The following is a 144,179-nucleotide window of genomic DNA, read 5'->3' on the forward strand; positions in this document are numbered from 1 at the left end:
TGGACTGCTATCATGGCCTCTATTCTCCTCAGATCTAGTGAGCTAGGACTAGAAAACTGACAGATTCAGTATTTATGTGCTCTTAGGAAACATTTTGTGTGCTAACTCATTTCCTGAAACACAGTCACCAGAAATGTTTTCACTGAAAACTATATAGCAAATATCAAAAATATTTATTTAAAACAATATGGTAGCCTGAATTGGATCCTAGAAGATAAAAAGAAAAAGAAGTAGAAAAACTAGTAAAACCCAAAAGTCTACAGTTTAATGAATAGCAGTGTACCATTCTTAATTTCTTAGTTTGGACAAATGTACTATGGTTTATGTAAGATGTTAACATTAGGGGAAGCTGGGTGAAGGGCATATGGAATCTGTGTGGTAGCTTTGCAACTTTTCTGAAACCTAAATTATTCTACAACAAAAAGTTAAAATTTATGCTTGCATATATAGTTCCAGATACCACATGAATGTAGCACACATCAAAGGAAAAGTACTCATTGCCATTTGAGTAGATTCTGACTTAAAGTGACCCTGTAGGACAGATTAGAGCTGCCCCACAGGATTTCCAAAGAGCCCCTGGGATTCAAACTGTCAACTTTTTGGTTAGCACCCAAACTCTTAACCACTACGTCACCAGGGTTTCCTTAATGAAAGCAAATCCTACATTATCACAGACACAAGAGAAGAGGCTACTCCAATCAGAGCATAACTGAAGTTGTTAAGTATCTGCCACATAGTGGAAGCCACAAACCAGTCAGGCTGATAATAAAGCCACAGAATAAATGTCCAACATTGATAATCCCTAACTGTAAGATTTATTAGGTTAATTGCATTCTATTGTTAATTCAACAATTAATAGTAGAATACTTACTACTTGCCAGGAACTATTCTAGGTCCTGGGAGATCAAGTGGTAAATTAAGCAGTGTGGGCCTTGCCCTCATCGAGCTTATACTCCTAACGGTGGGCACAGACGTTAAACAAATAAGCACTCGGATCAGTTTCTGTGAAAACCAGCCATGAAGTCAATAGTATAGGCAATATCCACAAATACTCAGTGCACATACAGGTTCTGAAAGAAATTTAGAATAGTCCCTTATTAATATTTTAGCATACTTTCCAACTCACCAGAGAAGTGGGAAATTTGGAAGTGGATCTTCCCCCCTATTTCAATAAATTTCTCTCAGTTTTTTTCTCAGTGGTGTATTGTCATGGATTGAATTATGTCCCCAAAAAAATCTGTCAACTTGGCTCAGTCATGATTCCCTTGTATGATTGTCTACCATTTTATCCTCTGATGTGATTTCCCTGTGTTCTGTAAATCTTATCACTACAATTTAATAAGATGGATTAGTGGCAGTTATATTGATAAGGTCTGCAAAATTAGATAGTGTCTTAAGCCAATTTCTTTTGAGATGTAAAAGACCACCAAGAAAGGAGAGCCAGGAGCAGAGCACATCCTTTGGACCTGAGGTTCCTGCACTGAGATGCTCCCAGACCATGGGAAGACTGATAACAAGGACCTTCCTCTGAGAGCCGACAGAGAGAGAAAACCTTCCCCTGGAACCAGTGCCCTGAATTCAGACTTCTAGCGTACTGGACTGTGAGAGAACAAAGTTGGCTTTGTTAAAGCCAGCCACCTGAGTTATTTCTGTTATGGCAGCACTAGATGACTAAGACATGTGTCCTCAATTCTGATTTTCAGAACAGTCATGTAACTCCATTCTCACATAGACAGGAAATCTCTTTCCCCTTGGACTTTTTATTTTGGGCTTCTTATCTGAAAAAAGGAAAAATGATAATATCCTATTTATCTCATATCTAGAGCCCTCTTTTCTGTTTTCTTTTAAATGTCATTCTTATCACTCTTTTAAATTCATTTGTTCTTTCTGTACTATATTTGTTACTATAAGTCTCTCTAAGTTATTTCTGGAAAAGAATAGAAGTGCATTACCTTCTCTACCTATCTCATGTAGGTGCATGAAAACCGTCATAGTCTTTACATTGTCATTGCTTTCTATCTAGGCAGAAAACATTCATTTCAGTATCATTCAACAATCTTTTAACCCCACTAAAAGGGATGCTTTCTTTTAGAAAACTTGACAGTATAAACTTGTAAAAATCTATTCAGTTGCCATTGAGTCAATTTTGACTCCTGGCAACCCTATAGGGCAGAGTAGAACTGTCCCAAAGGGTTTCCAAGGAGTGGCTGGTGCATCCAAACTGCCAACCTTTTGGTTATCAGTCTTAGCTCTACTGCACCACACCAGGCTCCTGATGTAGTATAGTGAAGAAAAAATTTCAGTGAATTGAAGGCAGAAAAGCTTGAGTTTCTATGCCAATTTCCTGCTTACCATTCTAAGGACCATAAAATGTAAACCATATGTCAATTGAATTAAATTTGCCCTGAACCCCAATTCCATCCTTTTTTCAAAGCCCAAAGTCTTCCCGTGTCTTTTATTGATTCCAAATTTCTTATCTCAGGTTTTCTCTGACTTAGCATCCCTGTTTCAAGCTTGTTGCCTTAGCACTGCTCACATCAACCTGGAGACTGTCTGGAAAAATTGTGAGTCTTTAAAATGGGCAAAAATGACTACTGGGTGCCCTGTCTAGTACACCTTTGTCTTAGTTGTCTAGTGCTGCTGTAACAGAAATATCATAAGTGGATGGCTTTAACAAAGAAATTTATTCTCTCAGTCTAGGAAGCTAGAAGTCTGAATTCAGGATGCCAGCTCCAGGGGAAGGCTCCCTCTCTCTGTCGACTCTGGAAGAAGGTCATTCACCTTCTCATCAATCTTTGCTGGTAGAGGAGCTTCTCAGTGTGGGAACCCTGGGTCTAAAGGACACACTATACAACTGGCTCTCCTTTCTTGATGGTACGAGGTCTTCATATCTCTCTGCTTCCTTCTTTCTTTTATATCTCAAAAGAGATTGATTTAACACACAATTTAATGTTGTAGATTGAGTCCTGCCTCATTAATGTAACAGCCTTTAATCCTGACTCGTTAACAGCATAGAGGTAGGATTTACAACACATAGGAAAATCACATTAGATGACAAAATCACACAGTACTGGGAATCATGGCATAGCCAAGTTGACACAATTTTGGTAGGACACAGTTTAATCCAGTTTGATAAACTGGACATTTGAACTGAATCCACACAAGAAAAGCAAATGGACTCCTGGGCTTGCACAACTAGTAGCAGCTCTAATCACCAGGTGACAGGACATGAGAGCTTCAAAGACGCCAATAATCAAAGTATCTCACACAACCTGCCTATTTGGGCATATCAAAACAAAACAAAACAAGAAGCTAGGACACAGGAAGCAAACATAAAATAAATAAATGTAATAACTTATTGATGGCTCGTAGACAACAGTCAATATCAATTCACATAAACAGCAGACCATGATGGCTTCAGCAAGCTACCAAAATAAAGACCCAGGAAACCTCCTGGAGGAAGACAAGGTCTGGGAATTACCAGAGGTAGAATTCAAAAGATTAATATACAGAGCTGTTCAAAAGATCAGGAAGGAGATCAGGCAAAATGCAGAACAACCCAAGGAAGACACAGACAAAGCAATAGAGGAATTTGGAAAGGTTATATGAGAGCAAAATGACAAATTTAACAGGCTGCAAGAATCCATAGAGAGACAGCAAAAAGAAATCTGAAAGATTAACAATAAAATTTCAGAATCAGACAACTCAATAGAAAGTCATAGGAGTAGAACTGGGGCAATGGAAGTCAGAATTAGTGAGACTGAAGATAAAGCACTTGACACTAATTTATTTGGGGAAAAATCAGATAAAACAATTATAAAAAATGAAGAAACCCTAAGAATTATGTAGGACTCTATCAAAAAAAAATAATCTACAAGAGACTGGAGTACAAGAATGGGTGAATAACAGAAAATACAGAGAAAATTGTTGAATATTTGTTAGCAGAAAACTTCCGTGATCTCGTGAAAGACAAGAAGATATCTATCCAATATGCTCACAGAACCCCACACAGAGGTAGATCTCAAAAGAAAGTCGCCAAGACTTTTATAATCACACTTGCCAAAACCAAAGATAGAGAATTTTAAAAGCATCTAGGGATAAACAAAAAGTCACCTGCAAAGGAGAGTCAATAATACTAAGCCCTGACTACTCAACAGAAACCATGCAGTCAAGAAGTCAATTGGATTACATATATAAAGCCTCAAAGGAAAAAAACTGCCAGTCAAGAATTATATATCCAGCAAAACTGTCTCTCAAATATGATGGTGAAATTAGGGGAATTTCCAGATAAACAGAAGTTAAAGAAATTCATAAAAACCAAACCAAAATCAAAAGAAATACTAAAGGAGGTCCTCTGGTTAGAGAATCAACAATATCAGATAACAACCCAAGACTGGAACACAGGAAAGAACAACCAGATATCAACCCAGATAGGGAAGTTACAAAAACAAGTCAAAGCGAAAACACTGAAAATAGGAAAACAGACACATCAATATGTAAAAGATGAAAACATTAAAACAAAAAAGAGGAACTAAATAATGTAGTCGTAGAACATTCATATGGAGAGGAAATTAAGGAGATATCAAGAAATAAAAGATTGGTTTAAACTCAGAAAATTAGAGGTCAATTTTAAGATAGCCACAAAGAAAACTAACAAACCTAAATATCAAAATAAAAAGGAAGAAAAACATAAAGACTTGGCAAGTACAAAATCAACAATAATGAAAAGAAAATACATCAAAAAATGACTCAGCACAGAAAATTAAGTGAAACAAAGTAACTGTCAACAACACACACACACACAAAACATCAAAATGACACTACTAAACTCATAAAAAAAAAAAAAAACTCATACCTATCCATAATTACACTGAATGTAAATGGACTAAATCCACCAATAAGGAGACAGAGAGTGGCAGAATGGATGAGAAAAACAGGACCTGTCTATATGTTGCCTATAAGAGGCACACCTTATGCTTAAAGACACAAACTAAAACTCAAAAGATGGAAAAAATATATGAAGCAAACCACAATCAAAAAAGAACAGGAGTGGCAATATCAATCTCTGGCAAAATAGACTTTAAAGCAAAATCCACCACAAGGGATAAGGAAAGACAGCACATAATGATCAAAGGGTCAGTACCCTGGGAGGACATACCATAATATTTATGCGCCCAGCAACAGGGCTCCAAAATAGAGAAAACAAACTCTAACAGCATTGAAAAGAGAATTAGACAGCTCCACAATATTAGTAGGAGATTTCAACACACCACTTTCAGTGAAGGACAGAACACCCAGCAGGAAGCTCAATAAAGACATGGAAGATCTAAATGTCACAACTAACCAACACTATCTTATAGGCATATACAGAACACTCCACCCAACAGCAGCCAAGTGTAATTTCTTTTCCAATGCACGTGGAACATTCTCCAGAATAGACCATATATTAGGCCACAAAGCAAGCCTTAACAGAATCTAAAACACTAAAATATTACAAAGCATCTTTTCTTACCATGGAGCCTTAAAGTAGAAATCAATAACAGAAAAAGCAAGGAAAAAAAATCAAATACATGGAAACTGAACAACACCTTGCTCAAAAACCACTGGGTTATAGAAGAAATCAAGGACAGGATAAAGAAATTCATAGAATCAAATGAGAATGAAAATACATTATACCAGAACCTTGGGCCACAGCTAAAGTGGTGCTCAGAGGTCAATTTATAGCAATAAATGCACACATAAAAAAAGAAGAAAGGGCCAAAATCAAAACCTAACCATACGACTCAAACAAATGGAAAGAGAGCAGCAACAGGAGCCCTCAGGCACCTAAAGAAAGAAAATAATAAAAATTAGAGGAGAATTAAATGAAATAGAGGATAGAAAAACAATTGAAAGAGTTAACAAGACCAAAAGCTGGTTCTTTGAAAATATTTACAAAATTGATAAACCATTGGCTAAATTGACAAAAGAAAAACAGGAGAGGAAGCAAATAACTGGAATAAGAAATGAGATGGGCAATATCACAACAGAACCAACTGAAATTAAAAGAATCATAACAGAATACTATGAAAAATTGTACTCCAACAAATTTGAAAACCTAGAAGAAATGGACAAATTTCTAGAAACACACTACCTACCTAGACTAACACAAATGGAGGTTGAACAACTAAATAGACCCATAACAAAAGAAGAGGTTGAAAAGGTGATTTAAAAACTCTCAACAAAAAAAAAGCCCTGACCCGGATGGCTTCACTGCAGAGTTCTACCAAACGTTCAGAGGAGAGTTAACACCACTACTACTAAAAGTATTTCAGAGCTTAGAAAAGGATGGAATACTCCCAAACTCTTTCTATGAAGCCAGCATATCCCTGATATCAAAACCAGGTAAAAGACTTCACAAAAAAAGAAAATTAGAGACCTATATCCCTCATGAACTTAGATACGAAAATCCTCAACAAAATTCTAGCCAATAGAATTCAACAACATGTCAAAAAAATAATTCACCATGACAAAGTGGGATTCCTACCAGGTATGCAGGGATGGTTCAACATTAGAAAAACAATCAATATAATCCACCACATAAATAAAACAAAAGATAAGAACCACAGGATCTTATCAATTGATGCAGAAAAGGCATTTGACAATGCCCATTCATGATAAAAACTCACAGCAAAATAAGAGCAGAATGGAAATTCCACAACATAATAAAGAGCATTTATACAAAGCCAACAGCCAACATCATCCTAAATGGAAAGAGTCTGAAATTGTTCCCCCTGAGAACGGGAACCAGGCAAGGATGCCCTTTACCACCACTCTTATTCAACATTGTGCTGGAGGTCCTAACCAGAGCAATAAGGCAAGAAAAAGAAATAAAGGGCACTCAAACTATATTAAGGAAGAAATAAAGTATCCATATATATATATATATATTTGCAGATGCTATGATCTTATACACAGAAAACCCCAAAGAGTCCATAAGGAAATTACTAGAACTAATAGAAGATTTCCAGTGGCGTAGTGGTTAAGTTGCTAACCAAAGTGTCGGCAGTTCAAATCCACAGGGTGCTCCTTGGAAACTCTATGGGGTGGTTCTACTCTGTCCTATAGGGTCGCTATGAGTTGGAATCGACTCAACGGCACTTGGTGGGTTAATAGAAGATTTCAGCAAAAGTATCAGGATACAAGATAAACATACAAAAAATCAGTTGGATTCCTCTACACCAACAAAGAGAACTTCGAAGAGGAAATCGCCAAATCAATACCATTTTCAATAGCCTCCAAGAAGATCAAATACTTGGGAATAAATCTAACCAGAAATGTAAATGACCCATAAAAGAAAGCTACAAGACACTACAGCAAGAAACCAAAAGAGACCTATATAAATGGAAAAACGTACCTTGCTCATGGATAGGAAGACTCAACACAGTGAAAATGCCAATTCTACCCAAAGTGATCTACAGATATAATGCAATCCCGATCCAAATTCCAATGATATTTTTCAACAAGATGGACAAACAAATCACCAATTTCATATCGAAAGGGAAGAGCCCCCAGATAAGTAAACCACCACTAAAGAAGAAGGGCAGAGTGGGAGACCTCACGCTACCTGACTTTAGAACCTATTATACTGTCACAGTAGTCAAAACAGCCTGGAACTTGTACAAAAACAGAAACATAAACCAATGGAACAGAATTGAGAATCTAGGCATAAATCCATCCACCTATGAGCAGCTGATATTTGACAAAGGCCCAAAGTATATTAAATGGGGCAAAGACAGTCTCTTTAACAAATGGTGCAGCCATAACTGGATATACATCTGCAAAAAAATGAAACAAGTCCCATACCTCACACCATGTAAAAAAACTAACTCAAAATGGATTAAAGACCTAAATATAAAATCTAAAATGATGAAGATCATGGAAGAAAAAATAGGGACAACAGTAGGAGCCCTAATACATGGCATAAACAAAATACCAACCATAGCTAACCATGCACAAACACCAGAAGAGAAACTAGATAACTGGAAGATCCTAAAAATCAAACCCTTATGCTCATCAAAAACTTCACCAAAAGAGTAAAAAGACAACCTACAGACTGGAAAAAATGTTTTGGCTACAACAAATCTGATCAGTACCTAATCTCTAAAGTCTACAAGATACTGCAAAACCTCAACAAGAAAAAGACAAATAACCCAATTAAAAATGGGCAAAGGATATGAACAGACACTTCATCAAAGAAAACATTCAGGTGGCTAACAGATACATGAGGAAATGTTCGCAATCATTAGTCATTAGAGAAATGCAAATCAAAACTACAATGAGATACTTTCTCACCCCAACAAGGCTAGCACTAATCCAAAAAACACAAAATAATAAATGTTGCAGAGGTTATGGAGAGACTGAAGCACTGATATACTGCTGGTAGAAATGTAAAATGGTACAGCCGCTTTAGAAATTGATTTGGCTCTTCCTTAAAAAGCTAGAAATAGAATACCATATGATCCAGTAATCCCACTCCTCGGAAAATATCCTAGAGAAATAAGAGCTGTCACATGAATAGATATATGCACACTCATGTTCATTGTAGCACTGTTCACAACAGCAAAAAGATGGAAACAACCTAGGTGCCCATCATCAGATGAATGAATAAACAAATTATAGTACATACACACAATGGAATACTACACAATAATAAAGAACAATGATAAATCCGTGAAATATCTCACAATGTGGATGAATCTGAAAGGCATTATGTTGACTGAAATTAGTCACAAAAGGACAGTATAAAAGCTCAAGAAAAGGTTTGAACACAGAAGAAAAATTCTTTGATGGTTACGAGGGTGGGGAAGGAGGGAGAGTGGAATTCACTAACTAGATAGAGGACAAGAATTGTCTTAGGTGAAGGGAAGGACAACACACAATACGGGGGAATTCAGCACCACTGTACTAAACCAAAAGCTAAGAAGTTTCCGGAACACAACCAAACACTTCAAGGGACAGAGTAGCTGGGGCAAGGGTCTGGGGACTCTGGTTTTGAGGGACATATAGGTCAATTGGCATAACAAAGATTATTAAGAAAATATTCTGAATCCCACTTTGGTAAGTGGGGCCCAGGGTCTTAAAAGCTTTCTAGGAGCAATCTAAGATGCATCAATTGGTTTCAACCTACCTGGAGCAAAGGAAAAGGAAGAACACAAAAGACACAAGGAAAATATTAGCTCAAGTGACAAAAGGGCCACCTAAACCAGAGACTCCATCACCCTGACACCAGAGGATCTAGATGATGCCCAGCTACCACCAATAACCACCCTGAAAGGGAACACAGCAGACAGTCCCTGAGGGAGCAGGAGAAAAGTGTGGTGCAGAACTCAAATTCATGTAAAAATGAATTTTATTCACTTAATGGTCTTTTTTTTTTTTTAATGGTCTGGGTGAGACTGGAGGAACCCCAGAAGACCTGGCCCCCGGATGCTCTGCTAACCCAGAAGTAAAACCATTCCCGAAGCCCACTCTTCAGACAAAGATTAGGCTGGATTCTAAAACATAAAACAATACTCGTGAAGAGTATGCTTCTTAGTTCAAGCAGATACACGAGACCAAATGGGCACCTCCTGTCCGGAGGCAGGATGAAAAGGCAGAAAGGGACAGGAGCTGGTTGGATGGACACAGGAAATCCAGGGTGCCAACAGGGAGTGTGCTGTCACATTACAGGGATTGCAACTAGTGTCACATAGCAATATGTGCATAAATTTTTGTATGAGAAATTAACTTGAGCTGTACACTTTTACATAAGGCACAATAAAAATCTTTTTAAAAAGTGAAAAAAATAAAATGTAAAACTAAATATAAAATTAAAAGTAAAATAAATAAAATGTAAAAGGTAAAATAAAATTAAACATTGAATTAAGTTTAAAATATAAAATATAAAAATCTGAAATGAAATATATTATCAATAAAAAAATATTATGTAAAGTGTAAAACAAGGTAAAATATATTTTACTTTAAATAAAAGATTAAACAATGTATAAAATATAATGAAATATAAAGTAAAATACACAAATTAAATAAAAGTTTAAATGTAAAATAAAATATAAACTACATTAAATATAAAACAAAAATTTTAAATATAAAACAAAATGAAATTAACTTAAATTAATAAAATAAATTACAAAATGAAATCACAAATTAAATATAAAATTAAATAAAATTTATAATAAAATATAATGTAAATCTAAAATAAAATATTAAATTAATGTAAAATAAGTAAAATTTAAATATATGAAACAACTAGAAGGCAAATAAAAGAAATAAAATAGAAATGATATGATACATCAAATAAAAGAGAATAAATAAGCAATTTTTTTAATTTAAGAATAGAATGTGCCCACTAGAAACAGAGTTCCAGGACATCTTGAGTTTTTCTTATTTAAATTGTGCTTAAAAGACATTCATTTATCTATGTTTTATGCCATGTTGGTGATAAGCATCAGTGTCCAGACGAGGGACTCTTGCCTCTGATTGGCTCTTGCCTTGGCCTCTGGATTTTACTTGGCCTTGTCAGATATTGACTTTTCTCGTGGCTGCTGCATTTGCAAGTTCTGTTTTCTGTCAACAGCATGAACTGAACTTTCTTTGTAAAAATGAGATATTATGAATTGACCACAGTTTCCTGAAAAAAAATCTTACCTTCCCAGAAAATGCTCGACATCTGTTGCGGATGGGCATACAACCCAAGTGGGCAAAGCGCCATGATTTTTGTTGTTGTTGTTGTTTCTGCTATTTGTTTTTTAGAGAAACACTCTTTTCTTCAAACATGTATAGTTGGATTAGTTGCCAGGGAGATTGGATAGTCTGGAAGGAAAGATTATAAATATCTCAAACTTCTATTTTCTCATTACCAAGGGCTGTGAAGAGAGGAGGATTGGGTCCTTGACTGATAATTAACACACAGTTAAGAAGAAAAGAAAATGTGTGTTTGAAGAAAAAAAAAAGTAGAAACAGAACATGGAAGGTTCCAATGAGAGCTGGAAATAAAGCATTTTCACTTATTTTCTGATATCTTAGGGAGAGGAATCCCTGGATATTGGTTAAGAACCAAGCAAACATATAGCTGTCACTAGGAGAGAGATGTCTACGGGCTGTGTCATGTGGCACATAGGGTACATTATGCAAGGAACATGCATAGGCTTGGAAGCAGGACAGGTGTGGGCTCTAATTCAGCTCTGCCTCTAGCTGGCTTTGTCACCTTGTGTGACTGACTTGACCCCATTGGAGTCAAAACACGTACTCATATTGTTGTATGAATTAAATCAGAAAATGTCTCAAAAACATTCATCACAGTGCCTCATATATGCTCCATGATAATCACAGCTACTTGAGAAGGATTTAATATGACCTTTCCCTTGTTCTTCCCCAAATCTCCCACCACTAACAGGATCAATATTCCACTAAGACCTATTTAACTTGTCTCCTCTAAAGGCAACCCTTGTAAATCTCAAGCACTCCCAGCAAAATTCAGAGAGGAAGTTTAAGGAGCCATCAGTGAAATATTCAATAAACAAAAAAGTGGAAATTCAGAACCCCACTGCCCATCCTCAACCTTCTATCATCCAGTTGACCAGCAGATATAAAGATTGGGAAGTTTGGGAGTTAGCGGAACAAACAGCTTCACCCAAAATTCCAGAAACCTTGAGTTTTCTATTTAAACTGTGGTTAATTGAACAAAGAAGGTTGCTGCTGCAAATCAGTTTCAAATAACATTTTTTGGCCACTTCAGGTTGTGAGGCAATGGAATACATTTTTTTCTTTTTTAGATAATTTTTATTGTGCTTTAAGTGAAAGTTTACAAATCAAGTCAGTCTCTCACATATAAACTTGTATACACCTCACTACATACTCCCACTTACTCTCCCCCTAATGGGTCAGCCCACTCGCTCATTCCAGACTGCTTTCATGACCGTTTTGCCAGTTTTTAACCCCCTCTACCCTCCCATCTCCCCTCCAGACAGGAGATGCCAACATAGTCTCAAGTGTCCACCTGATGCAAGTAGCTCACTCCTCATCAGCATCTCTCTCCAACTCATTGTCCAGACCAATCCATGTCTGATGAGTTGGCTTCAGAATGGTTCCTGTCCTGGGCCAACAGAAGGTTTGGGGACCATGACCGCCAGGATTCTTCTAGTCTTAGTCAGACCATTAAGTCTGGTCTTTTTATGAGAATTTGGGGTCTGCATCCCACTGTTCTCCTGCTCCCTCAGAGGCTCTCTGTTTTGCTCCCCGTCAGGGCAGTCATCGGTTGTGGCCGGGCACCATCTAGTTCTTCTGGTCTCAGGATGATGTAGTCTCTAGTTCATGTAGCCCTTTCTGTCTTTTGGGCTCATAACTACCTTGTGACCTTGGTGTTCTTCATTCTTCTCTGATCCAGGTGGTTTGAGACTCATTGATGCATCTTAGATGGCCGCTTCCTAGTGTTTAAGACCCCAGATGCCACACTTCAAAGTGGGATGCAGAATGTTTTCTTAATAGAATTTATTTTGCCAATTGACTTAGATGTCCCCTGAAGCCATAGTCCCCAAACCCCCACCCCTGCTCCGCTGGTCTTTGAAGCATTCAGTTTATTCAGGAAACTTCTTTGCTTTTGGTCCAGTCCAGTTGTGCTGACCTCCCCTGTATTGAGTGTTGTCCTTCCCTTCACCTAAAGCAGTTCTTATCCACTATCTAATCAGTAAATAACCCTCTCCCACCCTCCCTCCCTCCCCCTCTCATAACCACAAAAGAATGTGTTCTTCTCAGCTTAAACTATTTCTCAAGATCTTGTAATAGTGGTCTTATACAATATTTGTCCTTTCGCATCTGACTAATTTCACTCAGCATAATGCCTTCCAGGTTCTTCCATGTTATGAAATGTTTCACAGATTCATCACTTCTTTATCAATGCGTAGGGAATACATTTATTTTTAACCCTCTTGTTTAATCTTCACAGAAACCATTGACAAATGAGAAAACAAGCTCGGACAGGTAAAGAGATTTGACATGGGCGATAAAGCTATTAAGTATCAGGGCCGGAGTTAAAATTCAGAAGTCAGTTTTCTTGTTCTTTTCCCTAAACAACTGCAACCTCACACACCCTGACTTCTATCCCATCACTTTATCCATTAACTGCAGAGTTCTAAAGAATTGTGTAGGGAAATTCTTGTTAGGCTGAATGAAATGCTTATTGAAAAAAAAAAAAAGAACCTAGAAAGGTACAGAGACTTACGAGTCATCTCTTTCCAACAACATTATGCCTAGAAGAGGAGAGATATAGAGATAAGAAAGTATCTTCTGTGAGAGTGAGAAGAGCCACAGTGGTATCCAGAAAAGACAAAAATTTTCTGACCTCTCTGGCTTCATGGCGTGTCCCATATTTTTGTCTAATGATCTCTCTTTCTAATTGAACGACATTCGGTAACTCACGTCTTCCAAAGTACTTCTTAAAAACAGCCAGGTCATTTCAAAACCAAAGAAGCTTAGGTAAAATTTTTTCTACACAACATTGGAGCTTTTCCTCAGTTGAGTACATTTCCATGGTGACTATTCACCTGTTTCGTCACTTCTTCAGAAGCTAGAGTTAGGAAAGTACAGGAACCAAGCAAAGCAGAAGAGGAATTATACTTCAACTCCTGGCTCAAGTCTGCCCAAGGCAGCACCCAGAAGTGATTTATCTGCGTGATTCCTTTTTCCCACATGTCAGCAATAACTTCCTCCTTCTCACTTGCCACATCTAGTTGATCATGAAGTCCTGTTGATACCACTTCCTTTATGTTCCTGACTCTGCCTGTTTTCCTTAGCAAGAGCTAACTACACTTCAGATCACCATCATCCCTTCCAGGTATTATTGTGATAACTTCTTAGCTGTTTTCTTGCCAACCTTCCCCCACTCCATCTATTCTCCATCAGCAGCCAAAATGAAGCCACCAAACCACAAATCTGATCCCACACCCCCCATTCCTCCTTACTTAAAACTCTTCAGTGATTTTCATTTACATATAAATGTAGGGGGGAAGAAATTGCCGTAAAACAAAATGGCATGGGAGGCAGAATTATTCAAGTAAGTATTTGCCATAAAAAAAGAAAAGATACATATTTCAAGCACTTATAATTTCCCCAACCCCACACATCACTGTAATTAAAATGGAGAGTGTGTCTATGTTGAAAGCTACTGGCCCAGCTGTTTTCTAATGTTAATAATGGTAAAAATGGAGATGACTTCAAGGCTAATGACTTATTCTGGAAAGAAGAGAAAGTGATTTGGGGCTGTGGATGAGGGAAAACAAAAGGCAAAAAAAGGAGTGTATGAGTTAAATTGAAACAGTACTTTGGGAAGTTTGAAATCGGGGAGGAGAAGACATTGGGGACAGCTTTTCTGTGAATAAAAGATGGGGAAAGATGAGGTAAGAAGTTTTGCTGTGCATTATGAATGCAACCCCCACCACTGGTGTTTTGTATAAAAATACAGTGAAAATTTAAATTGCATTTTACTTTTTTAATTGTGGAAATGATGCTTCTTTAAATGCCACATGGAGACAAACCTGGCCCACTCATTGGCTTGATTTATAAGATTTATTCATTCAACAGTCCTGATTTTTTCTGAATTTCCCAGAAACTTGAGTAAAATAAAGTTTGCATTAAGCCTCTCTAGGATTTGCTATGGTTATTACTAAAATCCATCAGATTGTCACCCACTCCATGTGCTACAATTATCTGTTGCACCAGAGCTTGTTTTCAGTCCTGTCTCCCAGGGATATAAGAGGCCTTGCCCCAAAGTGCTCATTTATTTTCCCAGCAGCATGATAGCCACGGTATCTGATAGAGAGAAACTAGGGCCAAGACCAATGAGGGAAAACACTTCTTTAACCACTTCCATATGAGGGTCATTATCAAGCGAAACCGTATCAGATCTCAGAATATTGAAAATAAAGATATGTTGAGGTTTGTTATGACCTTCCTAGTCTGTTTAACAAACTGAGAAAAACAAGTTTTATTCCTACTACCCATGTACACACAGATCTGTGCACTGCTAAGCATGCTAACTAGACAGATAAATGATGATTAGACAGATAAATGGATGGAAGGACGGACGGACGGGTGGGTGGACAGACGGACAGATGGATGGATGGACAGATGGATGGACGAATGGATGGACAGATAGTATGTAGGTAGAGAGATAGGTAGGTAGTTGGAAGGAAGAGAGGGAGGAGGGAGGGAGGGAGGGAGGGAGGGAGGGAGGGAGGGAGGAAGGAAGGAAGGAAGGAAGGAAGGAAGGAAGGAAGGAAGGAAGGAAGGAAGGAAGGAAGGAAGGAAGGAAGGAAGGAAGGAAGGAAGGAAGGAAGGAAGAGAAAACATACATATACAGAGTCCAAATTTTTCTACAATGGACCTGATTTTATGTAATTGTATTAATTTTAATAACTATATGTCTTCATTATCCAGTGCTACTATAACTATAAAATACTACAAGTGGATGGCTTTAACAGAGAGAAATTTATTCCATCACAGTTTAGGAGGCTAGAAGTCCAAATTCAGGACACTAACTCTAGGGAAAGGCTTTCTCTGTTGGCTCTGGGAGAGGGTCCTTGTCTCTTTTCAATATCTGTGGGGCTGGTGTCCCTTGGAGAGCTCCTTGTGCCTTGGCATCAATCTTCCCCTGAGTTTAGGAAGCTCTAAGCACAGGGACCCCAGGTCCAAAGGACACACTCAGCTCTTGACCCTTCTTTCTTGGTGTTTGTCAGGCCCCTCCTTTCTGCTGGCTTCTCTCTCCTTTTATCTCTTGTAAGATAGAAAGTGATGCAGGCCACACCCTAAGGAATCTCCCCTTACATCAGATCAGGTCTTTGACTTGAGTAAGGGTATTGCGTCCCACCCCGATCCTCATTAACATTACCTAATCTTGCCCCATTAACATAACAGACAGCTCACTCCCAAATGGGATCATAACCACAGGCATAAAAAAAATTAGAGGCTAGAATTTACAACACATCACAAATTGGAGGATAAAAAGATCACAAAATGGAGGACAACCATACTATACTGGGAATCACGGCCTAACAACGTTGACACATATTTTGGGAGGACACAATTCAATCCACAACTCTATATTATTGAATAGTAATAAATGATAAAGATTCCCAGCGGTGCAATGGTTAAGCACTCAACTACTAACCGAAAGGTCAGTGTTTAAAATCCACCAGTGGCTCTGCGGGAGAAAAGACCTGGCAATCTGCTGTCGTAAAGATTATAGCCTAGGAAACCCTATGGGGCAGTTCTACTCTGTTATATAGGGTCACTATGAGTCATAATTGACTTGACAGCACACAACACAACAATAACAGTAAATGTTAATGAAGTTAAATATTGTTGTTGTTGTTAGGTGCCGTCGAGTCGGTTCCAACTCATAGCGACCCTATGCAAAATAGAACGGTCCTGCACCATCCTTACAATCTTTGTTATGCTTGAGCTCATCGTTGCAGCCACCATGTCAATCCACCTCGTTGAGGGCCTTCCTCTTTTCCGCTGACCCTGCCTGTACTCTGCCAAGCGTGATGTCCTTCTCCAAGGACTAATCCCTCCTGACATGTCCAAAGTATGTAAGACGCAGTTTCGCCATCCTTGCCTCTAAGGAGCATTCTGGTCACACTTCGTCCAGGACAGATTTGTTCATTCTTTTGGCAGTCCATGGTATATTCAATATTCTTCGCCAAAACCACAATTCACAGGCCTCAACTCTTCTCCGGTCTTCCTTGTTGATTGTCCAGCTTTCACATGCATATGATGCGATTGAAAATACCATGGCTTGGGTCAGGCGCACCTTAGTCTTCAGGGTGACATCTTTGCTCTTCAACACTTTGAAGAAGTCCTTTGCAGCAGATTTACCCGATGCAATGCATCTTTTGATTTCTTGACTGCTGCTTCCATGGCTGTTGATTGTGGATCCAAGTAAAATGAAATCCTTGATAACTTCAATCTTTTCTCCATTTATCATGATGTTGCTCATAGGCCCAGTTGTGAGGATTTTTGTTTTCTTTATGTTGAGGTGCAATCCATACCGAAGACCGTGGTCTTTGATCATCATTAGTAAGTGCTTCAAGTCCTCTTCACTTTCAGGAAGCAAGCTTGTGTCATCTGCATAACACAGGTTGTTAATGAGTCTTCCTCCAATCCTGATGCCCAGTTCTTCTTCATATAGTCCAGCTGCTCAGATTATTTGTTCAGCATACAGATTAAATAGGTATGGTGAAAGAATACAACCCTGACGCACAACTTTCCTAGCTTTAAACCAATCACCATCCCCTTGTTCTGTCCGAACAACTGCCTCTTGATCTATGTAGAGGTTCCTCATGAGCACAATTAAGTGTTCAGGAATTCCCATACTTCTCAGTGTTATCCATAGTTTGTTATGATCTACACAGTTGAATGCCTTTGCATAGTCAATAAAGTTAAATATTATTTAAATTTTATTACATAAAAGCTATTTTCATACAAATAAAAACACAAGTCAGAAGATGGCCTTTGTCATCATGCAGTCTGGGTTGTTTTCAAAAATACTATGGCTATAAGCTGCATTTAGCCTATAAAATTCCAATTTGAACACCAGGTCTTTGTAGAGCATGAGTTAGACCCCGGTCCTATCACCTCAAGGACCCTGGACAAGTGAAAGTCAAGCTCAGGGCTCTCTCTAAATCATGACTGTTTCTCTCGTTCTACATACCAGTAAAGAGCAAAGTGGTAATGAGCACTAGTACTGAGGTCAAAACTGGGCTAGACACCCAGCTTGGCAATTATTAGCTCTGACCTTGGGCAATTTAATCCACTCCCCCAAGCTGATTAAACTCATCTGTAATAATAAAGATAATAAAACCCACCTCCTAAGGTCTTTGTGAGAATTAAATAATGAAACCCAAGCTAAATCACTTGCTGAATGCGTGGTACAGGACAAGGTTTTGAATAAATGTTAGCTATTATTAAAAAGATTATTAATATACTCAAAGGTCGTGGGTGAAGGAAAAGGACAAAGTAAAGGAGATCTTTGACCCTTGCCAAAGATGTGATATAAATCTTGGTAGCTGGAGCAGTATAGTCCATTTGTAAGGGATGAGTATCACTGTGTCCTTGTACTTTTCCTTCCTCTCATTTTTCTACATATTCCAATATAGGCCTTTTTTTTTTTTTTCCTATCCCTTCACTATTTTCGTAGTTATTTTCAGGTTTCATTGCACATGTAGAACTTAGCACTCACACTGCGTTAGGATTTATCAGTATTAAAGCATTTGTTGGTTCTTTCCCATAGGTAGATTTCTCGATTTTGCCATCTTTCTTTAATCTTCATAATCTTCCCCCAATCACTCTCGCATTCCTTATATTTTTTTTTATGTTAAATTCTTATCATCACCCCTTCTAAAGAAGAATTGTTGGGAGAAATTTATTCATTGTGAATAATTTATTCATTGTGGGTAATGTTTAAGAAAAAATATATCCTCAATGCAGAAAGCTCAGAATGCACATACGCCTAGAATATCCTTCCCTTGTTGTAAAGGCTAATGGAACCAACAGTCTGGATAATAAAATCAACAAGGTAATGCCCTTTTCTGCTCAATTAAATCTTGCCAGAGAATGTTTTGTCCTCAAAAGTCAGAGTTTTAACAATAGATAAAACTCATTTAATACAATTTCAATCTAAAATCTACGTATATATCATCCGCATATACAAACATATATTCACATATATGTTGATGATGCATTGTGTTGTTAGTAACCACAAGGTCGATTTCTACTCATAGTGACCCCATGTGACAGAGTAAACTACCTCATAGGGCTTCCTAGGCTGTAATCTTTACAGGAGCAGACTCACAGTTCTTTTTCCTGCAGAGCAACTTGGTGGGTTCAAACAGCCAACCTTTCAGTTAGCAGCCAAGTGCTTAAGCATTGTACCACCAGGGTGCCTGCATTAGCAACCATTAAAATGAACTTTCCTTCAGAAATGTCTATAATCTGTTGTATTAAGTCATATGTGGCAGGATAATTTTCTTTTTCATTTTCTATTTTACTTTTTGCCACTATTCTAAGCATATATAGTATATTCCTTACAGTTCCTTATCTTGGTGGTTTTTCCAGTGGAAAAAGTAGAAGCTACTCAAAGGTAATAATGTTATCTATCTTTTTTCAAAGCTCTTTGAATTTATTATAAAGATCTAATTGGGAAACAAGAGTGAAAGGAGTTATAGGGCTGAAAAGAAGAGGTTATTCGAGCACAGAGGAAAATGGTCAGTGGGACCACGAGTTGTGGGAACTACAAGATACTCAGTGGCGATGCTCCCACAAAGGGATGGGTCTTTAGAGGAGATATACCTGGTGATTCTATGGAGATTATGTTAGAGATTCCATGTACCCAACAACTCTGCAGACCTGAAGAGTCCATTTACTCTTGAGTGGTAAAATTCTGTATGTTTCCGTGAAACTAGAAATCTCCTGGAAGTTTTTACCATGATGTTTTGGGGAGTCCTGCTCTCTCAGTGTACTTCTTCTGCCTCTATATTTGTATTCACTTGTTTATCTTCCTGACAACCTCTCTCTGCCTCTGCTTCCATGGCTCAATCTATTTCTTTCTCTCTGTTTCTGCCTCCCCCTTGCTCATTCCCATTTTTGCATAGTTTCCCTGCATAACCACACACTGGCTCGAAATCTGTAATGACTTGATGATGAGATAAATACATTGCACTTTCTCTCTCTTCTATCAACTCAATGTAAGGTTGCCTTCCTTTTTACATACGGGAGTAAGTTCCCATCTTACTCTCCATTTTTCAAATACCAGTATGATCATCAGAAATCCCCTTTCTGACAAACTGTGATATATTTTAAACTGCTTTTCAATTTACAGCATAAGTTTCCCACAAGACTAACATGAACTGTACAATGAATTTTTCTATTCCCCAAGTGGCACCAACATTTTTTTCACTTCCAAGAAACGAGCAGCTTCTACAAAATGTCTTTATTTTCTGAAAACAGAATCATGAAGATGGGTCCCAAGAAATTTAAATTATGTTCTTTGATGCCCAACTAAAATAGTAAAGTCTTATATTATTCTGTAGTCTATACACAGACTTAAAAATACTCTACTATAGTGACATGAGTGCCCCAGGAGAAACCAGATTGGGATTTGCTTATCAGGCCCTGAGCAGAGGCATAGCATGAATGCTAATGGATCAATTTTGCTAAAATTATTCAAAGAGTTTAGGTTTTCCAAAAAGTAGGCCACATTCATACTACATCTTCATGTAAAATAGTTTCAACTAATTTAACTTATTTCCCTCAAAATCAAATTTGCTTTTTCTTTTTAAACTAACTTTTCTCTTGGTCCTTAATGGATCATCTAAACTTCCCTTAACTTCCTTCTAGCTAAAGGTCACAGGACTCCTACCTCCTATTGACCAATTCAACTGTAAAATTATAGGACCAGACATGAAAAGGCATGATTGACTTCCTCTAATGCTAATCCTCATATACACAATGGAAAACCAACTACTTTATACATTTTAAAATAAATACAAACAGAATAAAAGATGAATCAGCATCAAATAGTTAAAAATCACTTTCATTCTTCAAGTAGATGTTTGGGCATTTTGTATGTGGCAACGCCTGTTTCCTATTTAGAGCGTTATTTCAATTTTGATTTTTGAGTAACTTAACCATGTGACCTAACACCCTGAGGTTCTTCATTTTCTCTACTAATTTCCATTCCAAAAACTAGAGATGAGACAGGTAGCTACAGTGGGACAGAGGAACAATGTGAGAAGCATATGCATGTTCATCAGTGAACCAATGGAGATGGTTGAGTTTCTACTATATACCCAACACTATGTTAAATGCCTCAGAGGACAAAAAATAAATAAATAATAATAATATAGTTTCCCTCTTCCAACTTGATATTTTAAACTACTTGAACAGACAAGGTCTACGTTCATCAGACTACTAAGAAATAAGGTATAGTATGAAAGAGATGAACAAATATCCAATGGTCATCCTCTGTGCAAAATGTCATTGCACTAAGATATTATTGTTTCTAGTTCAAAAATGAGAGAATTTGGAGGAGTAGGTAATGAGAACTTAAGAGAGTTATAAAACTAAATTTTAAAAGGCCAATTGTCATGGAGTGAATTGTGTTCTCTAAAAATATCTGTCAACTTGGCTAGGTCATAATTCCCAGTACTGTATGATTGTCTAACATTTTATCATCTGATATGATAGGGTCGCTATGAGTCGGAATCGACTCGATGGCACTAGGTTTGGTCTCTCTTTTTTTTTTATGATTTCCCTATCTGTTATAAATCCTATCACTATGATGGAATAAAATGAATTAGCAGCAGTTTTATTGATGAGATCTACAAGATTAGATAATGTCTTAAGCAAATCTCTTTTGAGATATAAAAGAAGCAATCAGAGAGACAGGGGACCTCATACCACCAAGAAAGCAGCACTGGGAGCAGAGTGCATCCTTTGGACCTGAGGTTCCCGTGCTGAGATGCTCCCAGAACAAGTGAAGATTGATGACAAGGACCTTTCTCCAGAGCCGAAAGAGAGAGAATGCTTTCCCCTGGAGCTGACACCCTGAATTTGGACTTGTAACCTACCACCTACAATTCTTCTTTGTTAAAGCCATCCACTTGTGGTATTTCTGTCATAGCAGCACTAGATGACTAAGACATCAACATTTGTTGAGCATTTACTATGCATCACGTACTATACTATAGAATTTAAAGCTATTGTTTAACGAAATTTTCACAACAATTCATTTAGATGGTTATTACTATTCCCATATTGAAAATGAGGAAGACTACCCAAATTCCATCACGAATTTCTGGCACAGCCAAGATATATTCCAGGTCTACTTATCTCAAAAGGCAATACCTTTAAGTATTATAATAATTGTTAGAACTAGTACCTTAAAAGAAGCTATAAAATAGAGAAATGGAAGTTCTGACAATGTGTATGTTGTATGTATGCACATATGTCAAATGGAAATTCTGATAATGTGTATGCTATTGTGTACATATATGCATACAAGTAGCATGGTTATGTGTCAAGATCAGTGATTATCTGAAGTTCTCTCATATCCATACTAACGAGAATCTCCTTCTTCCCGAAACTGAAAGAAATTAGGAATGTGGGTGTCCTCATCATCTAGTACTGCTGTAACAGAAATACCACAAGTGGATGGCTTTAACAATAGTCAAGTAGGCTAGAGGTCCAAATTCAGGGCGTCAACTCCAGGGGAAGGCTTTCTCTTTCTGTCGGCCTTCTCGTCAGTCTTCTCCCATACTAGGAGCTTCTGCACACAGGGACCCCAGGTCCAAAGGACCCGCTCTGCTCCTGGCACTGCTTTCTTTGTGATATGAGGTCCCCAACTCTCTGCTTGCTTCCTTTTCCTTTTATCTCTTGTAAGATAAAAGATGGTGCAGGCCACACCCTAGGGAAACTCCTTTTACATTGGATCAGGGATGTGACCTTAGTAAAGGTGTTACAACCCCAACCTAATCCTCCTTAACATAAAATTATAATCACAAAATGGAGCACAACTACACATTACTGGGAATCATGGACCCAGCCAAATTGTTTCACACATTTTTGGGGGGACATAATTCAATCCAGGAGAGCTGGGGACATCAGTTCTAAGGAATTTTAAAATATATGCTTTTAGTGTTTCCCAACAATGAGTGTCCCAATGCACCAATTCATTCAAACCTCTGTAGCTCTGTCACAGGTCCCAGGGACAAGGAAACATCAAAGTATCTCTGCATCATTCCCACTGTCAAGTTATCATATTTTCACTCACAGTTCACTCAGTACTGAAGAATATTTATTGGTGTTCATTTGCTGCTTCAACCGTCTTCATTTACAAAAACGGGTCACATGCAAAAGAAGTCTCCTTGTTCTTCTGCAGTATTCTACTTATGAGCTAGACAGTGTCTCTGGTCTGGAGAGCTACATGTTATCCATATATTCTTCCATCTCAGTCCAAGAATCACATTGTCCTACAGAGAAGACTTCCATCTTGTTCTTGTGAATGACCTTCATCTAGATCTAACAACCACAACAGATAGTCCAACCTACCTTCACGCCCACCGCAAGTAGGTCAGCCGATTTCGTTCCTAAGCAACTCACTAAAAAAATCAAGATTCACTTGCCTCCTCACAAACTAGATGTTGCCTACAGGCATATATTTTCATTTGAAAATCCTAGGGAACTGAAGAGATGGCAGTAAAGGGGGTTGAAGAAAGTCAGATCATAAACACCTGTTCAGTGGGAACTGATGACATGGAAAATATCTCTGGGAATTTATTTTCCTAATTTTAAAAACGAAAACTTAAAATTCAAGTGGCCCAGGCACTTGTGACTCAGGCAGCTGAGTAGATTTGTGGTAGGAATTTTAACAACATTTAATATCAAGAATTGTTTGGCCAAAAATGTTTCTTGAACCTTATATGGGTAAGTAAAACAAGATTCTCCGCCAATGCACATCTTTCAAAGCAAAGAAAAATTACTGGATTCCCAGCCACAAAGAGCCCCTTGAGAGTTAATCAGATAATCTAATCTTTTGCCTCTAGACAGGGTTACAGCAAGAGCTGCCTGATATGAAGCTATTTAGGGAAATATTGAATACGTAGTTAACCATTAAGGGACTTTGTCTTCTTGATATCAATCATTTATGTGTTTCGAAAATCCACTGTCTCGTGCTTTGTTTTTTTTTTTTCCGCCTCTCAAGTAGGTTTCTTTTTTTTTTTTTCTATATACAGTACCTTAACCCAATCATTCCAATGGTTGAAAGGCTGAGACACTTAGATTCATATTCTGAATAAAAATTCTGCTGAAGAGAAATCCCCATTAAATTTATTAAGGTAAAATCCATTTCCCCAGCTTTTCAAATATCCAGATGTTTGGCATTATATAAGGAAGAAACATCAGAATAACTGCCTGTATTTTTCCTCAAATATCACATCCCTTATCTAGCCCACTCAAAGGTCACCTTCACATTCTTAGAGCAAAACCTTTCAAGATATATCAGAGTCTGAGGTCAGATAACTCCTTCCTGGAAAGAAGAAATATATATCCTGCCCAAGTATTTTCCTGTCTTTTGGAACCATATAGAACACTAGGTAGATAATTTTTTTTTTTTTTAACCAATGGAGAGTAGAATTGTAGAGGGAATGGAAGACTTTCATGTTTTTACATCAAATATTTTGATATCCTCTCAAAATTATCAATAAGCATGAATTATTTTCATAGTTAATTTGAAAAGTGAAAATGTAATCAGAAAAAATAGCTTACTCTAAGGGTTTGCATTATGTATGGCAATCATCAAGAGAAACTACTGACTTTGTCATCCTGTCAGATCATGGGCAGTAGGCATCCATGGGACTTCTTGATGCACTAACACTGAGCTTCCTCACACACTAGACTGAGGACCTGGAAAGCAGTGAATTCAAGAGCCAAATCAGAAATCAAATCACAAATCCGGATGTTAAAGATCTTCAGGATCATATTACATTTCAAATACACTTGAAAGATAATAGCCGGGACTGGAAGGTCAGCCCTGCCTTCTCCAACTCACTCAGCAGCAGTCAGTAGTCATTCTGGTTTGAACCCATCTCTATTGGACAGAACAGTTTGTGGTGCATCCAGCTTATGGGACATGCAATGTGTAACACTGCTTGTTGTTGTTGTTCAGTGCCATCAAATCAGTTCCGACTCACAGGGACACTATGTACCACACAAGAAAACACTGCCAGGTCCTGAGCCATCCTTACAATCATTGTTACACTTGAACCCATTGTTGCAGCCACTGTATCAGTCCATCTTGTTGAGGGTCTTCCTCTCTTCCATTGACCCTCTACTTTACCAAGCATGATGACCTTCTCCAGGGACTGATCCTTCCTGACAACGTGTCCAAAGTATGTAAGATGCAGTCTCACCATCCTTGCTTCTAAGTAGCATTCTGGTTGTACTTCTTCCAAGACAGATATGTTTGTTCTCTTGGCAGTCCAAGGCATACTCAATATTCTTCTCCAACACCAAAATTCAAAGGTGTCAATTCTTCTTAGGTCTTCCTTATTCATTGTCCAGCTTTCACATGCATATATATAGATATACATGCATATGAGGCAATTGAAAATACCATGGCTTGGGTCAGGCACACCTTCGTCTTCCAGGTGACATCTTTGCTTTTCAACACTTTAAAGAAGTCCTTTGCAGCACATTTGCCCAATGCAATGCATCTTTTAATTTCTTGACTGCTGCTTCCATGGCTGTTGATTGTGGATCCAAGTAAAATGAAATCCTTGACAACTTCAATCTTTTCTCCGTTTGTCATGATGTGGCTTATTGGTCCAGTTGTAAGAATTTTTGTTTTCTTTATGTTGAGGTGTAATCCATACTGAAGGCTGTGGTCTTTGATCTTCATTAGTAAGTGCTTCAAGTCCTCTTCACTTTCAGCAAGCAAGGCTGTATCATCTGCATAATACAGGTTGTTAATGAGTCTTCCTCCAATCCTGATGCCCCGTTCTTCTTCATGTAGTCCAGCTTCTCAGATTATTTGCTCAGCATACAGATTGAATAGGTATGGTGAGAGAATACAACCCTGATGCACACCTTTCCTGACTTAAAACTACTTGGTATACCCTTTTGTTCTACCTGAACAACTGCCTCTTGATCTATATGCAGGTTCCTCATGAACACAATTAAGTGCTTTGGAATTCCCATTCTTCGCAATGTTGTCCGTAGTTTGTTACGATCCACACAGTCTAATGCCTTTGCACAGTCAATAAAACACAGGTAAACATCTTTCTGATATTCTCTGCTTTCAGCCAGGATCCATCTGACATCAGCAATGGTATCCCCGGTCCCACATTCTCTTCTGAATCCGGCCTGAATTTCTGGCAGTTCCCTGTCAATATACTGCTTTAACCACTTTTGAATGATCTTCAGCAAAATTTTGCTTGTGTCTGATATTAATGATATTGTTCAATAATTTTCACATTCAGTTGGATCACCTTTCTTGGGAATAGGCATAAATATGGATCCCTTCCAGTTGGTTAGCCAGGTAGCTGTCTTCCAAATTTCTTGGCATAGACAAGTAAGCATTTCCAATGCTGTGCATATGTTTGTTGAAACATCTCAATTGATATTCCATCATTTCCTGGAGCCTTGTTTTTCACCATTGCCTTCAGGCAGCTTGGACTTCTTCCTTCAGTACCATCAGTTCCTGATCATATGCTACCTCTTGAAATGGTTGAACATTGACTAATTCTTTCTTTTTCGTATAATGACTGTGTATTCCTTCCATCTTCTTTTGATGCTTTCTGCGTCATTTATTATTTTCCCCATAGAATCCTTCACTATTGCAACTTGAGGCTTGAATTTTTTCTTCAGTTCTTTCAGCTTGACAAAGGCTGAGCGTGTTCTTCCCTTTTGATTTTCATCTCTAGCTCTTTATACATGTCATTGTAGTACTTTTGTATTTGTAATTACTTTGTCTTCTTGAGCCACCCTTTGAAATCTTCTCTTCATTTCTTTTACTTCATCATTTCTTAGCTGCTCAACTTTCAACAGCAAGTTTCAGAGTCTCTTCTGACATCCATTTTGGTCTCTTCTTTCTTTCTTTCTTGTCTTTTAAATGACCTCTTGCTTTCTTCATGTAAAACTCCCGTGGGGGGATGCTTTCTTCATGTAGGATGTCCTTGATGTCATTCCACAATTGGTCTGGTCTTCAGTCATTAGTGTTCGATGCATTAAATCTATTCTTGAAACAGTCTCTAAATTCAGGTAGGATATACTCAAGGTCGTGTTTTGGCTCTTGTGGACTTGCTCTGATTTTCTTCAATTTCACCTTGAACTTGCATATGAGCAATTGATGGTCTGTTCCACAGTCAGCCCCTAGCCTTGTTCTGAACGTTGATATTGAGTTTTTCCATCTTCTCTTTCCACAGATGTAGTCGATTTAATTCCTGTGCATTTCATCTGGTGAGGTCCATGTGTATAGTTGCCATTTATGTTGGTGAAAAAAGGTATTTGCAATGAAGAAGTCTTGGTCTTGCAAAATTCTACCATTCGATCTCCGGCATTGTTTCTATCATCAAGGCTATATTTTCCAACTACCAATCCTCCTTTGTTTTCAACTTTTGCGTTCCAATCACCAGTAATTATCAATGCATCCTGATTGCATGTTCGATCAATTTCAGACTGCAGAAGCTGACAAAAATCTTCAATTTCTTCATCTTTGGCCTTAGTGGTTGGCACATAAATTTGAATAATAATCGTATTAACTGGTCTTCCTTGTAAGCATGTGGATATTATCTATCACCGACAGCGTTGTACTTCAGGATAGAATCTTGAAATGTTCTTTTTGATGATGAATGCAACACCTTTCCTCTTCAGGTTGTCATTTCCAGCATTGTAGACTATATGTCTGATTCAAAATGGCCAATACCAGTCCATTTCAGCTCACTTATGCCTAGGATATCGATGTTTGTTGCTGTGATGCTGGAAGCTATGCCACAGGTATTCAGATACCAGCAGGGTCACCCATGGAGGATAGGTTTTAGCTGAACTTCCAGACTAAGACAGGCTAGGAAGGAAGCCTCTGCAGCTTACTTCAAAAAAATTAGCCAGTAAAAACCTTATGAATAGAAGCGAAACATTGTCTGGTATAGTGCTGGAAGATGAGCCCCCCAGGTTGGAAGGCACTCAAAAGGTGACTGGGGAAGAGCTGCCTCCTCAAAGTAGAGCCAACCTAATGACATGGATGGAGTAAAGTTTTCGGGACCTTCATTTGCTGATGTGGCACGACACAAAAATGAAAAGAAACAGCTGCAAACATCCATTAATAATCAGAACCTAGAATGTACAAAGTATGAATCTCGGAAAATTGGAAATCTTCAAAAATGAAATGGAACACATAAACATCATAACACTGCTATTAACTTATATATGTTGAGCTTGGAGAAACCCTGTATTCCCACACATCCATTGAGCCATAACCTTCCCTTCATCCCCTTTCTTTCCTTATTGAATTGTATTGTTCCTCATTTCCTGTTTAGCACCTTAGTTCCCCACTGACAGTAGATCTTACTCTGAAAGTCAATTGACTTAGCCAGGGTCTTGGTAACATATCACACTCTCTTATCAACCTTTCCTCTCTGAAGAGTAAGGCTTTGTGGGCACTTGCTCTTAATTGCCTTTTCACTTAGGACATTCTGTCCGAACTGATGCTGAATATTATACACATACTGTAATCCTCCTTCATGCCACCAATTACAACCCCTTGAAAACTGACACTAATCTCAATCAAACCCAAGTTTCTAGTGCTACTTTGCTCGTGGCCCTTCTGGAATACCTTAGAGGCCAACTCTTTGACTAAAGCATTTCCACACTCTGGTCCCTCCCCATCCTATTCCTTTTCATTTATCATCTACCTACATAACTGGGTCCCTGGGTGATGCAAATGGTTAGTGTACTTGGCTGCTAACCAAAAGATTGGAGGTTTGAGTTCACTCATGTCCACTCAGAAGTGCCTCGGAAGAAATCCAGGTTGTTAGAATATTAAAAATCAACAAATGTTCACTATAGTCATTTTCTCAGGTTGGCCAACATCAAATAAGACTCTCTTTCTCAGAGTTATTCTAAACACACATCACATACACACACACACACGCACACACACAATCTCTAACATAAACTTTTATTCCTAATAAATTCACTCGTCAAAGAAAAGCAACCCCAAATTTTTCTAGTTACTGAATCTAGCATGGAATCTACGAATAGAGAGAAAAAATACAGGTACCCTCTGAAGATTCTGGTAAAATAAATAGGATGGGACCTAGGCATCTATATTTTGAAAAAGCATTTCAAATTCCTAGTTAAAACCCATCATACATAATGACCCCTAAGCTTCCTTCTATCTCTAAAATGGTATGGGTTGTATGAGTTTTTATAATTTCATATACATCTTCAAGACTCCATGATTACGAAGTGATAAAAATGAAAATATCTTGGAATTCAAGAAATCCAGTTTATACCCACTGCCTGGAAATAATTATTAATAATGTTCTCTTTCATTCTCAAAATGATCCCAATTTGGACAACAGAATATCCTCAGCTAGTTGTAAGGAACTCTACTGGTTCGACAAATTGATCAATGACAGCATTGCAAGGTATAGGGGGAGAAGGATAAATATAGAGGAAAAAATGTACTAGCAATCAAGTCACAATATGTAGCTAAGGAACACTGCTTCCCTGTCTATGAACATCAGCAAATGGAGAAGTTGGGCAGAATAAACTCAGCAACTATTTAAAGATTGAAGATTTACTGGCACATCTTGAGCCATGGATCGGGGTTGCTACATGCCATTGATATCGCTTTATCATCAACTCAAGTTTTTACCATTTCTTCTGTAGCAGAGAAACCTCAACAGTCACAATTGTCTATGATTTTAATAATAGTACTGGCAAGCTTTTGTTTCAAGAGCAACTATAGCATTTGAAAGCTATTAATGTGTCATCAGTATTTTATAGTGACTTGTGAAACTGTTCTCAGAAGCTATGGGAGACATTGAATTCTTCTGAAGAATTAGCTATTGATTCTCTTGGGTTTACAATGACTGAGCCCTTAATGAAGCCAGATATTAAAATCTAAGAGAGGAAAATTTTATATCACTGAGGACAAAAAATACATAGGATCACAAAAAAATCACTACTCCACAAAAGTGAATACAGGTGACTCCACTATATGTGAGGGTGGATAACTAAAAAAATGGCAAATATAAAATTAAGATCCAGCTTAAGCCTAATGTCCAAAGAGTTTAATTTGGCAAGTTGTAACAAAAGTCTTCCATTTAGGCAACCCATAAAATGCTTAAAAGAAAAAAGGAAAAGGTGCCTATGCAGTGACTCAATTTCTTTCTGACTTAATGCCCTAATTATTCCTTAAAAGATGTAAAAATATGTTTATCACAAAATGCTGAGCTTTACTGACAAGACTAACAATTGACCTGGAAGAGCAGGAAGTATGTATTGGGGAAGAGGTAAATCAGGTGACAATGAAGAATTTCAGTTGCCTCTAGCTTTCTGCCTGATGCCAACAAGAGACTACTGACTGTTCAGAGTTCTGCTTCCCACTACAGAGCAAGTAGACAGATGGATTCCAAGAACAGGGGCAGTAGGAAAAAGGAAGAAAGCTGATCAGAGGTTAGTCAAGTGCCTCTGAGTGGTAGGTATTTTTGAACTGCAAAAGAGGCTCTAAAAAAAAAAAAGGGATATGTGCAAAGATTTCAGAAAATGTAATTTACTGAAGGAAATCAGACCTAAGTAAATAGACTATATTATTTTTATGGATTGGAAGACTCAGTATTGTTAAGGTGCCAATTCTCTCCAAACTGTTACATAAAGACTCAGTATAATCCCAGTTGACATCATAACAAGCTTCTTTTAGTAGAAACTGAGTAAACTCATTCTAAAATTTAAATAGAAATGTGAAGGACCTAGAAAAGTCAAAAATAATTATTTAAATAAAGAACAAAACTAGAGGCCTTACTTACTATACCTTGTCTCAATAAAAAAAAAAATTTTTTTTTCTTTTTTATGTCTCAATACTTACTATAAATTTACAATAACTGAATTGCTGCAGAACTGGTGTAAGCAGAAATAAGCAGATCACTGCGGAAAAAAAAAAAAGCATCCAAATAAAGCCACACACTGGCAAGTGATTTTCAACAAAGGTGAGAACACAACTGGATAATCATTGGGCTGAAGAAATTTACCTTTCCCCTTCTTCACACTTTATGCAAAAATTACTTCGGGATGGATCATTGACCTAAAGGTAACAGCAAAAAAAAATTTCTAAGAAAATTATGTAAGAGATTAACTTTGCAACCCTGAGGTCAGAGGCTTCACAGACAGGACTCAGAAAACAATAATCATAAAAACAAAAAAAAAAATAGACATACATACAACACGTATATATATAAGATACACAATATAAACATATATTAAAATATATTAATGACACAAATTATTTTTATATAATTAATTGTATTGTTATTAGGTGCCATCAAGTTCATTTTCAACTCACAGCAGCTGCATGTAACGGAGTAGAACTGCCCCACAGGGTTTTCTAGGTTGCAATCTTTATAGGAGCAGACCATCAGGTCTTTCTCCTGCAGAGCCACTGGTTGTGTTCAGACTGTCAACCTTTTGGTTAGTAACAGTTAGCTTAACTGCTGTGCCACCAGGGCTCCTTAATAATATATTAGTAAAAAGTAACAATGTATCATATTTTATAGAAAATATTTTTTTTAATTTTTAAAAATGCATTATACTTCATCAAAATTAAAAATTTTGTTTAGAAAAGACTCATAAAGAAAAGACTAGGGAGGGCGGAGCCAACGTGGTGCTATAGACAGAAGCACCACACCGTTCCTTCACAGCAAAGACCCGTAAAGCTGAGTAAAACAGAGACAAACGTTAATCCTGGAACCCTAAGCATCAAACGAAGAGATAAAGAATTCAGCCAAGCACTGAATGGAATAAGAAACTGACAGAGAACAGAGAGGGAGGAGAGATACACGCGGAGGTCCACTATAAGCGAAGGCAGCATGGATTCACCATCTTGGACTGCTGTCAGAGATTGGGGGCAGGGAGTATAGGTAAGCAGCTTCTCGGAGTTCCCAGCAGGAGACAGAGCACCTGGTAACCAGCGATATATGCTGTCCTATCCCCCACCCTTTATCCTCCCACTTGGCCTCCTCTGCTTCCCACCAGCCAGTCTTTTGGCCAGGAGGCACCGGCTCCTGCCCTGTCCAACTTGAATTTACCCCACCCACACTGGCCAGATCCTTCGGTGCCATTTGTTTGTTGTTGATGCTGCTTTTTTCTGATTCTTTTGGTTTCTTCACTGCATCTCACCATCTCCCTCTCCTTTCTCTCCAACACCAGCTCTGTGTTCCAGCTTTGCTTCTCTTGAAAGGCTGTGAAGCACCACTCAGCTGGGGAACTGTTCCCACTCCATGCTGCCACTCTGGTGGAATCCCTGGGGCCTTTTTGTTGGTTTGGTTTGGTTTGGTTTGGTTTGGTTTGGTTTGGTTTGGTTTGGTTTGGTTTGGTTTGGTTTGGTTTGGTTTGGCTTGGCTTGGCTTGGCTTGGTTTGGTTTGGTTTGGTTTGGTTTGGTTTGGTTTGGTTTGGTTTGGTTTGGTTTGTTCGTTTTCTTTAAAGTAGGGAAACTCTCACTATCTGACCTCAGAACCTACTATACAGCTACAGTAGTCAAAACAGCCTGGTACCGGTACAGTGATAAATACGTTGACCAATGGAACAGAATTTAGAACCCAGATGTAAATCCATCCCCATATGGTCACCTGATCTTCGACAAGGGCCCAAACTTCATCAAATGGGGAAAAGACAGTCTTTTTAACAAATGGTGCTGGTAAAACTGGATGTTCATCTGCAAAAAAAATGAAACAAGGCCCATACCTCACACCATAAACAAAAGTTAATTCAAAATGAATCAAAGACCTAAATATAAAGCCATAAAGTATAAAGTTCATAGCAGAAAAGATAGGATCAATGCTAGAGGCCCTAATACATGACATTAACAGGATACAAACCATAACAAACAACACACAAACTCCAGAAGATAACCTAGACAAATGGGATCTTCTAAAAATTAAGCATTTTAGCTCATCAAAAGACTTCACCAAAAGAGTAAAAAGAGAAACTAGAGAATAGGGGAAAAAAAAAAAATGGCTATTATAAATCAGACAAAGGTCTAATTTCTAAAATCTATAGAAAACTCCAACATCTCTCCAACAAAAAGACAAATAATACAGTTAAGAAATGGGCAAAGGAAATGAACAGACACTTCACCAAAGAAGGCATTAAAGTGGCCAACAGATATATGAGGAAATGCTCACGATCACTAGCCATTAGGGAAATGCAAATCAAAACAACAACGAGATACCATCTCACCCTGGCATTACTGGCACAAATCAAAAAAGCAGGAAATAACAAATGTTGGAGAGGTTGTAGCAAGATCAGAACTCTTATGCATTACTGGTGGTAATGCAAAATGGTACAACCATTTTGGAAAATGATATGGCGCTTCCTTAGAAAGCTCGAAATAGAAGTATCATATGATCCAGCAATCCCACTCGTAGGAATGTGTCCTAGAGAAATAAGAGTGGTCACACAAATAGACACATGCACAACCATGTTCATTGCAGCATTGTTCACAATAGCAAAAAGAAGGAAACAACCTAGATGTCCATCAACAGATGAATGGATAAAGAAACTATGGTACATACACATAATGGAGTACTATGCAACGATAAAGAACAATGAAGAATCTGTGAAGCATCTCATAACATGGATGAATCTGCAGGGCATTATGCTGAGTGAAATAAGCCAAACACAAAAGGACAAATATTGTATAAGACCATTACTGTAAAAATTCATGAAAAGGTTTACACACGAAAAGAAACAATCTTTGATGATTACAAGGGAGGGGAGTGATGGGAATGGAAAAACACTAAATAGACAACAGGTAAGTGGTAACTTTGGTGAATGGCAAGACAGTAAGCAATACTGGGGAAGCCAGCACAACTTGTACAAGGCAAGATCACGGAAGATCCATAGGCACATCCAAACTCCCTTAGGGACCAAATTGCTGGGCTGAGGGCTGTGGGGACCATGGTCTCAGGAAACATCTAGCTCAATTGGCTTAACAGTTTATAAAGAAAATGTTCTACATTCTACTTTGGTGAGTTGTTTCTGGGGTCTTAAAAGCCTGTGAGCACCCATCTTAGATACCTCATTGGTCTCACCCCATCGGGAGCAAGGGAGAATGAAGAAAACTGAAGACACAAGAGAAAGATTAGTCCAAAGGACTAACGGACCACAACCACCATGGCCTCCACCAGTACAACTAGATGGTGCCCAGCTACCACCACTGACTGCTCTGACAGGGATCACAGTAGAGGGTCCTGGACAGCACTGGAGAAAAATGTAGAACAACATTCTAACACACAACAGAGACCAGATTTACTGGCCTGACAAAGGCTGAAGAAATCCCAAGAATATGGCCCCCCAACACGCTTTTAGCTCAGTAATGAAGCCACTCCCGAGGTTCACTCTTTAACCAAAGATTAGACAGGCCCATAAAACAAAATGAGACTAAAGGGGCACACCAGCCCAGGGACAAGGACTAACTAGAAGGCAGGAGGGAACAGGGAAGCTGGTAACAGGGAATCCAAGGTGGAGAAGGGAGAGTGTTGACCTGTTGTGGTGTTGCTAACGGATATCATATAAATTTGTGCACTGTTTATTGAGAAACTAGTTTGCTCTGTAAACCTTCATCTAAGTACAATTTAAAAAAAAACTAGGAATAATTATAAGGAATACATACAGCTGACACAGGACTGATATCCAGCATAGACAAAAAAAAAAATCTCCAACAACTCAATAATAAAAAGAAAAACATCTCAATAAAATTGGACAAGACTTGGACACCTCACAAAGACAAAGAGTCAAAAAGAGCATAAAGTGATAAATACCATCAGTCATCAGGAAAATAAAAAACAAAACGTGAAACTGCTATACAGGCACTACAGTCACTAAAAATGAAAAAGACAAACAACACTAGATGTTGGCAACAACGTGGTAAAACCGGACTTCTCGTTTGTTTGGGTAGAGGTGTATAAGCACTTGGGAAAATTGTTGGGCAGTTTCTTATAAACTTAACTCATACCAATCACTTGACCAAGGAATTTCACTCCTAGGTATTTACCCAAGCAAGAAAAATGAAAACAGATTTTGACAAAAAGGCTTATTTCAGAATGTTTATGGCAGCTTTATTTGTAATCACCAAAACTGAAAACAACAAAAATGTCAACAGGAGAATGGGTAAACAAATTGTAGGGCATTGATAAAATGGAACTTTATGCACCAATTAAATTAACTACTGTTGTATGCAACATGAATAGGTCTCAAAAAAGACTATGGTGAGCAAAATATCCAGACACAAATGAGCAAACACTGTATTATGCCATTAATGTAAATATCTGAAATAAGAAAAATGAATTCATGGTGATAGAAATCAGGAAAGTGCTTAAATGGTAATAAATAAATAAATAAAACTTTCCGGGGTGGTATAAATGCTCAATTATCTTGACAGGTATGTGGATTATATGTATGCATTTATCAAAAATCATTGAATTGTGTTCTTAATATCTGTGCTTTTCACTGTATATAAATTACACATTTTGAGGACAACGGTGGTCCAGTGGTAGTTTCTTGTCTTCCATGCAGAAGAGCTGGGCCTCCCAGCCAATGGACCTCATGAAGAGCTTCCACTTGTTTGTCAGTGCAAACTTACAATGCTGAACATGCTTCCGTGGAGCTTCAAGATTAAGATGGACTAGGAAGAAAGACCTGTCGATCTGCTTTCCAAAAATCAGCCAATGAAAGCCCTGTGGATCACAATGGTCCCATCTTAGTTATCTAGCTCTGTCATAACAGAAATATCACAAGTGGGTGGCTTTAACAAACAGAAATTTATTTTCTCACAGGTTAGGAGGCTAGAAGATGAATTCAGGGCACAGGCTCTAGGGAAAAGCTCTCTCTTTCTGTCTGCTCTGGAGGAAGGTCCTTGTCTCTTTTCAGCTTCTGTTTCCTAGGTTCCTTGGCAATCATAAGGCATGCATCTTCCCCTCTGTGCATTTTTTTTTTTTTTGCTTGCTTAATTTGCTCTTTTATATCTCAAAAGAGATTGACCTAAAACAGACCCTACACTAATACTGTCTCATTAACAAAACTAAGGAAACTCATTCCCAAATGAGATTATAACCACAGGTATAGGGGTTGGGATTTACAACACGCATTATTGGGGGACACAATCCAATCCATAAGAGGTCTGATCTGCAACTTATGAGACAGTGTTTTGTTTCATTGTGCATGAGGTAGTCATGAGTCAGGGGCCAACTCAATAGCAGCTAACAACAAGAAACTATACCTTATAAAATAATAAGTGAGTAACAAGACATGGAAGTAATGAAATAAATGAGTTTAAAGAAGTAGAATATTCTGAACATTTCTGGGCAATCTGTGCTTTAATAAGGAATTTTTATGTCCCCATTTGAAATGGGAAACAAGTTTAGTTGCCATCTGAATAGATAGCTAGGTAGTAAGACTTGCCTTTGAAGTAATTATGCAGTTCCCAGACAGATGAGGGCCAGGGTTTAGAGGAAAGTGAAGTACTAGCTTTGGAATCTCCATCTGTTCCCCACTTGGTGTCCCCAGAAGCATACCAGGGGATTTGGCATGAGGCTCACATGCAGATGGGGGGAGGACCTGCAAATACTCTGAGGGGAAACAGCCAGAGTGAGTCTCCTCAACCTTACACAAGGACTCCTGTGATGACCCACAATCTCTTCATCCAAGTTTCCCCTTAAAAGGTTTCCTTTTTGCAGTCAAGCCTGCTGGATATGATTCATGATGTCCTCAGCCCATGACTCCACTCTCCATCATGACTGTATCAGCTCCATGACTGAGAGTTATTTGCCTAATGGACCAGATTCCCATGCTCTATAATAGCTCTGGGGGAATCCAGGATGGAAGCGAGCCCATGTTAGCAGTGACGATAGCTGTAAATCTTTGTCCAAATGCTGTAGTCAAATTTAGAGCTCCCACATAATGTGGCTGGCCAGAAATACATTCCTTTGAGGCTGTTCAGCCAACTAACTGCATGATTTCCCCTTGAAAGTTCTTCCCCTAGTGACCCTGAATTGGACACATCTAGATTACCCTATTGCCATCAAGTCAATTCCAAGTCATAGCAATCCCATAGGATAGAGTAGAATTGCCCCATAGGGTTTTCAAGGCTGTAACCTTTACAGAAGCAGATCACCACATCTTTCTCCCACAGAACTGCAGGTGGGTTTGAACCACTGACCTTTCAGTTACCAGCCAAGTGCTCTAACCACTATGGCACCAGTGCTCTTTGTATCATCAGTAAGGCTTTCAAATGTACTATCCTTCTTTGGTGATCCCTGGTGGTGCAGTGGTTAAGAGCTCAGCTGCTAACCAAAAGGTCAGCAGTTCAAATCCACCAGGCACTCCTTGGAAACCCTATGGAAGCAATTCTACTCTGTCCTATAGGGTGGCTACAAGTTGGAATCAACTCAACAGCACACGATTAAAACAACAACATGTTGAAAGCACTTAGCACCAATCCTGTCACACTCCTTTTTCCACGTGACTCTTTCTGTCCCTGTATGCAAGCCAAGAGCTAGTCCCCAATGACCCTGTGTCCTAAAAATGTCCTACAGAGGGTATTTCTTCATCTGAAATTCTCCGCTTATACCTGTCACCAAAATGGAATCCAGATAAACGAAGGAGTATAAAATCCCAAATTCTAAAGAGAGGTGATTGTAGGAGGACAATTATATGACCTTTAGATAGTGGCGAGATTATGGAAGGAGAAAGGTCTTTTTGTAATCTCCTATATTTCAAAGTTTTCTACAGTACACTTCTATTATTTCTCAAATTGAAAGTAGCATTTTAAAAGCAAAACGACTATTAAGAACATAATGCCTGGATTATGGAGGCATAATAAAATTCATATAATAGCTTCTGGCTCTCTTTCTTCCTTTTTTTTTTTTTTCTTTTTTTCCTGACCTAAAAATGTCCAGGACATATTTCCTTATTATCTGACAGTACACTTAGATATATATTTTTATTATATTTTATTTATTTTTTGCCAACCTAGGATTTTTCCTTTTCTATTCCCCTGCCTAGTCATAGCCAACTTCTTTTGTTCATTCCCTGGTACATAGCAGATAATTCACATATTTCATTGGGATGCATGCCTTGAAGGACTATGAAAAAACACCAATGGTAGTTTTTATCTTCCAGTGCCCTCCAATTATACACAGTTCCGGTCTGACATTAAAACCTCAATACTTGTGAATTTTGCTTTTGAGTAGAAAAATCCAACTATATTTAAATATCTCCCCAAACTTTCTACTAATTGACCAAAACCTAGAAATGTTTCTGTTGATTGTGGTGGCAGTACTACTACTAATAATAATAATCTTCCTAGGCCTATATTTACAGTTGAGTATAAGAAGCTGTAACCTATGCATTTCTAATACCTGAAAAGCTGCCAGAAAAACTATGAGGTTAAACATTGTTCCGTTCAAGGTTTTTCCTGGAAGGGCAAGTTAAATCAGTAAATCTTCACAGTAAATTAGTTTGGTGCTCCATTTTCCAGCTTGATCCAAGGACCTTGAGTGAGATGAAAAAACACAGCACATAGGTAGAAAACATAGAAAATAGATCATTTAAAAGTGAAAAAAAGAAGCATCAGATGCCAAAACCTAGCTCACATTTTTGTTATACATACGTGCCTATTTTCAAGGAGACTTGGTGGCTCAGTGGTTAAGAGCTCAGCTGCTAGTCATAAGGTTGGTGGTTCGAGCCTACCATCTGCTCCACAGGTAGAATATATGGCAGTCTGCCTCCATAAAGATTACAGCCTTGGAAGCCCTATGTTCTACTCTGTCCTACAGAGTCACTATGAGTCAGAATCAACCCGACAGCTATGGGTTTTTGGGTTTGTGCTTATTTTTAATAATATTCTCATAACCAATGCCTTGAGTCTAGAAATGGCTTATTCCAAATGACGCAACTTTTTCAAAATCCATTTGGACCTAGAACTCAAGAACTGTTAAGAAAGACACTGAATTCTATTCTGGTTTGTGCCATTAACCAGTAGTTTTGCCTTGCATGAGTCAATTTACCTCCTTAAGTTTCAGGCTACTCATGCGTAAAATAAGAAGCTAAAGAAAGTTTTAAAAATTTTGGAAGACATCTTACAACTCTGATACACTGTGGTCCAGTGGTTTGCCAAGTTTGAATGACATAAGACCAAAGGTTGAAATATAAATGGCATGTTCAATTTACAGACTCATGGAAAGAGAATTGGAAGAGACCACTAAGATTATCTAGGGATCATAAAATCTAACCTTGGCATAGGAAAATGACATTTCTTTTTAAAAAGAAAATGTTATGCAATAAATAAATGTAGCCAAAGATTTATAAAATGAAAAGCATATGAGAAGAGTAGTTTTTCTTCTTCACTACTTTGCTCCTGAAAACATCAGGATCAGGGGAAAAAAAAAAAAAAAAGACCTATCATTACAGAAAGAGAACTACAATGTATTTGATGCTTACTATTTTATTTTATGGGTATTCTGTTAGGTATTTCATTTTTTTTTAATTTAATAAATCACAACAACTTTGTGAGGTAGGTCTTAATATCCCCATATAATGGATCAGGAAAGTAGAGTTCAGAGATACAAAATAATATGTGTGAGGTCATTTAATATATCCAAGGTTGTATATCTAGCAATTGGAAATTCAAAGATATTCAAAACCATGTTTCTCTGGCTCTAAAATCCATACTTATTTGACCTGCTCACATGTCTTATTTTGATATTTTCTTTATGCTCAAGCTTTTACACAGCATTCATTCTTGATTTGGTTTAGCTTTGAAACCCAGAGAAGACGAGATTCTTCTTAGATGAGACACTTGGCATTGCATTTCATTTTATCTGATTGTTCATTTCTCCCTTGGAAATATAAACCAGTTCACAAGGGAAATGGTCTATTTAACTAATACTCAACCTCTCTAACTTCAAGGAAAAGGATCCTCTGGAGTTACACTAAAATTGTTTGAAATTTCCTCATTTTTACCCTTCATCAGTATCACCATAATAGTCATAGAATATCACAGTTATGTCAGAATGTTTATGATACAGAAACATAAAAAGAATAAAGCCAAATCCTTTAACTCCAGGGTATTTATACATACGTTTTGTTGTAGTTCCACAGTTTTATCTTTTTTTTTTTTTTAATTTGGCTTATCCTAATAACACACTCTATCTAGTTCTCAAAATATCTCTGTGGTCTTATGTGAACTGAAAAAAAAATTCCCCTTTGTTTACAATCTCCTGAAGTCTGTTTGAATGTTCTTTTTCTTTTTTTTAAATATGTGGTTATTAAGAGGATTGGGAATATAAGTAAAAATTTACCCAGCCTTGTAATTACAAAAGACAACAGATGGTAGAGTGGAAAATAAAAAAGAAGATGAAAAGATGATTGAGTGAAAAGAACTAACGAATATCAAAACAGAATTTGAGAAATGGATAAGAGATCTTACTGGAAAGAAGCAACATTGAAAGATATATGATTGTCAAGTTTTTTTAATTGCCAATGTTCAGACCCAAGAAGCCTCAGTGAATCCCATGTAGGATAATAAACAATAAACACACACACACACACACAATATTGAAAGTGGAGAACACTAAAGAAAAAGAAAAGATCTTAAAAGCAGCCAGAGAGTAAAGATAAAAAAAAAAGATAGATCACTTAAAATCTACTCGTTACTATATTGACAGCTGACGTCTCATCAGCAACAATGGAAACCAGAATATAATGGAATACTGTCATCAATGTATTGAAGGAAAAAAAAAGTGCAATCCAAGAGTCTTATCCAGCAAAACTCTATCAAGAATGAAGTAAAAATAAAGATAACATATTAACAATGGTTATTTCTGAGAACTACGATTACTGTATATTTATGATAATATACAGGCAGCCCTAGCATTGCACCATAGTGCAGAACCATAAAATTGATTTTACAAGCTGAAACTTTGCAGTGATCTTAATAATCAATATGAGAAACTACAATTATCTCAAGACCTTTAAAATTTTTTGTCAAGGCCTGACAGAGACTGGAGAAACTCTGAGAGTATGGACCCCAGACACCGTTTCAGCTCAGTAATGAAGTCACTCCTGAGGTTCACCCTTCAGCCAAAGATTGAGCAGACCCATGAAACAAAAAGGGGCACACTCAGTCCAGGGGCAAGGACTAGAATGCAAGAGGGAACAGGAAAACTGGTACTAGGGAACCCAAGGTTGAGACGGGAGTGTTGACATGTTGTGGGGTTGTTAACCAATGTCATAAAACAGTATGTGTATTGTTTAATGAGAAACTAGTTTGTTCTGTAAACCTTCAACTGACATACAACTTTTTTTTTAAATTTGTCAAAACATCAAAAACTTTGCTAATGTCAGTTAAAAAATATATACAGAAATTTAAAAAGATAATAAAACAAAAAAATTTCATACCCTATAATTTAAAACATTATAAACATTGAGAATTAAAGTGTTTTTTTTTTTCTTTGTAGGAACTTATCAAGAATAATCTGAACAGTGCTTGAACGTTCTTTTTTTTTTCTAATATGAAGTTATTAAGAGGATTGGCAATATAAGTAAAAATTTATCCAGCCTTGTAATTACAAAAGACAACAGATGGTAGCATGGCAAATATATAAAAAGATAAAAAAGAGGATTGCTCACATTATGGAGTGAACATCTTTTTACACCTTGAATTGTAATAAACCCTGTCTAAAAATTTAAATCCGCTTCTAACATTTTGTCCTTTGTGAGTTCAATATTATGAAATATCTCTAAGAGTTGCTTTAATGTGATATTCTTGATAGCATCCCTTCCTCTGGGATATCTTTTTTGCAACCACTTTGCTCATTTATGTTGACAAGCTCGTCTTCTCTAAGTTCTTCTAGCTGGATACCTATTGTCTCTCAAACACTGGAACTGTTGACTATCTCATGGTCAGCTATTTATTTTATAACTCCATTTACATTAGATTCAAGCATCACTTCCAGCATGATCACTTTCTGTTTCTTTGCTGCACTTTCATCTTTCTTGGCCAATTCCCTCTTTTGGTTAACCATTTTTGTGTAGTTTCACATGGATTTATGACTGGGAGGAACATCACATGTTTTGCTGCCTGAAAATGAACTGAATAACAGACGTGAAGTGACCAATCAGTGACAGGCTTTGAAAGAAGTGATGTGATTAGTCGTTGATCATGACTAGCATTGTTATTTACACAGATATTTGTGAAATGAAGAGCTAACATCAGTTTGTATTTTATGTAATTACTTACAGTTAATACACTGTGGTTACTGAAATTTGAATTATGTTGATGGGGGACTGTTGTTATTTAACTAAATCATGGTAACTGAAATTTGTGTATATCAAAAATATGCAAAGTAATGATTGCATACATATGATGACATATATTGTTATGTATGATTTACTATATTTCCTACAATGAATATTTATTACTTTTGTGATAAAGGAAGTAATTTTCAGACCAACAAAAATTTAGAATACTTGTCATCAACAGTCACTCAGAAAAGCTATTCTAAAGGATTGTGCTTTAGGCAGAAAGAAAACGATTCCAAATGGGAGATAAGAAGCAAGAAGAGAATAAACATTGGTAAACATATGGCTATGTATTTTTTAATTAATCTTATTAAAATACATAAAGTGAAGGCAAGAGAACATGGAATTAAAACACTGGACAAATATTTCATTAAACTGGAAAGGTTGTGATCAGACATAAATCATGCTGTTGTTGTTAGGTGCCATGGAGTCTATTTCTACTCATAGCAACCCCATGTGCAAAAGAACAAAACACTGCCAGTCCGCCCATTGTTACCATTAGTGTCAATCCATCTAATTGAGGATCTTCCTCTTCTTGCTGATCTTCTACTTTACCAAGCATGGTGTCCTTCCTCCTGATGACATGTCTAAAGGATGTGAGATGAAGTCTCACCATCCTTGCTTCTAAGGAACATTCTGGCTGTACTTCTTCCAAGACAGATTTGTTTGTTCCTCCGGCAGCCCATGATATATTCAATACTCTTCACTAACATCATAATTCAAAGACATCAAGTCTTTATTGTCCAACTTTCATATGCATATGGGGTGACTGAAAATATCATGGCTTGGGTTAGGCACACCTTAGTCCTCAAGGGGACATCTTTGCTTTTTAACACTTTAAATTAAAGAGACCTTTTGCAGGAGATTTGCCTAATGCAATATGTAGTTTGATTTCTTGACTGCTGCTTCCATGGGTGTTTATTGTGGATTCAAGTAACATGAAATCTTTGACAACTTCAGTCTTTCCTCCATTTATCACGATGATGCTTGTTTGTCCTGTTGTGAGGATTTTTTGTTTTCTTTATGTCGAGATGTAATCCTTACTGAAGGCAGTGGTCTTTGAACTTTATCAGTAAATACTTTGAGTCGTCTTCACTTTCAGCAAGCAAGGTTTTGTCATCCACATACCACAGGTTGTTAACGAGTCTTCTTCCAATCCTGATGTGGCATTCTTCTTCATATAGCCCAGCTTCTCAGATTATTTGTTCAGCATACAATTTGAATAAATATGGTGAAAGAATACAACCCTGATGGACAATTTTTTTTAAAACCATACAGTATCCTCTTGCTCTTTTTGAACAACTGTCTCTTTTTATTGTACAGAGGAAGAGTAAAGACATTGACCACTTTGAAGACATTGACCACTTGGTAAGTAATGTATGTATGTTAAAATAACTAGGGTAAGCACTAAAATGATACATGTAGAGCACATATATTCTCGAAATATGGAGGGGAGAAAACAGGAGAAGAAAAATAAGTTAGAAACTCAAACAATCCATACAGGGCAAGAAAGGAAGATATAAATATAAAATAAACAGGAAAAATAGAGAGTAAAATAGAACTTAACAATATCTTTTCACAGGGCATGAAAATTAATGACATAATGCATACAAAAGGGACAAATTCCAGATCTATACCAAGTGTTTAATAAATGTAAGTTGAATATGAATCAAAAGTTGATCATCCAGGCAAAGTGAAACAGGGATCTTTCTACTTCCAAATGTCAGAGAAATATCTTGGATTCAGAGTGAGCTTCCAAATAACCGACTCCAGCATTACTTCTACAACATTAAAATGTTCAGCTGCTTGTGCATCAAGAATTTGCCCATACTGTGGAAATATAATATATTCAAACTATTTTAGGTCAGGTCTACTAATAGAACCCTTGGGTACTCCAAATTGTTGGCCATGATTTTAATACTGAATTCTTTTTTTGTTTGTTGTTTATCTTTGTTGTAAATGTGTCTATCACATAACTTCTGCCAATTCAACTTCTTACAGGTGTATAACTTATTGACAGCATTTACAACAATCAGCTGTGCAACCCTGCCCTTAATCAATGTGATTTTTCTATTATCATACACCGAAGCTCAGTACCCCATAAGCAATAACCCCTCCTTTCCCCCTCCCTCCTGCCCCTAATTAACTTTGGTCTCTATACATTTGCCTTTTCTTGTCTTTTGATGTAAGTGGGGCCATACAATATTTGTTCTTTTGTGATTGATTTTGGCTAAGTGGTTAAGAGCTACAGCTGCTAACCAAAAGCTTGGCAGTTTGAATCCACCAGCTGCTCCTTGGAAACCCTATGGGGCAGTTATATTCTGTCATAGAGGGTCACTATGAGTCAGAATTGAGGTGACAGGATTGGGCTGGTTGGTTGGGTAAGGTAGTGTTTATCATGTTCACCTCACATGTGAAAGGTCCCCAGTTTGAAACCAGGCAGAAACAGAGTACTTCTAATACTGAATTCTTAAAACAGGCAGGACTCTGGCTCTAACAGTTAACATTAGAGCTCCTTGCTAACTTGTGTGCGTGTTCAGTGGGAAAATACACAGGCAATGCCTACCTCTACTTTCCCGGAGATGCTAACATTTGGGGCAAATAAAATTTTGATCCTCCTTTAGTAATGATTGAAGATTTCTACCCTAAAGTATAGCATTTGATTTTGGACCTGATAACTGGATTGAGTTCAGAGTATTTAATAATCACTCAACACACAGCCTGGGTTGGAATGGACAACTGGGATAAAGCCCAGAGAAAGTTAAAATTACTGAAATTGGGGAAAATAGCTGCCATGAGGAAGACAAAAGAACTCTGTTTGCTTATCCTAGGAAAAGATGAAGGGTCAGAGTAGGATGTGAGATATTTAATAAAAATCTTCCACCCCACAGAAGACTGTGTTGGTAGGTATTAAAACAATTTTTTGGTTTTCAATTAAGAATGCACATGATAGCGATTTTTATGAAGCGCTAAGTCTTGATTCCTCAAGGCTAAAGAGAACAAACACATCAAAATGTCCTTACCGAGAAAGGTCACAAAGCTGCCTTTCTGGACTCTTTTAAGAAAAAGAGAAGAGAAAAGGAAATTTCTTTTTTTTTAAGCACCGATCATGAGGCAAACTTTGCCAGGTAAAATAAGGACATTTATAGACTTCTTTTTTTGGTTTTTTTTTTTTTAATTTAAACTTCAAAGCAACCCTTTGATAATGAAGAATCATTGATCTCATTTTACAACTGAGGAAACTGAGAATCAGAGGGATTTAACACATGGCCTAAAGTCACACCACTACACAGTAGAGGATTCAGGACTTGAGTGTAGGATTTTCTGACGCCAGTTCTTCTGCCCTTTGATCTGCCTCAGGCTGTGGGTTTGTTTGTGTTGATTTCACAGAATACAATCCTGCCTCCAAGCGAGAGGCAAAGTGGTGTACAACCCAAGCTTTGCTAAACTCACACTTAATATTCTCCGTACAAAGAGCAGCAAACGTTTTCGATAAAGGGTCAGAGAGTAGATACTAGTCTTTGTGAGCCATAGAGTGTCTGTCCCAAGTCCTCCGCCATTGTTGCATGCAACCATCCACAACCAGTAACAAGTTGCCTTTGAATTGCTGATGACTCATGGCGACCCCATGTGCGTCAGCGTACAGCTGTGCCCCACAGGGTTTTCAATGTCTGATTTTTTAAAAGTAGATTATCAGGGCTTTCTTCTCAGGCACCTCTGGGTGGATTCAAACCGCCAACCTTTTGCCTTCTGGCTGAGCACTTAACCATCTGTGTCACCCAAGGGATTCAAAAGCAGCCATACTCAATCACAGATGAATGACTACTGCTGTGTTCCAACAAAACTTGATTTGTTGTTGTTAGGTGCCGTCGAGTCGGTTCTGACTCACAGTAACCCTGTGTACAACAGAACAAAACACTGCCCAGTCCTGAGCCATCCTTACAATCGTTGTTATGCTTGAGCTCATTGTTGCAGCCTCTGTGTCAATCCACCTCGTTGAGGGTCTTCCTCTTTTCTGCAGGCCCTGTACTCTGCCAAGCATGACCTCCTTCTCCAGGGACTGATCCCTCCTGACAACATGTCCAAAGTATGTAAGATGCAGTCTCACCATCCTTGCTTCCAAGGAGCATTCTGGCCACACTTCTTCCAAGATAGATTTGTTCATTCTTTTGGTAGTCCATGGTATATTCAATATTCTTCACCAACACCACAATTCAAAGGCGTCAACTCTTCTTTGGTCTTCCTTATTCATTGTCCAGCTTTCACATGACTTTATTTGTAGACACTGAAATTTGATTTCATATAGCTTTCAGATATCACAAAATATTCTTCTTTTTGTTTTGTCTTGTTTTTCAACCATTTAAAATGTAAAAACATCTTTAGCTCATGGGTCATACAAAAACAGGCAGTGGGTTGGACTTGCCTGTGAGATGTAGTTTGCCAAACCCTGCTCTATTTTTTTTTTTTTTTTTTTGCTCTAGTGAAAACCCACAGGAAGCCATTGGCCACTGTGGCTTATAGTGCCTAGTTTGTGGAGACTCAGCAGTCTTTGCTGGAAAGACAGCTGAGTGAAATCTGGGCTGGAGCCTGTTGGAAAGCAAACCCTTTCAATGAATAGTCTTCCTTTGTTTGTGTCTGGCAAGGTTGTCCACGGCAAGGCACGTTCTCTGGATTACTTTAAGCAGTTGGACCTCACTAGGCATTGGTTCATTAGCTTCACAATGAGAATCTCTCGGCATCAAGCTGTTAACAGTCTGAAAATGGCCGCTGGCTAGAAAGAATGATAATTCAGTCTCTAATCTTAAATTAATTCTTCTGAAAAAAGAAAAATGTCAGGTTAATAAATATAATTGAGAAATCACTTCTCAAAGCTAAATATTTCCGGGAAACAATATGAAATTCATGAAAATGAAAAGTTGCCAAGTATTAGCATATCTTGGGCTTCCGGAGATTTAAAAGGAGGTAGACCATCTTCTCTGTAAGGCTTGCATTTAAGGCAAGGGGTCACCAGCATCAGAATCGGGGTCTTTGCTGATTTTTAGCCCTTTCAGTTCAGGCCCTCTGTAGTTTGCAAGCAAGAAAACAGTCATAATAATGGTAGGTTTGCCAGTTTGTTCCTATCACAAAAAGTTTTTCAGAAAATTATTGCACAAATCCTCAATTCTTATTTCAGCTTCCACCTGCTGAAGGAATGGATCCACCAAGGATAGGTTAAGATTGGATGCTTCCTCTAAAATCAGAGGCCTGAGCCCCACCCAAAGTTTTTATTCAATAGTTGTCAACAGTAGTGGCCCTGCTAACCGAAGTGGGGGGTTGGGGGCAACCTACTGTTTGTGCCTTCCAGAAAGAAGCCAGTCATTTGTGGTCAAGTCAACTCTGACTTATGGCAACCTCAGGCATGTCAGAGTAGAACTGTGCTCCATACTGTTTTCAATGGCTGATTTTTCAGAAGTAGATTGCCAGGCCTTTCTTCCAAGGCACCTCTGGGTGGACTCAAACCTCCAATCTCTCTGTTAGCAGCCAAGCAGGTAAGACATTTCCATCATGCACAGACCCCTATTGTGCTACTATAGACATACAAACAGGTAATACATTTTATTACTAATACACAAATTGCATTTTTTTGCATTCAGCAGGTGTTCATGACTAAAGGGGCGATGGTTGTCATAGATGAATGGGTGACTTCTCAGCAAGAAGGATTTTGCTGGGCTTCCCGATATACCCAAGCTGGGTATTTAGCCAATGATAGTGCCAGTGCAGGCATGGTTCCTCTTCTTACAGTTCTTATTCTTATAAATTGCTAGCTGCTATTGACCACTTCCCATGCAGCAGTAACTCCTGTTCCGCAGACAGAAAGTTGAGACTATAAAGAGATAAGTAAAGTACCAAATTATGCAGAAGTGACTGAACTAGGACTCATACCTTCTTCAGTTTGACTCAAAAATCTAAGCAATTAACTAGTACCCAATGTACCCTCTTAGTCAGCCAGCTTGCTTATTTTCTTCTTTGGGAAATGACATGAAAATGATTGTTTATACCCATATATTGACTCTCCTAGTAAGGACCCATTCATGCCCATACTACTTCAAGAGCATTTTGGGGGAAAGCAGGTGTGATTCTCAGAGCTATATTAAAACCCAAAACCTAGGAAAGATAAACAAGTCTCCAAAATGCCTCCCTTCACTTTTGCTTTTGCCTTCCCTGGTATTAACTGTATATAGGCCCCATTAACAGGTTCCCTAGGTGGTACAGGCTATTCGCACTAGGTTACTAACTGAAAGGTTGGCAGTTCCAACCCACCCAGTGTGCCACGAAAGAAAAGCCTGGTGATCTGCTTCTTTGAAGATTGCAGCCAAGAAAACCCTATGCAGCAATTCTACTCTGAAACACCTGGGTCTCCATGAGTCAGAATCAACTCACTGGCAACAGGTTTGGTTTTGGTTTTAGTTTTGGGTTTGGACTCCATTTGTCAACTTCCAATCCTGTCTTGTCCTTACAGCTCTTCCTAAACATGTCTTTTGTTGCCTCCTTGATGTGTAAGTCTTTCCTTGGGTAGCAAAGCGACAGTAGGAAGATGAACAATGACGCATTATACACTTAGACAAAGATGCAAACTTGTGGGTTAACCAAAGAAGCAATACATTGTTGAAAGAGAGAACTGTTTTTATGTTAGGGGTGGAGTGTGTAGAAGAAGACAGTAAATGTCTCCTCTGTTCTTAGGCTTTTTTTTTTTTTTTAATCAGGAAATTAGCTCATTTTTCTACAGAGAATAATGCGATTAACAGAGTGGCGCCAACACTCCCACAAACAGATAAGTGAGGCACCAAAAAGTGTATTGGTTTAGCCAAACACAACAGTCAATAGTTTTAATGGAAAATAAATTTTAAAAATATCACTCCCTATTTCAGTTTGCTATGTTTCTGAATATTTTTTTCTTTGAAGCAACTAATGTATAAGATCCATGTGGTTGTGCTTGTACATTCTATAGGTTTGAAGCAAATGTGAAAGGAAAGGAAAAACATCTTCCTCAACAAAGTCAATAACAATGCAGTCATTTGCCATGCATTAATTATATAAAAGAGAAGACACAAATGGGAAACTCACTGGCCTGTTTGAACTACACATATGTTTGCTTAGTAGGTATGACTCCATTAAAAAAAAAAAAAATCTGAGTTTCTAATATTTAAATCTCTACACAAAAATCTAGCTTTTGACTTAAAAAGTCGACGTGTACCAATTTCTGTATGGCAACAGTCAGCCAATGACAAGTGGAGACTCAGGACACACATACCCCAGTTCAGCATTATGCCAGCCTACTGAGCCAATGGACATTACCTTCCTGGCCCCTGAGGAATTTGAGTTCATAGCCTCTGATGCCCGAAAGCTTCTGGACTTTTTATTAAATTATATTCAGTATGGGGAGAAGAGAGGAATCCTTCAATTTTAGAATGACTGGGGGATATTTTACATTGTAAGAGTTTCTCCCCATTCCTTTCCCTTCGCATATATATTCAGTTAACTTCTTCTTATGTTAGAGTTACTCCCCTAAAGAACCACTGCTATTAAAGCAAAAGGGCCATTTCTTTCATGTTTATGGGAAATGACTGAGAACACCTTTAGATACTTGAATCAACTGAGAACTGGCAAACCTTGAATATCTGTTCTGTTCAGAATGTATACCTTAAGGATTGTTGAATAGAATTCAGTTTGCGCTACTGGTTTACACTGGCAGAGATGAGTTAAACTCACTATTAATATTTTTTGGATTGATGACAGCATTGGGCACATAACTTCTCTAAAATGAATCAGATCAATTGCTTAAAACTTACCTGAGACAAAAAAACCTTTCCTCTCGAAGAGTCTTCATAGTCCAACATGTAAAACAAATTAAAGCAAAGCTCCTTAGTTTGAGTATGAAGAGAAATTGCCCACCTCTTCTGGAAGACTTGAGAACCCCTAGTGTACAACAAATGAATTTGAGAACCACGGGAAAAGATTATACATTATTGTTTTATGTCACTTTTAGCTTTAAATACCTGTAATTACTGAGATAACTCTCAGTACTGACACTGGCACTAAGACAACATCTTTTCTTTTGAAGTCCTATTATTAGCCACATACTTGGGTAGATAATGTCTTTGAGCTTCTTCTTCCATAAAATATGGATGATAATACCTGGCTGTAATATACATTCACATGTATGTATATATAGGAGCCCTGGTGGTACAGTGGTTAAACACTCAGCTGCTCACCAAAAGGTCAGCAGTTGGAATCCACCAGCTGCTCCTTGGAAAACCTATGGGGCAGTTCTACTCTGTCCTATAGGGTTGCTATGAGTTGGAATTGACCCAACAGCAATGGGTTTTGTTTTGTTTTTATGTGTATAATTATTTGTGTGTATGTATATGTATGGAGTCCTGTTGGTGCAGTGGTTAAGAGCCCAGCTGCTAACCAAAAGGTTGGTAGTTCGAATCCACCAGCTGATCCTTGAAAATCTATGGGGCAGTTCTAAGCTGTATTACAGGGTCACTATGAGTCCGAATCAACTAGACAGCAATGGGTTTGGCTTTTTATATACAATAGCATATATATACAGTCATGTACCACATAATGTCCGCTCAGGCAATGTCTAACCACATACATATCTGTGGTCCCATAAGGTTATATAGGCAGACCACAGGTTATGAACACCTGGCTTACATACAATCTACAGTTACAAACCAATCCTAGAAAAGCCTATTTTATTAAGAATTCAGGGTACATACAATGGTTCAAAATAACAAACTGGTGCTACCTTGTAACACATATCAAAACATTATTATTACTATATTATTGTATTAAAGATGTTTTAGCATACTTAGAAGTGTTTCTTTAATGCTTTTTATGCGTAGAAAGTTACCCAATATACCATATACCAAGAAAAACATTTGACTAACGTTAGATACAAACTGTACCTAACTGTTCCAATTTATGTACAAATCCAACTTGAGGACAGGTTTAGACCAGAACCCGTTTGTAATCTGGGGACTGCCTGTCTAACATCCAAATCACATAATGTCCTATTTCACAGCACATATCATGGACGTTAAGCAACACATGACTGTATACACGTACGTGTGTGTGTGCACGTGTGTGTGTGTGCTGTGTGCGTGTGTAACATGTCATAGCCTTCCCAGCATCTCTTGGGTCCATTCCTTCTCCATCATCAGCCTAATAGGTTCAGATATGGTTGATTCCATCCCTTGATTCCAAGAATGACAAAACACGGGCTAAAGCTATGAAAATCATTTCCCAGACCTATCAATAAAGTGCCAAGCTAATAGAATGTAGAAGATCTGGAGTTATCTGTGGGCTTCTTTGTCACTATGTGACAAGTGTCTACCAGAGAATTATGTCAGCAGAGAAAAAAGCAGAGCTGAGGAAAGAAAAGGGACCCTCCTCATTCTGTTGCTTGCCTGGAATTAGCCCAGGCTTTGTTAAGTGACATGAGTCAATGTATTTTCTAAATTTTAAAAGTGAACTCATATTGAGTTTCCTATTATTTCAACCAAAAGGTGGTAATAGCAGAGTCCTAACAGGAAAGGCCAGTTGCTAGAAATTGGCAAAGTAGAGGGTGAGTGAAAATGAAGGAAACTCTCAATTATGTGGATTGACACAATATCCACAACACTGGGCTCAAACTTACCAACAATCATGAAGATGGCACAGGACCAGGCAATGTTTCATTCTGTTATACACAAGGTCACCATGAGTCTGAGCCAACTTGACTGCAACTAACAACAACAAAAAAGAACAACTCTGAGATGACTCTGTTCATTGAATTAAGTAATGCAAATGAAAGCAAAACGTACATTGCCAAGTGCTAGCTTCAGTCTCCTCAAACCAACATTTCAGGACAGTCCATCGTCTTAATCCAAAAAGTATTTCAATGTTTTTCACCAAATTTCATAAATCTGACTATTTCTGATTCAAGGTGAGCCAAACAACATCATGTCTACTGTGTAGTTATTGTTTTTGTTCACAAGCCATAATTACTTCAACTTGTACTCGGCCTTCAACCTATAACTATTTCCAAACAACAGCCGTTCTGCCAATACACTATGGAAATGTACTACCAATATTTGCTATCAACAAGTCAATGACAGATGCCAGATATACTCAGATTACTCTCAATTGCTGCATGCCAAAACCCTCTGGATTTCTAGACCATGAAAGCTCATATTACCAGAATTCTGCTGTGTTTAAAACATACAAATGGACAATATCAGAGAAAAAGAAAAAGTTTGATTACTTCAGGACTAGAGAGGGTCATGGAAAGAATTTGAAGTGTAGTAACCTAGTAGTGTCAGGTGGAGATGTTCAAGAATTTCAAGCTACATAAAACATATAGAGAGACGAACATGGAAAAATGTCCACAAGATGGAACTGTCCACGGTGACCTACACTAGAACATTTTCAGTACAGTTAGGGAGGGAAAAGGAGATTTTAATAGAAAAAAGAAGAGTAAAAGAAGGATAAGGAAGTGGAGGTAGTGATTACTGGCTCTCCTTTTGGAATTCTCAAAATGGGAGGGGGAAAGGTGAAAGGGTTGCTTTAGAATGAGAAGATAAAAGCTAACACCAAACCCACTGATGTCGAGTCAATTCCCACAGTGCTGTCAAGTCACTTCGGACTCATAGCAACCCTGTGTACAACACAACAAAACACTGCCCAGTCCTGCACAATTCTCACAATCGATGTTATGCTTGAGCCCCTTGTTGCAGCCATCTCACAGAGGGTCTTCCTCTTTTTCACTGACCCTCTATTTTACCAAGCATGATGTCATTCTCCAGGGACTGGTCCCCCTGATAACATGTCCTAAGTATGTGAGACAAAGTCTCACCATCCTTGCTTCTAATAAGCATTCTGGCCGTACTTCTTCCAAGACAGATTTGTTTGTTTTTTGGCAGTCCCTGATATATTCTATATTCTTCGCTGACACCATGATACAAAAGTGTCAACTCTTCTTTAATCTTCCTTGTTCAGCTTTCACATGCATATGAGGTGATTGAAAACAACATTGCTTGGGTAAGGCACACCTTAGTCCTTAAAGTGACATCTGTGCTTTTTAAGCCTTTGAAGAGATCTTTTGCGGCAGATTTGCCCAATGCAATGTGTCATTTCTTTTTTCTTTTTTTGATTGTACTTTGAATGAAGGTTTACAGAGAAAACTAGCTTCTCATTAAACTAGTTAGTACACACATTGTCTTACAACATTGGTTAATGTATTAGTCATCTAGTGCTGCTATAACAGAAATACCACAAGTGGATGACTTTAACAAAAAGAAATTTATTCTCTCACAGTCGAGTGGGCTACAAGTCCAAATTCAGGGCATCAGCTCCAGGGGAAGGCTTTTTCTCTCTGTCCGCTCTGGAGGAAGGTCCTTGTGATGCATCTGTCTTCCCTTTATCTGGGAGCAACTCAGCGCAGGAACCACAGGTCCAAAGGATGCGCTCTGCTTCCAGCACTGCTTTCTTGGTGGTATGAGGTCCCCCTGTCTCTCTGCTCGCTTCTCTCTTTTATATTTCAAAAGAGATTGGCTTAAGACACTACCTAATCTTGTAGACCTCATCAGTATACTTGCCACTAATCCATTTTGCTACATCATAGTGATAGGACTTACAACCCGTGGGGAAATCACATCAGAAGATAAAATGGTAGACAATCATAGAAGGGAATCAGGACCTAGCCAAGTTGACAGGTATTTTTAGGGGACACAATTCAATCCATGACAGTTAACAACCGAGTGATATGTCAACACTCTCCCTTCTCAACTTAGATTCCCTGTTACCACCTTTCCTGTCCCCTCCCACCATCTAGTCCTTGCACCTGGGCTGGTGTGCCCCTTAAATCTCATTTTGTTTTATGGGCCTGTCTAATCTTTGGCTGAAGGGTGAATCTCAGGAGTGACTATTACTGAGCTCAAAGGCTCTCCAGGGGCCATACTCTCAGGGTTTCTTCAGTCTCTGTCAGGCCAGTAAGTCAGGTCTTTTTTTGTGAGTTAGGATTTTGTTCTACATTTCCCTCCAACTCTGTCCAGGACCCTCTATTGTGATCCTGTCAGAGCAGTCAGTGGTGGTAGCTGGGCACCATCTAGTTGTACTGGGCTCAGTCTGGTGGAGGCTGTGGTAGATGTGATCCATTAGTCCTTTGGACTAATCTTTCCCTTTGGTCTGTAGTTTTCTTCATCCTTCCTTGGCCTGGAAGGGGTGAGATCAGCGGAATATCTTAGGTGGCCCCTCACAGGTTTTTAAGACCCCAGATGCTACTCACCAGAGTAGAATGTAGAACATTTTCTTTATAAACTATGTTATGCCAATTGAGCTAGATTTTTCCAGAGACCATGGTCCCCACAGCCCTCAGCCCGGTAATTCGGTCCCTCAGGGAGTTTGGATGTGTCTGTGGAGCTTCCATGACCTTGCCTTGTACAGGCTGTGCTGGCTTCCCCAGTGTTGTATACTGTCTTGCCCTTCACCAAAGTGTTTTCCCATTCCCATCCCTCCCCTCCCTGGTAACCATCAAAGATTGTTTCTTTTTGTGTGTAAACCTTTTCATGAGTTTTTATAGTAGTGGCCTCATACAATATTTGTCCTTTTGTGATTGACCTGCTTCACTTAGCATAATGCCCTCCAGATTCACTCATGTTGTATGATGCTTCACAGATTCATCATTGCTCTTTATCGTTGCATAGTACTCCATTGTGTGTATGTACCATAGTTTGTTTCTCCATTCATCTGTGGATGGGCATCTAGGTTGTTTCCATCTTTTTGCTATTGTGAACAATGCTTCAGTGAACATGGGTGTGCATGTATCTACTCGTGTGACATCTTTTATTTCTCTAGGATATATTCCTAGAAGTGGGATTGCTGGATTATATTGTATTTCTATTTCTAGCTTTCTAAAGAAGTGCCATATCATTTTCCAAAAATGATTGTACCATTTTGCATTCCCACCAGCAGTGCAAAAGAGTTCCACTCTCCCCACAGCCTCTTCAACATTTGTTATTTTTTATTTTGTCTTTTAATTATTATTCAAGCCAGTAATGCCAGGGTGAGATGGTATCTCATTTGCGGTTTTGATTTGCATTTCTCTAATGGCTAGTGATAGAGAGCATTTCCTCACGTGTCTGTTAGCTGCTCGAATGTCTTCTTTGGTGAAATGTCTGTTCGTTTCCTTTGCCCATTTTTTAATTGGATTATTTGTCTTTTTGTTGTAGAAGTGTTGAATTTTCCTGTAGATTTTAGAGATTAGAACTTTAGCAGATTTGTAATAGCCAAAAATTGCAATTTGCCATTTTTTTTAATTGTGCTTTAACTGAAAGTTTACAAATCAAGTCAGCCTCTCATACAAAAACTTATGTACACCTTGCTATATACTCCTAGCTGCTCTCCCTCTAATGAGATAGCACGCTCCTTCCCTCCACTCTCTGTTTTCATGTCTACTTGGCCAGCTTCTGACCCCCTCCGCCCTCTCATCTCCCCGCCAGGCAGGAGCTGCGCACATAGTCTCATGTGTCTGCTTGATCCAAGATACTCACTCATCACCAGTATCGTTTTCTATCCCGTAGTTGAGTCCAATCCCTATCTGAAGAGTTGGCTTTGGGAATGGTTCCATCTTGGGCTGATAGAAGGTCTGGGGACCATGACCACTGGGGTCCTCCTAGTCTCAGTCAGACCATTAAGTCTGGTCTTTTTACAAGAATTTGGGCTCTGCATCCCACTGCTCTCCTGCTGCCTCAGGGGTTCTCTGTTGTGTGCCCTGTCAGGGCAGTCATCGGTTGTAGCCGGGCACCATCTAGTTCTTCTGGTCTTAGGCTGATGTAGTCTCTGGCTTATGTGGCCCTTCCTGTCTCTTGGGCTCAAAATTACCCTGTGTCTTTGGTCTTCTTCATTCTCCTTTGCTCCAGGCGGGTTGAGACCAATTGTTGAATCTTATATAGCCACTTATTAGCGTTTAAGACCCCAGACGCCACTCTCCAAAGTGGGATGCAGAATGTTTTCTTAATAGATTTTACTATGCCAATTGACTTAGATGTCCCCTGAAACCATAGTCCCCAAACCCCTGCCCATGTTAAGCTGGCCTTTGAAGCATTCAATTTATTCAGGAAAATTCTTTGCTTTTGGTTTAGTCCAGTTGTGCTGACCTCTCCTATATTGTGTGTTGTCTTTCCCTTCACCTAAAATAGTTCTTATCTATTATCTAATTAGCAATTTGTCATTTCTTGACTGCTGCTTCCATGGGCATTGATTGTGGATACAAGTAAAATGAAATCCTTCACAACTTCAGTCTTTTCTCCATTTATGATGATGTTGCTTACTGGTCCGGTTGTGAGGATTTTTATTTTCTTTAGGTTGAGGTGTAATCCATATTAAAGACTGTGGTCTTTGAGCTTCATCATTAAATGCTTCAAGTCCTCTTCACTTTCAGCAGGCAAGGTTGTGTTATCTGCATATTGCAGGTTGTTAATAAGTCTTCCTCCAATCCGGATTCCATGCTCTTCTTCAGATAGTCCAGCTTCTTGGATTATTTGCTCAGCATACAGACCGAATAAATATGGTGAAAGGATACATTTTTGATGTACACTTTTCCTGACTTTAACCACTCAGTATCCCATTGTTCTGTTCAAAAAGCCGCCTCTTGATCTATGTACAGTTTCCTCATGAGCACAATTAAGTGTTCTGGAATTCCCATTCTTCTCAATGTTATGTTATGATCCATACAGTCGAATGCTTTTGCATAGCCAATAAAAACACAGGTAAACATCTTTCTGGTATTCTCTGCTTTCAGCCAAGATCCATCTGACATCAGCAATGATATCCTCGGTCCACGTCCTCTTCTGAATGTGGCTTGAATCTCTGGCAGATCCCTGTCAATGTACTTCTGCAACCACTTTTGAATGATCTTCAGCAAAATTTTACTTGTGTATGATATTAATGATGTTGCTCAATAATCTCTGCATTCGGTTAGATCACCTTTCTTCGGAATAGGCATAACTATGGATCCCTTCCTGTCAGTTATCCAGGTAGCTGTCTTCCAAAGTTCTCAGCATAGACAACCAAGTGCATTCATTTGCTAAAGCATCTCAATTGGTATTCTTGCCAGTTCCTGGAGCCTTGTTTACCACCAGTGCCTTCAGTGCAGCTTGGACCTCTTTCTTTAGTATCATCAGTTCCTGATCATATGCTACCTCCTAAAATAGTTGAACATCAACCAATTCTTTTTGGTATAGTGATTCTGTGTATCCTTTTCATCATCTTTTGATGCTTCCTGTGTCATTCAATATGTTCCCTATAGAACCCTTCAATGTTGCAACTCGAGGCTTGAATTTTTTTCTTCAGTTCTTTCAGCTTGAGAAATGCCAAGCTTGTTCTGCCTTTTGGTTTCCTTATCTCCAGGTCTTTGCACATCTCATTATAATAGTTTACTTTGTCTTCTTGAGGCGCCCTTTGAAATCTTCTGTTCAACTCTTCTACTTCATCATTTCTTCCTTTTGCTGTAGCTGCTCGACATTCAAGAGCAAGCTTCAGAGTCTCCGCTGACATTCATTTTGGTCTTTTCTTTCTTTCCTGTCTTTTTAATGACCTCTTGCTTTCTTCATGGATGATGTCTGTGATATCATTTCACAACTCATCTGGTCTTTGGTGATTAGTGTATGGTAGCTGTGTATGAGGTACATTGGCCAGAAATTGAACTCAGGTGTCCCAATAAACCACCACTGCACTCTCACTAGGATTGATATGCCATTAATTTTCCAGTGATTTCCCACTTTGGGGTGATACTTTTCTAGGCCCCATTGCCCCCAGAACTCAATTTTCTACTCCAAGCAAACAAAATAGGGCTCCTACTACTTTCTCTCAGTCTCTCCCACTTAAAGTCCTATTGCAGTTATGGCACAGTGTAGCACTTAAATCTTTTTAGAGTTCCAAGTGGATTATATTTAACTTCTATTTATATAAATATTTATTTATATAAAAAGTCATGTATAATAAATGAAAGTATAAATTTAAAATAAAGATGATGTAAGAGTGGTAAGAAAACCAGGAGTAGGGACATGAGTAGAGTTAGGAGTGAAATTAAAAATTAATGTTATGTTGGCCCTCTAAACTTTCTGACAGCAAAATGAAAAGCCCATCATTTTCCGAAATGGAAAGCCTGCCCATGAAAGGAGAACTAAGCAATTACTTACTAGAATAACAATAATAATAATAAAAACCTAGATGCTGTCGAGTCAACTCCAACTCATGGCAACCCATGTGTAGCAGAGCAGAACTGCACTCCCTAAGGTTTTCAAGGCTTTGACCTTTCAGAAGCAGATCACCAGGCCTCTCTTCCAAGATGCCCCCAAGTGGGTTTAAACGGCCAACCTTTCGGTAGCAGTTGACCCCTTACTCAACGAAACCACCCAGAGATTCACTGGAAGGATAATTGTTCTTATTTCTAAGTACAGACATGAGAATCTTGCTAGAAAGGACACAGAAAAGTGATGATTCATACCCTTAAGACACACTTAACGAAAGTTCTTTCTTTGAATCTGAAGTGTAGCCTATTGTATCCTGCCGAAATTGATTTAATAAAGTCATCTCGGGGATGATGATGTGGAGGACAACAACGCTTCCATATGTTTTGTGATTGTCACACTCACCTGAATTTTTATTTAAGGGCATATAGCAGCATTTAGCTCATCTCTTGTGCTATCTAGTATTAAGGAACCTGTTTCATATCACGATGTTCTTTCAATGGTGAAGAGTTAAAAGAGGATGAGTATCAGAAGTCTAGCTCCGACTACCATACCTGTATTTAGAGCAAGGTTCCTCAACCTCAGCACTGTTGATATTTTGGCCAGATAATTCTTTGTCATGGGGGGACTGTCCTGTGCGTTGTATAATGTTTAATAGTATTCTTGCCCTCTGCCCACTAGATGTCAGAGCAAACACCCTCTCCACCAAGTTGTGACAATCAAAAATGTCTCCAGGCATTGTCAAATATCCTGGAGGGAGAGGAGGAGCAAAATCATCCTAGTTAAGAACCACCGATCTACAGTAATCATTTAAGTTCAGGGGAATTAAAAAGCCAGCCAAAAATATAAATGTTTGATCCTTCTTAAGTTTGAACAAATTTGGAGATGACACATTTATTTATTTATTTATTTATTTGAATTAAATAGAAATGGTGTTGTTGTTAGATGCCGTGAAGTCAGTTCCCACTCATAGTGACCCTACATACAACAGATTGAAACCCTGCCCAGTCCTGCATCATCCTCACAATCTTTATTATGTTTGAGCCTATTGTTTGCAGCCACTGTGTCAATCCATCTGTTGAGGGTCTTCCTCTTTTTCACTGACCCTCTGCTTTACCAAGCATGATGTTCTTCACCAGGGACTGGTCCCTCCTGATAACATGTGCAAAGTATGTGAGACATAGTCTCACCATCCCCGTCTCTGAGGAGTATTCTGGCTGTACTTCTTCCAAGACAGATTTTTGTTTGTTCTTTTGGCCGTCCATGTTATATTCGATATTCTTCACCAATGCCACAATTCAAAGGCATCAAGTCTTCTTCAGTCTTCTCTATTCATTGTCCAGCTTTCGCATGCATATAAGGCTATTGAAAACACCATAGCTCGGGTCAGGTGCACCTGACTCTTCAAGGTGCATCTTTGCTTTTCAACACTTTAAAGAGGGGTTTTTTTGCAGCAGGTTTGCCCACTGTAAAGCATCTTTTGATTTCTTGACTGCTGCTTCCATGGGTGTTGATTGTGGATCCAAGTAAAATGAAATCCCTGACTTTGGTTTTTTCTCTGTTTATCATGATGTTCCTTATTGGTCCGGTTGTGAGGATTTTTGTTTTCTTTATGTTGAGGTGTAATCCGTACTGAAGGCTGTGGTCTTTGATCTTCATCAGCAGGTGCTTGAAGTCCTCTTCACTTTCAGCAAGCTAGATTGTTAATGAGTCTTCCTCCAGTCCTGATACCTCATTCTTCTTCATTTCATATAGTCCAGTTTCTCAGATTATTTGCTCAGCATACAGGTTAAATAAAAAAAAATTTTTTTTAACTTGGTTAAATAGGTATGGTAAAACCCTGACACACACATTTCCTGACTTTAAACAATGCCGTATTCCCTCTTTATGTTCCAGCCACTGCCTCTTGATCTATGTACAGGTTTCTCATGAGCAGAAGTAAGTGTTCTGGAATTCCAATTCTTTGAAATGTCTCCCATAATTTATTACTATTCATACAGTCAAATGCCTTTGCATAGTCAGTAAAACACAGGTAAACATCTTTCTGGTATCCTCTGTTTTCACCCAGGATCCATCTGACATCAGCGATGATATCCCTAGTTCCACATCCTCTTCTGAATTCGGCTTGAATTTCTGGCAGTTCCCCGCAGCTGCTTTTGAATGATCTTCAGCAAAATTTTACTTGCGTGTGATATTATTCAATAATTTCCTCATTCGATTGGATTACCTTTCTTTGTAATGGGCCTAAGTATGGCCTAAGTTGGCCAGAGGGCTGTCTTCCAAATTTCTTGGCATAGACAAGTGTGCACTTCCAGCACTGCATCTGTTTGTTGAAAAATCTCAATGGTATTCTGTCAATTCCTGTAGCCGTGGGTATTGCCGATGCCTTTAGTGCAACTTGGACCTCTTCCTTCAGTACCATCAATTCCTGATCATATGTAACCTCTTGAAATGGTTGAACATTGACCAATTCTTTTTGGTATAGTGACTCTGCATATCCCTTCCATAGTCTTTTGATGTTTCCTGCATCATTTAATATTTTCCCCATAGATTCCTTTAATATTGCAACTCAAGGCTTGAATTTTTTTCCTCAGTTCTTTCAGCTTGAGAAATGCTGAACGTGTTCTTCCCTTTTGGTTTTCTAGCTCCAGATCTTTGCACATTTCATTATAATACTTTACTTTGTCTTCTCAAACTGCCCTTTGAAGTCTTCTGTTCAGCTCTTTTATTTCATCATTTCTTCCTTTTGCTTTAGCTACTTGGCATTCAAGAGCAAGTTTCAGAGTCTCTTCCAACATTCATTTTGGTCTTTTCTTTCTTTCCTGTCTTTTCAACGACCTCTTGCTTTCTTCACGTATGATGTCCCTGATGTCATTCCACAACATGTCTGGTCTTCAGTCATTAGTTTTCAATGTATCAAATCTGTTCTTGAGATACTCTCTAAATTCAGATGAAATATTCTCAAGGTTGTACTTTGGCTCTCGTGGACTTGTTCTAATTTTCTTCAGTTTCAACTTGAACTTGCACAGGCGCAATTGATGGTCTGTTCAGCAGTCAGCCCCCAGCCTTGTTCTGACTGATGGTATTAAGCTTTTCCATCATGTCTTTCCACAGATGTAGTTGATGTGATTCCTCTGCATTCCATCTGGTGAGGTCCATGTGTATAGTTTCCATTTATTTTGGTGAAAAAAGGTATTTGCAATGAAGAAGTCATTGGTCTTTTAAAATTCTGTCATGAGATCTCTGGCATCATTTCTATCGCCAAGGCCGTATTTTCAACTACTGATCCTTCTTGTTTCCAACTTTCGAATTTCAATCCTCAGTAATTATCAATGCATCTTGATTGAATGTTTGATCAATTTCAGACTGCAGAAGTTGATGAAAATCTTCAATTTCCTCATCTTTGGCCTTAGTGGTTGGTACATAGATTTGAAAAATAGTTGTATTACCTGGCCCTCCTTGTAGGCATATGGGTATTATCCTATCACTGACAGCATCGTACTTCAGGAAAGATCTTGAAATGTTCTTTTTGACGATGAATGCAACACCATTGCTCTTCAAGCTGTCATTCCTGGTGTAGTAGACCATATGATTGTCCAATTCAGAGTGGTCAATACTAGTCCATTCCAGCTCACTAATCCCTAGGATATTGATGTTTATGTATTCCATTTTATTTTTGATCATTTTCAATTTTCTGAGATCTGTACTTTGTACATTCCACGTTCTGATTATTAACAGATGTTTGCAGCTGTTTCTTCTCATTTTGAGTCTTGCCACATCAGCAAATGAAGGTCCCAAAAGCTTGACTCCATCCACATCATTAAGGTTGACTCTACTTTGAGGAGGCAGCTCTTCCTCAGTCGTGCTTTGAGTGCCTTCCAAACTGAGGGGCTCATCTTCCAACACTGTATCAGACAAGGTTGCGCTGCTAGTCATAAGTTTTTTACTGGCTAATTCTTTTCAGAAGTATACCACTAGGTCCTTCTTAGTCTGTCTGAGTCTGGAAGCCCAGCTGAAACCTGTTCACCATGGGTGACCCTGCTGGTATTTGAATACCAGGGGCATAGCTTCCAGCAACACAGCAACACGAAAGCCCCCACAGTACGACAAACTGACAGACGTGTGGGGGAGAAGATGGTGTAAGGGGAAAAAAAAACCTAGCTTGGAAGTTAGGAGACCTGGGTTCTAGTGCTAATTTGCTTTATAGATTTAGACAGGTTGCTTCACCTCCTTCATTCTGTTTCCTCATTTGTAATTTGTAAGGCTAATAGCATTATGATCATTTTCAGTTGTAAATGTTCATATTATGTAATTCTCAAAATGAGACTCCGAAAATCATTATTGAAGAATTCATGGAAAGCCCTGATAAGAAGGATCATAACCTTAAGATGCAATTTTTTCTTTTAAGTATTTCTTTCCATGAAAGTATCCAAAAGTGATTAGACATGTTAAATTTTACAAAGCATAGTAATCAGATAACTACATTCTTAAAACAACAATATTTTCTATTGTTTGTGATGAAGACATGAATATTCCAGTTTTTCTTGGGGAGAGGGTGTTAACTTACTTCCCAACTTAGAGGTAAAAGATTGTTGAAAACAACATCTCTGTCTTCTCTCCTTCCTTTCCCATATACTTTCTTATTACCTCCCGAACAGAGAGTTCAAACTCCAAAAATTGTATGAGAATGTAATTACAAATATGTTTATTTGGGGAATGGTTAGATATAGTGCTCATAGGTAACAATAATAAAGACTATAAAATAATAGCTCACATTTTGTGAATTTGCCAGGTACTGCATCATTTTTTACTCCATATCTCATTGAAATCTCATAACCATCATATTAGGGAATATAATTATGATTCCCATTTTCCAAGTGCAGAAAGTGACCTCACAGCTCTAAAGGGATGGAGCTGGAATTTGAAAACTAGATCTTTCTGAATTTAGAATCTGCACTCTTAAATCATTTCCATTTTTCCCGTTTCAAGTCCTGCACAACGATTTACCAAGCAAGGATCAAGACTATCTCACCAAAGTGGAAAGAAGTGGTCTGTCGCTCCATCTGTTACCAAGGAACAGAAAATAAAAATGGCTTCCTAACCCTTCTTGAATGAATGAATGAATAAGTGAATGATTAATGGATTAATTAAAATTCTCTCATGGGTGGTGTCTTTGTTAGCTTCAAAAGACCTGTTATTAGGAGGGTACCTCACTGGATACCCACTGCCACCCTCCTTTCCCTGCCAAAGCATATTAAAAGCAAGTAGAAATAATGATATTTCAGACAGAATAAATTATGTTTAGGTCCTTGGCATAGAAGGGATAGAGGTCACCTCATCCACTACCTACAAAGTTGTTCTTGCTCTCCTAGTGTCCTATAGAAATCACTGCCTCCAAGAAGACAAGGGAACTACCCCCTCATCATGTCTCATTTCTCCCTCCCCTAACTGGCACATGCTTTTGTCAAGTACACAAGCCCTTCGCCTTCCAGACCTCTGCTGCCATCAGCAGCATGCCCGCTTGATATTCGTCTCTGTTCTTGACCTCGAGGCAAACTTCTAAGCCTTTGTCTTTTCCAATGGCCCCTTGAGCCCTTCTGTTTCTCACATCTGAGCAGGCATTCTAGTCCTTTCCACCTCTCACATCAGCACTTCATCAAATCCTTGCCATGCTGGCTTTTGCATTATCAGGAGAGTAAGTTTTATAATAAGTCAGAAAGGCTGATCTCTTGCAGTCTCTTGGCAATACATTCTGGCAGCAAAGTTGCCTGAGGACTTATCAGGTTAATGCGTGTGTTTCTGAATCTCTCCATTCACCCGAAGATGGGGATAGATATTCCCATGAGCACAACTCTGTGCCTGGACTGAGACTAGATTAATTTGCAGGCACTGATCCTCTGCCTGCAGATGCAAGTGGAGACACAGAAAATCATATTGTGCCAGTGGGGTGCTTGTGCAATTGGCAGCCTTGATATTTTAATGAACCTCTAAAAGACTGTGTTTTCCCCACATATCAAAACCAAAAAACCAAATCCATTGCCTTCCAGTCAATTCTGACTCATAGCGACCTATAGGACATAGTAGAACTGTCCCATAGGGTTTCCAAGGGGCACCTGGTGGATTCAAACTGCCTACCTTTTTTGGTGGGCAGCAGAACTTTTAACCACTATGCCAGCAGGGTTTGCTTCCCTCTTATATACCCATATATATACCCGTTGCTGTCAGGTCAATTCCAACTCATAGCTGAAAAAGCAGACTCCTTTGAGGCTGAAGGTTTGAAACACCTTTGTATTCAACACAATCAACACAGATGAAACAAACAAAAAAAAATTGGAAGAAAGTGAAATAAAAGGCTTTAATTTCTTATCAATTTAGTGCTTTATTGATTATCGCCTTGGGATGGATTATTGTCTACACATAAATAGGTATTTCTTCTTATTTTGCTATTTAGGGTTTTTTGCCTGTTTGTCAATTTTTAGGGAAGAAAACAGGGACTTAAACTTGGGAGAGGAGGAGTTATTTCCCACTTTATCCCAGATTCGAATCCCTGGGGAGCGAAAATGGTTAAGTACTTGACTACTAGCTGAAAGGCTGGCAGTTCTAACCCAGCCAGACATGACTCAGAAGACAAGCCTGGTAATCTGCTTCTGAAAGGTCACAGCCTTGAAAGCCCTATGCATCACAGTTCTACTCTGACACACATGGAGTCACCATGAGTCTGAATCAACTCGACAACAGCTAACAACAACAAGAACATATCCCAGATTTAGGAATTTTCTCTTCAAAGTTATTAGCCCAAATGACTAAGTCAACCAGTTTTCACGGCTTTGTCAATTTTAAACTATTTAAGACGGTGGGAAACTAAAAAATCAATAGAAATGTCTATGCTGTGCTGGGAACTGCTTAAGAACAAGGTGCATATGTCACTTCTCCCCGAGCAGCCTGTTGGCATTGACATCGATGGCAATAGTAAAGGCATACTGTTGAGAAGTATACCAACACCATCTCATTCTGTCTCACAATAGGCATATAAGGAAAGAATTAACATACTTATTTTATAGGCAAGAAAACTGAGCCATAAAAAATCTAAGTTGCTGACCCCAAGCTTTTATAGTTATTATAGAGAAGGCAGTCAATAGGTAAAGGGAGAAAGAGGAAGGGAGAGAGGGAGGTAGGGAGAGAGAAGGAGAGAGAGAAAGGGAAAGAATTGGGCAAATAACTTTAATCTACTTTTCTACCATTTTTATCTAGCTGTAGCAATACAAAGTGCTGTATATTAATCTCCCTGCCCTTGCTCCAGGAGCCCTGGTGGTTTTGGGTATGAGTCAGAATCCACCTGATGGCAAAAAGTTAGTCAGCTACAGCCCCCCAATACTTTGCCCTTTCTTTTCTTTCTTTTTGTTTCTATACATCTTCTTTCATTTTCCTTTCTCCTTTCCTTTGTTTTTCTGTTCAATTTTCTTCTTCCTTTTCTTTTTTATCTTTAAGATTATATCACCATCAAATAGCTCCTACATCAGGGACAGAGCAAGGGTAAAACCCCTTACCATCTAGTTGATTCCCACTCATAGCCAGGTTCTAAGACAGAGTAGAACTATCCATAGTGTTTCCAAAGCTGTAAATCTTTACAGAAGCAGGCGCCCACATTTTCTTCCATGGAGTGGCTGGTGGGTTCAAACCACTGACATTTTAGTTAGCAGCTGAGCACTTAACAACTGCGCTGCCAGGGCTTCTTACTAAGACTAGTTAGAAAAATTTTAGAAAAAAAAAGTAAGTGGCTTTAATACCAATCATATCTAAAGAAAAAAGATTTTAAAAAGAAAAACTCAGAGAACAAAGTAAGTATAAAGAAAGCAATGGAATTCTCACTGGTGCTAAAGAAAATACTTGCCAAGTTCATAGATTTTCAACCTGAGTAACATTCTGTACATTCTGACTTGGCCCTGGTTTGGGGGAGATAAAAATAGAAAAGTCAACCTACTAATAATGTGTTATAAATAATCAATTCTAATAAGAACATCTCACCACAAAGTATTTACAGCATAACCCATCATAAGAGAAGGAAATAAGATCAGTGCAAATTATTTCCAGTTTAGGTACACCTTGAAAAGACTTCTCGCCAGGGGCAATTTTACTGTCTATCATTGTCAGTTTTGGTTGGCAAATGGTCAGTACTTCCTCCCCCAAACAACCTTCAACCTGTAGAATAGCTGTCTTACTTAGAATGATTAAATCAATTGTTGGAACTAATGTCCCGAGTTTTATAACAAATTTTTTTTTAATTTAGTTTACTCAAATTAACAAAACTATTTAATTTTTGAGAAACTCATCTATTACAGCAGAAAGGACCCCGAAAGAAATTTAATATTGGAATGAGAAGAAACATTCACTTTTGTAAAAACTTTGGGTTGCCCTTATTGTCAGTATATTTCAGGAAGAACATCTTGCCAAGTGTTATACTCAAGATAAACATGTATGAGATTAGGTGGGCAGCTTGACGATGTATGAAGCACTCAGAACACAGGGGCTGGAATTCAATCCATGTCTCCTATGAGGACTTGATATATGGCCAGGGAAAATTTCCTCATGGCAGCTTCAAGAAAAGCAATTAAGTGAAGGTCCAAGGGAAATATCCTTTAGGCTTACTCAATTTTAGCCATAATTATAAAAATCGTAGGCTGGTTCGTGTTCTATTGGGTGTGATGTGATAGTTTTTTGGTGGATTTTATTGTATCAAAATGAACTTCTTTCCCATTAATAAAAAGTTCATTCCCTATATTGCAATGTATGTGTTCTTCCTACAGATAATTACCCTCTGAAAACAGGATGCCATGGCTAAAATTAAGAACTAGACAATTCAGCTTGGCTTCGATCTTGGCAAACTTCGCCAGTGATTAACATTTCATCATTTGTGCCATTTGAATAATTTTTCTGTATCCAAAGACAAGAGCTAGAAATTGGACTTGTCAGCCTCTCTTTTAAGCTTCTGGCACTATTATTTTATGGATGTGCTGGGCAAAAGGAGATATGTCTTCTAGTTCAAGGTAATTCAAGAACCCTTTGAAATAAAGACTCTTCTGACATATGTTAGAGACTTCCCTAGAATGTGGAAGTGACTGAGGAAACACCCAGACCTTCAAAGTTTCTGCATTATCATTGCCTTCCATAAGAACTGTAGGTAAGCTGATCAGGACATTTTTAAAGCACTTGCCCATTTCCCTTTGTTGTTAAGACCGTAACCCAGTGACTTGTTAAATCCCCATTATAAAGGTGCAAGCATGGCAATGTGGGACACCACATCACATGCATGGTGTAATGTTGGTGGTGCCATATAGGGATACCACCTCCTACCACACGTTTGTATTATGCTTTGTAGTTTATTAATTAATTCATTTAGTCGACAAATTCTTTTGGAGCTTCTATTATGTGTCAAGTATGAGGCTAGGACCTGGAGATACAACAATGGACAATATAGAAAAGTTTCTATTGTTATAGATCATGTACCCCTATGAAATAGGGAGATAATTTAATAGGCTAACCTAGTCTAGGTGTTGAAGTTGAGACATGTATATAAATAAGTGTTAAAAATTCAAATAGGGAATTAAAGTACAGACAGAGCATCTGAAAGGTCAGTAATAACTACTGCCTTTGAAGAACTGAAAGAAATTCAGAATAAAAACTGAGCTTGGGGCTCAAGAGAGAAAGTAGTGAGATACAAAGCCCAAGAGTAAACGGGTATACAGATGAAGAGCTTCTTAAGATACTTAAAAACTGAAAGCATCCCTTTAGAAGAGAGAACTGACAAGTGACTCTATGACACTATATCACTGTTTCCAGAGTATTGTCTTAAAAAAAATCTAGGAGGCGGGGCCAAGATGGCTGACTAGGTAGAAGCTACCTCGGATCCCTTTTGCAACAAAGACTTGGAAAAACAAGTGAATCGATCACATATATGACAATCTATGAACCCTGACCATCAAACACAGATCTAAAGACTTGACCTGAGTGACAGAGACTCAGAACGAACAACCACGGGGAGGCAGCGACTGTTTTCGGAGCCTGGAGCCAGGGTCCCAGTCAGAAAACCTTGGCGCCGGGCTTTGGACTGGGTGCAGGGGAGCTGAGCACAGCATCCTGAGATGGCCCAAACACGGGCGCAGCCCTACCCCCTAGAATTGACCTCGGGGGAAGCCCAGCCAGTGCCCGTAGGCAGCACAGCGACGCGGCTGACCGGAGAAGAAGTCACCGGGAGGCAGTGATTGGTTTTGGAGCCGGGAGTGCGGCGTCCCAGCCCGGGAACCTTGACGCTGGGCTTTGGACTGGGAGTGGAGGAACTAACCACAGCTTCTGAGACAGCGCAAGCACGGGACACGGCCTGACCCTTGGGGGCAATCTCTACCCAGCCAGCGCACACAGTGAACACGCCCCCTCGGGAATCTCAGCTAAAACAGTCATCCCAAACAAGATAAGTAACTTTGTCTATATTCCGGGGTGCTACTCTCTCCTATTTATCTGAACCCTCCCCTCCCCTTCCCAGGCAGCTTCATTAACATTGGAATTTCCTGAGCCAGACAGCGAACTGCCCTGCGGTTTTTCTTTGTCTTCTTTTGGTCTTTTCCTAACCCATTCTCCTGGCCTGAGGGAAGCAGCTACGACAAACCCAGAAACCAAAAATCCTTCCCTAATTGGACTAAAAACACAGAACCAGCTCCAGCCAAGCATATGTGATCCAGTCTTGGGTTTTCATCCCTACAGGGAACAAGGTGGCTATTACAATGCAAAGGCATTTCTGATAGGGATCTGACTGTAATTGTTTTTGCGGATTACTGGAAAGACAAGTTTCCCAGGTCTGATATCTCTGCATATTCAACAGAGTCCTCACTGACCCACAACAGGGAACTGAGGGCTGAAGCTCCCCCGAAACCACCTAGCCTCTGGCCTTAGGGGTCTAAGGAGGGTGACACCTACCAATCTGTACAGGTACTTGCTTTGGGGGCCTAAGGTACAGCTGCAGAGCTCACCCACCAAAGTGCTTTAGGAGTAGAGACACGCCTACCTCACTGGCACTTGGGGGAAGCCTGTCAGTATCCTGCTCCCCCTGGAGTGTGAAACCCTGCTGCTACTAGAATCTGGTGCACACAACTATCACCACTACTTCTCTAGGTGGATAGGTGACAGTCTGCACCACACACTTGGTGACACAAAATCAGATCCTACTTAAGAATAGTGAATGGACTCTTAGGCTTATATATCTGGTAACAGCCCAAACCAGCTGGTAATAGGACATAAGTGATTCAAGGGCTACAACAATCCAGACAGCGCAATCTAGTAGCCAATCTATGTATATTGAAAGAAAACAAAACAAAATAAGACTCAGTGAGCAAATATAGAATAAATCACTACAGTATCTTAGAGATGGCTGGGAGACAGCAGTCGATATCAAACCACATAAAGAAGCAGACCATGATTGCTTCTACAACTCCCCAAACTAAAGAATCAAAATCTTTCCCAAATGAAGATACAATCCTGGAATTGCCAGATACAGAATATAAAAAACTAATTTACAGAATGCTTCAAGACATCAGGGATGACCTCAGAAATGAAATAAGGCAATCCACAGAAAAAGCCAAGGAACACACTGATAAAATAGTTGAAGAACTCAAAAAGATTATTCGAGAACACAGCAGAAAAATTAATAAGCTGCAAGAATCCATAGAGAGACAGCACGCAGAAATCCAAAAGATTAACAATAAAATTACAGAATTAGACCACAAAATAGGAAGTCAGAGGAGCAGACTCGAGCAATTGGAATGCAGGGTGGGGGATCTGGAGGACCAGGGAATTGATACCAATATAGCTGAAAAAAAATCAGATAAAAGAATTTAAAAAATTGAAGAAACCCTAAGAATCACGTGGGACTCTATCAAGAAGAATAACTTGCATGTGATTAGAGTCCCAGAACAGGGAGGGATAACAGAAAACACAGAGAGAATAGTTGAAGATCTGTTGGCAGAAAACTTCCCTGACGTCATGAAAGGCGAAAGGATATCTATCCAAGATGCTCATCGAACCCCATTTAAGATTGATCCAAAAAGAAAATCACCAAGACATATTATCATCAAACTTGCCAAAACCAAAGAGAAAGAGAAAATATTAAAAGCAGCCAGGGATAAAAGAAAGGTCTCCTACAAAGGAGAATCAATAAGAATAAGTTCAGACTACTCAGCAGAAACCATGCAGTCAAGAAGGCAATGGGATGACATATATAGAGCACTGAAGGAGAAAAACTGCCAGCCAAGGATCATATATCCAGCAAAACTCTCTCTCAAATATGAAGGCGAAATTAAAACATTTACAGATAAACACAACCTTAGAGAATTTGCAAAAACAAAACCAAAGCTACAAGAGATACTACAGGAAATTGGTCAGAAAACGAATAATATCAGATACCAGCACAACACAAGGTCACAGAACAGAACATCCTGATATCAACTCAAATAGGGAAATCACAAAAACAAATTAAGATTAATTTTAAAAAGAAAAAAACCGCTCAAAACAGAGAATCATTGAAGTCAATATGTAAAAGATCACAATAATCAAAAAGAGGGACTAAATACAGGTGGCATAGAACTGCCATATGGAGAGGGATACAAGGCAATATAGGACAATACAAGTTAGGTTTTCCTTAGAAAAATAGGGGTAAATATTAAGGTAACCACAAAGAGGTATAACAACTCCATAACTCAAAATAAAAACCAAGAAAAACATAACGACTCAGCATACATAAAGTCAAATACTATGAAAATGAGGAACACACAATTTACTAAGAAAAAGTCTCGGCACAAAAAAGTAAGTGGAAAAATGAAATTGTCAACAACACACATAAAAAGGCATCAAAATGACAGCTCTAAACCCATACTTACCTATAATTATGCTGAATGTAACTGGACTAAACGCACCAATAAAGAGACAGAGAGTCTCAGACTGGATAAAGAAACACGATCCATCTATATGCTGCCTACAAGAGACACACCTTAGACTTAGAGACACAAACAAACTAAAACTCAAAGGATGGAAAAAAATATATCAAGCAAACAATAAGCAAAAAAGACCAGGACTAGCAATATTAACTTCTGACAAAATAGACTTTAAAGTTAAATCCACCACAAAGGATAAAGAAGGACACTACATAATGATTAAAGAGACAATTGACCAGGAAGATATAACCATATGAAATATTTATGCACCCAATGACAGGGCTGCAAGATACACAAAAAAAATTTTAACAGAACTGAAAAGAGAGATAGACACCCCCACAATTATAGTAGGAGACTTCAACACACCACTTTCCGAGAAAGACACAACTTCCAGTAAGAAGCTCAATAGAGACAGACACGGAAGACCTAATTGCTACAATCAACCAACTTGACCTCATTGACTTATACAGAACACTCCACCCAACTGCTGCAAAATATACTTTTTTTTCTAGCGCACATAGAACATTCTCTAGAATAGACAACATATTCGGTCATAAAACAAACATTTGCAGAACCCAAAACACCAAAATATTACAAAGCGTATTCTCAGACAATAAGGCCATAAAAGTGGAAATCAATAACAGAAAAAATAGGGAAAAGAAAACAAATACTTGGAAACTGAACTATACCCTCCTGAAAAAAGACTGGGTGATAGAAGACATTAAGGAGGGAATAAAGAAATTCATAGAATGCAATGAGAATGAAAATACTTCCTATCAAAACCTCTGGGACACAGCAAAAGCAGTGCTCAGAGGCCAATTTATATCGATAAATGCACACATACAAAAAGAAGAAAGAGCCAAAATCAGAGAACTGTCCCGACAACTTGAACAAAAAGAAAGTGAGCAACAAAAGAATCTATCAGGCACCAGAAGAAAACAAATAATAAAAATTAGAGCTGAACTAAACGAATTAGAGAACAGAAAAACAATTGAAAGAATTAACAAAGCCAAAACCTGATTCTTTGAAAAAATTAACAAAATTGATAAACCATTGGCTAGACTGACTAAAGAGATACAGGAAAGGAAACAAATAACCCGAATAAGAAACGAGATGGGCCACATCACAACAGACCCAACTGAAATTACAAGAATCATATCAGATTATTATGAAAAATTGTACTCTAACAAATTTGCAAACCTAGAAGAAATAGATGAATTCCTAGAAAAACACTACCTACCTAAACTAACACAATCAGAAGTAGAACAACTAAATAGACCCATAACAAAAAAAGAGATTGAAACGGTAATCAAAAAGCTCCCAACAAAAAAAAGCCCTAGCCCGGACGGCTTCACTGCAGAGTTCTACCAAACTTTCAGAGAAGAATTAACACCACTACTACTAAAGGTATTTCAAAGCATAGAAAATGGCGGAATACTACCTAACTCATTCTATGAAGCCACCATCTCCCTGATACCAAAACCAGGTAAAGACACCACAAAAAAAGAAAATTACAGACCTATATCCCTCATGAACATAGATGCAAAAATCCTCAACAAAATTCTAGCCAATAGAATTCAACAACATATCAAAAAATTAATCCACCACGACCAAGTGGGATTTATACCAGGTATGCAAGGCTGGTTTAATATTAGAAAAACCATTAATGTAATCCACCATATAAATAAAACAAAAGACAAAAACCACATGATCTTATCAACCAACGCAGAAAAGGCATTTGACAAAGTCCAACACCCATTTATGATAAAAACTCTCAACAAAATAGGAATTGAAGGAAAATTCCTCAACATAATAAAGGGCATCTATGCAAAGCCAACAGCCAACATCACTCTAAATGGAGAGAGCCTGAAAGCATTTCCCTTGAAAACGGGAACCAGACAAGGATGCCCTTTATCACCGCTCTTACTCAACATTGTGCTAGAGGTCCTAGCCAGAGCAATTAGGCTAGACAAAGAAATAAAGGGCATCCGGATTGGCAAGGAGGAAGTAAAATTATCTCTATTTGCAGATGCCATGATCTTATACACAGAAAACCCTAAGGAATCCTCCAGAAAACTACTGAAACTAATAGAAGAGTTTGGTAAAGTCTCAGCTTGTAAGATAAACATACAAAAATCACTTGGATTCCTCTACATCAACAAAAAGAACATCAAAGAGGAAATCACCAAATCAATACTATTCATAGTAGCCCCCAAGAAGATAAAATACTTAGGAATAAATCTTACCAAAGATGTAAAAGACCTATACAAAGAAAACTACAAAGTACTACTGCAAGAAACTAAAAAGGACCTACTTAAGCGGAAAAACATACCTTGCTCATGGATAGGAAGACTTAACATAGTAAAAATGTCTGTTCTACCAAAAGCCATCTATACATACAATGCACTTCTGATCTAAATTCCAATGACATTTTTTAATGTGATAGAGAAACAAATCACCAACTTCATATGGAAGGGAAAGAAGCCTCGGATAAGTAAAGCATTACTGAAAAAGAAGAAGAAAGTGGGAGGCCTCACTCTACCTGATTTTAGAACCTATTATACAGCCACAGTAGTCAAAACAGCCTGGTACTGGTACAACAACAGGCACATAGACCAATGGAACAGAATTGAGAACCCGGATATAAATCCATCCACATATGAGCACCTGATGTTTGACAAAGGCCCAGTGTCAGTTAATTGGGGAAAAGATAGTCTCTTTAACAAATGGTGCTGGCATAACTGGATATCCATTTGCAAAAAAATGAAACAGGACCCATACCTCACACCATGCACAAAAACTAACTCCAAGTGGATCAAAGACCTAAACATAAAGACTAAAACGATGAAGATCATGGAAGAAAAAATTGGGACAACCCTAGGAGCCCTAATACAAGGCATAAACAGAATACAAAACATTACCAAAAACGACGAAGAGAAACCGGATAACTGGGAGCTCCTAAAAATCAAACACCTATGCTCATCTAAAGACTTTACCAAAAGAGTAAAAAGACCACCTACAGACTGGGAAAGAATTTTCAGCTATGACATCTCCGACCAGCGCCTGATCTCTAAAATCTATATGATTATGTCAAAACTCAACCACAAAAATACAAACAACCCAATCAAGAAGTGGGCAAAGGATATGAACACACACTTCACTAAAGAAGATATTCAGTTTTTTTTTTTAACAGATACATGAGAAAATGTTCTCGATCATTAGCCATTAGAGAAATGCAAATTAAAACTACGATGAGATTCCATCTCACTCCAACAAGGCTGGCATTAATCCAAAAAACACAAAATAATAAATGTTGGAGAGGCTATGGAGAGATTGGAATTCTTATACACTCCTGGTAGGAATGTAAAATGGTACAACCACTTTGGAAATCTATCTGGCGTTATCTTAAACAGTTAGAAATAGAACTGCCATACAACCCAGAAATCCCACTCCTCAGAATATACCCTAGAGAAACAAGAGCTTTCACACAAACAGATACATGCACACCCATGTTTATTGCAGCTCTGTTTACAATAGCAAAAAGCTGGAAGCAACCAAGGTGTCCATCAACGGCTGAATGGTTAAATAAATTGTGGTATATTCACACAATGGAATACTACGCATCGATAAAGAACAGTGACGAATCTCTGAAACATTTCATAACATGGAGGAACCTGGAAGGCATTATGCTGAGCGAAATGAGTCAGAGGCAAAAGGACAAATATTGTATAAGACCACTATTATAAGATCTTGAGAAATAGTATAAACTGAGAAGAACACATACTTTTGTGGTTACGATGGGGGGAGGGAGGGAGGGTGGGAGAGGGTTATTTACTGATTAATTAGTAGATAAGAACTACTTTAGGTGAAGAGAAGGACAATACTCAATACACAGAAGGTCAGCTCAACTGGACTTTTGACCAAAAGCAAAGAAGTTTCCGGGATAAACTGAATGCTTCCAAGGTCAGCGGAGCAAGGGCGGGGGTTTGGGGACTATGGCTTAAGGGGATTTCTAAGTCAATTGGCGAAATAATACTATTATGAAAACATTCTGCATCCCACTTTGAAATGTGGCATCTGGGGTCTTAAATGCTAATAAGCTGCAATCTAAGATGCATCAATTGGTCTCAACCCACCTGGAGCAAAGGATAAGGATGAACACCAAGGTCACACAATAACTATGAGCTCAAGAGACAGAAAGGGCCACATGAACCAGAGACTTACATCATCCTGTGACCAGAAGAACTAGATGGTGCCCGGCCACAACCAATGACTGCCCTGACCGGGAGCACAACAGAGAACCCCTGAGGGAGCAGGAGATCAGTGGAATGCAGTCCTAAATTCTCATAAAAATACCAGACTTAATGGTCTGACTGAGACTAGAGGAATCCCGGCGGTCATGGTCCCCAAACCTTCTGCTGGCCCAGGACAGGAACCATTCCCGAAGACAACTCATCAGACATGGAAGGGACTGGATAATGGGTTGGAGAGAGATGCTGATGAAGAGTGAGCTACTTGTATCAGGTGGACACTTGAGACTGTGTTGGTATCTCCTGTCTGGAGGGGAGATAGGAGGGTAGACAGGGTTAGAAACTGGCAAAATTGTCATGAAAGGAGAGACTGGAAGGGCTGACTCATTAGGTGGAGATTAAGTGGGAGTATGGAGTAAGGTGTATACAGGCTTATAAGTGACAGACTGACTTGATTTGTAAATGTTCACTTAAAGCTCAATAAAAATTATTTTTTAAAAAGTCTAGACTCATTGGTCAAAAAAACAGATTGGAATAAGCACATGCTTTATTTATTTATTTATCACTTTTTTTATCTATGGTAGGATCACCCCCGTAGTTATCCCTCAGGAGCTGTCCACAAATTGTAGATAAAAAGGCAAAAGTCCTGAGCATAGAGTAGGCGGGGCCAAGATGGCAGAATAGACAGAAGCTTCTGGCAAACCCTCTTTACACCAAAGACCCGAAAAAACAAGTGAAACAAGTATATTTGTGACAAGCTGGGAGCCCTAAGCATCAAAAACAAGCTTAGACAACGAACTGAGGGGCAGGGGGAGGAAGAGGCCGTTCAGAAGTGGAGAGGAGTTACCAGACCTGAATCACGGGGAGCCCTCAGGCACCATTCCCAGAGCTGCGGCTGCAGAGGGCTGGTACTAGTGTTCGGCCACAGTTTCCTCAGGGAGAAGCAGCCAGCCACACAGCCCACTCACACCTCCGGAACCTGAGGAGATCGGCGCTCTCGGCAAAAGCTAAGTACTTGCGTATATTTTACAGCGCCCCCACCCCCACCCCCAAGCCGGCTTCAGCGGCTGAATCCCTGGGCCTGAGATAGACCCTGGTGAGCACCTGGAGCCATCCTCCCGGCCTTGGGGAAGGAAAAAATTTGCAACTGGGGAGAAAAGATAATTTGCTAGTTCCATTACCCGGGGGAGCTCAGGACAGAAGTGGCTCCTGTCCAGGCATAAACCGTCCGTGGACGTTGAGCACCTTTCCCTTCTGCATGGGCCTGTGTGGGCCTATTTTGGGAGAATAGGCTCTTGTTGGCAAACTCCAACCATTTCAGCTGTGCAATGGAGAGGTGGGTGTTTGACGTTTGATTGCTTTGCCTATTAAACAAGGTCCTCACCTACCCACATCAGGGACCTAAGGACTGGTACCTCCACTCAGGTCACCCACCCACCCACGATATGGGTCCAGAGATAACTGGTACCTCCCAATCCTTATAACCAAAAACAACGGATGCCCATGGTCCACTGCAGAACCCACCCACCAGCATGCTCTAGGGAACAGAGATGCATTTTCCTCAGAGACACTTGGGGATCAGTTCTCAGCCCCCTGCCTTGTTCAGAGTGTGACCCCCTGCTGCAATCAGATACTGGTATATACGCCAATCACCCCTGTCCCTCTAAGACTGTAGGACAGAGCCTGTACCACACACTTGATTTCAGCTACCTGGAAACCTGAGCTGAATTCATACAAGAAAACTGAATGGACTCCTAGACGAATATAACTGATAACAGCTCTAGCCAGCTGGGGACAGGACGCCAGAGCTCCAAAGGTTAAAATAATCAAGCTAGCTCACTCAAGCAACCCATAGGGGTATACCAAAACAAAACAAAACAAGTAGCTACGACGCAGTAAGGAAGCATAAACTAATACAATAACTTACAGATGGCTCAGAGACAATAGTCAATATCAAGTCACATAAAGAAACAGACCATGATCACCTCAACAGGCTCTCAAAACAAAGAATCCAGGGATCTTCTAGATGAAAGTACATTCCTGGAATTACCAGATGCAGAATACAAAAGTTTAATATACAGAACCTTTCAAGACATCAGGAAGGAAAAGAGACAATATGCAGAACAAGCCAAGGAACACACAGATAAAGCAACTGAAGAAATTAGAAAGATTATTCAGGAACATAATGAAAAGTTTAATAAGTTGGAAAAATCCATAGGCAGACAGCAATCAGAAATTCGGAAGATTAACAATAAAATTACAGAAGTAGACAACTCAATAGAAAGTCAGAGGGACACAACTGAGCAAGTAGAAGCTAGAATTTCTGAACTCGAAGATAAATCACTTGGCACTAATATATTTGAAGAAAAATCAGATAAAAGAATTTAAAAAAATGAAGAAACCTTAAGAATCATGTGGGACTCTATCAAGAGAAATAACCTACGAGTGATTGGAGTACCAGAACAGGGAGGGATAACAGAAAATACAGACAAAATTGGTGGAGATTTGTTGGCAGAAAACTTCCCTGATATTGTGAAAGATGAGAAGATATCTATCCAAGATGCTCATCGAACTCCACATAAGGTAGATCTTAAAAGAAAGTCACCAAGACATATTATAATCAAGCTTACCAAAACCAAAGATTAAGAGACAATTATAAGAGCAACAAGAGATAAAAGAAAAGTCACCTACAAGGGAGAGCCAATAAGAATAAGCTTGGACTACTCAGCAGAAGCCATGCAGGCAAGAAGGCAATGGGATGACATATTTAAAAAATTGGAAGAAAAAAATTCCCTGCCAAGAATCATATATCCAGCAAAACTGTCTCTTAAATATAAAGGTGAAATTAAGACATTTCCAGATAAACACGAGTTGAGGGAATTTATAAAAACCAAACCAAAACTACCAGAAATACTAAAGGGAGTTCTTTGGTTAGAAAATCAATAATATCAGGTATCAGCCCAAGACTAGAACACTTGGCAGAGCAACTGAAGTCAACCCAGACAGGGAAATCAAAAAAAACAAAGCCAAATGAAGAAAAAAAAGCCCAACACAGGGTAACGGAGATGTTGTTATATAAAGAAGACAACATTAAAATAAAGAGGGACTAAGACATGTAATCATACACTTTCCATATGCAGAGGAAGATACGGTGATACAAAGATATAAAAGTTAGTTATAAATTCAGAAAAATAGGGGTAAATAATAAGGTAACCACAAAGGAGACAAACTATCCTACTCATCAAAATAAAATACAAGGGAAAAATACAGACTCAGCAGAAACAAAATCAACAACAAATATGAGGAAAGGACAATAAATAAATAAAATCTACTCAGCACATAAAATCAAGTGGGAAAGAAACTGTCAACACACAAAAAAAGATATCAAAATGGTAGCACTAAATTCATACCTATCCATAATTACCCTGAATGTAAATGGACTAAATGCACCAATAAAGAGAGAGTGGCAGAACGGATTAAAAAACAAGATCCATCTATATGCTGCCTACAAGAGACACACCTTAGACTTAGAGACACAAACAAACTAAATCTCAAAGGATGGAAAAAATATATCAAGCAAACAACAATCAAAACAGAGCAGGAGTGGCAATATTAATTTCTGACAAAATAGACTTTCAAGTGAAATCCATCAGAAAGGATAAGGAAAGACACTATATAATGATTAAAAGGAAAACACACCAAGAAGGTATAACCATATTAAATACTTATGCATCCAATGACAGGGCTGCAAGATACATAAAACAAACTCTATCAGCATTGAAAATTGAGACAGACAGCTCCACAATAATAGTAGGAGACTTCAGCACACCACTTTCGGTGAAGGACAGGACATCCAGAAAGAAGCTCAATAAATACACGGAAGATCTAAATGCCACAATCAACCAACTTGACCTCATAGACACATACAGAACACTCCACCCAACAGCAACCAACTATACTTTCTTTGCTAGTGCACATAGAACATTCTCTAGAATAGAGCACATCTTAGGTCATAAAGCAAGTCTTACCAGAATCCAAAACATTGAAATATTACAAAGCATCTTCTCTGATCATAAGGCTATAACAGTGGAAATCAATAACGGAAAAAGAAATCAACCACTTGGAAACTGAACAATACCCTGCTAAAAAAAGACTGGATTATAGAAGACATTAAGGATGGAATAAAGAAATTCATAGAATCCAATGAGAATGAAAACACTTCCTATCAGAACCTTTGGGACACAGCAAAAGCGGTGCTCAGAGGCCAATTTATATCAATAAACGCACACATCCAAAAAGAAGAAAGGGCCAAAATCAAAGAATTATCCCTATAACTTGAACAAATAGAAAGAGAGCAACAAAAGAAATCCATAGGCACCAGAAGAAAACAAATAATAAAAATTAGAGCTGAAGTAAATGAAATAGAAAACAGAAAAACAATTGAAAGAATTAACAAGACCAAAAGCTGATTTTTTGAAAAAATCAACAAAATTGATAAACGATTGGCCAAACTGACAAAAGAAAAACAGGAGCGGAAGCAAATAACCTGAATAAGAAATGAGAGGGTGATATTACAACAGACCCAACTGAAATTAAAAGAATCATATCAGATTACTATGAAAAACTACACTCAAACAAATTTGAAAAGCTAGAAGAAATGGATGAATTCCCAGAAACACACTACCTACCTAAACTAACACAAACAGAGGTAGAACAACTAAATAGACCCATAACAAAAGAAGAGATTGAAAGGGTAATCAAAAAACTCCCAACAAAAAAAGCCCTGGTCCCGACGGCTTCACTGCAGAGTTCTACCAAACTTTCAGAGAAGAGTTAACACCACTACTACTAAAGGTATATCAGAGCAGAGAAAAGGGCGGAATGCTACCAAACTCATTCTATGAAGCCACCATATCTGTGATACCAGAACCAGTTAAAGACACCACAAGAAAAGAAAATTATAGACCTATATCCCTCATGAATGTAGATGCAAAAACCCTCAATGAAACTCTAGCCAATAGAATTCAACAACATATTAAAAAAATAATTTACCACGACCAAGTGGGATTCATACCAGGTATGCAGGGATGGTTCAAAATTAGAAAAACAATTAATGTAACCGACCACATAAATAAAACAAAAGACAAGAATCACACGATTTTATCAATTGATGCAGAAAAGGCATTTGACAAAGTTCAACACTCATTCATGATAAAAACTCTCAGCAAAATAAGAATAGAAGGAAAATTTCTCAACATAATAAAGAGCATTTATACAAAGCCAACAGTCAACATCACCCTAAATGGAGAGAGCCTGAAAACATTACCATTGAGATCGGGAACCAGACAAGGATGCCCTTTATCACCGCTCTTATTCAACATTGAGCTGGAAGTCCTAGCCAGCGCGATTAGGCTAAAAAAAGAAATGAAGGGATCCAGATTGGCAAGGAAGAAGTCAGAGTATCTCTATTTGCAGATGACGTGATCTTATACACAGAAAACCCTAAGGAATCCTCCAGAAAACTACTGAAACTAACAGAAGAGTTCAGCAGAGTATCGGGATACAAGACAAACATACAAAAATCAGTTGGATTCCTCCACACCAACAAAAAGAACATCGAAGAGGAAATCACCAAATCAATGCCATTTACAGTAGCCCCCAAGAAGAGAAAATACTTAGGAATAAATCTTACCAGAGATGTAAAAGACTTATACAAAGAAAACGACAGTACACTTCTGCAAGAAACCAAAAGAGACTTACATAAGTGGAAGAACATACCTTGCTCGTGGATAGGAAGACTTAACATTATAAAAATGTCTATTCTACCAAAAGCGATCTATACATTTAATGCAATTCCGATCAAAATCCCAAGAACATTCTTTAATGAGATGGAGAAACAAATCACCAACTTCATATGGAAGGGAATGAGGCCCCGGATAAATAAGGCATTACTGAAAAAGAAGAACAAAGTGGGAGGCCTTACTTTACCTGATTTTAGAGCCTATTCTACTGCCACAGTAGTCAAAACAGCCTGGTATTGGTACAACAACAGATACATAAACCAATGGAACACAATTGAGAATCCAGACATAAATCCATACACATATGAGCAGTTGATATTTGACAAAGGCCCCAAAACAGTTAAATGGGGAAAAGACAGTCTTTTTAACAAATGGTGCTGGCATTACTGGATAGCCATCTGCAAAAAAATGAAACAAGACCCATACCTCACTCCATGCACAAAAACTAACTCAAAATGGATCAAAGACCTAAATATAAAATCGAAAACGATAAAGATCATGGAAGAAAAAATAGGGACAACGTTAGGAGCCCTAATACATGGCATAAACAGTATAGAAAACATTATAAAGAATGTAGAAGAAAAACTAGATAACTGGGAGCTCCTAAAAATCAAACACCTATGCTCATCCAAAAACTTCACCAAAAGAGTAAAAAGACTACCTACAGGCTGGGAAAAAGTTTTTAGCTATGACATTTCTGATAAAAATGTCTCTTCTCTAAAATCTACATGATACTGTGAAAACTTAACTGCAAAAAAACAAATAACCCGATTAAAAAATGGGCAAAAGATATGAATAGACACTTCACTAAAGAAGACATTCGGGTAGCTAGCAGATATATGAGGAAATGTTCACGACCATTAGCCATTAGAGAAATGCAGATCGAAACTACAGTGAGATTTCATCTCACTCCAACAAGGCTGGCATTAATCCAAAAAACACAAAAGAATAAATGTTGGAGAGGCTGCGGAGAGATTGGAACTCTTATACACTGCTGATGGGAATGTAAAATGGTACAACCACTTTGGAAATCGATTTGGCACTTCCTTAAAAAGTTAGAAATAGAACTACCATACAATCCAGCAATCCCACTCCTTGGAATATATCCTAGAGAAATAAGAGCCTTTACATGAACAGATATATGCACACCCATGTTTATTGCAGCACTGTTTACAATAGCAAAAACATGGAAGCAACCAAGGTGCGCATCAACGGATGAATGGATAAATAAATTATGGTATATTCACACAATGGAATACTACGCATTGATGAAGAACAGTGAGGAATCTGTGAAACATTTCCTAACATGGAGGAACCTGGAACACATTATGCTGAGTGAAATTACTCAGTTGCAAAAGGACAAATATTGTATAAGACCACTATTATAAGAAATTGAGAAATAGTTTAAACTGCGAAGAAAACATTCTTTTGTGGTTACGAGATGGGGGACGGAGGGAGGGTGGGATAGGCGCATTCACTAACTAGATAGTAGATAAGAACCACTTAGGGTGAAGGGAAAGACGGCACACAGTACAGGGGAGGTCAGCACAATTGGACTAAACCAAAAGCAAAGAAGTTTCCTGAATAAACTGAATGCTTCGAAGGCCAGTGTAGCAGGGGCAGGGGTCTGGGGACCATGGTTTCAGGGGACATCTAAGTCAACTGGCATAATCAAATCTATTAAGAAAACATTCTGCATCCCACTTTGAAATGTGGCGTCTGGGATCTTAAACGCTAGCAAGCAGCCATCTAAGATGCATCAATTGGTCTCAACCCTCCTGGATCAAAGGAGAATGAAGAACACCAAGGACACAAGGCAATTATGAGCCCAAGAGACAGAAAGGGCCGCATGAACCAGCGACTACATCATCCTGAGACCAGAAGAACTAGATGGTGCCCAGCTACAACCGATGACTGCCCTGACAGGGAACACAGCAGGAGAGCAGTGGGATGCAGACCCCAAATTCTCATAAAAAGACCAGACTTAATGGTCTGACCAAGACTAGAAGAATCCTGGCAGTCATGGTCCCCAAACATTCTGTTGGCCCAGGACAGGAACCATTCACGAAGCCAACTCTTCGGACATGGATTGGACTGGACAATGAGTTGGAGAGGGATGCCAGTGAGGAGTGAGCTTCTTGGATCAGGGGGACACTTGAGACTATGTTGGCATCTCCTGCCTGGAGGGGAGATGAGTGGGTGGAGGGGGTTAGAAGCTGGCGAAATGTACATGAAAAGAGAGAGTGGAGGGAGAGAGTGGGCTGTCTCATTAGGGGGAGAGTAATTGGGATTGTGTAGCAAGGTATATATGGGTTTTTGTGTGAGAGACTGACTTGATTTGTAAACTTTCACTTAAAGCACAGTAAAAAGTAAATTATCATAGAGTTTTAGCCATGTAGGTATATTGATACATGTAGGCTGGGCTTACAAAAAATAGTTTTTGTTGTAACTAACTACGAGGATATTTTTGTAAAAAATAGTAAATTTCTGCTGAAACTCTGCACAAAAACTTTTATAGATGGTCATTTTATTGTCCCCTCTCTGACAGTGTTACCCAGTGTAGTTCTCACCCCTCACATCCCTCCTAGTGATGCCACTGGTGCCTTTTACACACAAGGTAACTGAACTATGCACTACACAACTCTATCTTCTTCCCATTTGCCCACTATGCTTCTGCTCCTGAAATAATACCGTTTACCACCTGGTCTCTTCCTCCTCAGCCACTTCTACCATCTGTCCTAGCCTAAGGAAGCTGAACATTTTTCCTGTGCCCTTTTACGTTATCTTTCTTAAAAAGGCTTTTTTCCTAAAGGATTTACTAATTTTATTTGTATATTAACACTCAGAGGCTCAAATCATGTTAACCATTCTTGAGGGCAAAGCAAAACTTTTTTTACGTTTGCTAGATGCTCAGGTCTACCCATATGTTTGGGAACTACCAAAATTAGTCTCTCTCTCACACATGCACACACACGCACATGTGCACACACACACACTCGCACACGCACACACACCCACACACACAAAGGAAAATCTATCCAAATACCTGGTCATGGCCTTCAGACCACCTAGCTGGATTAAGGACTTAGGAGTACAAGGAAGAAATTGGCGAGATTTTTTTTTCTTTTCTTTTTCTGAAGAGGGTTGTTAGTGTTTAATCCAATCTTGTTGAAAAAAAAGAGGTTACTACCTTTTAAGTTTCAGGACAGTGGTGGTTCAGGAGTGGAATTCTCACCTTCCAGGCAGGAAAGCCAGGTCAATTCCTGGCCAACGTACCCCAAGCTTGCATCTTGCTATAATGCTGGACAGGAGGTTCCAGGCTGAGGAAGCAATTTCCTGCATCCAACTCATCATCATCTGACCTCCAGTTCTTGGGACGTGAGCCAGCAGCCTGAGTTCTGATCTGCTGATTTGGAGTTCTTCAGTCCCTGCAACCTCATAAGTAGGAAGAAGCCTCCAACCTGATGCAACCTGATCACTGACGCATGGATTTGGAACTTGCCAGCCTCCACAACTGGTTTTGAAGGACCACCAGGTGCAGTTTGCCTTCAGCTGGCAAGACCAACAATACACCTTCACTGCCCAATCTGCCAGCAGCAGAGACCAACAGTGAGTCCCCAGTATGGCACCATTCCTCAGAACCATCAGTTTGCAGGTTGATTACATCGGACCACTTCTATTATGTAGCATTTTGTCCTCACTAGGATAGACACCTACTCTGGATATGCATTTTCCTTCCCTGCACACAATGCTTTTGCCAACACTACAATCTGTGGACTTAAAGAATGCTTCACACACTGTCATGGCATCCTACACAGCATTGCCTTGGATCAAGGGACTCACTCCACAGCAAATGAAGTGTGGCAATGAGCCCTTGCTCATGGAATTAACTGGTCTTACTATGTTCTCCATTGTCCTGAAGCAGCTGTTTGATGTAACAATGGAATGGCCTTCTGGAGACACAATTAGGGTACCACCTAGGTGGCAATACTTTGCAGGGTTGGTACAATGTTGTCAAGGAGACTGTATATACTCTAAACCAGTGTCAAATATTTGGTGCTTCTCCTTCCATAGCCAGAAGTTACAGGTCCAGGATTCATGGGGTAGAAATAGCAGTGGCACCACTCACTATTACCCCTATTGACCCACTTGCAGAATTTTTGCTTCCTCTCCTTGCAATACTATGCTTCGCAGGCCTAGAGGTCTAAATTCCAAAGGGAGGAATGCTCCCACCTGGAAACACAACATTGATTGCATTGAACTGGAAGTTAAGAGTACTACCCAGCCACTTGAGGTTCCTCATACCTCTGAATCAACAGGCAAAGAAGGGAGTTACTATACTGCCTGGTGTGATTGATTCTGATTACCAAGGAGAAATTGGATTGGTATTACATAATGGAGGTAAAGAAGAGTATGTCTAGTATACAGGAGATCCCTTAGGGCATCTCTTAGTACTACCATGACCTGTGATTAAAGTCAATGGAAAACTACAGCAACCCAATTCCCACATGACTACTAACCGCCCAGACCCTTCAGGAACAAAGGTTTGGGTCACCCCACCAGGCAAGGAACCAGTACCAGATGAGGCGCTTGCTCAGGACAAAGGGAACACAGAATAGATGGTGGAAGAAAGTTCTAAATACCAATTATGACCACGTGACCAATTGTAGACATGAGGACTGTAATTATTGAGTATTTTTTCATTTTATTATACATGTATGTGTGTGTGTGTGTATATATATATATATTTTTTTTTTATTTCTTCACTCCCTTATCCTATTACTCATAAAGTGAAAGATGTAAACGGGGAAAAAAAAAGGACAAAAGTCCTTAATGCTAACCATGATCTTGTTGACATGGCATCACCCACTTCCAGGTCCCTCTGACATTATACTAAAAACCGCTTTCACTTTTTTCTCTTCTTCCCCTATTCCCACACCTACCACATATCCACCTCCAATCCCACCCAGTCAGAAAATCTACATTTTAAATTATAATTTATTGAGTACTTACTCCATATCAGGAAGTAGATTAGTTACTGTGCTTGACGTTTTTACAGACTTCATCTCTAATATTCACCCCGCATTATGGTATTATCCCCATTGTTTAAGAATAGCCTGAAGAGGTTAAGTAAGTTGCCCAAAGTCACATAACTAGCAAGTATTGGATATGAATTTAAAATCCAGATTTGAAGAACTCCAAAGGTACTTACAGTCAATAAATTATGTCTTCTCAATATTGTTTTTCTTTACTGTCCAAATGGACCTGAGAAAGCTGCTGAGTTTCTAGGCCCTACTTTCCATAAGTTAGGTAAGACTTTCATTCCCCCATTTCAGAAATCAATGGCATATTCATAACTGGTTAATGAAGTCCTCTATCCCTCCCAAGAAATGGGAACTCTCCTCTAGTTCCTCTTGCTTTCACTGTCCCAGTGGTGAAAACCTCTTTATCCTTTCATCTGCTCCCAAAGCCCGTGCCCCTTCCATTCACTGCCGGAGGCCAGATTCATCTCAGCAGTTTCCTCCCTACCTCACTACAGTCAGGAAGCTACCTGTTTCCTACCTGTCTGAGCAAGATGACATATGGAAATGGAAACAATTACTGAAGTATTCCAGAGCAGGGTTTTCCTGCCTGAAAGAGCTATATAATTGTTGCCATTCATTCCTGGACTGAACCGAAGGAGACAAAGACTTAGATATCACAGTTCTCCAGCAAGTGGATGCTACTCTGGCTATTTTAGGATTAGGATCAGAAAGGGCAGTTTCATTAAAGAGAAAGCATATGTAAACATGTCTTTAAAAAATCACCAAAACGGGCTTCTAGAATGGACTTTTCATAACACAATGGCCTTTATTCTTAACTAGAATACATGAATCATTTAGAACTATTCCTTTCCTTTCTTTTCTCTCTTCTCATCTCTTTTCCTTCTCTTCCCAACCTTGACTCACATCCTGCCTCCTTAATGAGGCTCCCTCCGCATCACGAACTGAACTGTGTTGATGGTGAAGCAACATGAGGCAAAGCAGCATCAAGTGAATTCTGGTATATCTCACTGTTAAAAGGTCAATTTGGGAGACAGTAAACACTTGGACAAGAGAAAGCAGAGCCAAATATAGGAGAGACATTATACATCAACAGTAAATTTAAAAAAAAAAAAAAACTGGGTATGGAAATATCCACAAAAATGAATCATTAAAAAAGTCCCTTTTAGTAAGTCAGAACAACTTGACCAAGGCAAAATACTAGAAGCTTCACAGACATCCAAACTCCCCGAGGTAGTGAATTACTGGGTTGAAGGCTAGGGACCATGGTCTCAGGGGACACCTAGCTCAATTGGCATAACATATTTTATAAAGAAAATACCACTTTGGTGAATAGCATCTGGGGTCTTAAAAGCTTGTGAACAGCCATCTAAGATACTCCACTGGCCTGGCCCCATCTGGAGCAAGGGAAAATGAAGAAAACCAAAAAGACACAAGGGAAACATTAGTCCAAAGGACTAATGGACCACAACTACCACACCCTCCACCAGACTAAGTCTAACACAACTACCACCCGGAAACCACCACTGACTGCTCTGACAGGAATCACAATAGAGGTTCTGGACAGACATACTGGTCTGACAGAGACTGGAGAAACCCCAAGAGTATGGGCCCCGGAGGCCCTTTTAACTCAGTACTGAGGTCACTCCTGAGGTTCACCATTCAGCCAAAGATTAGACAGGTCCATAAAACAAACAATAATACATGCAACTCAACCATGTATACAAGACTAAATGGGCACACCAACTCAGGGGCAAGGAAGAGAAGGCAGGAGGGGACAGGAAAGCTGGGTGAATGGAAATGGGCAACCCAAGGTCAAGAAGGTGACAGTGTTGACATGTCACAGGACTGGCAATCAATGTCCCAAAACAATATTATATTATTTGTTTAATGAGAAACTAATTTGCTCTGTAAGCCTTCATATAAAGCACAATAAAAAAAAAGAGAGAGAGAAAGGAATACTTACCTGTAACTTATTTTGAGTTTTTTTTTACAGAAAGATGTAGGAAGTTATCTGTAAAATGTGCTGTGAATGCCAAAAATCATCCGTTAGCCTTGAAAAGCAACCAATAGTCACTGAATCCATGTTCTAAATATAATAATAATAAAATACCCAACATTGGTAAAACAGTCACCGAATACAAAATAATATAACTTTTGGGTATGATGTTCAGATATTTAGCAACAACTGATACTGGAGGGCAACAGAAAATAGTTACCAAAAGCTTAAAAGGTGTGTTTCCTTTTGTATTGAGTTCTGTATCAAAAAATACAGAAATTTATCCTAGACAAAACTTGAAAAGGTGCTTATATAAATATGTCTATTGGTGCAGAATTTGCAACATCCAAAATTTGGGAATAAAATATAAACTTATTACTATAGAAAATTGACTACATAAATTATGTTAAGGTTTCAAATGGAATACTATGTAACCACTAAAAACGATTTTGCCATATCTCTATGGATTGACTTAGAAAGTATTCCATAGCCAATATACTGTTAAGTGATAAAGACAGCCTTTAAAGCTCTGTGCATAGTATAATACTATTTTGTGAGAAACTATATGTTATGTGTGTGCATAGAATAAAGTCTAGAATTATATATATATTTTTAAAAAGCCCCATTTATTCTCCTAAGATTCTTATGAAATATTTCTACCCCCTCTTAATAGATGAAGACATTGACTCCTGGAGAGAATAAGTAATTGGTCTGACCTTTTGCCAGGAAGGTGCTATAAATGAGTGGAGCAGTGGAAGTGTGAATGGGGTGCCGTGGGAACTGTGGTGGCTTGGTGCACCTGTGCCCAGCAGGAATGGATCTTCCACCTTTTCAAGAGAATCTGGAAATTCTGATTTTAATGTGAAATAGCCTAGCTTGCATTTTATGTCTGCGGGCCAATGCATCTGACCAGTGTGGGACATTTGCCTTCAACAAACAAGTTGGAGCTGACCCAGACCCCGGGCTGAGTCTTCTGGCTCTTTATATTGAATGCACTCCTTACACCACCCTCAGCCAAAGATGACACCAGATGTGCATACATACAGGAGGAGGATGGGGTAACCAGATGGTAAAAGGTCTAACAAGACAGCTCTACCAACAGGCAGAAAGGGAATCAAAGAAGTGCTTATTGAAGAAGACATTTCAGACGTTATTGTCATCTGCAATAAGGTTAACTCCCAACATTTTCTTTCAGCAACATTGGTTCAATTTGATTTACTTGAGAGAAAAATTACACGAGAGAAAACTCTCTCTCCTTTTGGTTTCTTATCAGTTGAAATGAATACTCTGAGCATGGTGCACTGAACTGAAATCTTTGATCTCTTATAGTCACATGGACCACAATGGGTACTTCTTGTTCACTGTTTCTCCCACGAAGCCTTAAGTTCCTTATTATACCTTGTAGCTCTGTGCCTGGCTCAGTGTTGGTATCCAATAAATGTTTGTTGATTTAATTATGCAAACTGCTATAAATGGAAACTCCTTTCTAAAAATATGTAAATTTTATAATAGAAAATTACATTTCGAAAATATTTGAAAACGGCAGGCACATTTAAAAAATTTAGACAGTACCAAAATGCATAAAGAAGCAAAATTTTTTTTAATTTTCTAGCAAGAATTTTAAACAGAAACATGAATGAAACTTGCATGTAAATTTAAATTAGAGGATAATTACACTACAGAAATGCATAATTATGATTAATCTGTAAAATAGCATAGGGAGGGAGAGTTTATATACTATTGTCCCTCCTGTGTTTTGTCAGTTTCAGAACTATTAGCTGTATGTAGATATTAATACAGGCTTTTCTCTACCAAAGCTTTGTAAAGGAGAAGGGTACATTCTGCTCCCAGGAAGGATGGGCCCTGTTCTCAGAGCTACTTTGATTCTTGTTGAGTCCCTACTACTTAAGAGGCAAGCTCACTACACCAAAGGAAGAATATTTCACAGAGATACACAGTCTAGCTTCAGACAAGAGCCACTGCCTTAGCTACGTATAGTCCCCTGAAGAGAATAGACAGCACCATTTCTAGATACTTTTTGAACTTAACAGAAAAGCCAGAGAACATATATGATTAAGTTAGAATCATTCGAATAGCTTCTTATTGGCAATGCTAAATAAAAGATTCAAAAAATCCAGTGTTTCCCCTTAACTTTCCACAGAGTTGGGACTTCGGAAGAATCAGAAAGATAACAGGAACTGGAGAACCTTCAAAGGGGAACATCGAATCCGTTGCTATTGAGTCAGTTCTGACTCATAGCAACCCTAGAAGACACAGTAACTGTGTTCTTCTTCATATAGTCCGGCTTCTCGGATTATCTGCTCAGCATACAGGTTGAACAAGTATGGCGAAAGGATATAATCTTGATGCACACCTTTTGTGATTTTAAAACGTGCAGTATCCCCTTGTTCTGTTTGAACGACTGCCTCTTGGTCTATATCCAGGTACCATCCACATGAGCATGATGAAGTATTCTGAAATTCCCATTCTTTGAAATGTTATTCATAATTTATGATCTGTCTTGGAAGAAGTACAGCAAGAATGCTCCATAGAAGCAAGGGTGGCGAGACTACGTCTCACATGCTCTGGACATGTTATCAGGAAGAAGGATATCATGTGTGGTAGAGGATCAGTAAAATGAGGCAGACCCTCGACCAGATGGATGGACACAGTGGCTGCAACAATGGGCTCAAACACCACAACAATTGTGAGGGTGGCGCAGGACTGGGCAGTGTTCCATTCTGCTGTGCACAGGGTTGCTATGAATAGGAACGGAATTGACAGCACTTAACAACAGGAGAGGATAGAAATGTCCCACAGGGATTCCTAGGCTGTAATCTTTATGGGAGCAGATTGCCATATCTTTCTCCCATGGAGCAGCTGGTGGGTTTGAACTGCCAAGCGCCTAACCACTGTCCCACCAAGACTCCTTGAACAATGAATAAAAAACCAAATCTGTTGCCATCAAGTTGATTCCGACTCATTGTAACCCTACAGAAGAGTAGAACTCCCCCATAGAGTTTCCAAGGAGCAGCTGGTGGATTCAAACTGCAGAACTTTTGGTTTACAGCTGAGCTCTTTGCCACTACTCCACCAGGGAATGGGGAGTAAAATAGTCCAAAGGGAAATTGAGAGTTCAGTTTCGGTGGTATTAAGTTTGAGGTGCTTGCTATTCACTCAAGAAGAAATGGCAATATATAACCATATATTGAAATGTACAGTGCTGATGAAAGGTCCAATTAAAAACATAATTTTGAGGCCTGTGGTAATATATAAAGTCACGCAATAGAAGGAATCACCTTCGGAGAGAGTGTACAGAATGGAGAGAAGCAGGCCTGCTTTTTGAGTCTAGATAAACACCAACATTCCTTTCAGCTATATTGATTCCTAGTGCCTCGATCAAAAATTGTTTAGTTCTATCCATGAATATAAATTCTACTTTAAAAGCAAATAAAGCAAAATGCCCTTTTTTTGATTCTGGTTTCATTAATTCAAAATTCCTAATAACTATGATATTCGTGGAAAAGGAGTTTACCTTTGCATTATATGATGCAAATGAGAAATCCTATTTAAATTTTTAAGCCCATTTTAATGTTATCTCTGGGCATAAAAATAAACTTATTGAGAACTTACTTTTGCGCCAGGTACTGTACTGTTTTTCACACATAGAGTCATTTCTTTCTCACAATAATTTTATCAGTTATGCCCAAGTGTGATCCCAAGTGTACAGATAAGGAAGTTGAAGCATAGAGAGACTAAGAGATCTTGCTTACGATTGCACAGCTAACATGTGACTGGGATCAACATAGGAATTCCGACTCCAGAATCCCACTTCACCACTGAGCCAAAGCCCTTCTAATTAATTCTGGTTTCTCAAGATGTTTTCATTCAACCCTCTCAACTTCCCAGTAAAGCAGAAAATACGTGTTTAGGTAGAAAAAAAAAAGTGAGGCTAGCAGATAACAAGTGATTTGCCAAGTACATAGTGTCAAAGGTGAAGAGAATATTTACCACAGTAATGACATTCATCCAACTGGGCAAACACATTGGCAATGGCAGAAAATGAATATCGATTGGAGTCATATTCAAGAAGGACAATGAATCACTGATTGGATAGATGAGGCTTCCTTCTACCTCTTTATAACTAGAAAACTGAAAGGTCTGCCTAAGTTTCTGAATGGTATAAGCAAACATTTTCTGATCAATCGAACTATTCACAGATCTCCCTGGTTTAGAAAACACTGCTGCATTCATATGACTTGCAGTCAACTCAGCTTCACTCTAAGCAAAGGCAGGAAAAAAGGGAGCCAGGAGGCGAGGAAGGGAAGGAAAACCAGAAAGAAGGAAGGAAAAGAGAAAGGCTTATATGTGCATGAGTAAAAGATTAATATATATCCTGTCTTTGTAATAGTCACCCAACTTCACTTTTTATTTAATATGACACAGTTTTTCTCAAGCACACATGAAAAGTGGACATTTTGTTCAGTAGTCAAAAGAAAAAAGCTCATCAAAAGGCTTGTTTGGTCTGTTGAAAGCCAAATAGCCTGCTGACGACTGAATTCTCCCAAATCCACTGTTTATTTAGGTATCATATAGATGGATGATCCTTACTTTTCTGAAGTTTCATTTCAAACACCATCATTTTCTTTTTTTCGTACTTTAGAAATATATTTACCTTAATTCGTAATCATCGATGGGTGAGATTTTGCAACATGCCTGGAAACCACTAGAAGCAACAGCAGATTTGGAAATCCCTGCTGTAGATACAGCCTGAATCACTCAGTTGTTTTGCTGTTGTGCAGACAACGCCTTCAGGGCTAGTGATGGATGGGTGATGGAGTCAGCCTGAGTACACAAAATCGACGCTTGAAGTGGCAGCCAAGGTCAAAAGACGAAGCTGGCTGAACCTCCGCACCCAGTGTACTGTTCCTGTTCTTTCTGGGGCTCTGGGGAGTCCCTGCAATGTGGGGGGGGCAGGCTGAAGATCAATCCACTCCCCTCCTATTCCCCCACTCAAGAGACATTCTCACCTCGTTTCCATGATAAACTCATATGTTCTGTTCTCCATGTCAAACATGCCACCCATGTTCTGTGCCAGGATAGAAAAAGTGATTTTGCTTGGCTGAGTTAATACAATGTGTTCAAAAATCCCACATAACAAATGCAGGCTGATTCAACCATTCCATTTCTTCCCAGTCCTATTTACTGTGAAGTATACTTTGGCTCCAATGTGTATTCACAGGGAAGTGTATGTTTGCAGTGACTTGCTCTGAATGAGCCCCATTCTTACAGACAGTCTTCTCTTATACCAAAGGAAAAAGGCCTGACAGATGGGGGAGAGTAATTCATAGAGAAAGATGTGCTGACAGCTCTGAATGAATAGCTTTCCTCCTCTAGGGCTCCAGCTCGAGTCGGCCCCCAGGCTCAGGGAACTTACTCACTCACCAGAATCCCAGAACAGCAGTCACATCCAACCAAGTCCTGGAAGTGATTAGAGAAGAGACCTCTTTCCTGAAAAGGCAGCCTTTCAACTAGCTAGATGTGGTATTATTTTTAACTAGGGGGTAGAAGAGATGAAGTTTTCAGACTCCAGGTTTTAATAAGTCCCTGATTTCTCCATCTACAATAGCCTCCTGTGTTTGGTGCGTGATGAGCTGAATGGAGCCACCATGTTGGAATAGTTATGGGCTATTCAAGAGCAAACTAAAAGCACGAAGCCTATAATGAACTGGGGTTAGATGTTATCAAGATGTTGTTTGTCATGACAATAAAGTGGAGGGATGGAGGATGCAAACATAATTATGGTCATTTCCTGGATGTCCAACATAGTACAATGCAACCAGTCCTGGGTGGGGAGAAGTAAGCCCTGGATTCAAGTCTTAGACTGGTTGTTAAATCTGGGTGATACTTAATAAGGTATTAAGATTATCTAAACCTTAGTTCAGGGGAGAAAAACAGGTAGCTCCTTGCTGAATCTAGACAGCTGGTTTTCCATATTATTTTGTTTTTAATTTTATCGCACATGCTCTTAAAAATAAAAATTTGAATGCTTTACCATAGTAAAATCTCTCCTATTCTTTGCAGGTCCCATCACTTCCTTTTGGATTTCACCCACCCCTAGTCACACATTCATTCAACAAATTTTTATTAGGCGCCTACTATGTGTCAGGTACTATTCTAGGTACTAGGTAGTCAGCCACCAAAAAATAGAGAAAATCGATGGCTGCACATGATTAATGCGAAATTAGTGTCACTAAATTGAACACATGAAAAATCTTGAATTGGCACATGTTGTGTTATAAATATCTTTACAACAATTAAAAAAATAGACAAAATTTTTGCTCTCATGGAGCTCACACTTCAGTGAGATTGGTTAGACAATAATTAAATTAGCAGATGGGCAAGTAGTGTGTCACACAGTGTAAATGTACAGAGGAAAAACAACAGGGTGAGTGCTGGAAATAAGGATTACAATTTAAGATAGGGTTATTAAGGAAAGCTCTTCTGATCAAGTAATATTTGAGCCAATGCCTGAATGGAAAGGGGCATGTCGTGGGGATATCTAGGGGAGCATGTTCCCAGAAGAAGGGATACCAAAAGCTGAGGCCTGGAGGGAGAGCGTGCTTGGAGTGTGGTTAGAGCAGAGTAGAGGAATAGGAAAAGTGGTGGAAGATGATAGAGGAGAAGAAGAAGGCGGACAATGCAGGGCCTTATTGTCATGGATTGAATTGTGTCCTGAAAAAATATCTGTCAACTGGGTAGGTCGTGATTCCCAATATTGTATGATTGTCCACCATTCTGTCATCTGATGTGATTTCCCTATGTGTTGTAAATCCTATCTCTATGAGGCTGATGAGATGGGATTAGCAGCAGTTGTGTAAACCCCATCTACAAGATTAGTCTACAGTTTAAGCCAATCTCTTTTGGGATATAAAAGAGAGAAGTGAGCAGAGAGGCACGGGAACCTCATACCACCAAGAAAGCCGCACCGGGAACACAGCATATCCCTTGGACTCGGGGTTCCTGAGAAGAGAAATTCCTTGATCAGGACCTTCGTCCAGGGCTGACAGGGAGAGAAAGCCTTCCCCTGCAGCTGACACCCCGAATTTGTATTTGTAGCCCACCAGACTGTGAGAGAATAAATTCCTCTTTGTTAAAGCCATCCAATTGTGATATTTCTGTTATAACAGCACTAGATGACTAAGACACTGATAGACCATGGAAGGGACTTTGGCTTTTACTTCGAATGAGATCAGAAACATTCAAAAGGTTTTCATCAGAGAAGTGACAAGATCTCTATTACTTTTAAAGATCACTCTGGTTGTTGTTTAGAAAACAGACTGGAGACAGGAAAGTTTAGAAGCAAGAAAGTCGGGAGAGTGTTACCACATCCTAATGAACAATAATGGCAACTTGGATCAGAGTGGTGGCTTCAGAAATGGTGAGAAATGGTCAGACTATGAAAATATTGTGAAGATAGAGCCAACAGCATTTTCTGAAGGATTGTGTGGGATATAAGAGAACTTTCCACATTTTTTAGCCTGATTAACAAGGATATATGGAATCATTATTTAATAAGAAAAGAAAAAATGGTATGTTTAGAGAGAGGAAATCTGGAGTTTCAGACATGGTAAGTTTAAGATAATTATTCAACATCCAAAAGGAGAGGTCAGGGAGATGATTAGATATGTAAGTTTGAAATTCAGAGGTGAGGTTTAGACTGGAGACTAAATTGGGAGACTGTCAGTAAATAAAAATATTTGAAGTTGTGACACTGGTTAAGATTATCAAGGAAATGAGTGTGGGTAAATAAGAAACCTGTGGAATCCACAGGGATGGATTGTTCTTTCCACAAGCAAAGAACTCTGAGAAGTGATCAGGAAGTTAGGAGGGGAGCTGTTACCACTAAGGCTGTGTGCCAACTTGGCTGGGCCATGATTCTCAGTTGTTTGGCAGTTATAATGCAGTTCGACAGTCATATGATGATGTGATCACCTCCATGATGAGATTTGATATAATGTGATCACCTCCATGATGGAATATGCTGTGAGAAGCCAATCAGTTGAAGGAGAGTTTCCTTGGGTGTGTGGCCTGCATCCAATATAGGTGGACTTTCTGGCAAGGTTCATGGGCTTTTGCTTGCTCTGGATCCTGTAGCTGGCACCTGTTCATCTGACCTCCTGTTCTTGGAACTTGAGCTAGAGACTTACCTGCCATCTTGCCTGCCAATCTTGGGATTGATTGGTCTTCATAGCCTGTGAGCAAGAGCCCTGCTGTCTGATTTTCCAATCTTGGGTTCACGAACCCCTGCAGATATGTGAGTCAGGAGAAGCCTCCAACCTGATCCATGTTCCAACCTCTACAACCATGTGAGCCATTTCCTTAATATAAATTTCTTTATATATATATTTATATGATTTACTGCTTTTGTTCCTCTAGAGAACCCATCCTAAGAGGACGCAAGAGAGCATGATATTCCAGCCTTAAAGTCAAGGAGGTAATTAAGAGATCTAACTTTTATGTTACCAAAAATCAGCGGTCATCAAATCTTTTCTGTGAAGAGCCAGATAATAAATATTTCAGGCTGTGTGACCGTATTGTCTCTGTTGCAACTGTTCAACTCTACCATTGTTATGTGAAAGCAATCATAGATAATAACAGCATGATGATAAACGAAGAAAACATTGGAGTTGTCAAGGATTTCATTCTACTCGAATCCACTATTAACAGCCATGGCAGTGGCAGTTAAGAAATAAAATGATATGCTGCATTGGGCAAATCTGCTACACAAGACCTCTTTAAAGCGTTCAATACCAAAGATGTCACTTTTACGTAAGGTGAGCCTGAAGTAAGCCATGGTATTTTCAATCACCTCATATGCATGTGAAAGCTGGACAATGAATAAGGAAGATCAAAGAAGAATTGATGCCTTTGAATTATAGCCTTGGTGAAGAATATTGAATATACCATGGACTGCCAGAAGAACAAATAAATCTTTCTTGGAACCAGTACAGCCAGAATGCTCCTTAGACGTGAGGATGGCAAGACTTCATCTCACATAATTTGGACATGTTATCAGGAGGGATCAGTCCCTGGAGAAAGACATCATGTTTGGTAAAGTAGAGAGTAAGCAAAAAAGAGGAAGGACCTCAATGAGGTGGACTGACACAGTGGCTGCAACAATGGGTTCAAACATAGGTAGGATTGTGAGGATGGCAATGGACCAGGCAGTGTTTTGTTTGGTTGTACATAGGGTCGCCGTGAGTCAGAACCAAATCAACAGCACCCAACAACAACAACATGGCTGTGTTCTAAGAAAACTTTATCTACAAAAACAGGCAGCATGCTGGGCTTGGCCGTAGAGCTGTAGTTTGCCCAACCCCATCTAAAATAATGGCTTTCTGGTAACTGATTCGTGAAGTATTAGATTACATTCTAAAAGTTTACAGTTTTGTGTTTCTACTAAGGCAGAATAAAGGAGATTCTAACCAATTTACATTTAGATTTAGAATGTTGTAAGAAACAGACACACACACACACACACACATATTCACTCTTCTCATGACAAAGCTCAAATCTCTCTTCTATCAGTCCTGATATCATAAAATATACCTAAAAAAGCATTCTTCCTGTAGGTCACAGAAACAGAATTTCCATTTCTTACCAGTCAACTCATGTGGTAGATAATCCAAGTAAAGTTCTCCACTTTCCAAGAGCTTGCCATGAAAGATGCATTTCTATTGGCAGAGGAATGGGAGGGAGAAAGGTGAGAGCCCTCACATATTGATTTCTGCTTTGTTATTTATCCTTGTGCTTTAACTTAACTGAAAGAAGATATCTCTACTGAAATTATGAATTTTCTTGTGAACACTTCACATACAAAAAGAGCATGTCCCCACTTGCTCCAAACTAATCTAAATGATGTCCATTTGGAGTGCTCTTTAAGCTTCCCGCAAGCTCTGTTCTAGACTTGGGATAAAAGATCCCTACACCCACTTCATTGCAGCAATGCTCCAAGTGCTGCTCCTACCTGTGCTCACATCCTGTCTGTCACAGAGCCCCACGATTTGTCTTGGGTTTGGTTTGAACTTTCTTTTCTTTTTTTCTCTCCTGAACTGATAATTCAATTTCAGCAGGTCCACCTGGTTCTGATTTTGCCCTCCCTAGAAATGTTCCTTCTGGTAACTGCATCCTTGGCTCCAAGTGAGAAAGTGGCAACATTTGCCTACACGAACCCAAGACTCTGAGCTTTTAGTGTGTATCTGGAGAAGAATATGGGGCAAAGTGCCAACTCTTCCTGGTGCTCTAAACAGAGACACAGCTCAGCATTTCATCAGTCTTCTGCCTATTGAGACATTCTTCAAATCATCTCACAAGTTTAATTCCATCTCACCAACCACCTTCTTCCCATGTGATAAATAACAGAGCCTCTCAGATTCCCCTTTCTGGATGTGTATCTCTTCAATGAGCTTTCATCTGTAGACCACACCCAAGGACAGGACCATGTGCAGCTTGCAGCAGTACAATGACCCCTGGTGGGGAAAAGGATTTAAAAACTGTTTAGGGAACACAAAACCTGGGGGTGTGAAAGAATCCCAGGGAAGGTAGAACATGGAAATAAGATCTCACAAGGAGAAACATTAAGGCTTTTAGAAATGTTTCAGTTTACAGAGGTTTATATAAGCTGTATAGTAAGCAAAGAGATGAATTTTCACAGGGAGGTCCATCAACTGATTCCAGACAAAGGCTTAATCAAAGACCAGTGAACTGGAATAGATGGTTCCCTCTACATCTTTAAGATGAAAACGGGGAATGAGACACACTGAAAGGAGATGTTATCCAGGCCCTGTTCCAGCAAGATCAGAGACCACTGGGGGAAAAAAAAAAAACCAAACCTGTTGCCGTCGAGTTGATTCCACCTCATAGAGACCATTGGAGAACAGCACAAATGACTCTGGGGGCCTCTGTGTGAGGCCCTAATATTTAGGCTTATGTTTGTAATGCTATCCTCAAAACAGTATCGAATTCTTCCTATTTAGGCTTTAGATGAAGGTAAGCTTCCCCCTAGTACAGGGTGGTATCCTACTTGGGATAGTAAGGTGCATGGCAAGAACATGGGCTAGGGAATCAGACATAGATTTGAATCCCTACTTGGCCATTTACTATTTATGTGGTCCTCTCTGAGCCTCAGTTTCATCCATTACAAGAAAGAAAGTGATATCTACTTTGCAGTACTATTGAAAGACTTTCAGAAAATACATATGAAATATGTGGCAAATTAAATGGAGCTCTGTATTATGAAAAACTAGAGCTATTTACAAGGATAGCGGGATTAAAATGTATGGCAATGCTTATGTCTTACTCTCAAATATATAGGTTTTAGAAAAAATGTAAATGCTCATATGTATAAATTCATTAATAGATATCATATTCATTAGATCCAGTTTCATTACCTGCTTAATGAAATACAGTTATCTCCCCAGCCTAGATTAGAATTATTTTACCACGAATTCTTTAACTTAAGAGTTGAAAAATGCCAAGGCATGGTCATACCTCTAGCTTGTTTCAGAAAATCAGAAAAATCCAAGTTCTAGAACATAAAGGAAGGAAATCCCATCCTCAAACATTTTTCTGAGTGAAAATTTATTCAGTATTAGAAGTTTAAAACATACTTCCATCTCTACTTTTTCCTCAGAATGTATCCTTCTTTCCCTTACATTTTTTAGACCAATCACTAGCACTTCCTTCCTACTCCCATTCCTATTCCCTCATAATTTTCTTTCCCTTGACTAAAACTACTTGAATACTACATTTGTACAAAGGACGTGTTGCTGAAATACTTACGTAATTCAAAGCTCACAGAGCTCAAACCGTACTAGGTATTTCTGTTTTCCAGCTAAGTGGGCCAATGGAGTAAAACACTCATCACAATTCACTAAGTCTCCTGACTTAGAGATTTTCCACTTCTCAGTGACTTTTTAAGTTGAAGTATTTCACATTATTTCAAGCTGTGTGCGTTAAATGAAACCTCACTGGTGCTTTTTTAATCTCACTCTTTCAAAGCAACGTGATTCAATTATTGTAAAATATGATCCATCGATTCTATTTGGGGACTTATTTTCCCCTGCGGTCATTCCTAAACTTTGTCAGAGGAGCTAAGGGTGAGACTCACTGGATCGAGAGAAGTTAGAGGAGATACAATCATGACTGAAATGTGTCACCTTTTGAGCAGGCACAAGGCAAGGTGAAAGGAGAACTCTTTGGGGTATCCTTACCTTTCTAGTATGCATTGAGCTCTTTCCTGTTTAGGGGTTTTGCATATGCTGAGTTTCCTTTCTAAAACTCTCTCCCCCACAGCTTTCCAAAACTAGCATCAATCCATCCTTCAGCCTCAGCTTCTTCCTCCACCATCCTATCCAATGTTGTTTTCCATCACGTATATTTGTGCAGGGCGTACCTTACACAAAGACATCCAACTGCAGGGGGTGATCAAGAGTTGAACTCTAGTCCTCGGTCTGCTCTACAAGCTCTGTGCCCTGTGCTCAGAGATGGTGTCACATTCCAATTTTCATGAAAGCACACAATGGGCCAGTAATGTCATGATCCACCACATGGTAGGCACTCAATATATACTTGCCGAATGAATAGAGTAAGAGGTTTTAATGCCCAGGTTAGAAGTGGAGTGTTTCACTTCTACCCACACTTCATTCATACAAATTGTAGTCTAGTTGTACTCCCAGGAGAAAAAAAGAAATAGGTTTGTTGAAGAGCTAGTCTTTGCCACACATCCATGCCTCTATGGTTTAACCACTTAATTCTATTTATCCATCGTCTTCAGTCCAAAAACAGATTATGTGTATCAAGAAGATCATCACAGAAACTGAAACTTCCTAAGCCATCTAAGAAAAAATTACATACAAGATACCCATTGCCTTTGAGTCAATTCCGACTCATAGCGACCCTATAGGACAGAGTAAAGCTGCCACATAGGGTTTCCAAGGAGTGGCTATTGGATTCGAACTGCCCAACTTTTGTCTGGCAGCCAAGCTCTCAACCACTGTGCCACCAGGGCTCCTCAAGAAAAATGACATATAGGTCAAAAAAAAAAAAATTGGGGGAGAGGAGGACACTTTCTATTATTACATGGAAAAAAGCAGTAAAAAATCAATTATGAAGAATTTAAGGTGCCAGGGGAAAGAGAATGGTAGATAAAAATAAGTGCTCTGAACAAAGAATTAAAAAATTCGTCACAGAAAATAGTTTCAGGAATTGAAAATAAAGAAAGGGCATAAAAGTCATTATGAACATTCTGTAACTCCTCTGAAGCAAGGGCACAAGAATGTATTTATGAGTAAGATCCATAGGTTTTACAAAAACAGTTAAAGAATCTAGTAAGAAGAATGGACGTTGTGTGGTGTTCTTAGACAGTCTCCAGTGTATGGAGCTGAGGAAGAACTGGCGTATTTTAAGCATGGAAGATAGGACAAAATAGGGAATCATCTCATAAAAATAATCATTGTGGAAAATGTCAAATGAGTCAAATGGAAAGTTAAACTCGGGGTCCCATCAAGGAACTATCATGCAGCCTAATTTGGCTTCCTCACCAGGAATTAATGGTGCAAAAAGAAAATTACGATGCTTTCCAGTGGGGTGGTAAGTTGTGAAATTATCTTGCGGTGTGGATCATGATAAAGACCTCAAGGATGACAGAGATCATAAAGTAAGAAGTAGCAAAATGCTGTGCAGAAAGCATTGGTCCAGGAGTCAGGAGACACGGATTCTGGTCCCAACTTTAAAGCCTTGTTGTTGTTGTTGTCGTCGTTGTTAGGTGCCTTCAAGTCGGTTCCAACTCATAGTGAGCGAGCCCATGTACAGCAAAACAAAACACCACCTCATCCTGCGTCATCCTCACAATCATTGCTACATTTGAGCCCATTGTTGCAGCTTCTGTGTCAATTCTTCACATAGAAAGTCTTCCTCTTTTTCACTGACCATCACTTTACCAAGCATGATGTCTTTCGCCAGGGACTAAATACCTGATAGTGCGTCCAAATTACATGAGACAAAGTCTCGCCATTCTTGCTTTTAAGGAGCATTCTGGCTGTACTTCTTCCAAGAAAGATTTGTTTGTTCTTCCGGCAGTCGATGATATAGTCAATATTCTTTGCCAAAGCCATAATTCAAAGACATCAATTCTTCAGTCTTCCTTATTCATTGTCCAGCTTTCACATGCATATGAGGTGATTAAAAATCCCATGTCTTAGGCCAGGCGAAACCTGGTCTTCAAAGTGACATCTTTGCTTCTCAATACTTTAAAGAGGTCTTTTGCAGTAGATTTGCCCAATGCAATGCATCATTTCACTTCTTGACTGTTGCTTCCATGGGCATTGATTGTGGCTCTAAGTAAAATGAAATCCTTGACAACTTCAATATTTTCTCTGTTTATCATGATGTTGCTTATTGGTCCAAGTTGTGAGGATTTTTGTTTTGTTTATTTGTTTGCTTGTTTTCTATGTCAAGGTGTAATCCATATGAAAGGCTGTAGTCTTTGATCATCATCAGTAAGTGCTTTAAGTCCTCTTCACTTTCAGCAAGGAAGGTTGTGTTATCTGCGTAACACAGGTTAATGATTCTTTCCTCCAATCCTGAAGCCACGTTCTTCTTCATATAGTCCAGTTCTTGGATTATTTGCGCAGGATACAAACTGAATAAGTATGGTGAAAGGATACAACCCTGATGCACACCTTTCCTGATCTTAAACCACACAGTATCCCCTTGTTTTCTCGAACCACGACTGCCTGTTGGTCTACGTACAGGTTCCTGATGAGCACATTTTAATGTTCTGGAATTCCCATTCTTTGCAATGTTATCTATAATTTGTTATGATCCACATAGTCAGATGCCTTTGCATAGTCAATATAATACAGGAAAGCATCTTTCTGGTATTCTCTGCATTCAGCCAAGTTTCGCCTGACGTCAGCAATGGTATCCCTCACATCGGGTCCTCTTCTGAATCCGACTTGAATTTCTGGCAAAGTACCTTGACAAATGAATCAAGTTCCTGTTGATTTGTGTGCAGTCTCCAGTGTATTCCTGTGTTTTAGAAAATGTTCCTGTTCAAATACACTGCTAAAGGTTCAGAATGTCTGAAGCCAGATGCCATAGACAAAAACTAATATCAGGAGATTTATGATGCTAAAAAAGTCATCTGAAAAAAGAATTGCTACATATCCTAATAGTTAAAATAAAATAGGAAAAAATATAAGTTCAGATATACAATACCACAAAAAAAGAAAAAGAAAAAAAGAATATTTAGTTTGATTTAGAAAGTTAACTAACTGTCCCATGAACTAGTTGTATTGCTTAATCCCAGTCTCTTAATCTCTGATTCTCAGTTTCCTCATGTTTAAATTGGTGAAGGGGTCAAGGAAAAGAATACAACCATATCCAAATAAGCTAAGCATCAGAATCCCCTTGAAGGAAAGAAGGGGCATGTCATGTTAAAAATACAGATTGCCAGGTCCCACTCCAGACCTATTAAATCGAGACAATCTAGGGAGGGGACCAAAGAATCTGTATGTTTATTAAGTTTATGCAGTGCTTCTCATATAGCCATCACCAGTTGGATACTGGCATTTGGAACCAGTGAGCTCATACACTACTAACACAGTCTTCAAGCTACTGGTGTGCTTGAAAAAAGGAACTATGTATTCACTGGAAAGTGTGAGAAAGCCACAAATGTCAGGTCCCCATTCAAAAACTATTTTTTAACAAAAGTAAATTTCCCCTTATCAATGAACACTACAGTATGACTAACATTTATATAACATTTTTGGTTTTACAGAACAAGTTCAATCTACCGTAATCTTTGATTCCTTTTGATCCTCCCAGCAGCCTTGTGAAGTACGCTTCATTGTTCCTCTTACAGATGACAAGGCTGAGATGCAGAAAGGTTAGATGGCCTCTTGCCCAAAGTCACCCAACAAGTGTGTCCCCTTGACTCCAGGAGGCCAGGTCTTCTGATTCCAAATTGTGAATGGAATCAAGTAGATACTAGAGAAAGGTAAAAGGATGCTCTGAGCCACATTAGGCATCCTGTGCTCAAGTATGCGGCCTCAATGATGCCAGAACCCGCCTCCCAAACTGTACCCCTTAGAGTCCAGCTCGCAATCAGAGCCCTTCTTCATGTGGTGGATCAGCGAACCAAGGCAGAGGATGGCTAAATGACTTTACAAGGTCACATGTTAGTTATAATTGCAACTAGGACCAAGTTTCCATTTCTAAACTGGTGGTTTTCAAGATTTTCCAAAACTAAGGCAGGTGACTCTTTTTTCCAACAAAATTGTGTACAGAATCTCAAAATAGAAAATAGATCAAAGCTTATCATTTGATAAAAAGCAAGCTATCAAACCGATGCTGCTCATCTCTCTCCCAAACTCTCAGCAAGAAGGTTATAAAAAAATTTCAGAAACTTTTTAGAGTACTCAGAGAAGAGTGCAATTCTGTTAAAAACCCTCAAGGTACTTGTCATTTGTTTAGGAGATTTCTTGGTTCCCAGGGAGGTGGTGCTCAGGGTTTAGAAAGCAGAATTCTATACCTTCCATCTACTTTTGCGGGACCGCCCAATCACTTCTGGGAACTCTAGCACTTGCTCATGACATTGCAGCAGGATTCCCCTACTTGGGGGAGACTCAGGTTCAATTCCCAGCCAATGCGCCTCATTCACAGCCACTACCCGTCCGTCAGTGGAGACTTGCGGGTTGCTATGATGCTGAACAGGTTTAGGCAGAGCTTCCAGACTAAGATGGACTAGGAACAAAGGCCTGGTTACCTACTTCCAAAAATCAGCCAGTGAAATTCCTTTGAATCACAACAATCTGATCTGCAACCAATCATGAAGATGGCACGAGACCAGGCAGTGTTTTGTTCCACTGTACATGGGGTAGCCATGGGTCCAGGGCCAACTCATCAGAGCTAAAAATAATAATTGTGTAAGGGGGCAATTCTGAAATGTTAATTCCAAAGTTAAATGGTATAGGACATAGCCGACTGCATTTCATTTACAACTTGCAGGAAACCTTGCAAGATGCATGGAACTGTTGCATAACTAATCTAACAGCCCACAACTGATAGGAACAGATCCAGACTTGGGACCCAGGTGCTCTGACCTCTGGTCTGACCTCAGCACCATTGCAATGACTCCATCTCCTTGCGTTTGAGAATTGGTTTTCCACAACCTGGGGTGACAGACCAAGGACCGACATACCTGCTGCTGAAGATGCTCCTGCTTGGTCTCTAGCAGCTGCAGGTGAAGCAGAGGAATGCTCATTTGGAAAACAAACCATGGGCTCTCAATGCATACAACAGAAGCTTACAAAAATAATGCCCAAAACTTTTTAGAATGCCCAGGTGCTAGTGTGCTTCTACCAGAAGGCTCTCAAGTCACTTTGTCATGCATGTGAAAGATTTCTTGATTTATAAATGATAAATAAAATTATCGCTTTACTCTGGTGAGCAAACATACCTACTATTGCGAGGATGGCACAGGACCAGGCAATATTTCATTCTATTGTACGTAAGGCCATCATTGTGAGTCCAAGCCGATTCCAAGACACCTAAAAACAACAACAAACTGATTTATAGAAAAAAAGTTCTTTCTCTCTGACTTAAAAAAAAAGGGTTTAGCGAAATATAATTTTCTTGCCTAACTGCCAAAGGAAAGCCCTCTATTTTTGCTCACAAGTTTAACTGGACTATCATAAATTACAGCAACAGCAGAGTTCCTGGAAACTGCAGCTAATGTGCCTTAGAACCACTTAGAGTAAAGGAAATCTTTGTCCTAATAACCTTATCATAGTCACTCTTTCTGAGACATATTTGACAAAAGTAAAATTATTCCTTTTTGGTTAAGTTCATAATTTGGTGGAACCCCTTCAGCAAAGAGTCTTCCAGCTGCAAATGTGCTGAAATTATTCCTTTTAAAAGAAAGACACAAAGGACCAAAGTCCACTAAATGGGGGAAAAAGACAGATTTTTAATGAATAATGCTGGCAAAACTGGATGTCCATCTGTAAAAAAATGAAACAGGACACATACCTCACACAATACACAAAATATAATGCAAAATGGATCAAAGATTTAAATATAAAGCCTAAAACAGTAAATACCATGGGAGAAAAAATAGGGACAACATTAGGGGACTTGATACATGGCATAAATACAGTACAAACCATAACTAACAATGCACAAATGCCAGAAGATAAACTAGATAACTGGAAGATCCTAAAAATTAAACATGTATGCTCATCAAAAGACTTCACCAAAAGAGTAAAAAGAAAACCTACAGACTGGGAAAATTTTTTTAGCTAAGACATATCTGACAAGGGTCTAATCTCTAAAATCTATGGACTATGTTAACACCTCAACAACAAAAAGACAAATAATTGAATCAAAAAATGGGCAAAGGATATGAACAGACACTTCACCAAAGAAGACATTCAAGCAGCTAACAGACACATGAGGAAATGCTTGTGATCATTAGCCATTACAGAAATGCGAATCAAAACCACAAAGAGATACCATCTCACCCCAGCATTACTGGCATGAATCAAAAAACAGAAAAAATAACAAATGCTGGAGAGCTGCGGGGAGATTGGAACTCTTACACACTGCTGGTGGGAATATAAAGTCATATAACCACTATGGAAAAATGATATGGCACCTCCTTAAAAAGCTAGAAAAAGAAATACCATAAGATCTAGTAATCCCACTACTAGGAATATATCCTAGAGAAACAAGAGGTATCAGAAGAATAGATATACACACATCCATGTTCACTGCAGCATTATTCACAATAGCAAAAAGATGGAAACAACCTAGATGCCCATAAACAGATGAATGGATAAACAAACACACAATGCTATACTATGCAATGACAAAGAACAATGATGAATCCATAAAATATCTCATGACGTGAATGAATCTGGAGGGCATTATGCTGAGTGAATTAAGTTAATCACAAAAGGACAAATATTGTATGAAACCAGTATTATAAAAACCCAAGAAAAGGTTTATACAAAGGGAAAAAAAAAAACCAATCTTTGATGGTTTCAAGGGAAAGGCGGGGTGGGGAGAGGAAATCACTAACTAGTTAGTAGACAAGTGTTAACTTTGGTGAAGGGCAAGACAATATAGGGGAAGTTAGCACAACTTGACCAAGGCAAAGTCATAGAAGCTTCCTAGACACATCCAAACACCTTGAGGAATGGGGTTACTGGAGTTAAGGGCTGGGGACCATGGTCTTGGGGGAGATCTAGGTCAATTGTCGTAACATAGTTCATAAAGAAAATGTTTGACATCTTACTTTGGTAAGTAATGTCTGGGATTTTAAAAGCTTGCAAGCAACCATATAAGATACATCTATTGGTCCCATTCCAAATGGAACAAAGGACAATGAAGAAAACCAAAGACACAAGGATGATATTAGTTCAAAGGGCCAATGGACTACATGAACCTCAGCCTCCACAAGCCTGAGCCCAGAAGAGCTACATGATGTCCAGCTACTACCAACAACCACTCTGACAAGGATCACAGTAGAGGGTCCCAGATAGACCAGGAGAAAAATGCAAAACAAAATTCAAATTCACACACATACACACACACACAAAAAAAAAAAAAAACTTACTGGTCTGACAGAGACTGGAGGAACCCCTAAGACTGTAGCCCCCAGATACCTTGCTGACTCAGAACTGAAGCCACTCCCGAAGTCCACTCTGCAGCCAAAGACTAGACAGGCCTATAAAACAAAAAATAACATACATGAGGAATGTTCTTCTTAGTTCAATCAAGTATTGGAGACCAAATGGGCAATCCTTGCCAAAAGCAAAGACAAGAAAGCAGGAAGGGACAGGAAAACTGGACGAATAGACACAGGAACTTGGAGTGGAAAGGGAAAAGGGGAGAGTGCTGATGCAATGTGGGGATTGCAACTAATGTCACAGAACAATTTGTTTATAAATTTTTGAATGAGAAAATAATTTGCACTGTAAACTTTCACCTAAAGCACAAAAAATTTAAAAAAAGAAAGAAAGACAAAAAACAAAGAGAGGACAATTGATTCCACCTTGGAGTTTCTTGGTTACTCCTCAAAGCCAGGTAGGCAAAACAGACCAAACCTGAAATGTTGGGATTCCTGTTTGGGTTTTGTTTGGGAAACAACACAGACTACGTATAAAGCAAAAGCCCAAAGGAATCAAATGAACCAGAACAAAATTACAATAGAAAAGTTTAGAAGATGAATGATGACTGTTGTCTGCTGCTATATGGAGTCCATGGACACAGGAGGTTCAACTCAAGCCGAGGTATCCAAACACCTGGGCTCTCCTGCTTTCTTCTCGTGATAGATGTGTCACCTCGGGCCAGTCGCTTAACCACTCCATTTCTCAGTTTCCTTATTTGTAAAGATAAAAAAAAAAAGTCCTAACTACATTATAAGCTTCCTGGTTAGTACCAAACGTAGATGTAAAACTACTCTGTAATTCTAACGCAGGGTGAAAACTATGTTCTCCTTTATCTGCACAGCGTTTACCAAAAAAAGTAAATTAATTTTTACTATTTAAAAATCAGGATATTTCATTTAAAATTTTAGACTTTAGTCTTCTCTTAAAAAGTCAGAAGTTCTAGCAACACTTGGAGTCGTATTACTGGACAGCATCAAACCAGTTGATGTCAAGTCAATTCTGACTCATGGCAACCCCATGTGTGTCAGAAAAGAACAGTGCTCCATAGGGTTTTCAAACGCTGATTTTTTCAGTAGGTCACCAGGTCTTTCTTCCAAGGCATCTCTGGATGGACTCAAACTTCCAACCTTTTGGCTAGTGACTGAATGCATTAACCATTTGCACCAACCAGGGACTCCATTGGATAGCACAGTGGTTCTAGAAATAAGCGTCTACTGCTCCCTTGTAAGACCACAATCTCTCTTCAGTTTCTTTAGTCCTCACCATTCCCTGTTGTATTACTCAGGTACCATTTCACACACCAAGAGAATCTGTTGGAACCTTGAGCTAATAAGTTTACCTGTCTAGGCCCTCCAAAAAAATGTGAGGGAAGATTAGATTTTAAAACCAATAATCAGTAGATGTCAAGTGAGAATGGCTTCGCACACAGTTGTGCCTTGATAAACATTTTGGTTTGATCACTTTACTGCAGAGGCTCTTACTGGCTTTGAACAAAACAGTCTGCAACCTAAATCTCCCTGATTCAATAACATCCCTCCTCCTTTCAAACTTAACTGCTGCCATAGAATTATCCCATCTGACTGTGTCCAAATGTTCACACCCACTCTTTACATGAAATTGCAATGACTGAACTAGATTTTATTTCTGGGACGGTTAATGATTTATAGGTAATGATCTAATGCTATCAAAGGAGAGGGAGCGTCAGTAAAAACCATGCTTTGTAAAGTGTAGTCACTTCAGCTACCAAGTTAATATTAGGAGACAGACAACTTTGCCAACAATCACTGCAACCACTTTCCTAAATTTAACTGCAATTGTCTTTAGGGAGAAAATGTCAAAATCTGAAATACACGCACTATGTCATTGGAAAATTATTTAAAATTCCTATTTAAGAATGCTTAAAGCACCATTAAATTCCAATCATTAAGAAATTTTAGCTTCAGGTACTTAAAAATAACTAGACATTGTTCTAGGCAATCTAACCTTTGGAGTACAAATTTTTTTTTAAACTACGAAGAATATCTTGATCTTGGACACAGAAATTAATCCTCTTTCAGTGCCCAAACTTAGCCCATTTGACTACTTCAATGACCACAGGAGGTGACATTGCTTAGACCCAAGAACAAGTGAGCCAAACATGGGATTGCCATTTGGAAGCATTTTATACCCAAGAGCAGAGGGTAACCATTCCAAGCTTTCATAGTGAGGAGGACCATGGCCATTTCAAGTCAACAGACCTTAAAAAGAGGTCTTAAGTAATGTAAGATGCAGGTGGATGCAGAAGAATGGCCTCGATGAGAGAGTAACCATTTTAGGGAGACAGACAGGCAAGATTTCCTGGGGAGATACTCCTCCAAGATATGCAAGTCCTGCTTGACTTGGGTAAGACACAGTGCTTCTGGCTTATGGACCCAAATGAACTCAATTTTCCTACGGCCATCGTACAAATTAACACAAACTTTGTGAATGTGGAAGACCTGGGATCCACTGCCACCAATGCACCTCCTGCCCAGCCACCACCCATCTGTCAGTGCAACCTTGCGTGTTGCTATGACGTTGAACAGAGCTTCCAGACTAAGACAAACTAGGAAGAAAGATCTGGTGATCTATTTCTGAAAATTAGCTAGTGAAAACCCTATGAATCACATCAGAATATTGTCCGATATAGTGCTGGAAGATGAGCCCCCTAGGTTGGAAGGCATTCAAAATACACAGTGCCCACAATAATGGGCTCAAACATACCAACGATAGTGAAAATAGCTCAAGACTGGGCAACGTTTCTTTCTGTTGTGTACGAGGTTGCCATGAGTCAAAGTCAACTCAGTGGCAACTAACAGCAACAAAATGCATATAATGGTTGTGAGGTTTATGTAAGGTAAGACATAAAGTATTTAGAAGAGAACCTGGCACAGAATAGGCACTCAGTAAAGTCCCGTATCATTATTATCGCCAGTATCACCAGGCACGTAGTAGATGCCTAGGTATTTGTTAAATAAGTGAAAGATGGATTGGTAAATTAATTAATTTCAAAACATTCAAGATCTGAAACCTAAAAAGTCCAAATTAGAGATAAATATACACGACTGGAAGTTTGTTAATACATAATGAGGTGCTTATACTATCTAAGGAGCCCTGGTGGTGCCATGGTTAAGAACTATGGCTGCTAACCAAAAGGTCGGCACTTCGAACCCAGCAGCCACTCCTTGGGAACACTATGGGGCAGTTCTTCTCTGTCCTTTAGGGTTGCTATGAGTTAGAACTGACTCGATGGCAACGGTTTTGGTTTTTTACTGTCTAGAGTCACTCCACTTTGCTCTATATTAGGATGTATTTAGGAGCACTGTTGAAGAGTAAGCTAACAGGTTGTTGTGGTTCGTTTCTGGGGTTTCAAATTCTGGAGGAACCCTGCCAAAAACTTCAGACTAGAAGTTGTGATGGAGAAAATCATTCCTATTGACAACCATCTATTTTGGGACATATATGAATAAAGACTGCATTAGAATTTAGGATGGACTGGGATGCAGTTGGATGTGAGACTTGGAAGATTTATGGAAACTCACCATGCAATGTAATTTTCAGACTGGATCATGCCTATGACCTTTTAGTGAACATTAATTTACAAAAGTTTCTGTTTCGTTAGGCTCCCCGTCATTCTTCGCTGCAAACTCCCCCAGCCTGCTTCCACCCTGTTCTAGGCATCCAATAATAATGTTATTGGTTTCCCCAACATAATGGTGTTAGCTCATCAGTAGCAACAAACTCAGTTAGAATGCATTTAGCTTGCAGATGGTATTGTGGTGTTCTGCATCCTCAGATAAATACATATACGTACACACAAAATAACTCAAAAATATACGTCTGTAATCAAAATTTTTTAATCAAAATGGATAGCTCTATATTTTAGCTTGTTTGTGCTCAGAAAAAAATATAGTCCTAATAGCAAATTCTTATTCTTTCATGAACAAGGAAATCCGTTTAGAAAAGAGTACTTTTAAAAAGGTATCACACAGATCTGAACTATCTCTCCAAGAAATAACTTAATTGACTGGCTATTATGATTCATAAATAAAACCCAGCTCTGTGTACATTTAAACTCTGTCTTCTTCAAAAGATGTCTGAGTAGGAAGAATAGCAAAAGAGGCACCACACAAGCATAGCCTCTGACTATGCACACTGCTTAGATTTCAACCTGGAGTTGGTGGAGGTAAAAGAAAAGGGGTGGGAACTAAACTCCACTGCTAACCGCTCTGTGACCACGAGCAAGTGTTTTGCCCTCTCTGGGGTTCAGTTTTTGTATTAGGCAGCCAGAGGATTGCCCAGTTATTGTCCCATTGTAATAGTCCATAATTCTACTGCCTAGTTATTGTTCCATTATAATATTCCACAATCCCATCACTCTCATCCAAGGACCATATCCGGTTAAAAATTATTTACGTTTGTCACTCTGTAATTAACCAACTACACTGACAAATGCACTATGTTCATTTTTGCTTTGAAATATTTTATTCCCAACAGGGTTTCTTAAAATAATAAGGATGTTATAGTAGATAAGTTTGTCAGTAGGTTGACATTAAATTGTTTTCTTAGCTGTGTTAAACGACAAGGATCAGTCCTAATGTTTTTCACACAGATTATGATTTGTGAGTCCTGAAATAAACTTAGTATTTTCTTTCATTGGAATTTTTTTTTTTTTAATTTAACTTCTGAGGTTATTTGGGACAAAAGAAAAAAAAATCACTCCTTTAAAAATTTATTTTAATGACTATGTTAAGGTGGGAGTGAGATCATCAAATGTATTCTTCTTTGCAACTTCAAAATAAATTATTTCCATTTATAGAAAATAGGCAAATAGCAACAAACATATAACCCTGTATACTCAGCTGATATAACTGCCTAAGCTGCTTTAAAAAGAAAAAAAAAAAGTCCTAATAAACAATAAACATCAGTCATCAAGGCAGCACAAATGCTGAAAGTCCAATATTCGTTGTCTTTCTGTGTGAACATATTTTAGATGTGTTTAACTGAAAAAGAAATTAGATCAGAGTCTGATTCCATGCAAAAAGCAGAACTGTACTCAAACTTTTCCATACAGTGGAATGTGGCCCATTTTCATAGGATGAACAATCCCAAGTTCTCCATCCAATAGCTCACCATAATGTCCTACAAGACATGTATTCATCCCAGCATCACTGCCACCACCAACTACAGCAATGAATGACTACTCCACAAGGAACGAAGCCATAAACCAGGTGTCGCTGAGTCGACACTGACTCATGGCAATCCCATATGTGTCAGAGTAGAACTATGCTCCATAGGGCTTCCGATGGCTGATTTTTCAAAAGTAGATCACCAGGCCTTTCTTTCAAAGTGCCTCTGGGTGGACTCAAGCCAATCAGCTTTCAGTTAGCAGGTGAGTGTGTTAACCATTTGCACCATATGACAAAGGAGCTTTAATGGCAACTTGGAAGCTATGTAGAAGGGACAGTTTATTGAGAGGGATAAAAACAAATAAATAAATAAATATATGAAAACTTTTTTGAACCAGGAATAAGAGTATTTGAAAATAAATTTTTCCCATTATAAAAACAATTTAAAAAAAAATCTCCCATGGAAGTAGCAGAGACCATAGATGGCATTCACAGGCAGAGGGCATTTCGTGGCAACCCCTAGAGCTTAAGAGAGTTTTACTCCTGGGCACTTGTACTGCATGGGTTTATCCAATAGCAATTAGGTTAGAAATCAGTAGAATGGTAGAAATATGTTGCTAAACTTAGTTGAGGCAGAAAACTAAGAAAGATAGAACTTTAAATAATTGCAGGCAGAGAGAAAGAAAACTCTCTGTAATTAGTATAATGTCAGCCATTATACAAACGTGACCAGTCCTGCATAGAAATTATTATAAACAAGGGTGGGATGTGGGTCAACATATAGGCACAGAACCAAGGGGGTGAAGAAAAAGGGGACCCAGGCTAGATCTAAGACCAGTGCTCCTAGCTAAAGGCTTCAAGGCAAAGGGCTTTCACAAACCAAAAAGAAATCTGCTTCCGTCAAGTCAATTCCAACTCACAGCAACCCTGTAGGACAGAGTAGAACTGCCCCATGGGGTTTCCAAGGCTGTAAATCTTTACTGACTGGTCAGTTTGAACAGCTGACCTTTCGATGAGCAACCAAATGCTTAATCACTGTGCCACCAGGGATCCTTCAGGGAAGTGACCCAACCCAACAGCACCCCTTGCCATAGAGCCAATTCCAACTCATAGCAACCGTATAGGACAGGGTAGAACTGCCCCAAGAAATAGAGCAGGCAGCCCGTAGCTATCTTTCATTCAAGGGTTACAAGATACATGTACAGCCTTTTAAAAGCAGATCCAAGATTGTAAAACATTCACTACAGACTGAGCCAAACCAGATTTAGCCAATTGATTGCAACTGCCAGGGGCAATCATTCCTTCACAATTGTTGTATCCATTCTGGAAGTGCTTCAAATTTGTCTTTCTTTCTCTCCAGTAAATTTTTTTTGGAGAATACTTAATTGTGTGTGTGTGTTTTCTTTACTATTCAGGCAACATATTCCATCTTTGGTAAATTAACTTATAATTTTCTTCCAACCTCTGTGACTATTTACTAGGGTTTATGCAATTCTTCTCAAGGAGGAGCAAAATAAATCACTCTCACTTCCTCGCTCTTAATTCAGGTCCACATCCTTCTCACCCTTTCCCAACTCCTTTTATTACACTCCTTTTGATACCAAAAACATCACTCCTCTATAAGGGGTCAATCTGGCCTTCACAACTACGAGAGAATAATTGATGTTGTCTTAAGACACCCAGTTTGTGGTTCTTTATTATAGCAACCCTAGAAAAATAATACCAAAACCAAAAACCAAAAAACCCACTGCTGTCCAGTGGATTCCAACTCACAGCCACCCTACAGGACAGAATAGAACTGCCCCACAGAATTTCCAAGACTGTATTGTAATCTTTCTGGAAGCAGACTGCCACATCTTCCTCCCACAGAGTGGCTGGTGTGTTTAAACCACCGACCTCTCAGTAGCCAAATGCTTAACTGCTGCACCACCAGGGCTTCCGAAAACTGATACAGTGAGTGATAAACCTTTGCATTTCTTGCAGTCACCAGCTCCCATATGGTGCGTCTTGAGGTTTAGTACGTTCAACGGGAAGGGAAGTTCAATACCAACAGCGGAAGAGGACAGCAGCCCAGTGGCAGGCCAAGTGGGACTATAACACCCTAACGCACTCTCTGCCCCTCCCCAGGGTGGGGGAGGAAGGCAAAAGACTCCTCTCACTCACTGCCCTGATTCAGAACACCCCTCCTGTACCCTCCCTCAGTCAGACTCCAACTTGCCCAACTCTCTGCTCTAACCTTACTTCTCATTGTACTATTTTCCTCTTTGCCGTTACCTCAGATGCACTTCAGGCCTTCACTCTCTCAGGAAAGCTCTCAGTTTTCATTCAGGCTCTGAGGCCACTGACCCCAAGTGACAGACACACCCTCTGTCTACGTTTCAGTTTGCCTGGCAACTCAGGGAACGCCTCTTTGCCCCAAAGGGAACTCTCCTATGGGGTAACAAGTAGGAATCTATGCTTTTATAAGCAGTTAATATTTTCATCCTCCAATGCATGTTTGGAGCTACAGCAAACATACATTACAGTCAGGAGTTCGAATCCACCAGCCACTCCTTAGAAACCCTATGAGGCAGTTCTACTCCGACCTATAGAGTCACTATGAGTAAGAATCGACTCGCCAGCAAGGGGTTTACTGTATGTTTAGCCATTCTAATCTTATTATTGTTTTTATAAAGTTTGGAACTAGAGAACCCGTTCAGGTATTTCAGGGTGACAAACTCAAATGCCTATAGGAGCCAGGCAGGTATCATAATTGTGAGAATGGCTGGGTATAATACAGCAGAGACTGTGGAGACTGGGGCAAACTGAAGGGTATAGACCTAGCCTAGAGGCTTTCTAACTCAAATGTATTTAACATTCTATGCTGGTCAGATAAAACAGGCACTGAGGCCAGATTTAGCTCTTAGGCTACTAGATTATAACCCCTGAGATATGGTTATGGAAAGATAACTGAATCCAGATGGAACGAACTAGCCATTTCTTATCCATTTCTTTCTGGGGACATCATTCAAGGAGAGCTACATGCTTACTAAACTCCATGCTCCCAAATGAGGTGGTTATTAGGTCCCATGGAGTAGATTTCTGCTCATAGTGACCCCAAGTGACAGAGTAGAACTGTCCCACAGGGTTTTCTTGGCTGTGACCTTTACAGAAGCAGATTGCCAGGGCTTTCTCCCACTGAGCCAGTAGGTGGGTTCGAACAGCCAGCATTTCAGTTAACAGCTGAGTGCTTAACCATTTACTCCACCAGGGCTCCTAGATGAGGTTAGCTTGATTGAAAAGGCACTACAATCACCACAGTCCAGAGGTCCAGGACTAAGACGATGTTTCTCAACCTTCGCTGCACATCACCATCTGGAGACTTTAAAAACTACTGATGCCAGCTTCTCATCACGAGAGAGTCTAATGACATTGGTCTACAGTGTATCTCAGGCATCAGACATTTTTAAAGACTCCTGAAAGATTTGAGTGTGTAGCCAAGGAAGCACCACACATTTCAGGAGTCCACTTAACAAGACTTACTATGTCCAGTAATAGAGGCAGAGTCCACTTGCGCAAGCCTTGCTTCCAAAGTAGTTAACATTTGTTTCTTTGGGGTTTTTTCGTTTGTTTGTTTTTGTTTTTTATTTTAAATAAAACCAAAAAAATAAAACCCTGTTGTCATCAAGTCTATTCCAACTCATACCAAACCTGTAGGACAGAGTAGAAATGCCCCATAGGGTTTCCTAGGAGCCATTGGTAAATTCAAACTGCCAACCTTGGGCTCCTTTTTTGTTTCTTTTTAAATAAAGTGTGCCACAAACTTGGAAGAAAAGTCAGTTAATGATTAGAAGGGAAACAGAAGCTGAGTATTTCAACAACAACAAAAAAAAAAAAACATTGCTGTCAAGTCGATCCTGACTTATAGTGACCCTATACGACAGAGTAGAGAACTGTTCCACAGGGTTTCCAAGGCTGTAATCTTTACAGAAGCTGACTGCCACATTTTTCTTCCACAGAGCAACTGGTGGGTTTAAACCATCGACCTTTTGGCTTGCAACCAAACACTTAACCACTGTGCCACTAGGGCTTCTGTGAGTATTTAGGGAACTAGAAATTTCAGAACCCCTGGGTGGTGCAAACAGTTAATAAACTTACCTGCTAATCCAAGATCAAAGACCACAGCCTTCAGTTTGGATTACACCTCAACATAAAGAAAACAAAAATCCTCACAACTGGACCAGTAAGCAACATCATGATAAATGGAGAAAAGATTGAAGTTGTCAAGGATTTCATTTTACTTGGATCCACAATCAATGCCCATGGAAGCAGCAGTCAAGAAATCAAAGGATGCATTGCACTGGGCAAATCTGCTGCAAAAGATCTCTTTAAAATGTTTAAAAAAAAAAAAAAAAAGCAAAATGTTACCTTGAAGACTAAGGTGCGCCTGACCCAAGCAATGGTGTTTTCAAATGCCTCACATGCATGCAAAAGTTGGACAATGAATACAGAAGACCAAAGGAGCATTGTTGCCTGTGAATTATGGTGTGGGCGAAGAATATTTAATATACCACAAACTGTCGGAAGAACGAACAAATCAGCCCTTGAAAGAAGTACAGCCAGAATGCTCTTTAGAAGCGAGGACGGCAAGATTTCGTCTCATATACTTTGGATGTGTTATCAGGAGGGACCAGTCCCTGAGGGTCAGTGAGAAGAGGAAGTCCCTCAACAAGATGGATTGACATAGTGGCTGCAACAACAGGCTCAAACGTAGCAACAGTTGTGAGGATGGCAAACAGCTCATCAAAATGTTGGAGGTTCAAGTCCACCCAGAGATGTTTCCAGTGAAATGCCTGAAGATTGACTCCGAAAAATCAGCCATAGAAAACACTACAGAGCACAGTTCTACTCTGGCACACATAGGGTCACCACGAATCAGAGTCAATTCAACATCAACTGGGTAGAGATTTCACAGGAATACAGCGCGTTCTTAAATTTTTTACTATAACAGCCAATTTCTAACCCAAAGTTTTCCCAATGGTACCTCAGCAGAACAAAATGCTTCCAGCACGTAATGTACCCTCCTTGTTGAATGTCTGAAAGAACCCAGTATTATTATTTCAGGAAGAACAACTCATCTCTAAGGATCTGAGAAACATTTCTGGAATATTTTCACATAAAAATAAATCATGTTTTGTTTGAAGGACTTGTGGGCATACATACCAAAAGGTCCGTTTCAGTCTCAGCCTGTGGACTCACTCACAAATGTTGTAACTGAGATTCTTCAATAACCAAAGGACAAGGAAGTTGTGCCCTTCTAGTGCGGTTGTGGGAGGGGAGACTGGATGAAGTCACTTTTCATGGGTTCTTTTCCTTTTGTTCAACTATGAACCATATTCTTTGCAAAAAAAAAAAAACATTGATTTGTAACAATGTTTTCCATAAGTACTCAAGACTCTACATTCTTGAAAATTGCTACACTGAGCTTCCTGGGCCCACTCACTGTGGTGTGGTCATTGTAGGACATTTCAATCAAACTAACCTCATCCAGGAGCGTAGACTTCAGTAAGCACACAGCATGCTCCTTGAGTGACAATGGATATGAGACATTGATGTTTCTCGAGTTGCTCATCATGATGGGAACCCTCCCTTTCCTGTATCCACATAGTACAATGGCCATCAAAGCGCTTGTTGTTTAGAATAACATAAAACAGAATGTCCCAACATGTGTTCTGTGAGGCGCTCTTCAAAATAAGGAATCTTTGGGTGGCACAATTGTAAAGTGTTTGACTGCTAACCAAAAAGCTGGCAGTTCAAACCCTCCCAGCAGCTGCGTAGGAGAAAGACCTGGAGATCTGCTCCCCTAAAGATTATAGTCAAGAAAACCCTATGAGCAGTTCTACTCTGTCACATGGAGCTGGTATGAGTTGGTAATTGACTCAACAGCACCTAACAACGACAACAGTAAAATAAGTATGGGAAAGGAATACAACATACTTTATTTTTGGAGATTGGCAATGCTCACTAGAAAAGCCAAGGCTCTGAAAAAACAGAGGCTTGCAAAACAAGAGTCCCAGGGTTCTTTTTTTTCTTTTAATTATTATTTGATAAAACATTGTAGTCTTTGGAATTACTGTTTGAGGGTTTATGTTTTCAAAAACATTTGTGTTTAAGGCAGAACATTGGGCTCAATAGTGGGAGGCCAAGGATCTGGTCCTATGTTTGACTTCAACAGCTGTGTAATCTTTCACAAACCACTTAAATTCTCTGTTTTCAGTTTGCAAAGCTGTAAAACGAAAATTTTCTGTCTTCAAATTTGATCCTGAAACTTGGAAATTTCTGGATTCCAATGATTTATCTGCCACTGAGTGCTATTGCAGACCCACAATCTCATCCACAATTTAAAAAGGCAGAAGTTCTGAAAACCGAAAGGTTTTTGTAACTTAATGCCTAAGCCTGGTTTGAACTAATGCAAGTCTAGTTGTGTTTTCATGTTTTTCCACTTAGTCTATATTCAAATGCAGATGGCGGAAATGTCAATGTGTTTAATTACAGGGTGCTGCCCCAGACTCTGTCATAGATGCTATGTGAAAAAAAGTTATATTACCTTCGAAAAATCTAAAAAAATCTGAATTCCAAGATACATACGCCCCCCAAGGTTTCAGATAAGAGACTGTGGATCTATATGAGCACTTTTATTGTGCTTACCATACACCAGGCATTGTTCTAAATATAAATTCGTAATTCTTCACAGTAGCCTTATGATATGGAAACTTATTATTTAACAATTATATTCCTATTCTCAGATGTCAAAGCTGAAGCACATAAAGGTTGCATAACTTGATCGATATAACCAGATAGTAAATGATGGAGACGGTATTCAATTCCAGGTAGTCAGGCACCGTAGTCCGGCTTTCTAACCAAAATGCTGTTGTTAGGTGCTGTCCAGTCGGCTCTAACTCATAACAACCGTATATATAACCAGGCCTTCTTCTCTTTCGCTGACCCTTTATTTTACCAAGCATGATATCCTTCTCCAGGGACTGGATTCTCCTGATAACATGTCCAAAGTACATAAGTCTCACCATCCTCACTTCTAAAGAGCATTCTGGCTGTGTATACGTTAGTGTATATGAATTTATGAGTCTTATTGAAACTACCTTTGGTTTTCTAATCAGTAAAACAATATTAATAACAATTACTTTTCAGGGAAAATGTATGACCAACTCAGAATGGCTTTTGCAAAGAACAATTCACTGTGAATAATCAGTAACTTTCATATACTATTTTATTAGCCATGTTCTGAATTGCAAGAGGCAATGCAGCTAACTAAAAAAAGGCCCTACTTGGGACTGGTTACTTATTTTATTCAAACCTTTCCTACTCTCATGTGTAATTTAGACACCTACATAAAAATGGTGCTATGCCCAGAGGCACATTACAAATTAACTGGAAGCCCATTGCAACGTGCCATTTAAAATTTGAATGAAACACTATAATCTCCTATCAAAGCTGTTTAATATCAGGAACTATGTCATTTGGGAGTTGATATATAATGAAGGCATTGAGGCTCCATTTACCAGCAGCTGTTTACCAGGTACCCCATGATAAACACCTAAAAATCAGACCTACAAACTGCCTGTCCAAACCAAGGTAACAGCTGGACAAGCCCTTAGGGAAGTGGAAAGGTAATAAGCTAAATAAGCTTGATTTATTTTTATATATCCCCAGGGTTCTATATATTTTGGGGTTCAAGGCTATCTTGCCTTCCAGGTGCCTTTGGTTTCCATCTTTGAGTCTAATCTTCGAATCCACTATGGTCTTATCTTCGTCCTCATTTCCCCGCTGCCTTTACCTCCAGTCTGGTTAGCATTACCCTCCTGACCTTAGGCTGATTGTCTTCAATTAAGCCTAAGGATTTCCTCTTCCTAGACCAATTTCAGGTTACAGAAGAAGAATGATAAAAGGCTCAACAGGGTTACAGTATCACGATCAGAGAGAGCTCCAATGTCAGCCTTTTGACAACACCCTGACTTCAGAGACCCCACCCACCGGGAGCTTCCATCTCAGCCACATTGCTGCCCACTACCTTCAGAGAATTTGTATGTGTGTCAAGAAGTGTTTTCTCTAAGAATCTGGTTTCTCATTTGAAAAAGTTGGGCAAAGAGAGCCAAGAAGGGAGGGAAAAAAGTGACACATTAAATCAAAATACAATCTGAGTAAGTCCCAGAAATAAATAAATAAACCTACTGTGATTCATCATACTACAATATCATTTAATGTGTTTGGAAGAGACTCAGAGCAAGTGAATTCACTAGTACTTTCAACAAATGCATACTCCAAAGAACAATTAATGCACAGCACATAAGTTAGGGACGTTGCGTAAGAGACTGGGGAGGGTTCACCTTAAAAGGTATAAAATGTAAATGTATATACACCATAAGGAAATCATTGTAATTAGAGTGACTGACTGTCACAAAAAGTAGAATCTTACCAATATTTTAAATTAAAAGTGAACATAATTTAGCACCTGTACTCTACTAAAAAGGCAATTGAAAAATGAGCAGCCAATACTTTAAACAACGCACATTTGGGCTTTGTGCATAACAGTCTTAACTATTCTATCAATGCAAATCCTCAGAACACTCCTGGGAAACAGGTTAACAATACAGATTGTTTTCTACTCCAAACTTAAATCCTATCCAATCATAACTCTCTCTCCTCCCTCACCCCCATAATCAAATAGTCATGGAAGTCTTGGTGGCAGATGAGGTGAGAGGAGAAAGGCCAATCAATTAACTACGGTCTGCTTTGCCCATGGACATTTTATGCACAAATATTTGATCCATTCCTTCATTTATTCCAACAAATTAAGCCAACTACTGCCTCTACACCCTTACACTTTACTGCCTGTATCTTTAACATTCGAGTCCCAACAGCACATACATGAATAACAAATTTAAAATACAACCCAATTTTTCTTTGTTGCCAAATAAGTACAAGTTTATCCTTAACTCTGATTGGCCCTACAGGCCCAAGGGTTAAGCGTTTGGCTTCTAACCAAAAGTCAGCCATTCAAACTCACCAGTGGCTCCATGGGAGAAAAGACCAGGCAATCTGCTCCCATAAAGATTACAGCCTAGGAAACCTGATGGAGCAGTTCTACTCTGTCACATAGGGTTGTTGTGAATCAGAATTGACTCAAAGGCACACAACAACAACAACATGATTGGTCCTACCTATCCTGTATAGTCCCTCTAAATAAACTAGGCCCTCCCAAGCAATCTGGTGCCAGATCATACTAACTAGCCACTAACGGCACTAATACTTTTATCTGTGGAATTCCTTCAGTTTTCCTTCTAACTACTTGCTTTGCCCCTCCTCACTCAGTTTTTCTCATGCATTAGCCTCTCTGCTTTGTTGACCCTCTTCCTCAACTATTGGACAAGAAATCTCATTTTGAATTTATTGTATTGACCATGATCTTGGCACCCCTTCAGGGCCCACATTTCAGTCTCTACTCTCAAAGGATGATTGGCACCCTATCCTCATGACAGCCCTGGTCTAGAATACTATTAGACAGATTTTTTCTCACCAGGCAGCTGTCCAACAAAGGAGAGATGCTGAGCAGAATTACTGAATCTCAAAGTTGAAAGAGACCTTTCTTGTAATTGACTCAACTTTCCAGTTTCCATAAAATATGCTTTGTGTCATAGAGTTCAGTGACACCTAAACACCAGACTATAGGCAAGAAAATGTATATTTTACCAGTTCATTTTCCCTCACTTCTATGATATGAATTCTGTCTTAGCATTTGTCTTCTCCTCCACTTTCTCCTGACTTCTAACTCAAACATTAGATGGTTAATTCCAACCCGGATATCAATTAGCTTAACTTTACTCAAGAGTTTAAAAATGTGCACTTGAAGAACTTTATATGAGAATAGAAATGCTAATAAATTAAAACCTTAAAAGTGATGAGAAGCCTATCTCAATGGAAAAGTTATTTAAATTTGTCAAGGCTTAGCTCAAAAGACACTTGTGCCTTGAAATCTTTTTAATCTTGCCATTCTGAATTCTTTCTCCCTCTCTTTGTTTATCCCCATAGAGTCAACTCACTAGGATGGATGGATGGAAGGAAGGAAGGAAGGAAGGAAGGAAGGAAGGAAGGAAGGAAGGAAGGAAGGAAGGAAGGAAGGAAGGAAGGAAGGAAGGAAGGAAGGAAGGAAGGAAGGAAGGAAGGAAGGAAGGAAGGAAGGAAGGGTAGGTGGATGGATGAAAGGAAGAATGGGAGGGAGGGAGGGAGGCAGGGAGGGAGAGAGGGAGGGAGGGAGGGAGGGAAAGAGGAAGTAGGGAGGGAAGAAAGAAGGGATGGAGGGAAGGAGGACAGAGGTGGAAAGGAAGGAAGGGAAGATAAAATTAATGGATGCTGCACTTCATCCCCTAATGGAGAAACCATCTTACATCACCCAAAATGCCTACATTTCAAGCTGGATTCAGGGAATGGGCTAAACTTGTGAGATGGTTCCCTGGTGGAAAGGAGTAGAAGGAATGAGTATTTCTACATTTAGTAAAGAAAATGAGCAGAATATTTTGGGATTAAAAGGGTAAATAGTTGTACCCATTATTGCTATCTACCAAATATCCTACTTCTACTCCCAGGTATTTGGTATGATTGCTTTTCCCCAAATATCTGAAGAAGTTAAATGTCATTAAATCGTCTCTGACTCATACCCATCCCATGTACAACAGAGCAAAACTGTTGCCTAATTCTGTGCCTTCCTCACAAGAAGTAGGTATGTTTGAGCCCATCATTGCAGCCATGTGTCAATCCATCTTGTTGAGGTCTTTCTCTTTTTAGTTGATCCTCTATTTTACCAAGTATGACATCCTTCTTCAGGGACTGGTCCCTCCTGATAACATGTCCAAAGTAACCAAGACAGAATCTTGCCATCCTTGCTTCTAAGGAAGACTGAAGAAGAACTGATGCATTTGAATTATTGTGTTGGCAAAGAATACTGAATATACCATGGACTGCCAGAAGAACAAATAAATTTGTCTTGGAGGAAGTATAGCCCTACTGATGGGTGTGGTTATGTGACCTGCTTTGGCCAGAGAAATATGAGCTCCAGTGGCATGAGTAATTTTATGAGCAGAAAATAATTTATCACTTCTTTTTCCCTCTGCCACAATGACCAGCAATGTTCTGGACATTGGATACTCCATGAGCAAGAGTCCTGGAGAGAGGATGACATGGAAAAAAGAAAAACAACTCTCAGGCAACATACAAAGAACATGTGGCATGAGCAAGAAATAAACCTTGTGGTTTTAAGCTGCTGAGATTTTGGTATAATCTAGTTCATCCTGACTACTGCAATCAAGATTCCATATTTTCTAGCAAAGCATACCCACAAGGAAATGAAGCTGTATTACATTTAGTTACTGAAGTACATGTAAAAGGACTTCCTATCACACACCAAGCAATGCAACTAAAGGCAGGAAAAATTGCCAAATTCCACAATATAGGTTCTAAAAAATCTCAAAGCAATGATGTAGTCGTGTGACGGAGTTACTCATCACTCAGGACTGTCAAAAATCAATGTGTCAAACTTCAAAGTGGCTTTAAACAGAAATTGCTTAACTTCTGGCAACATGTGACCCAACTGTAGAAAAAAACAATCAAGTAGAAAGTGCCAACATCAAAACTGAAGATAGATAGTACAGAGGATTGTTGTTGCTGTTAGGTGTCACCGAGCTGATTCCGACTCATAGTCACCCTATGTACAACAGAACGAAACAATGCCCAGCCCTGTGCCATCCTCACAATCATTGCTTTGTTTGAGCCAGGGCTTCAAACTGGTTTGTTCCGGTTTGAATCTCTGCTCAGAATTTGCGTTTCTAACAAGTTCTCAGGGACCAATGCTGCTTAGGGACCAATGCTGCTTAGAGACCAATGCTGCTTAGGGACCAATTCTGAGAACCACTGGCAGAGCAGTGGTTCTCAAAATTTATTATATGTAAGAATCACCTGGGAATCTTATTAAAATGTAGATTCTGATTTAGTATATCTGCAGTGGAACTGCAAATTCTGAGCAGGGGCTTGAACCTGAATGAACCAGTTCGAAGCCCTGGTTTGAGCCCATCGTTGCAGCCACTGTGTCGGTCTACCTCACTGAGGACCTTACTCTTTTTCACCCACTTCAACTTTACCAAGCATGATTACATGCTCCAGGGACTGGTCCCTCTTGATAATATGCCCAAAGTGTGTCCTCACTTCTAAGAAGCATTCTGGCTGCAACTTCTTCCAAGACAAATTTATCCATTCTTCTGGAAGCCCTAAAAAACCTACTAGTGGCAAAATAAAATAATTCTGAGTTAAAAAATGATTCAGAAGATTTTCATGTGGAATGTGAAGACATTTTAGGAATACCTTTTTTTTTTTAATATGTATTATTTTATGGTTTCCTTCTTATGTATACACAAAAGTGATCGATGATACAAAATTAATTAAGTCTAAAAGAGCTCTTTAAGCAAGTATGAATTAAAACTCAAAGTCTAAGAAAGCATGGTCATAGTCTGTTTAGCAGCATTGTTCTTTCCTGCTTGGTGCTACATAAAATAATTATGTCTCCTAAAATCGGTGCTGTCTTTATTGTTGTTAGGTGCCCTCAAGTCAGTTCCAGCTCATAGCCACCCTATGTACAACAGAAAGAAGCACTACATGACCCTGCACCACCCTCACAATCGTTGTTATGCTTGAGCCCATTGTTGCAGCCACTGTGTCAATCCATCTCATTGAGGGTCTCCCTCTTTTTTGCTGGCCCTCTACTCTACCAAGCATGATGTCCTTCTCCAGGGATTGGTTGCTCCCAATAACATTTCCAAAGTATGTAAAATGAAGTCTCACCATTCTTGTTTCTAAGGAGCATTCTGGCTGTACTTCTTTCAAGACAAGTTTGTTCTCCTAGCAGTCTACAGTATAATCAATATTCTTCGCCAACACCATAATTCAAAGGCATCAATTCTTCAGTCTTCCTTATTCATTGTCCAGCATTCACATTCATATGAGGTAACTGAAAACATCATGACTTGGGTCAGGTACACCTTAGTCCTTAAAGTGACATCTCTGTTTTTTAATAATTTAAAGAGATCCTTTTGCAGCAGATTACCCAGTGAAACGCATCATTTGACTTCTTGACTGCCACTTCCATGGGCATTGATTGTGGATCCAAGTAAAATGAAATCCTTGACAACTTTAATCTTTTCTCTGTTTATCATGACGTTGCTTATTGGTCAAGTTGTTAGGATTTTTGTTTTCTTCATGTTGAGGTGTAATCCATACTGAAGGCTGTGCTCTTTGGTCTTCATCAGCAAGTGTTTCAAATCCTCTTCACTTTCAGAAAGCAAGGTTGAGTCATCTGTATATTGCAGGTATCTTCATGCCACATTCTTCTTCATATAGTGTAGTTTCTTGTATTATTTGCTCAGCATACAAATTAAGTATGGTGAAAGGATACAACTCTGATGCACACATTTCCTGACTTTAAACCACGCAGTATCCCCTTGTTCTGTTCTAATGACTGCCTCTTGCTCTATGTACAGGTTTCTCATGAGTACAATTAAGTGTTCTGGAATTCCCATTCTTCTCGTTGTTGTCCATAATTTGTTATGAGCCACACAGTCAAATGCCTTTGCATAGTGAATAAACCAGGTGAACATCTTTCTGGTATTCTCTGCGTTCAGCCAGGATTCACCTGACATTAGCAATGATATCCCCGGTTCCAAACCAATCTTCTGAATCTGACTTGAATTTCTGGCAGTACGCTGTGCACGTACTGCTGCAACCACTTTGGAATGATAGTAAAATTTTACTTGCGCGTGATATCAATGATATTGTTCGATAATTTCCGCTTTCTGCTGGATCACCTTTCTTTGGAATGAGTAAAAATGTGGATCTCTTCCTGTAGATTGGCCAGTAGCTGTCTTCCAAAATTCTTGGCATATACGAGTGAGTACTTCCAGGGCTGCGTCTAGTTGTTGAAACATCTCAATCGGTATTCTGTCAATTCCTGAAGCCTTGTCTTTTGCCACTGCTTCCAGTGCAGCTTGGGCCTCTTCCTTCAATACCCTTGATTCTTGATCATATGATACCTGAAATGACCGAACACTGACCAGTTCTTTTGGTACAGTGACTCTGTTATTCCTTCCATATTCTTTGGATGCTTCAGCATCGTTTAATAATTTCCCCATGGATTTCTTCAATATTGCATCTCGAGGCTTGAATTTTTTCTTAGGTTCTTCCAGTTCAAGAAATGCTGAGCATGTTCTTCTCTTTTGGTTTTCTAACTCCAGTTCTTTGCACATTTCATTATAATTCTTTACTTTGTCTTTGCTAGCGGCCCTTTGAAATCTCCTTCTCAGTGTCTTTACTTCATTATTTCTTCCTTCCCTTTTAGATATTCTACGTTCAAGAGCAAGTTTCAGAGTCTCTTCTGACACCCATTTTGGTCTTTTCTTTCTTTCCTGCCTTTTTAATGACCTCTTGCTTTCTTCATGTATGATGTCTTTGATGTTATTTCACAACATTCTGGTCTTTGGTCATTAGTGTTCAATGCATCAAATCTATTCTTGAGATGATCTCTAAATTCAGGTGGAATATACTCAAGGTTATATTTAGGTTTTCATGGACTTGTTCTAATTTTCTTCATCTTCATCTTGAATTTGCATATGAGCAATAGATGATCTGTTCCATAGTTGGCCCTTGGCCTTGTTCTGACTGATGATATTGAACTTTTCGATCCTTTCTTTCCACAGATGTAGTCAATTTGATTCCTGTGTACTTCATTTGGTGAGGTCCATGTGTATAGCCACTGTTTATGTTAGTGAAAAAAGGTATTTTGCAATGAAGAAGTCATTGGTCTTGAGATCTCTGGCATTGTTTCTATCAGCAAGGCCCTATTTTCGAACTATCAGTCCTTCTTCATTTCCAGCTTTCACATTTCAATCGTCAGTTATTATCAATGCATCTTGATTGCATGTTTGATCAATTTCAGACTGCAGAAGTTGGTAAAAATCTTCAGTTTCTTCATCTTTGGCCTCAGTGGTTGATGTGTAAATTTGAATAACAGTTAACTGGTCCTAAAAAAAAATATGGATATTATCTTATCACTCACAGCATTGTACTTCAGGATAGATCTTGAAATGTTCTTTTTGACGATGAATGCAATGCCATTTCTCTTCAGTTTATCATTCCCAGCATAGTAGACTATATGATTATCTGATTCAACATGGCCAACACCAGTCCATTTCAACTGACTAACGCCTAGGATATCAATGTTTATGCGTTACATTTCATTTTCGACGATATCCAATTTTCCTAGATTCATACTTCATACATTCTATGTCCCAATTATTAATGGATGTTTGCAGCTGTTTCTTCTCATTTTGAGTCATGCCACATCAGCAAATGAAGGTCCCAAAAGCTTGATTCCATTCATGTCATTAAGATCAACTCTACTTTGAGGAGGCAGCTATTCCCCAATCATATTTTGAGTGCCTTCCAACCTGACGGGCTCATCTCCCAGCACTATATCAGACAATGTTCCACTGCTGTTCATAAGGTTTTCATTGGTTAGTTTTTTTTCAGAAGTAGACTGCCAAGTCCTTCTTCCTAGTCTGTCTTAGTCTGGAAGTTCAGCTGGAATTTGTTCACCATGGGTGACCCTGCTGGTGTTCGAATACAGGTGGCATGGCTTCCAGCATCACAGCAACACGCCTTAGAATCAATAAAATGCAGTGCTGTAAAAGTAATAATAATCACTAATAATGTTCATGGGGTAATTTTTCATAATTTACTGCAAGAAGAAAAAACAATTAGAATCTCAATACCTTCTCTATATTAAGAGAGAACAAGGTCCAACCACATTAAAAAAAAAAAAAAAAAAAAACTTTCTTCACATGACCATGACTCAAAAATATGTATGTAAAAATACACATGTGTGCATGTATACAGAATACATTTTAGGTTTTGTTATGAGCGAAGAATGGGGAGAAATACTCATCTATAAAGATACCCTCTTGGAAGCTCCAAAGCTGATAAAATTGGTACCTCAATTTTTCCATGTATTAAATAAGAATGGGAATAATGACTATACTTCCTCCCAGGGAAATTTTAAATGAATGTGATGAAACAGCTCTGAAAGAAAAAATGTTTTCTAAACCAAAGTATCACAGTGTCCCAAAAGGGGAAATGCCTGTAGAGACCACCCAGAATGTCCTATGTGAGCTGGCACATAGTGTCCCTGTATTTTGGTTTGGGACATGGCTGCTGCTACCTGTTTCCATATTCTATTCCAATTGTTCTAAAGACTCAGAGGCATCACAAATCACCTTGTTAAACTGATGAAAGTTGTAGGCATAGAAAATAGTAGACATACATATAAAGCTTACATAGAATCAAAGGAGTTTTGGAGAATTTTCAGAGATTATCCATACTCTCTCAAAAGAATCTATAAAACCCAGGTAGAATCCCTTTACCCTCTATGTACGTTCTGAAGATGAAGAGTCGAGTGCAGATCTAAGAATCATTGGTTCAGAGAGTCCCTGGCAACAGTTTAAGCTGGGCTGGTAGCCAAGAGCATCAAATGTAAGGGGAGAGAAAAGGGAGTTTATATCAGCCTTAGGAAAAACAATCTACAACACATTACTTTCCTCATTCATTTAGTGCACGTCTACCAGCCACAGTGTCACTATTTGATTTACTCTCCCTTTAGGATGACCTATCCTTGTAGCCCTATGCTCATTACTCCAAATCTAGACTTGTGGTTTGGCTACAACTCAAGGCTGCAGCCATAAATGTCAATGTAAACACACATTTTCTAGAAGGATGATAAAATCAAAGCAATCTATTTTCAGGAAACCAATGTGCAAATGTACCATTATATTGTAATTTTTTTTCTACAGTTTATAAAACTCTGATCACAGTGTTTGTCCAAAAAATACTTAGGGGGAGGCTGATATGAGCCACTAGGTTCTCTTCTTTAACAAAGGCAATTTATCAGGCTGCATGCAAGAGCACCCAAGAGTCTGTGCTAGCTCCACTTAACTGAAGGTTTCAAGCATCCACTAGGTTCTTTTAGAATTTTATAATCCAAAGACAGGAGACCCCAACTCATAGGCCAAGGTAGGGATGTAGTTACAGAGCCAGGACTCTAGGGCACGTAGCCTTCACTTGTGACATAGTAGTTGCCAGAGCAGAGAGATGAACTAAACAAGAAATCAATGAATCTGTGGACTCTGTCCTATCAAAATACTTACACTTGGCACACAGACATACGTTCAAAGATGTTCCTTGCAGTGTTGTTTATAATTTCAAAAAGATAAACACAACGCAAAAAACAAAAACCCATTGCTGTCAAATCGATTTCAACTCATAGCGACCCGTTAGGACAGAGTAGAACTGTCCCAAAGGGTTTCCATAGTTGTAATCTTTATGGAAGCAGACTGACACATCTTTCTTTCTCTAGTGGAGGGGCTTGTGGGTTCGAATTGCCAACCTTTCCGTTAGCAACCAAGCACTTAACCACTGTACCACCAGGGCTCCTTGAAACAACACAAATGTCTAGCAAATCATGTTAGAGTCACACGATGGGAAACAATGCAGCCTTCAAAAGAAAGTGGCTTTTTAAAATCAGAAATATTTATATGTATTATCATGAAAACATCTCCATAATTAGAGCTAAATCAAAAAAGTTAATGAATATTAAAAAAAATTATTTATAGTATGGCACAATTCAAATTTAAAAAAAAAAAACTTGTGTACATGTACATACATAGGCCCAGAAATGCATAGAAAAAGGTGTGGAAAGACAGGTAATGAAAACTGACCACTCATTACCTTTGCTGAGGGGAATAGGGTGGGGAGTGGTATAAGCTATGGGGGGGGGCAGGGAGAGGGCAAGGAGGAGAATGCAAGCAAAACTTAATTGAAGAGTGGGAATTCCGGAACACTTAATTATGCTTATGCAGAACTGTACACAGACCAAGAGGAAGTCATTGGAACAGAACAAGGGGATACTGCCTGTTTAAAATCAGGAAAGGTGTGCGTCAGGGTTGGATCTTCTCACCATATTTATTCAATCCATACGCTGGGTAAATAATTTGAGAAGCTGGACTATATCAAGAAGAATGAGACATCAGGATTGGAGGAAGACTCATTAACAACCTGTGATATGAAGGTGACACAACTCGGCTAGCTGAAAGCAAAGAGGACTTGAAGCACTTACTGATGAACATCAAAAACTACAGTCTTCAGTATGGATTACACCTCAACATAAAAAGAAAACAAAAATCCTCACAACTGAACCAATAAACAACATCATGATAAATGGAGAAAAGATTGAAGTTGTCAAGGATTTCATTTTACTTGGATCCACAATCAATGCCCATAGAAGCAGCAGTCAAGAAATCAAAGGATGCATTGCACTGGGCAAATCTGCTGCAAAAGATCTCTTTAAAGTACTGAAAAGCAAAGATGGAACTTTGAGGACTAAGGTGTGTCTGACCCAAGCCATGATATTTTCAATCGCCTCATATGCATACAAAAGCTGGACAATGAATAAGGAAGACCAAAGAAGAATTGATGCATTTGAATTATGCTGTTGGTGAAGAATATTGACTATACCGCGGACTGCCAGGAGAACGAACAAGTCTGTCTTGGAAGAAATACAGCCAGAGTGCTCCTTGGAAGTGAGGATGGCGGGATCTCATCTCACATATTTTAGGCGTGTTATCAATAGGGACCTGCCCCTGGAGAAGGACATCATGCTTGGTAAAGTAGAGGGTCAGCAAAAAAGAGGAAGAACCTTGACGAGATGAATTGACACAGTGGCTGCAACAATGGCCTCAGACAGCAGTGCTTGTGAGGATGGCACAGGACAGGCAGTGTTTCCTTGTGTTGTACATAGGGTTCCTATGAGTCAGAACTGACTTGACAACACCTAACTACAACAACATGCTCTGCAGTATTTGAATTTTCAGTAAAGAAAACACATTCATGAATATTCTGTTGTTTTTCAAAATGAAAATAAATCAAGTATATCACAGCATGAGTGTTGTGGATTGAATTGTGTCCCAAAAAATAAGTGTTATAAATCTTTTGTTTCTTTGTTTTTTTGTTTGTTTTACTATTGTACTTTAAATGAAGGTTTACAGAACAAACTAGCTTCTCATTAAACAATTAGTACACATGTTTTGTGACCTTGGTTACCAACCCCACAACATTTCAACACTCTCCCTTCTCAAACTTGGGTTCCGTATTACTAGCTTTCCTGTCCCCTCCTGCCTTCTGGTCTTTGCCCCTGGGCTCGAATGCCCCTTTAGTTTAGTTTTGTTTTATGGGCCTGTCTAATCTTTGGCTGAAGGATGAACCTCAGGAGCGACTTCATTACTGAGTTAAAAAGGTATCCAGGGGCCACACTCTCGGGCTTTCTCCAGTCTCTGTCAGGCCAGTAGGTCTAGTCTTTTTTTGTGAGTTAGAGTTTTGTTCTACATTTTTCTCCAGCTCTGTCCAGGGCCCTCTGTTGTGATCCCTGTCAGAGCAGTCAGTGGTGGTAGCCGAGCCCCATCTAGTTGTGCTGGTCTCAGTCTCGTGGAACCTGTGGTTGTTGTGGTTCATTTGTCCTTTGGACTAATCTTTCCCTTGTGTCTTTGGTTTTCTTCATTCTCCCCTTCTCCCAACCAGGTGAGACCAGTGGAGTATCTTAGATGGCCACTCACAAGATTTTAACGCAGATGCTACTCACCAAAGTATAGAACATTTTCTTTATAAACTATGTTATGACAATTGAGATAGATGTTACCCGAGACCATGGACCCCACGGCCCTCAGACCAGTAATTTGGTCCCTCACAGAGTTTAGAAGTGTCTATGGAGCTTCTGGAAACCCTGGTTGCATAGTGGTTAAGTACTATGACTGTTAACCAAGAGGTTGGCATTTGGAATCTGCCAGGCACTCCTTGGAAACTCTACAGGGCAGTTTTACTCTGTCCTATAGAGTCGCTATGAGCCAGAATCGACTCGATGGCAGTGGGTTTTGGGTTTTTTTGTGGAGCTTCTATGACCTTGCCTTGGACAAGTTGCGCTGGCTTCCCCAGTATTGTGTACCGTCTTAACCATCACCAAAGTTACTGCTTACCTATTTTCTACTTAGAGTTTTTCCATCCCTACCCCTCCTCTTCCTGGCAACCATCAAAAAATTGTTTCTTTTTGTGTGTAAACCTTTTCATGAGTTTTTATAATAGTGGTCTCGTACAACACTTGTCCTTTTGTGATTGACTTTTTTCACTCAGCATAATGCCTTTCAGATTCATCCACGTTATGAGCTGCTTCGCAGATTCATCATTGTTCTTTATTGTTGCATAGTACTCCACTGTTCGTTCATCCATTCATCTATCGATGGGCATCTAGGTTGTTTCCATCTTTTTGCTATTGTGAACAATGCTGCAATGAACATGGGTGTGCATATGTCTGTTTGTGTGATGGCTCTTATTTCTCCAGGATATATTCCTAGGTGTGGGATTTCCAGGATCATATGGTATTTTCTATTTCTAGCCCTCTCAGGAAAGCAGCATATCATTTTCCAAAATGGTTGTACCATTTTGCATTCCCACCAGCAGTGCATAAGAGCTCCAATCTCCTTGCAGCCTCTCCAGCATTTATTATTTTCTGTTTTTTTTATTTGTGCCAGTAATGCCAGGGCGAAATAGTATCTCATTGTGGTTTTGATTTGCACTTCTCTAATGGCTAGTGATCGTGAGCATTTCCTTGTATGTCTGTTAGCCACTTGAATGTCTTCTTTCGTGAAGTCTCTGTTCATTCCCTTTGCCCATTTTTTAACTGGATTATTGATCTTCTTATTGTAGAGGTGTTGGATTTTCCTGTAGATTTTAGAGATTAGACTTTTGTCAGATTCGTAATAGCCAAAATTTTTTTCCCAGCCTGTAGGTTCTGTTTTTAATCTTTTGGTGAAGTCTTTTGATGAGCTAAAAGTGTTTAATTTTTGGAAGATCCCAGTTATCTAGCTTATCTTCTGAAGTTTGTGTGTTGTTAGTTATGGTTTGTATCCTGTTAATGCAATGTATTAGGGCCTCTAGCTTTGATCCTATTTTTTTCTTCTATAATCTTTATAGTTTTGGGTTTTATATTTAGGTCTTTGATCCATTTTGAATTAGTTTTTGTGTATGGTGTGAGGTATGGGTCCCGTTTCATTTTTTTGCAGATGGACATTCAATTTTGCCAGCACCATTTGTTAAAAAGACTGTCTTTTCCCTATATGGGTGTTCCATTGGTCAGTGTATCTGTTGTGGTACCAGTACCAGGCTGCTTTGACTACCGTAGCTGTATACTAGGCTCTGAGATCATGTATACATGTATCCATTGCCTTTGCCATTTCGACTCATAGTGACCCCATAGGACAGAATAGAGCTGCCCCATAGGGTTTCCAAGGAGCGCCTGGTGGATTCAAACTGCCAACCTTTTGGTTAACAGCTGTAGCTCTTAACCACTATGCCGAGAGAGCTCCCTAGATAGTGTAAAGTTGTTGTTGTTGTTGTTAGGTGCCATCAAGTCAGTTCTGACTCATAGAGACCCTATGTACAACAGAACGAAACACTGCCCAGTCCTGGGCCGTCCTTAAAATTGTTGTTATGCTTGAGCTCATTGTTGCAGCCACTGTGTCAATCCGCCTCGTTGAGGGTCTTCTTCTTTTCAGCTGACCCTGTACTTTGCCAAGAATGATGTCCTTCTCCAGGGACTGAGCCCTCCTGACAACATGTCCAAAGTATGTAAGACGCAGTCTCGCCATCCTTGCTTCTAAGGAGCATTTTGATTGTACATCTTCTAAAACAGATTTGTTCATTCTTTTGGCAGTCCATGGTGTATTCCATATTCATCACCAACACCACAATTCAAAGGCGTCAATTCTTCTTCGTCCTTCCTTATTCCCTGTCCAGCTTTCACATGCATATGATGTGATTGAAAATACCATGGCTTGGGTCAGGCACACCTTAGTCTCCAAGGTGACATCTTTGCTCTTCAACACTTTAAAAAGGTCCTTTGCAGCAGATTTACCCAATGCAATGGGTCTTTTGACTTCTTGACTGCTGCTTCCACGGCTGTTGATTGTGGATCCAAATAAAATGAAATCCTTGACAACTTCAATCTTTTCTCCATTTATCATGATGTTGCTCATTGGTCCAGTTGTGAGGATTTTTGTTTTCTTTATGTTGAGGTGCAATCCATACTGAAGGCTGTGGTCTATGATCTTCATTAGTAAGTGCTTCAAGTCCTTTTCACTTTCAGGAAGCAAGGCTGTGTCATCTGCATAACACAGGTTGTTAATGAGTCTTCCTCCAATCCTGATGCCCCATTCTTCTTCATATAGTCCAGCTTCTCGTATTATTTAAGTAGTGTGTTGCAAATCTTAAAGCCTGAGTGGGAATCAACTGGAACACCTAACAACAACATACCTGTTGATGTAATCCCATTTCAGAATAGAGTTTTCTTTCTTATATTAATGAGGCCATGTCAGTGTAGGGTGTGTCTTAAACCAATCACTTTTGAGAAATAAAAAAAGCAGATTAGGAACAAAAGCATGAAAGCACAATGAGGAAATGATAGATGTTACTTATAGATCTCCAAGGAGCACAGAAAAGGATGCTGGAGAAACCGAGATGAAGCTTTTCCCCCAGGGTCAACAGAGAGCCTTCCCCTAGAGCTGGTGCCCTGAATTCAGATCTCCTATAGGGAAGGTGGAAACCCTGATGGCGTAGTGGTTAAGAGCTACAGCTGCTAACCAAAAGGTTGGCAGTTCGAATCCATCAGGTACTCCTTGGAACCTCTATGGGGCAATTCTACTCTGACCTATAGGGTCGCTATGAAACAGAATTGACTCAATGGCAGTGGGTTTGGTTTGGTTTATAGGGAAGGTGGAAACCCTGGTTGCCTAATGGTTAGGTGCTACAGCTACTAACCAAAATGTCGGCAGTGCAAATCCATCAGTTGCTCCTTGGAAACCCTGTGGGCCTGTTCTACTCTGTCCTATAAGTTTGCTATGAGTCAGAGTCAGCTCAATGGCAGTGGGTGTGTGTATGTGTGTGGTGTGTATTGGTGAGTTGATCTTCCAGCTTTTGCTTGATAACTCCTCTAGTGATAGGAAACATTGCTTCCCAAGGCTTCCATCATATTATGTCTTCTGGCATCTCTGCTAGGAAGACATTCCTTATCTTAAGCCAAAATATAACTCTGTCCCCAACCCTATGCATCTCTCTGAACCCAGCACACAGGCGTTTCTTCCTCTAGAAGCTCCCATTGTTCCCCCCAGGTGAACTATTATGCTGTATTATAATTGTCTATCTAAAAACCTAAACTCTATGACCTGGAGTGTAAACACCTTTGTATCTTTGTATTTCAAGTACCTAGATCAGGGCCAGGCTCATAGGAGGCTCTGTGAAATAGTTGATAAATACAAACACAGATGGGTGGATGGATGGATGGATAGATGAATGGATAGATATATCTTTCTGTAGATGTGCAGGAGTCAGACTTATCTTGTGGTAAATACATAGATGTTCTCTTCATGCTTCCAGTTCAAGTGACATTATAGAACTCAGGCTACATGTTTAGGCTTCATTTTCTTTCTCTGTGGAGCCCTAGTAGCACAGTGGTTAAGAGCTCAGCTGCTAACCAAAAGGTCGGCAGTTTGAATCCACCAGCTGCTCCTTGGAAACCCTACAGGGCAGTTCTACTCCACACTATAGGGTCACTGTAAGTCAGAATCTACTCGATGGCAACAGATTTTCGGTCTCTCTCTGTGAATTGGTGCTTTAATGATGCTTAGATGATAATAAGGAAATGACTTCCTCAAGAGTGGGTCTTCCTTGTGGGTCTTCATAGCTTGTATCTTGGTAGGAACCATGAGTCCTGTATTATCTTCCCTGTGGCTCCTCTACCCCTCTTTTGCACATCCACTATCAAACCTCTTTGCATATGGCTCTCTCCAGGTCCTGGTAACCACTTCCTCCTCTTGCCCCTTCAGACCTAGCAGTGGTGACAGCTCTCTGCTGATGTCTGCTCATGAGTTTCTGAAAACCCTGATCACACCTTTATATAGTCGCTTTCTTAAACTCTAGTTGCTTATCCATTTGAAGTGTGTTGTGTATTTCTTGCTGGCCCCTGGCTGATATAACCCAGCAGCAAGGTAGTCTTTATGAGAAGTGGTCATGAGCCTAGATAGTATTTAGAAGTTCTATTATTGAGAAACGCCACCCGTCTGTCAGTTTGTCATACTGTGATGGTTTTCATGTTGCTATGATGCTGGAAGCTATGCCACTGGTATTTCAAATACCAGCAGGGTCACCACGGTGGATAAGTTTCAGCAGGACTTCCAGACTAAGACAGGCTAGGAAGAAAGGCCTAGAAATTTGCCTCAGAAAGTTAGCCAGTGAAAACTCTGTGGTTCAGAATATTGTCTGACACAGCGCTGAAAGATGAGCTGTCTAGGTTGGAAGGCACTCAAAATACACAGTGGCCACAACAATGGACTCGAGCGTACCAACCTTCTCAAAAATGGCACACAAGCAGACAGTGTTTTGCTCTGCTGTACATGGGACCACCATGAGTCACGGCTGACACAAAGGCGACTAACAACAACAACAATTATTGAGAAAGAAGGAGAAAATAGATATTGGGAGAAAAACAGTCTCTGCCACCTTCAATAAATGCTTTTTCTCCTTATTCGAACTTGGAGATCACAAATCTACCAAATGCAAACACTCTGTGCTTGCTCCCAAGGCTCTCATTCGTCTAACAACTTATGCTACTTTCCTCCAAGGCAGTTTTCATTTCTCTGTAAAAGAGCGAAGGAGAGCATCTAGATGGCTGCAAGTGGACGGTATGTCCAGATTCCTGCCCGGAAGCCAAGGAGGGCGAATTTGACTCCATTCCGATCTCCATTCAGAGGTGCAAGCCCTTCAGTAGCGGTCAGGTTCACAACAGTTAGCAACAGAGCAATTGGAGCAGACGCTGTCTGGCTTGCCATCTGAGTCATAGCCACTGGATTGCTTCCTTCCCCTAAAGAGATGTGAAGGGAAAGCAGTTTGGCTCCATCCTTACACCCACAAACCCTGGCACCTCCTATTCCCCATGTCTGTTTTGTCAAGTCAGGCCTGTCTACACCAGCCCATCCCCTGGCCCCTGGGCTGGATCAGCTTCCCCACAGGGAAGCCAGCTTGACAGCTCGTATTTCTTAGTCCTGAACTCCCGCCAGCACTCACTTTTAGCTTGTCAGCATCCACACAGCCACTTCCCTGTAACACTGGTTTGATTATGGTGAAGGCGATGTTTAGAAGCAATAAAATGGCCTGCAATGAACAATTAAATGGAGAACTTTTGTTTCCCTTCCGATCTCCGCAAATTAAGTATCCAGTAAATTTGGATTTCATTGTCTAGTTACAAAACAGTCCACTCTGGAGAGCATGTGAAAGGGATTTCCATAAGGCGATGAGATGTGCTTTTCAAAGTCATGTGTCACTATTGTGGCAAGCAACAGACAGGCCCCTATTGTGCAAGAGCCCTGGTCAAGGCCCAAAGTGCAAGGCTTCCTGTGAGTGGGCTGCTGGTTGTTTGCTTGTTGCTACAACAACGCCTCTGAAAGGACTTCTTGGGGGGGCTACAGTTCAAAGACCCCACAAGACTTAATTCAGGTCCCAGTTGTCCTCCCTGTGGTTGACTGGAAATGCCAAGTTTTCAGAAAGTGAGATAAAGTTTTAGGGAGGAAAATGTTTAGATGAGTCTAGTTTTAGCTGGTTGTTTTTAGTCTCTGTGCCAGACACTTACACACCACAGACACACACAGACACATATACATCACCTCTAATCTTTACAAGAACTCGGGGAGGTAAGTAGGACTATCCTCCTAACAGAAGACGATACTGAGCCTCAGAGACGGAAGTAACGCTGAGGCCCCTCAGCAGGTGGGAAGTACACAGCAATGGTGGGATGCCAGATTGGCCTGACTAACCAGCAAGTGGCTGCTGGAATCCCAGTGGTGTGTTGATGAAAGAATGGCTGCCTCCCTCTGTTCCCAACCAACACAGAACTCTGGGGTTTCAGGCAAACTGAGACGAGGGGACTATGGCAAAGATTTTCCATTTGAGTTTACAAGTGTACCCAGAAGTGGTTGTCGTCTGATGGCAAATTCTTTTCTCATTCATGCTAACCTTAGAGCTGGCTCAGTATTCTGCCTAGTTCCTAAAATAAAGTACATTCTATGAGGCATTTGTGAGAAATGCATGTTTTACTAAAGGTTTTGTTGGGGAGATGGATCCAAGTTTAGCAACACGTAGTATTTCACCTCAGAAAAATTCCCTTGACACATGTCTCTTTTCCCAAAATCTCTCTCAGGACATCCTTTCGCAGTACGAGTTTGTCTAGCTCCCTTCTTCTCAGTCTCAGAGTCTCTTTGTGCCTCATCTATCTTTGTCGCTGTCTCTTTCTCAAGCTGTCTATCTCAATTTCTGTCTCTTTGTTTCCCTCTATCTCTGTTCATGTCTCTATCCCCTTCTCTACACATCTCTATCTTTCTCCCTTACCCCAATCCCAGCCCCCACCTTCCTGCAGACAGCCTTCAGCCTCCTTCCCATCTCATGGTTTCTAAAACTCATTTTTTTAGGAAGAGCCAGTTAGCTCTACTCAGGATTCTCCATGCCCGCCACTTAACACTGTGTTACCAAGTATAGTACTAACAATGGTATCAAGGTCATGATTTTTTTGTATGTAGGAGAATCATTTTTTTTTCCTTTTATCTATCTAAAATATTACCCTCTCCCCTCCATACACACAAATCGATGAGTTTATTCATTGCATATTAGATGGACTCAGGACTGGAGACCAACTTGACCACTCGTAGCTGTATGATCTGAGCAATTCACTTAGCCAATCTAAACTGCATTCCTCACCCTCCATGCTGAAGACACAGGTTTGATTCCCAGTCAATGTATCTCATGCTCAGCCATCACCCATCTGTCAATGGAAGGCTTGCATGTTGCTATATGCGGAACAGGTTTCAGCAGAGCTTCCAGACTGAGAAAGGCCTGGAGATCTATTTCCAAAAATCAGCCAGTGAAAACCCTATGGATCACAATGGTCCAATGCACAACCAATTATGGGGATGGCGCAGGACTGGGCAGTATCTGATTCCATTGTGCATGGGGTTGCCATGAGTCAGGGACAACTCGACAGCAACTAAAAATAACCGTGTATGGATTATGATACTTATGCCAGTGAGTTCTTGTAAGGTTATACTTGAAAGTTCTTCCTAAACCTCAAAACATTTTACAAATATGAAAGATTGCAATCACTGCAGCTGCTGCCTTCAGGTAGAAACTGAAATATTAACCTCATTACACAAACAGGCAAACTGTCCACAGGAGTGCAAAGAAGTGAGGAGGAGAGTGAGACAGAGGAATTACCAGTTGGAAACCAAGAAAAGAAGCATCTGGTCATCGAAGCCTAACTCGAATCAGGGGTCTCTACACATTTATTTGCTTAGTGTATCAGTCAGGATCCCAAAAGAAAACAGATGGCATACTCAAATCGGGTAATTTGAAGAGAATTGAATGAAAGGACTATTTTTCAAATGTAAGGTGTGAGGAAACAATATGAGAAAGAGCAATGGCCCAGGGCTAGCAACTGTGAGGGCTGATACCACTGCTAGTCCTGAATGGGCAAAAGGCAGGAGCATGACCAGAACCTGGAGACAGAGGGCCATGTGAGGAGGTGGCAGGTAATAGCTATAACCTTCAGTTGAGTGACATAGCCATGCCATGGAAAATCTCAAAAAGGGAGTTGGGGGATAAATACACCCACCTCACTCTCCTTCCTCCCTTCAGAATCCTCCACTTTGGCCAAACCCAGTTGGTCAGCAGCCTCCCAAGGCATACAGCAGGGTGGAGAGTGGTTCTGGGAGGAAACAGAAGATATAGAGCACACTCATTCTCATATACAGATATGTCCTAGGCACACGGGGAAAGACACTCACTGTTTTTTCAAGCCCAGATTAATCTGAAAATCCAGAGCTTCCCGGGGCCGTCTTGATACCACAGAGAAAAAGCTTACTTGGAAAGGAGACCAAGCAGAGGTAGGCAATAGAGCAAGATAGAACTGTAGCAACGTACTTCGAACCCCTCAATCCAGCTGTATCAGAAGCCCAAAAAGCCTGCAGCCAACTGGAATCTGGATTCCCCAATTATTATGTGCTGGTAGATTCCACTTTTCTTAAGCTAGTTCATATTGCTTACTAGCACTTGAAGCTAAAAGATTCCCAAATAACACTTCTTTTCGGAAACTGAGATGCTAAGAAATCAATTACCTTGAAAAAGTTCATATGTACACCAAGTGGCTGAACTAAAATTCTATTTCAATTTTAGCCCCAAAGTCTGTGTACTCGCCACCACACCTTGCACTGTCCCCTAGTGTCTTGTTCTCCTCAACCCAGTTGTGGACCATCATTTTCAGACTTGCCTATTTCCACATCAGCCATCAACGCCTTTAGATTACAGACCCCACTGGAGATGCATTCCCATGGAACCCTTCTACCCTCTTGCACTTCTCTTTGTCATGCAGCTACATTGTCCTAATCTATAAAAACCAGTTTTCACAATCTGAACTAGCTAAAGGAAGTAAAAGCTGGGACTGTGTAGTAAATAGAGGAAAATAAATCTTGCTGATTTGGGATACAGCTGCAAGACAAATTTCCACAATGGCCCTTGGAGTAAATGACAAGTCCCATTCTGGCTGGTGGCAGGATGCCATATTTTGACAATGGTTTCAACAAGAGCAGCCTGCTGGGAAGGCAATGTTGGTGATACTTCCTGAATAATCCTTTTAAAAGGTGCAGCGCTCTTTCCCACTTACCAATTTGTTAAGAAAAGGCAGAAAAGGTCACACAGGAAAAAATGAGATGACTTTTGAAAGCTTGAACAATGATACCCATTGATTAAAGCATGAATGTAGTAAAAAAAAAAAAAAAAAAAAAAAAGTAACACTCCTTTCTCCCTTGGTGGAAATTTCGGAACTCAGCAGTGTTATTGGCCTTGGAATACATTGTCTTGGTAACTGGATCCTCACCTTGTGACTGAATCAATCAGACAAGAAAAACACACAAAGCGAAAGAGAGGAACCCCCAGCAGCTCCTCCAAATACACACACACACACACAATTTACATACCCCATAGGTTTTCACCTGCTAGCAAATGAACTCGAATGAAGTTAGCTTTCTTAGAGGATAAACTCTTCCAAGCCAAGGTGCCTACCCAAATGCAACAAGGGCAGAGAGTGCATTGGCTTTGGAAATACAGAAACCCAAGTATGGTTCTTGGCTCTGTCACTTCATATTTAGGTGAACATTAAGGAAATAACTAAACTTTCCCAAGCCCCATCTGTATGGTGAGGGTAATAACACCTACTGCTTTGACTTACTATGTAGATTTAGTAAGATAACATAGCTGACGTTCCATAAATGGTAGCAATTGTTATTAATTAGTCACCCTTAGGCACTGCTCAGGTCGGGTCTCCCTCACAGGTCTTCGAGCATGGCATAATGATTAAGTGTATGGCCTTTAGCTTCAGACAAATCTGGGTTCAAATGCTAGCTTAGTCAACTTCTAGTTCTGTGACCTAGGACAATGAATCAGTTAGTGTTTGCTGCATAAGAAACAACCACAATATTTCAGTGGCAATCATGGATTTAGCCTACATGTTTGTGAGTCAGAGAAGGGTTGATTTCTCCAAGCTGGGCTCAGCCAGGCGGCTCTTCTGATCCCTGTTACCCTTGCTCGCATACCTGCAGGTTGGCTGGGAAAGCTTGCCTAGGGTGGCTTTGATCCATATGTCTCCTATTCTACTCCTGGAATCAGTAAACTATATTTTCCAGCTCCTGGGCATGTTTTCATGGCAACTGGAAAAACACACAAGGGCAAGCAGAAATATACAAGGCTTCTAAAGCCCAGGCTCGACATCGAAACACCATCACTTCTGCCATATTCTGCTGGTCAAAACCACTTTCAGGGCCAAACCCAAAGTCAAGGGTTTCTCTACTCCTTTAGTGGGAAGAACTCTAAAGTTACGTGGCAAAGGGCGTGCATTACAGGGAGGGTAAAGAGTTGAGGATAACACGCAGTTCAAGATCTCTAGGACTATTTCTAATCGCTAACATCAAAGAGGAAATCCTGGTGGAGTAGTGGTTAAGAGCTATGGCAGCTAACCAAAAGGTTGGCAGTTTGAATCCACCAGACGCTCCTTGGAAATTCTATGGGACAGTTCCACTCTCTCCTATGGGATCACTATGAGTTGGAATCAACTCGATGGCAGTGGGTTTTAACATCAAAGACCATTAATACCACCAGCCCACTCCACTTTCCACCTTAAATTTATTCACACAATTGCCCAACATTTCTAGCAAGAACTGCGCTTAAAATGTACCAAAGGGATGCCCCTTTAAGATAACAAAAATGCAGTTGTTACCAAAAATGAGAAGGAAATAGATGAGAGGATTTAAAGGACAAGTCTAAAGAAATATATTCAGGGTTAATAGTCTGTTGGCAAATCATCTTTTCTTGTTCCTCCTCAGACCTGTGGAAAGAAATAGTGTATTATTAGAGAAAAATGCTGTCTTTAGAGAAAGATTAGCTGTGAGATATGTACTTCAAAAGACAAAAAGGCAGGAACCCTGCCTGCTATTCCAGC

The sequence above is a fragment of the Loxodonta africana genome, chromosome 14 (genome assembly GCF_030014295.1).
Source record: "Loxodonta africana isolate mLoxAfr1 chromosome 14, mLoxAfr1.hap2, whole genome shotgun sequence".
Taxonomy (NCBI): Eukaryota; Metazoa; Chordata; class Mammalia; order Proboscidea; family Elephantidae; genus Loxodonta; species Loxodonta africana.